The 132,648-nt window shown below is 42.7% G+C and overlaps 1 long non-coding RNA gene across 4 annotated transcripts; it reads right to left on the bottom strand.

Moving 5' to 3' along the window:
• Window positions 1-27,392: 27,392 nt before the first annotated feature.
• On the bottom strand, window positions 27,393-122,357 carry LOC134342611 (uncharacterized). Of its 4 annotated transcripts, none has more exons than XR_010017053.1 (4): window positions 122,185-122,336; window positions 42,359-42,468; window positions 40,121-40,344; window positions 27,393-28,342 (listed from the first exon to the last, which is right to left on the bottom strand). It is a non-coding gene; the product is annotated as an uncharacterized LOC134342611 (long non-coding RNA). The 4 variants fall into 4 exon arrangements; XR_010017054.1 differs by having other exon boundaries at window positions 122,275-122,321; XR_010017056.1 differs by lacking the exon at window positions 122,185-122,336 and adding an exon at window positions 46,714-46,742.
• Window positions 122,358-132,648: the final 10,291 nt, after the last annotated feature.

Raw genomic sequence — 132,648 nt, 5'->3', positions numbered from 1 at the left:
TTATGGGGAAATTTTGGGAGAATGGTGTTGAAAAAAACCAGCTTTGATTAAATGTCAGAGCAGACTCGAAGGAGCTAATAGCCTAATTCTGCCACTATATCTTATGGTATAAGAAAAAGATAAGGGAATTGATGGCTATGAAGAAACATGGACAGAGGAGAAAGTGGGGCTTAGAGCAGAATAGCCGTGTCCATATTGAATGGCAGGGCAGGTGATAGGGGTTGAATATCCTAGTCCTGCCTCTGTTTTCTTAAATCTCTTCTCAGAAGCAGAAGATGGAGAAGGTCAAAGAAGAGTGTGGAAAGAGTTGTTCAAAGACCAACACATGGAAAATCAAAGCAGATGTCAACCTGAATCTTATGATGCTTCTTGACCTGCTCATCAAATTGGTTTGGATGAATAACCATTTCTATTCCCATTGTCCATAGTTTATGTGATTACAAGGTTACTGGTTACTGGATGTAAACCTTCATCCTCCCTTCTAATTGGAGATCCATACCTTTCACCCTCTCAAATCTCTCCAAATGAGGGTACAACCTTATGGAAGGACTTACGATTGTGAGAAGTATCAATGAGATGGATGCTAACAAACTTTTCCCCAGGGTAGGGGAGACAAAACCTAGGGGGCAGAGGCTTAGAGTGAGAGGGGCAAGATTCTGGGAAAAAGGACCCAAGGAGCAAGTGTTCCACACAGACAATGTTGACTTGTGGAACAAGCTGCCACAGGAAGTCATTGAGGCAGGTACAGTGGTATCGTTTAAAAAGCACTTGCAGAGGCACAAGGAGGGATGGGGCTCAGAGGAACATGGGCTGAATGCAGTAAGCTGCGACTAGCTGGATGGCCAGCATGGACTGGTTGGACCTATATACTTACTTGCTGTATTGGTTTATCATTCTTTGACTCATTGTTTGGAGCATTTTCCATGAACATTTTAGTGCTAAACAGGTTTACTGATTACATTTGTTTTCAGATCTTACAAAAAATGAAATCTTGATAATATACTGCATTTTCTCATATGACATTGATTCTAAAATGGTTCTCATAGATTAGAAGTTGGCAATTGTTACCCTACTATTAAGACAAGAGGGAGAGAGAATCCCAAGTATAGACCAATTAGCTAGTTAGGGAAAATACTGGAATCTATTATTCAGGAAATGGTAACAGGATTCTTGGGGAAAAAATTAGTGTTGGTCAGAGTCAGCATAGATTTATGAGAGACAGGTCACATTTGACAAATCTGAAGTTTTTGAATTTTAACTGGCAGTGCAGATAAGAAAAAAACAGTCACAAGGTGTATTCAGACTTTCAGAAGGCCTTTGATAATTTACAACTCAAAATATTATTAAATGAATTCAGAGATTTGGGGAAATAAACTGGCATGGACTAAATGAGGGGGTAATTGGAACAAAACAGGGAGATCAAATTAATTAGCCATTTTTGGATTTGAAGGCCATGACTAATGGTTGTCTAGCAGATCATTGCTGGAACCCCAGCTGTTTATATCTATAGCAATGAATTAGATGAGTGGATTGTGTAATATGGTTATGGAGCTCTAGAGATATATGGCAGGGAAAACTGGCCCTTTGACCCAACTCATCCAGGCCAATCAAGACGCCTACCTGAGCTAGTCACATTTTCTTGCATTTGGTCTATATCGCTCAAACATTAACTATCCATGTTCCTGTTCAAACAACTCTTAAATGTCATAATTGGATCTGCCTCTACCATTTCCTCTGCTATCTTATTCCATTTATCCACCAGCCTCTGTGTGAATAAGTCCCTGTTAAATCCTTCCCCTTTGAATTTAAACTTATCCCCACTGACTTTATACTCCCTTCCCCTGGGAAAAAAAAGACTGTGATGATTCACCTTATGACTGCCCCTCATGATTTTATAACCTTCAAGTAGGTTGCCCTTCAGATTCCTAAGTTCCAGGAAAAAAATAAATCTATCCCTGTAAGTCGATCCATCCAGTGCCGGTTAATCCTTTTGCACTCTTTCCAGTTTGATGACATCCTTCCTAAAGCAGGACAACCAGAACTGCATGCAGTGCTCCTAATGTGGCCTTACCAATGTCTTGTACATTTGCCTTCCTATCTCCTGTACTCAGTTTCCTGACTGATAAAGGTAAGTGTGTCAAATGCTTTTTCACCCTCCTAACTGTGTCGCGACCAACTATGTTCCTGCACTTCTGAGTCTTTCTGTCCTAATTAGATAGTGATACAAGACTATTGTGGTAGTGTGAGGGAGATGCAGAATGGATCTGGGGAACATGGATAGGATAACTGAAGGGGAAGGACATGACAGATGGAATATAATGTAGAAAAAGGAGAATATCAATCCGGGTTGGATAAACAGAAAGTGGAGTATTGATTAAATGGTCAGAGATCGAAGAGTGTTGGCATTCAGAGGGAACCTGGGTCTCTTTGTACATGAATCACTGAAAGTTAATACATATGCTCTGCAAGCAATTAGAATGCAAACAGCATATTGGCTTTTGTTGCAAGAGGATTTGAGACATCTTGCTCCAATTATATAAAGTCCTGGTGAGACCACACCTGGAATATTGTGTGCAGGTCTGATCTCCCTACCTTAAAAAAAGGATGTGCATGTGAAAGAGTGCAGAACAGATATCAAATTGATTCCTGGGATGCAGGGAAGGGGCTTTTGTACAAAGAGAGATTAAGCAGGTCAGCACTGCACTGCCAGATCTGATGCTATGTTTTGACTAGAAACTTTGACAATTGCTTCCCCCCTCCCACAACAGATGCTGCCAGACTTATTGAGTTTCTCCGGCTGGCTACTTGTTCATTTTGAATTGATATTGTTTTGTTGAAGCACAATAAATGATCTCTGATCAGTTGAGGAGTCAAGAACTAGAGGGATAGGTTTAAGGTGAGAGGGGAGAAACTTAACAGGAAACTGAGGGGCAACTTTTTCACTCAGAGTGAAATGTATTGTGATATGCAAAAGTCTTTGGCACATACATATATGTAGCTAGGGTGCCTAAGACTTTTGCACAATACTGTAGTAATTTTAGGTATTGCACTTACTGTTGCTGCAAAAAGAAACATTTAATGACATATGTGAGTGATGATAGACCTGATTCTGATTTGGGTGTCCATTGTGGACTGAGAATGGGAAGGGGGCAGGGAGAGGGGAATCATAGCGGGGGGAAAGGGGAAGGGAGAGGGGAGGGAGTGAGATGCAATAAAGAGACATTCTGTAATGATTAATAAACCAATTGTTTGGAATAAAATGATCTTACCTGCTGTCCCAGGGCTGGGTATGTCTGCACCAGTGGTATCCTTGGCCCTGGCACTCAGTCTCTGCCATCTGTTCAACACCTCTCCTGCAGCGCCTCATCTTCACCACTCCCAATGTTCTTTGCTCCTGTCAGATTTACAAACTCGCTCTCCACTCTTTTAAAACTACCTATACATATGTGGCTTAGACTTTTGCACAGTACTGTATATGGAATGAGCTGCTAGAATAAGTGCTTGAGCAAGTACATTAACAACATTTGAAACTTCTAGTTTAAGTTCGAGTTTAACTGTCATTCAACCATACATGAATATAGCTAAACAAAAGTTTTCCTCCGGAGCCAAGGTGCAAAATGCATTACCAACAGCACACAGCACACTGCACATAGCACAAATAGCACATATCGTTATAATTTCAGGAAAGCATACAATCACAACAAAAAAAAATATTTATATAGCCAAAGTCCCTGTAGATTGATAGTAGGTTGTCCTGTCCAACCTGTTCTTCTACCAAGTGAACACTGGAGGGCAGCACGGAGCAAACACTGGAGAGCAGCACCGACGGAAGAGGCTATCCTATCAGTATGGATTCCAGTGCACCCCACAAAGGCCTCTGCTTTCTCCTGTATCAACTCCAGCATTTCCACCCCCTGGACAACTGCAACAGGTGACCCTGCAGCAAGGGTCCAGGGTACTTACTTTGGCAGGAAACACAGTTAGATCCATCTCGTTCAATCCCACCCTGAAGTCCTTCCTTCTCCAATGGGAGAGAAAACAAGAGAGAATGATGGGTGAAATAACCTTGATAAATTGATCATTTGACTGCTTTGCCAACACTGTGGGAAAAGTAGACAGAGTCAATGAAGGATGGACTAGTTTTTGTGATGGATTGGGCTGTGCTCGCAGCTCTGCTGTTTCTTGTGATCTTGAGCAGAGCAATTGCCGTAACCAGCTATGATGCAGCTTGCTGAGGTTGTGTCAGTCAATGCTCAGTTGCCGCTATATTAGTTTATTTATTGTGGAATCTTTGAGGATTATTATCCTCTCAAGGGGGTCTAATGAAGAATCCACCATGATTTTTTGGGATGGTTACTGAATAAGGCTGTGAGACTGCTCCTTGGCTCCTTTCTGCCTGCAAACTTTTGCGGAGATTTGCCCGGCTAATACGATGAACTGATCCTGTGATCTCTATCTCAGAGGCCGATGTTAGGCTGTCTTTAAAGAGAGTGAACCCTCGCATGGCAGAAGGTCCCGATAGAGTACCTGGTAAAACCTGTGCTAACCAACTGGTGGGAGTATTCAAGGACATTTTCAACCTCTCACTGTTATGGGCAGAAGTTCCCACTTGCTTCAAAAAGGCAACAATTATTACCAGTGTCTAAGAAGAATAATGTGAGCTGCCTTAATATCTATTGCCTGGGAGCACTCACACCTACAGTGGGATGTAGATGCAAGTGCTTTGAGAGATTGGTCATGACCAGACTGAACTCCTGCCTTAGCAAGGACCTGGACCCTCTGCAATTTGCCTATCACCACAATAGGTCAACAGCAGATGCAACCTCAATGGCTCTCCACACGGCTTTACACCACCTGGACAACACAAACACCTAAGCTCATCAACTATAGCACAGCATTTAGTACCATCATTCCGACAACCTTGATTGAGAAACTGCAGAACCTGGACCGCTGTACCTCCCTCTGCAATTGGATCCTCGACTTCCTAACTGGAAGACCACAATCTGTGCAGATTGGTGATAACATATCCTCCTCGCTGTTGATCAACACTGGCGCACTTCAGGGGTGTGTGTTTACCCCACTGCTCTTCTCTCTATATACACATGACTGTGTGGCTAGGCATAGCTCAAATACCATCTACAAATTTGCTGATGATACAGCCATTGTTGGTAGAATCACAGATGGTGACGGGAGGGTGTCCAGGAGTGAAATATGCCAACTAGTGGAGTGGTGTCGCAGCAGCAACCTGGCCCTGAACATCAGTAAGTAGAAAGAGCTGATTGTGTAGTTCCAGAAGGGTAAGATGAAGGAACACATACCAATCCTCGTAGAGGGATCAGAAGTGGAGAGAGTGAGCAGTTTCAAGTTCCTGAGTGTCAAGGTCTCTGAGGATCTAACCTGGTCCCAACATATCGAAGTAGTTATAAAGAAGGCAAGACAGCAGCTGTACTTCATTAGGAGTCTGAAGAGATTTGGTATGTCAACCGCACAGGACCGAAAGAAGCTGCAGAGGGTTGTAAATTTAGTCGGCTCCATCTTGGGTACTAGCCTACAAAGTACCAAACACATCTTCAAGTAGCAGTGTCTCAGAAAGGCAGCGTCCATTATTAAGGACCTCCAGCACCCAGGGCGTGCCCTTTTCTCACTGTTACCATCAGATAGGAGGTACAGAAGCCTGAAGACACACACACAGCAATTCAGGAACAGCTTCTTCCCCTCTGCCATCCGATTCCTAAATGGTCATTGAACCCTTGGGCACTACCTCACTTTTAATATATTTTAGTATATAGTATTTCTGTTTTTTGCACGATTTTTAATCTAATCAATATACGTATACTGTAAATTATTTATTTATTTATTTATTATTATTTTATTTTGTTTTTTGTCTATATTATGTATTGCATTGAACTGCTGCTAAGTTACCAAATTTCTCATCACATGCCGGTGATAATAAACCTGATGCTGATTTGGATAATCAAATTGTAATTGTTTCAGCCAATCATGTCCCCACAATGCTGTTCATCCTGCTTTTACCACATATATGCTCAACGTGGCTTGTTGGTTGTTGTATTTTACTGTTACGAATGTCAAAACACATTCTGTGGAATGACTGGAACAGCCGAACCAGTGTCCAATTCCATTTTAATTAATTTGCCATTCATTTCTGGTGTAAGCCATATTGCTTCTCTATTGCTAGTTTTCACATTGTAAACCTCAAAGATACACTGTCCCGTGTTACTCTTATCATTATCAGATTTTTCATTAGCAGCATGCAGATTAGTGTTCTTTAGAAGCTGTAACTTGACTTTTTAGCTTTTTTTTCCTTTCCTGTGCAGATCATTTATTTTGTTTGCTCAACACGCTCCTTCCATGTGACCTAATTTGTTGCATTTTCTGCAAGTTTTGCCTTTAAACCTAAATTGGTCTGGTGTATGTGCGCCCCTGCCACAATGGTAACACAATTTATTTGGCCAGGCAGGTTTATGTTTAGATGCTTCCATTCTGTTTACACTCACTTTCATTCCTGACTGCAACGCAATTGCGTCTCTGTTGGTGGGATTGAAATATTAATTTCAACTTTTAAATGTAAGTTGTACTTTCAGTTATGAACTGTATTTGAATGCTTCCCTGTAAGATTCCACAAACTAAATGATTTCTCAGTGCATTATTAAGCCCATTACCAAACTGACAATTCTCAGACAATCTCTTCAGTTCAGCCATGTATGCTGAAGTGGACTCCCCTTCTTTCTGATTCTGCTAAAACTTTCTGAAATCAACAATAGCTTTATGTTATAGATGTATGTTGCTTGCAATAGCTTTAGTTCTAAATGTTCCTGCATCACTTTCGCAATAGCAGCAATGTTGATTTCTGCTGGCTTGGCTGGAGCAGTTAGACTTCGAAGCAAGTTGCAAGCTTTTAAACCCAATGCAAAATTGTACTTGTTTCACATTGGTGATTTCATTTGTTTCAATTTGCTTAGAATACTTGAGCCAGTTACCCATGGGGCAATCAAATGTATCTATCCAATGTTGCCATCCATTTCAGATTTTTTAAGGATTATCACCTGGTGCTTACTGTATATTAGTCTGTGAATTCTTCTGTTTTATGACTTTTCAAAAACTCGATTATGTCTTCCCTTCCAAAGAACCCATGCTGCACTGCCTTTTTTAAAACATGACTGTTTCTGCATGTCCTGTGCTGTGCTGTTTTTTCCCTTGCTGTGTTTCAACAGGTCAGTCGTTGTATTGGGGTTGTTTTAAAAATATCTCTTTGTCACTGCTATGCTTTATAACTTCAAAACAATAGAGTAAATCAAAGAAAGACACGACAGACCGAAATGTGAGTCTAACTCTGTTCTTTACTTTATGTGAGAAGTGCGTACGTATTATATGGTACTGTGATGATGTATGCAATTCACATATTTATACATATAACCCATAATGAATTACTTAAACAAACAAGAATGCTTAATCAAACAATTTAGATACAAGATCACTAAAATAGAAACATAGAAAACCTACAGCACAACACAGGCCCTTCGGCCCGCAAAGCTGTGCTGAACATGTACTTACTTTAGAAATTACCAAGGGTTACCCATAGCCCTCTGTTTTTCTAAGCTATGTGTACCTATCCAGGAGTCTCTTAAAAGACCCTATTGTACCCGCTTCCACCACAGTCGCTGGCAGCCCATTCCACATACTCACCACTCTCTGCAAAAAAAACTTACCCCTGACATTCCCTCTGTACCTACTTCCAAGCACATTAAAACTGTGCCCTCTCGTGATAGCCGTCTCAGCCTGGGGAAAAAGCCTCTGACTATCCACACAATCAATGCCTCTCATTATCTGAAACACTTCTATCAGGTCACTTCTCATCCTCCGTCGCTCCAAGGAGAAAAGGCCAAGTTCACTCAACCTATTCTCATAAGGCATGCTCCCCAATCCAGGCAACATCCTTGTAAATCTCTTCTGCACCCTTTCAATAGTTTCCACATCCTTCCTGCAGTGAGGTGACCAGAACTAAGCACAGTACTCCAAGTGGGGTCTGACCATGGTCCTATATAGCTATAATATTACCGTCTGGCTCTTGAACTCAATCCCACGGTTGATGAAGGCCAATGCACCGTATGTCTACTTATCTACAGAGTCAACCTGTGCAGCAGCTTTGATTGTCCTATAGACTTGGGCCCCAAGATCCCCGATACTCCACACTGCCAAGAGTTTTACCATTAATACTATATTCTGCCATCATATTTGACCTACCAAAACGAACCACCTCGTACTTATCTGGGTTGAACTCCATCTGCCACTTCTCAGCCCAGTTTTGCATCCTATTAATGTCCCGCTGTAACTTCTGACAGCCCTCCACACTATCCACAACACCCCCAAACTTTGTGTCATCAGCAAATTTACTAACCCATTCCTCCACTTCCTCATCCAGGTCATTTATAAAAATCACAAAGAGATGGCATCCTAGAACAGATCCCTGAGGCACACCACTGGTCACCAACCTCCATGCAGAATATGACCCGACTACAACCACTCTTTGCCTTCTGTGGGCAAGCCAATTCTAGATGCACAAAGCAAGGTCCCCTTGGATCCCATGCCTCCTTACTTTCTCAGTAAGCCTGGCATGGAGTACCTTATCAAATGCCTTGCTGAAATCCATATACACGACATCTACTGCTTTTCCTTCATCAAGGGCAGGAAGAGGGATGAGGTCCTGAAGTGTGAGTTTCGAGAAGTAGGCAGAAGGCTGAAGAACAGGACCTCAAAGGTGGCCTTCTCAGGATTGCTGCCAGTGCTACGTGACAGTGATGGTAAGAATTGGAGGAGATGGCAGTTGAATGCGTGGCTGAGGGGTTGGTGCAGGGGAAGGGTTTTAGATTTTTGGATCATTGAGATCTCTTCTGGGGAAGGTGGGACCTGTATAGATTGGATGGGTTGCACCTGAACTCGAGGGGGAGCAATATCCTTGCAGGTAGGTTTGCTCGCATGGTTCGGGAGGGTTTAAACTAATTTGCAAGGGGGATGGGACCCAGAGCGATAGAGCAGTGAAAGAAGTGCATGGAGTAAAGCCAGATCTAACGTATAGAGAGGCTTTGAGGAAAGAGAAGCAGAATAAACGGTGTAAAGACAGTAAGGTAGAAGGGCTGAAGTGTGTGTACCTCAATGCAAGAAGCATCAGGAACAAAGGTGATGAACTGAGAGCTTGGATACATACATGGAATTATGATGTAGTGGCCATTACAGAGACTTGGCTGGCACCAGGGCAGGAATGGATTCTCAATATTCCTGGATTTCAGTGCTTTAAAAGGGATAGGGAGGGTGGAAAAAGGGGAGGAGGGGTGGCATTACTGGTCAGGGATACTATTACAGCTACAGAAAGGGTGGGTAATGTGGCAGGATCCTCTTTTGAGTCAATATGGGTGGAAGTCAGGAACAGGAAGGGAGCAGTTACTCTACTGGGGGTATTCTATAGGCCCCCTGGTAGCAGCAGAGATACAGAGGAGCAGATTGGGAGGCAGATTTTGGAAAGGTGCAAAAATAACAGGGTTGTTATCATGGGTGACTTTAACTTCCCTAATATTGATTGGCACCTGATTAGTTCCAAGGGTTTAGATGGGGCAGAATTTGTTAAGTGTGTCCAGGATGGATTCCTGTCACAGTATGTGGACAGGCCAACCAAGGGGAATGCCATACTAGATCTAGTACTAGGTAATGAACCGGGTCAGGTCACAGATCTCTCAGTGGGTGAGCATCTGGGGGACAGTGACCACCGCTCCCTGGCCTTTAGCATTATCATGGAAAAGGATAGAATCAGGGAGGACAGGAAAATTTTTAATTGAGGAAGGGCAAATTATGAGGCTATAAGGCTAGAACTTGCGGGTATGAATTGGGATGATGTTTTTGCAGGGAAATGTACTATGGACATGTGGTCGATGTTTACAGATCTCTTGCAGGATGTTAGGGATAAATATGTCCCGGTGAGGAAGATAAAGAATGGTAGGGTGATGGAACCATGGGTGACAAGTGAGGTGGAAAATCTAGTCAGGTGGAAGAAGGCAGCATACATGAGGTTTAGGAAGCAAGGATCAGATGGGTCTATTGAGGAATATAGGGAAGCAAGAAAGGAACTTAAGAGGGGGCTGAAAAGAGCAAGAAGGGGGCATGAGAAGGTCTTGGCGAGTAGGGTAAAGGAAAACCCCAAGGCATTCTTCAAATATGTGAAGAAAAAAAGGATGACAGGAGTGAAGGGAGGACCGATTAGAGATAAAGGTGAGAAGATGTGCCTGGAGGCTGTGGAAGAGAGCGAGGTCCTCAATGAATACTTCTCTTCGGTATTCACCAATGAGAGGGAACTTGATGACGATGAGGACAATATGAGTGAGGTTGATGTTCTGGAGCACATTGATATTAAGGAAGAGGAGGTGTTGGAGTTGTTAAAATACATTAAGATGGATAAGTCCCTGGGGCCTGACGGAATATTCCCCAGGCTGCTCCATGAGGTGAGGGAAGAGAATGCTGAGCCTCTGGCTAGGATCTTTATGTCCTCGTTGTCCACGGGAATGGTACCGGAGGATTGGAGGGAGGCTAATGTTGTCCACTTGTTCAAAAAAGGTAATAGGGATAGTCCAGGTAATTATAGACCAGTGAGCCTTACGTCTGTGGTGGGAAAGCTGTTGGAAAAGATTCCTAGAGATAGGATCTCTGGGCATTTAGAGAATCATGGTCTGATCAGGGACAGGAAGCATGGCTTTGTGAAGGGCAGATTGTGTCTAACAAGCCTGATAGAGTGCTTTGAGGAGGTGACCAGGCATATAAATGAGGGTAGTGCAGTAGATGTGATCTATGTGGATTTTAGTAAGGCATTTGACAAGGTTCCACATGGTAGGCTTATTCAGAAAGTCAGAAGGCATGGGATCCAGCGAAGTTTGGCCAGGTGGATTCAGAATTGGCTTGCCTGCAGAAGGCAGAGGGTCATGGTGGAGGGAGTACGTTCGGATTGGAGGGTTGTGACTCGTGGTGTCCCACAAGGATCTGGTCTGGGACCTCTACTTTTCGTGATTTTTATTAACGATCTGGATGTGGGGGTAGAAGGGCGGGTTGGCAAGTTTGCAGATGGCACAAAGGTTGGTGGTGTTGTAGATAGTGTAGAGGATTGTCAAAGATTGCAGAGAGACATTGATAGGATGCAGAAGTGGGCTGAGAAATGGCAGATGGAGTTCAACCCGGAGAAGTGTGAGGTGGTACACTTTGGAAGGACAAACTTCAAGGCAGAGTACAAAGTAAATGGCAGGATACTTGGTAGTGTGGAGGGGATCTGGGGGTACATGTCCACAGATCCCTGAAAGTTGCCTCACAGGTGGATAGGGTAGGTAAGAAAGCTTATGGGGTGTTAGCTTTCATAAGTCGAGGGATAGAGTTTAAGAGTCGCGATGTAGTGATGCAGCTCTATAAAACTCTGGTTAGGCCACACTTGGAGTACTGTGTCCAGTTCTGGTCACCTCACTATAGGAAGGATGTGGAAGCATTGGAAAGTGTACAGAGGAGATTTACCAGAATGCTGCCTGGTTTAGAGAGTATGCATTATGATGAGAGATTAAGAGAGCTAGGGCTTTACTCTTTGGAGAGAAGGAGGATGAGAGGAGACATGATAGAGGTGTACAAGATAATAAGAGGAATAGATAGAGTGGATAGCCAGCACCTCTTCCCCAGGGCACCACTGTTCAATACAAGAGGACATGGCTTTAACGTAAAGGGTGGGAAGTTCAAGGGGGATATTAGAGGAAGGTTTTTTACTCAGAGAGTGGTTGGTGCGTGGAATGCACTGCCTGAGTCAGTGGTGGAGGCAGATACACTAGTGAAGTTTAAGAGACTACTAGACAGGTACATGGAGGCATCTAAGGTGGGGGCTTATATGGGAGGCAGGGTTTGAGGGTCGGCACAACATAGTGGGCCAAAGGGCCTGTACTGTGCTGTACTATACAATGTTCTATGTTAATGTGTTGAGTCACATCCTCAAAAAATTTCAACAGGCTCGTAAGGCATAACCTACCTTTGAGAAAGCCATGCTGACTATTCCTAATCATATCATGCCTCTCCAAATGTTCATAAATCCTGCATCTCAGGATCTTCTCTATCAACCTACCAACCACTGATGTAAGACTCACTGGTCTATAATTTTCTAGTCTATCTCCACTCCCTTCCTTGAAGAAGGGCACAACATCCGCAACCCTCTAATCCTCCAGAACCTCTTCCGTCCCCATTGATGATGCAAATATCATCGCAAGAGGCTCAGCAATCTCCTCCCTCGCTTCCCACGGTAGCCTAGGTTATATCTCGTCCGGTCCCGGTGACTTATCCAACTTGGTGTTTTCCAAAAGCTCCAGCACATCCTCCTTCTTAGTGTCTATATGCTCAAGCTTTTCAGTCTGCTGTAAGTCATCCTACAATCGCCAAGGTCCTTTTCCGTAGTGAATACTGAAGCAAAGTATCATTAAGTAACCTCCACTATCTCCTCCAGCTCCATACACACTCTTCCACTGAAACACTTGATTGATTTTATTCTCTCACGTCTTATCCTCTTGCTCTTCATATTCTTGTTGAATGCCTTGTGGTATTCCTTAATGCTGCTTGCCACGGCCTTCTCATGGCCCCTTCTGGTTCTCCTAATTTCATTCTTAAACTCCTTCCTGCTAGTCTTATAATTTTCTAGATCTCTATCATTACTTAGTTTTTTGAACCTTTTGTAAGCTTTTCTTTTCTTCTTGACTAGATTTTCAACAGCCTTTGTACACCATGGTTCCTGTACCCTACCATCCTTTCCCTGTCTCATTGTAACATATCTATGCAGAACACCACACAAATATCCTCTGAACATTTGCCACATTTCTGCTGTACATTTCTCTGAGAACATCTGTTCCTAATTTATGCTTCCAAGTTCCTGCCTGATAGCCTTATACTTCCCCTTACTCCAATTAAACTCTTTCCTCATGTGTCTGTTTCTATCCCTCTCCAATGCTATGGTAAAGGAGGTAGAATTGTGATCACTATCTCCAGAATGCTCTCCTACTGAGAGAGCTGACACCTGATGAGGTTCATTTCCCAATATCAGATCAAATACAGCCTCTCCTCTCGTAGGGTTATCTACATATTGCGTCAAGAATCCTTACTGAACACACCTAACAAACTCCACCCCATCTAAACCCCTTGCTCCGGGGAGATGCCAATCAATTTTGGGAAATTAAAATCTCCCACAACAACCCTAATATTATTGCATCTTTCCAGAATCTGTCTCCCTATCTGCTCCTCGATGTCCCTGTTACTATTGGGTGGTCTATAGCAAACACCCAGTAGAGTTTTTGACCCCTTCCTGTTCCTAACTTCCACCCACAGAGACTCAGCAATCTCTTCATGACTTGCTCATTTTCTGCAGCCGTGACATTATCTCTGATCAGCAGTGCCACGCCCCCACCTCTTTTGTCTCCCTCTCTGTCCTTTCGGAAAAGTCTGGCACTCGAAGTAGCCATTCCTGCCCTGACCCATCCAAGTCTCTGTAATGGCCACAACATCATAGCTCCAAGTACTGATCTGCACTCTAAGGTCATCCGCTTTGTTCATGATTCTTCACATTAAAATAGACACATCTCAAACCATCAGCCTGAGCGGATCCCTTCTCTATCAGCTGCCTATCCTCCCACTCTCACTGTCTACAAGCTTTCTCAATTTGTGAGCCAACCACTCCTTTCTCCGTCTCTTCAGTTTGGTTCCCACCCCCCAGCAATTTTAGTATAAACTCTCCTCAACAGCCTTAGCAAACCTCCCCGCCAGGATATTGGTCCCCCTTGGATTCAAGTACAACCCATCTTTTTTGTACAGGTCACGCCTGCCCCAAAAGAGGTCCCAATGATCCAGAAATCTGAATCCCTGCCCCCTGCTCCAATCCCTCAGCCACACATTTATCCTCTACATCACTCTATTCCCATACTCACTGTCACGTGGCACAGGCAGTAATCCCAAGATTACTTTGAGGTCCTGCTTCTCAACTTCCTTCCTAACTCCCTGTTGTCTGTTTCCAGGACCTACCCTCTTTTCCTACCTATGTCATTTGTACCAAAATATACCACGACCTCTAGCTGTTCACCTTCCCATTTCAGGATATCTTCACAAGACAAAGGAGCAGAAGTAGGCCATTTGCCCCATCGAGTCTGCTCCACCACTCCACCATGAGCTAAACTATTCTCCCATCTACTTCCAATTTCCAGCTTTTTCCCCACATCCCCTGATACCCTGACTAATTAGATACCTATCAATCTCCTCCTTAAACACCCTTAATGATCGGGCCTCCACAGCTGTATGTGGCAACGAATTCCATAAATCCACGACCCTCTGGCTAAAAAAATTTCTCCTCACCTCTGTTTTAAATGGGTACCCTCTAATTCTTAGACTTTGGCCTCTTGTCCTGGACTCACCCACCAAGGGAAACAGCCTTTCCACATCTACTCTGTCCAACCCTTTCAATATTCGAAATGTTTCCATGAGATCCCCTCTCATTCTTCTATACTCTAATGAATACAGTCCAAGAGCTGACAAATGCTCCTCATATGTTAGGCCCTGCATTCCAGGAATCATCCTTGTAAATCTTCTCTGAACTCTCTCCGACATCAATACATCCCTTCTAAGATAGGGGGCCCAAAACTGCACACAGTATTCCAAATGAGGTCTCACTAATGCCCCATAGAGCCTCATCAACACCTCCTTACTCATACACTATTCCTCTTGAAATGAATGCCAACATAGCATTCGCTTTCCCTACTGCTGATCCAACTTGGATGGTTCATCTTTAGGGTATCCTGCACGAGGAACCCCAAGTCCCTTTGCACTTCCGATTTTTGAATTTTCTCCCCATCCAAATAATAATCTGCCCAATTATTTCTTCTTCCAAAATGTACAACAGTACATTTCTCAACATTGCATTTCATCTGCCATTTCTTTGCCCACTCTCCTAAACTGACCAAGTCTCCCTGCAACCTTTCTGTTTCTTCAACACACTCTGCTCCTCCACCTATCTGGGTGTCATCCGCAAACTTAGCCACAAAACCATTTAATCGATAATCTAAATCATCAATATATATTGGAAAAAGAAGTGGCCCCAACACCGACCCCTGCGGAACACCACTAGTAACCGGCAACCAATCAGAATAGGATCCCTTTATTCCAACCCTTTGCTTTCTGCCTATCAGCCAATGCTCCACCCATTTCAATATCTTTCCTGTAATTCCATGGGCTCTCATCTTATTAAGCAGCCTCTTATGCAGCACCTTATCAAAGGGCCTTTTGAAAATCCAAATATACAACATCCACAGCCTCTCCCTTGTCAATCTTATTTGAGATTACCTCAAAAAATTCCAATAGGTTGGCGAAGCAGGATCTTCTCATCATGAAACCATACTGGCTTGGGTCTATCTTGTCATGCACCTCGAGGTATTTCATAACCTCGTCCCTGAGGATTGATTCCAATAACTTTCCAACTATTGATGTCAGACTAATAGGTCTGTAATTTTCTTTTTGCTGCCTCCCTCCTTTCTTAAACAGCGGAACTACACTTGCCACCTTCCAGTCCTCCGGAACCATGCCAGAGTCTATTGATTCCTGGAACATCATTTCCAATGCTTACACAATCTCCAAAGCCACCTCCTTCAGAACCCGTGGGTGCACCTCATCTGGTCCAGGAGACTTATCTATTCCTAGTCCATTTAGTTTCCCAAGCACTTTCTCTCTAGTAATCTTGATTGTACCTAATTCTATTCCCTGAGACCTCTGGCTATCAGGTATGTTGCTAATGTCTTCCACTGTGAAGACTGATGCAAAATACTCATTTAGTTCCTCTGCTATCTCTTTGTTACCCATTATAATTTCTCCAGCACCATTTTCAATTGGTCCTATATCTACCCATGTCACTCTTTTACTCTTCATATATTTAAAAAAAAACTCTTAGTATCCTTTTTTACATTAATTGCCAATTTCCTTTCATAACTCATCTTTTCTTTCCTAATGACTTTCTTAGTTTCCTTCTGTAAGTTTTTAAAAGTCGTCCAGTCCTCAGTTTTCCCACTAATTTTTGCTTCCTTGTACGCCGCCTCTTTTGCTTTTATTTTAGCCTTAACCTCTCTCGTTAGCCACATTTGTGCCATTTTTCCACTCATGATTTTCTTCTTTCTTGGAATATATTTTTCCTGCACTTTCCTTATTTCTTGTAGGAATTTCATCCAATTCTGCTCTACTGTCCCTCCATCTAGCTTACTTTTCCAATCGACTTGGGCCAGTTCCTCTCTCATACCACAGTAATTTCCTTTGTGTCCACTGAAATATCGATACACCTGATACCAGCTTCTCCTTTTCAAATTTGAAACTGAACTCAGTCATATTATGATCACTACTTCCAAGGGCTTCCATTACCTCCAACTCCCTAATCGCCTCAGGTTCATTACACAGCACCCAATCCAAAACAGCCGATCCCCTGGTGGGATTATGGACAAGCTGCTCCAAAAAGCCATCCTGTAGGTATTCTACAAACTCCCCCTCCTGAGATCCAGTATCTTCCTGACTTTCTCAATCCACTTTCATATTAAAATCCCCCATAATTATCTTGACATTCTCCTTTTGATACGTTTTTTCTAATTCCAGCTGTAACTTGTAGTCCACATCCCACTGCTGTTTGGAGGCCTGTATATAACTGCTGTTAGTGTCTTTTTACCCTTGCCATTTCTTAACTCGACCTATAAGGATTCTATCTCTTCTGATCCTATGTCCCTTCTTTCTAGTGATTTGAAATTGTTGCTTACCATCAGGGCCACGCCACCCACTTTACTTACCTTCCTATCTTTCCTATACACTGTGTATCCTTGGACATTCAGCTCCCAATCACATCCATCATTTTGCCATGACTCGGTGATGGCCACAATGTCATATCTTTCAAACTATAGCTGTACAAGAAGGTCATCCACGTTATTTCCAATGCTGCGTGCATTTAAGTACAGTACATTTAGATCAGTATCTGTTACCGATTTTGCTTTATTTCTGTCACACAGCAAATTATCCTGTCTATTCACCTGCCTGTCCTTCTTACCATCTTTACTGCACAGTATCTTTGACTTATTTCTATTTTCCTCTTCCTCGACCCTAATACCCTGGTTTCCTTCCCCCTGCCAACTTAGTTTAAACCCTCCCTAACAGCTATATTAAACAATCCCACCAGGATATTAATACCCTTTCAGTTCAGGTGTAACCCATCATTTTTGTATAAGTCATACCTCCCCAAAATAGATCCCAATGATCCAAGAATTTGAAGCCCTGCCCCCTGCACCAGTTACTTAGCCACATATTCATCTGCTTAATTCTGCTATTCTTACCTTCATTAGCATGTGGCTCAGGCAGTAATCCTGAGATTATTACTCTGGAGGTCCGGCTTTTCAATTTTCTTCCTAGCTCCTAGTAATCTTCCTTCAGGACCTCTCTTTTTCTAACTATGCCATTGGTACCAACATGTACCAAGACTTCTGGCTGCTCATCCTCTCTCCTCAGAATACTCTGGACCTGATCTGAGACATCCCGTACTGTGGCACCAGGGAGGCAACACACCATCCAGGTATCCTTATCGTGGATGTGATCAGAAACATCCCGGACCCTGGTACCTGGTAAGCAAACTACCATCTGTGTTTCTTTCCTGCATCCACAGAATCGCCTGTATGCCCTCCTAACTATAGAGTCCCCTATCACTGCTGCCATCCTCTTCCTCTCCCTACCCTTCTGAGCCATAGGGCCAGACTGTGCCAGAGGTGTGGCCACTGTTGCTTACCCCAGATAGGTCCCCCTCCCCAACAGTACTCAAACAGGAGTACTTATTTTTAAGAGGGACAGCAACAGGGGTACTCTCTAGTTTCTGACTCTTGCCCTTCCCTCTCCTGTTACTCACTTATCTGTCTCCTGATGCCCCGGTGTGACTACTTGCCTGTAGCTCCTCTCTATCAGCTCCTTACTTTCCCTGACCAGACAAAGGTTATCAAGCCGCATCTCCAGTTCCCTAACCCAGTCCCTAAGGAGCTGCAGCTCAATGCACATGGCACAGATGTGGCCGTCCAGGAGGATGGCCGTCTCCCAGACATCCCACATCTGACACCCAGTGCAGAACACCGGCTACACAGACACACTTCCCATTCCTATTCTTCACAAGTAACTGACCTCGCCTCGACCTGTTATCGCCGAAGCCCTGTTGAGCCAAAGGCCTCCTACTCTGACTCCCTCTACTCTGTTGCCCGCTCTATAAAGCTGTCTTCTTTTCAAATTCTTCTCGCCCGTTTAACTCGCTGACGTCCACTCACCTCGTGCCTCGATCAAACTGCTGAACAAAAAAATGATCTTTTACACTTTTCCCGCTGGTCTAACTCACTGACGTCCACAAACCCGCACATTCATGCATCGATCAAACCGCTGAAGAAAAAATTATCTCCTTTTAAACTCTTCCTGCCAGTCTAACTTGCTGACGTCCACGCGCCTGCCCAGTCATGCCTCAATCCTTGTAAAATGTTACTGAAATATTAAATACACAACTCTCACCAGTTTTTACAGGTGCCCCATAGAAAGCATCCTAACCTAATGTATCACAGATTGCAACTGCTCTGCCCAGCATCACAAGAAACTTTAGGAGTTGTGAACACAGCCCAGTCAATCACAAAAATTAGCCTCCCCTCCATTGACTCTGCCTTCACTTCCCAATATTCAAAGGTTCAAATTTTCATTTATTATCAACGTATGTAGCCGTATACAACTCTGTTACATGTCTTCTCCAGATAGCCACAAAACAAAGACAGACATGAAAGTCATTCAGAGAGAAACATCAAACCCCTCACATAAAAGAATGGTATCCTGATCATCAACCGCCAAACCCCACTCCTCGTGCTCAAAACAAGAACATCAACTCCCAAAACCACTCCTCTCGCACAAAAAGCTAACCAAGCTCAACAAGAACATCAACTCCAAACCCCCTCCCCCGTACACAATGGAACAAGAACATCGATTCCTGAACCCCCTCCCCTTGCACAACAAAATGGAAAGAAATCGGTAAAAATACCACAGAAAATATAAACCGTCTGAGAAAGTCCACAGTCCATAAACAAAATAGTCCAATACATAATGCAGAACCACAGTAACATCCTCTTTCAACACTGGAAGAGGGGGAAACCACTTGAGACATCTATCCACCTGTCACAGCGAGTCACACAGCAATAGGCCCCTCACAGACTCCTCCTCGGCAGTGATCAAAAGAAAGGTAGTTGGCACTGAACTCTCGCTCGCCTTCTGCACTCACCTTGATGTCTCAGTTTTCCTTGATGCATTAATCAGCAATTAATGAATGCTTTAATTAGCAAAACGTCTTCGGAAAGCAGCCAACATTATCAATGCCTTTCCACTCTCGTTAATCTCTCTTCTTCAATCTTCCATCAGGCAGAATATATAAACGCTTGAGAACAGGTAACACAAGTTTCAAGGACAGCTACTAGCCCAATGATAAAAGAGTTAGGAACAGTGAAAAAGATGAAGTCTTGATCTCCCAATCTATCTCATCATGGCCCTTGCATTTTTTTCTGCCTACACTGCACTTTCTCTGTAACTGTAACACTATTTTCTGTATTCTGTTTTTGTTTTCCACTTCCTTCTGTACTACCTTAATGGACTTATATTTGGAATGAACTGTCTGGATGCATATATACAAAATCTTTTCATTGTATCATGTGACAATAATAAACCAACTACCAAATGCAAGTTTCTGGAGTAGGAGTTCTTTATAGTGATTTGATGGATACCCAAAGCTACATATTAATGTGGAAACACTAGTTCAAATCCCACCCTAACAGCCAGACAATACATAATTCAAATAATTAGATCTGGAATTAAAATAATGACTGGTATCAATATGGAGACAATGAAAATATTGGAAATAATAATCCACTAGATTCACTGATCTCCTCCAGAGAAGGAAATCCACTGTATGCACACAAATACGGGACTGTTACCCCCAACTCATTCATGCCAAGAACCCTGTTTAAACTAGTCCCATTTGTCTGCAATAGGTCCACACCCCTTTAAACCAGTCAAAGTGTCTTTTAAATTTTATTTATGTCCCTGACTCTACCACTCCTCTGCCAGCTCATTTCATATGCTGACTTCCCTCTGGATTAAAGTTATCCCTAAGGTTCCTATTATCTCTCCCCTCTCACGCTAAACCAATGTCCTCTATTCCTTGCTTCTCCAGCCCTGGGAAGAATACTGAATGTTCACCCTATCTATACCCCTCATGATTTTATACATCACGAACAAGAGAGTCCTGCCAGTCCTGCCAAAGGGTTTCGGGCTGGTATGTTGACTGTACCTTTTTTCCATAGGTGCTGCCTGGCCTGCTGAGTTCTTTCGGTATTTTGTGTGTGTTGCACGTTTTTATACATCTCTATTAGATCACCTTTCAGTCTCCTATGCTTCAAGGAAAAACTTCCTAGCCTGTCCAACTTCTGTCTGTAGCTCAGTCCCTCGAGACCTGGCAACAACCTTGTAAGTCTTTTCTGCACTCTTTCCAGTTTAACACCATCTTTCTTCTAGCATGGCAACAAAAACTGAACACAATACTCCAAATGCAGCCTCACCAGCATACACCTCTGTAAGGTCACCTCTCAGTCTCCTACGCTCCAAGAAATAAAGTCTTAATCTCCCCAACCTCTCCCTATAACTCAAGGCCTCACGTACCAGCAACAACTCATAAATCCTCTCTGCATTCTTTTGAGTATGTGACTCCAGGCTTTTAACTGGCCTCTAAAATGGCCAAACAAATTACTCAGTACAGGGCATTTCAGAATAGGCAATAACTGCTGGCCTTGCTGATAGTGTGCATGTCCTGTGAATGAATAAGTAAAACTTACATCACTGTTTGTGTGAAGTGCTTCCGGGCATCACTGCTGGATGGGTCTGGATCTAATTTTAATGTTCCGGTCTCCAGTCACCAGAGGAAATAGTTTCTGTCTTTCCACCCTAACAGTAACTTTCATCATCTTAGATCCCTGCTTAATATTATATATTTTGAGGACGATAAACCTGTCTGCAAAATCTGTTCTCAAAACTTAACCCTTCTATTTCAGGTATTACCCTGTAATGGCAGCAACATGGAACCACATATTTAATTGGTAAATTGGTAGAAGTTGGTTTGTTATTGTCACAAGTACTGAGGTACCGTGAAAAACTAGGATTTTCATGCCATCCATACAGATCATTTTGACGAATTAGTACATCAATGTAGTACAAAAGGAAAAGAAATACAGAATGCAACATAGTATGGCCCTGTGGCTCAGAAGGGTAGGGAAAGAAAAAAAGAGGGAAGCAGTGATAGGGGACTCTATAGTTAGGGGGTCAGACAGGCCATTCTGCAGATGCAGGAAAGAAACATGGATGGTAGTTTGCCTCCCAGGTGCCAGGGTCCGGAATGTTCCTGATTGCGTCCATGAATCTTGAAGTGGGTACATATTGGTACCAACGACATAGGTAGGAAAAGGGAGGAGGTCCTGAAAACAGACTATAGGGAGTTAGGAAGGAAGTTGAGAAGCAGGACCTCAAAGGAATAATCTCACACCACAGTGAGTATAGAAATAGAATGAGGTGGAGGATAAATGCGCGGCTGAGGGTTTGGAGCAGGGGGTAGGGATTCAGATTTCTGGATCATTGGGATCTCTTTTGGGGCAGGTGTGACCTGTACAAAAAGGATGGGCTGCACATGAATCCCAGGGGGACCAATATCCTGGCGGGGAGGTTTGCTAAGGCTACTGGGGAGAGTTTAAACTCGAACTGCTGGGGGGTGGGAACCAAACTGATGTAACAGACGAAGGGGAGGTTGTCTCACAAATAGAGAAAGCTTGGAGACAGTGCGAAAGGGAGGACAGGCAGGTGACAGAGAAGGTACGTGCTCAAACAGATGGTTCGAGATGTGTCCATTTTAAAGCAAGGAGTATTATGAACAAAGCGGATGAGCTAATAGTGTGGATCAGCACTTGGAGCTATGAAGTTGTGGCCATTACAGAGACTTGGATGATGCAGGGGCAGGAATGGCTACTTCAAGTGCCAGACTTTAGATGTTTCAGAAAGGAGAGGGAGGGAGGCAAAAGAAGTAGGGGTATAGCACTGCTGATCAGAGATAGTGTCATGGCTGCAGAAAAGGAGGAAGTCATGGAGGGGTTGTCCAAGGAGTCTCTGTGGGTGGAAGTTAGGAGAGAAAGGGGTCAATAACTCTACTGGGTGTTTTTTATAGACTACACAATAGTAGTAACAGGGACACCGAGGAGCAGATAGGGAGACAGATTCTGCAAAGGTGTAACAATAACAGGGTTGTTGTGGTGGAAGATTTTAATTTCCCAAATATTAATTGGCATCTCCTTGGAGCGAGGGGTTTAGATGGAGTGGAGTTTGTTAGGGGTGTTCAGGAAGGTTTCTTGACACAATATGTAGATAAGCCTACAAGAGGAGAGAGGCTATACTTGATCTGGTTATGGAAAATGAACCTGGTTAGGAGTCAGGTTTCAGTGGGAGAGCATTTTGGAGCTAGTGATCAAAATTCTATCTCCTTTACCATAGCATTGGAGAGGGATAGGAACAGAAACGTTAGGGAAATGTTTGATTGGAGTAAGGGAAAATATGAAGCTATCAGGCAGGAATTTGGAAGCATAAATTGGAAACAGATGTTCTCAGGGAAATGTACAGAAGAAATGTGGCAAATATTCAGGGGATACTTGCGTGGGGTTCTGCATAGGTATGTTCCAATGAGACAGGGAAAGGATGGTAGGGTACAGGAACCGTGGTGTACAAAGGCTGTTGTAAATCTAGTCAAGAGGAAAGGAAGAGCTTATGAAAGGTTCAAAAAACTAGTAATGATAGAGATCTTGAAGATTATAGGGTTAGCAGGTAGGAGCTTAAGAATGAAATTTGGAGAGCCAGAAGGGGCCATGAGAAGGCCTTGGCGGACAGGATTAAGGAAAACCCCAAGGTGTTCTACAAGTATATGAAGAGCAAGAGGATAAGACGCAAGAGAATAGGACCAATCAAGTGTGACAGTGGAAAAGTGTGTATGGAACCGGAGAAGATAGCAGACATACTTACTGAATACTTTGCTTCAGTATTCACTACGGAAAAGGATCTTGGTGATTGTTGGGGTGACTTACAGCGGACTGAAAAGTTTGAGCATGTAGATATTAAGGAAGAGGATGTGCTGGAGCTTTTGGAAAGCATCAAGTTGGATAAGTCACCAGGACCCTGTTCAGACCCCACTTGGAGTACTGTGCTCAATTCTGGTCACCTCACTACAGGAAGGACGTGGAAACCATAGAAAGGGTGCAGAGGAGAATTACAAGGATGTTGCCTTGATTGGGGAGCATGCCTTATGAGAATAGGTTGAATGAACTCGGCCTTTTCTCCTTGGAGTGACGGAGGATAAGAGGTGACCTGTGTCATGTGACCGGCAACAATGAATATATCAATTGAGTCAGGTTTTATAAAAACAAACAAACATTTATTAAACTCTGATCAACCATAGCGAAAAATATTCAAATGACTAATTTAACCGGAAGTTAACTGCTATACGGCAGCTCTGGATCAGTTCTTCAAAAGGGTAAATGCGAAAACAGTTCTTAGAATGGTAAATTCGAAAGTCCAAGAGATTTATAAAGTCAATTAGGAGAGTCTTTCCTGAAGTAAAGAATTCCTCCCAAGACGTGACGTTACAGCTGATCCCATCCGGAACCTGCCTTGTCCGCAGGATTCACAACAACGGAAATAAAACGGTTTAAAGGAACTGACCTTTTCCTCTGGAGAATAGACACTGCACTATCCTTCCTACTTTAGCAGGGGATATCTCAGTTGCAGGTCACTCTTTCTTGAACAAAGATTCAATAAAGGTCAATCCTCTCCGAAACCGCCAAACGATATCAGCTTTACTTGACTCGGCGAGTTCCTGTACTTTGCTAAGGTCTTCACTCTCCAATACTACTTACAACAGAAAGTAGAACTCCATTTTAAAACAAAACTGCGTCATAAGCTGAACACGCAGCAAATCGGAGTATCTAACAACAAAACTAAACTGAAAACTAACTGCATCACCAGGGGTCTCCTTTTTATATACCTGTTGAGAACAGATCATCATGTGACCACACTGGCGGGAAAATTACATCATGTGACCTCCGCAAGACCATTACATCATGCTCATAAGACACTCAATTACATCATGGTCATAAGACAGTCACAAGGCATCCATGAGGTATGTCACACCTGATAGAGGTGTACAAGATAATGAGAGGCATTGATCGTGTGGATAGTCAAAGGCTTTTTCCCAGGGCTGAAATGGCTAGCACAAGAGGGCATAATTTTAAGGTGCTTGGAAATAGGTACAGAGGAGATGTTGGGGTAAGTTTTTTACGCAGAGAGTGGTGAGTGCTTGGAATAGGCTGCCGGCGGTGGTGGTGGAGGCGGAAATGAGAGGAAGACAGGAGGTAAGAGTTACCTGAAATTGGAAATGTCAATGATCAAACCATGATCAGTCTGTGCTCTGGTAGACTGGAACATAGGACGTAGAACACTCCTACACAGGTGGAATATGATGTATTGTTCCTCCAATTTATATTTGACCTCATCCTGCAGTGGAGAAGGTCAGGGATTGCCAGGTCACTGTGGAAATGGAAAGGGGACTAGAATATAAAAGCAAGGATGTAATGTTAGGTTTTATAAGGCATTGGTCACACCATACTTAAAGAGTATTTTGAGCAGTTTTGGGTCCCATATCTAAGAAATAATGTGCTGACATTGGAGAGGATCCAGAGAATGTTAACAAAATGATTCCGTGGATGAAAGGATCAATGTATGAGGAGCATTTGATGGTTCTGGGTCTGCCTCACTGAAGTTTAGAAGAATACAGGAAGAACTCATTGAAAAGTACAGAAATATTGAAAGGTCTAGATAGAGTGGCCGTGGAGAGCATGTTTTAAATAGTAGTAGGATCAAAGACCCCAGCCTCAGAATACAAGGATATCCCTTCAGAACCAAGATGAGGAGGAATTTATGAAGGCAAAGTTATTGGGACTACTGTGTTTAAAGAGGAGGTTGATAGACTCCTGTTTATAAAGTGTATCAAAAGTTACATGGAGAAGACAGGGGAACAGGGTTGAGGGAGAAAATAAATCAGCCATAATTAAATGACGGACGGACTCATGGAACTGAGTGGCCTAATTCTGCTCTGATGTTTTATTGTCTCTGGTCTTATTGGAGTAGAAATGGCCTTCAACTGGGAGCTCGGGGTGGCCATTGTGGATTGAGCATAAGGGCTCTGCGAAATGGTCACCTAGTCTGCACTGATATCACTGATGCAGAGGAGACTGCATTAACAGCACCAAATGCAGTTAATCAGTTGCTATAAATTCTGACTGACTGCATTACAGCCTGGTTTGGAAGCTCCAATGCACAGGATTACAAGAAGTTGCAAAGAATTATAGAGTAAGCCAGTTCCATCACGGTTACAACCGTCTCTACCATCAAGGCTATCTTAAGACAGTGGCATCCATCAGCAAGAACCCTCACCATCCAGGGCATGCCCTCTTCTCATTACCAACATACAAAAATACTGGAGGAACTGAGTAGGTCAGGCAGCATCCATGGAAATGAACAAACAGTTAACGTTTCAGTCCAACACCCCTCTTTACTATCATGAGGGAGGAGATACAAGAGCCTGAAGACTCACACTCAATATTTCAGCAACAGCTTCTTTCCATCCAGCAGATTTCAAAACGATCCATAAACCCATAAATCTATAAGCTGATGAACACAATCCTATTATTCTATTTTTTGCACTATTTATTTTAGTAACTTTATGCCTTTGCTCTGTATTACTGCCACAAAACAACACATTTCATTCCATATAATGTAAATCAATGATAATAAATCTGATTCTGTTTCTAAATCTCCCCGAGGGTTTGGGTGAGGGAAGGAACCTGGTGGAGCTAATAAGAATGTGGGGAGAACTGTAAAACTAAGTGTTTGAAGGGATTAAATGGTCCACAAGGAACTGATAGAATCCATGTTGTGGAAAGGATGTTCAAAACTGAGTGCAAGATAATGGAAAAAATAGATATGAAATATGAAATATTGGTCAAATGCACAGGGTGGATGTGGGGATTTTGTTAAATACAGGCACATTAAAATTTGAAATTATCTGTCTGTGAGGTAGTCATAGAGTCACAGTGTTATACAGCACTACAGCACAGAAAAAGGCCCTTTGGCCCATCTAGACTGCACTGGCTTGGTTTTCAGCTTTGTCCCATCTACCTGCAACAAGACTACATCCTTCCATATCTTTTTCATCCACATACCTATCCAAACTTCTAAATATTACAATTGAACCCGCATCTACCACTTCCGCTGGCAGCTGTTCAACACCTGCCCCACCCTCTGTGAGAAGAATCCTCTCAAATGCTGGGGCAGCAGGCTGAGGGTAGCAGACACCAACAGAATCAACAAACTCATTCGTAAGGCCAGTGATATTGTGGAGATGGAACTGGATTCTCTTACGGTGGTGTCTGAAAAGAGGATGCTGTCCAAGTTGCATGCCACCTTGGACAATATCTCCCATCCACTACATAATGGACTGCTTGGGCACAGGAATATATTCAGCCAGAGACTCATTCCACCGAGATGCAACACAGAGCGTCATAGGAAGTCATTCCTGCCTGAGTCCAGCAAACTTTACAACTCCTCCCTTGGAGGGTCAGACACCCAGAGCCAATAGGCTGGTCCTGGACTTATTTCCTGGCATAATTTACATATTACTATTTAACTATTTATGGTTTTATTACTATTTAATTATTTATGCTGCAACTGTAATGAAAACCAATTTCCCCCGGGATCAATAAAGTATGACTATGACTATTTCACCCTAAACCGATGACATCTAATTTTATTCTCACTCAAACTCAGCAGGAAAAGCCTGCATGCATTTACCCTATCAATACCCCTCATAAATCTGTGTACCTCTATAAGGTCTCCCCTCATTGCACTCCACTCACGGAAATAAAGTACTGACCTATTCAGCCTTTTCCTGTAACTTAGGTCCTCAAGTCCCAACTACATCCTTGTAAATTTTCTCTGCACTCTCTTAAATTTATTGATATCTATCCTGTGCACAATACTCTAAATTTGGTAGTGGATGAAGAATCAATTGATGCCTTCGTAAAGGAATTGTATATTCATTTGAGAGAAAGATGATGTTGCAGGATTGTTGAAGGTGTGGAAGGAACAATACTGGTCATTTTGATGGGGTGAAAACAAAGTTAAAATCAAGTTTATTGTCATGTATACATCTTAATTCAGCAGTCTCACAGGCACATGGTATTACACAAGCAAGATTCACAAGAAAAACATTAATTAAAACATAAATTATACACAATTTTTATAAGAAAGAATGCAACTAGAACAAAAAAGTCAATTTTTTGCAAAGTGATAACAGGAGTACTAAGATAGTGATTGCTGTTGTGCCAATTGTTCAAGAACCAAATGATTGAAGGAAAGTAACTGTTCTTGAACCTGGTGGAATGTGACTTCAGGCTGTTGCACCTCTTTGTCTGATGGTAACTGTGAGAAGAAGTCATGGCTAAAATGGTGGGGATCTTTGGTGACAGATCCTTCTTGAGGTAATGTCTCATGTAGATACTACCGATGATGGCAAGAGATGTGATATGTCGGGCTGAGTCCACTACTCTCTGCAGCTTCATACTTTCCTATGCATTCAAATTGCTAGAATCAAACCATGATGCAAACAGTCGGGATATTTCTACAGTACATCTGTAAGAGTTTGTCAGAGTGCTTGATGACATTTTGAATCCCCTCAACCTTCCCCATTGCTATAATCATTCAAAACTTCTCTGAATGATTATACAAGTCAATTCAACTCTGTCTAATTGAGGTACGGCAAAATATGTTAGATTAATGGACTAGTGTCATCAATGTACAAGCCAAAGATCCAGGTAATTGATCTGAGGACTTGAATTTGAATTCTACCACAGGATTTACAGAAGTTAAATCAAGAATAATTCTTATTATGGAACTATGAGATTGCAATATGAACCCATCAGAAAAATAAATTTTTTGCTTTACTCTAAGTGGTCTGCATGTGACTCTACACCCAACAACGTGGTTGATTCATAGCTGCTTCCACGGTTTGGTGCCTGTCTGGGGTAAATGCCAGTAGTGTCGGAGATATCCACATCCTCTGAAAAATAAATTAAAGCAAAGCTTTTCAGATTGTTGGCAATAATACATAACAATATATATAGTTCCTGAAAATAACCTTGAAGTTTGTATGAGCAAAATGAAATTTAATGCTGAGAATCTTACAACACCATAAATTACTGGTGATCCCCTCAGAGTTATGTATCAGTGTTTGACATTTGGCACATGTAACAAGCTGAACACCCATGTAAAAACAAAAGCTATTCCTATGGTATTTATGTTAAATAATCTGCAAACTATGGAGATTTTGACTGTAGGCTAATGCAGCTCAGCTCAGCTTCACATATATCTGGCCAACTTCTTTGTTTTGTCTGATAAGATTGTATCTCAGAGATACAGCCACAGTTTTACTCAGGCAGATGACAATGGCTTTATCATAGTAATTGTTTCACAGCTAATTGGTTCGGTTCCAGTAACACTGTCAATCCACATTCAGCTGTATTTACAGTAATTGAAACTGTTGGTGGGTTGCTCAGCTCTGTGTCAGAAGATGTTGAGTCCAAATCTCACTGAGAGACGGAGGGTGTGTAGCACTAATGGTGGCGCTTCATTTCATATGAGACATTATTTTCAGTAACACACAAAATGCTGGGGGATCTCACCAGGTCAGGCAGCATCCATGGAGAGAAACAATCGATATTTCATGCCAAGACCCTTTAGCAGGACTGAAAAGGGGGCAGAAACCAGAATAAGATGGTGGGGTGAGGAAATGGAAGAGTACAAGTTGGCAGGTGATAGGTGAAACTAGATGAGGAGGAACGTTGGTGGGTGGGGAAGGAGGGATGATGTAATAAAACTGGGAGGTAATTGTGGAAGAAGTAAATGGCTGTAGAAGAAGGATTCTGATTAGCGAAGATAGTAGATCAGAATCCTAAAGGGAATAAAGGGCAGGAAGTGGGGAACCAGAGGGGACTGTTGGGCAGGTCATGAGGCCAGCGAGAGGAAGAGAAGGGGTGAGAAGGCCACCAGAATGGGGAAAAAATAAAAATTGGGGGGGGGGGGAAGAGGAGAGAAAAAGGGGGGAGTACAGAAGTAGGCCACGCACACCTCGCAAGCCTGCCCTGCCACTCAATAAGATCATGACTGACATGCTGTCATTAGCTCTCCTTCAGAACCACTTCCCCCATAACCCTTAATTCCTCGATCTTTCAGGCATTTTTCTAACTCTACCTCAAATATATCAAATGATCTCTTTGGAGTGAATGAGGATGACAGGTGACTTGATAGAGATGTATAAGATGATGAACAGCATAGATTGAGTGGACCCTCCACCACTCTTGGGGGCAGATAATGCCAGAGATTCACCACCCTTTAGAGAAGGAATTTCCAAGTATTTCAGTTTTAAATGACTGGCCCCCTATTTTGAAGCTGGGTTTCCTTGCTCATAACCCTCCTGCTAGTGGAAGCATATTATTATCTACCCTGTTGTCACCTTATCTATTTGAATCCGGTCACTCCCACATCATTTTAAACTCAAAGGAGTAGACCCAAATTCTTTAGCCCCTATTAATAGGTCAACCCTCCCATCCAGGTGCTACCATGGTGAATTTCCTGTGGCCTTCCTCCAATGCTACTACATCCTTTTACAGTTAAGGGGACCTAATCTATGCATAGTATTCCAGATATGGGCTTCCCAAAACCTTGCACAATGTAACAAACCAATCCTTTTGTAGTAAATACCAAATGCCTTTTGCCTTCTGAATTTCTTGTTGGACCTACCCAGGGGCGTATCTACAGAAAATAGCACCTACACAAGTACTGAAACTGCGTTCCTGTCCAAACATCTGACACCCATCTTTTAGATAACTTTACCATAATATCAGCTCAAAAATACAATTTAAGCTCGTTAATCTTTTAATTAACAAATTATGGAACTACATTAAAATTATAACTGCACCTTCTTTGCCTTCACTGATGCAAATTGGTCTATGATGTGATCGAAGTCAGTTTTTTCAGTTTCTTCTCTTTCTACGCTCAGCAGAGCAAGATCACAGAGTCTGCCTTGACCCATGGAGGCTCTCAAATACGAAAGTATTAGTTTTAACTTGCTGAATGATCTCTCACAGCTGGAGATGGAAACTGCGATGCTTAGCATTATCTGAATAGCAATGCGAAGATTGGGGAAGACGCTCTCATCTCCATACTGAATAATAAATTCAAGAAGCTCTTCAAGTCTTGATATTTTCATGTTGACCCACCTGGATAGCAACATTCTGCAATCCAAAATCTCCTCAAATAGCTGCTGTCCATCGACATCAGAGCCGTACAATTCGCCCAGATTTTTGCACTTCTTCTTTAGGTCGCTACTGTCGGTGCCGTAACACAGTCCTTTGACATAGAGAAGGAACCCAAACTTGGCGTCAGTGTCGTGCAAACGAGCGAACCTTTTGTCCATTTCCCTGTGAAGACGGTCGAGTGTTCCCTTCATGACTCTTTTCATTTCCTCCTTCGCTGTTAACCCAGCATCTCTCGAGTTCTTATTAGCCATTTGTTTCTTTCGTTTCTGACGTCTTTCAACTTCAATATTCCATTCTTGACAGAGACCGACTCCTTCCTCCAGTGACTCACTGACTAACACTTCTCTTTCATCATAAAAATGATCTTGGAGGGCTTTCAAATCCAGGGCAGCATCGTGGAAGTTCATGCTAGGATCCTGCAGCCTCTTTTGAATATGGTGAATGCGAATGAGTATTTTGTTCCAAAGTCCTAGCAAAATCAGAAAATTGTAACTCAACATGCGGTTGTATAGCTGCCTTGCGTCACTTCTTGTTTCACTGGTCTCGTTTTCATTGCCTATCATGGCCTGCAGAACTTGAAGTATCTCCCTAGCTACTTGTTGACAGGCTTCACTGCTTCTGTCCTTGCACTCCACCTGGTTTCGGACTCCGACTTAACAACCACAGGCTCGGCATTTTTGAGTTTTTTCCAGTGCTGTGTTGAATGAGAGAAAAACACATAGAGAGCTTCGGTGGTTCCAAAAAACGTGACCATCATTGTATCCTGCTTGGCTGTATGTACACCCACTAAGTTGAGTGAGTGATTGTTGCAATTCACAAACACTGCCAGGTTGTTTTTCTCACTTATTCTTTGGTAAACACCACTCCTGTGTCCAGTCATCACAGCAGCGTTGTCATAGCACTGTGACCGACAATCTTACAGCTCCATTTCGTCCTTCTCTAGCTGTTTCAAGATGTCTTCAACCAAGCTCTCAGAATCCTTCTGGCTTACCTGGATAAAACCAAGGAAGGACTCTCTAACACGGACTGTTTTCCTCTCAGAATCAACTTCCATGTACTTCATTACTTCTGATATCTGCTCATAGTGTGCCTGATCAGGAGTCGAGTTGAACATGAGACCATAGTACTTGGCTTTACGAATGCTTCTCAGTAAACTCTGGCAAACAGTGGATGCCATCACGTGGATGAATTCGTTTCGGACACCCGGTGAAAGATAGACGTGGATCCAGGATGACTTTCCAAATGAGTGAGGTGTTCTTTTATGGCAGGGACAAAAATGGCCAGTAGTTTCAGTAAGCCAAGGAAATTTCCCACATTGGAGTCAGCGTCTAGCTGAAGTGACTCCCTGTGCCCTTGCAAAGCCAGGTTCTGACTCACAAGGAATTTTATGCAGTGAAGGATTCTCGTCAAGATATCACACCACTTCTGCTTTTCCTTCTCAATCTGTGACTGAAATACCGCGTCAATAACTCCTCTGTTTCCAGCTAAATTTCTTTCCACTGTGTGAAGCATTCCCAATGATTCTTGGCATTTTCATGAACACTAAACCTTTCAGGTGCTTTCCACTAGTTCTTTCCACTAGTTGAATCCACTTTCCTGCTCCAATGAGGATTGATGGTCTGACCGGGAATAGAGAAGACAACAGATACAAAATGCTGACTTTTTAGAAGGGGAATGGACCAGCCATGAGCGAGTCACTTCCTCGCCACGACCATTTCCCAATTTCCTCTTGAACCAAGTTTTGTTCATTGAGCAGTTATTTATTGGTAGGAAAGGCCCCTCACTGTTCTGGAAATACTTCGAACCCAGCTTTATTATTTCTGTTCTCAAAGTGTCAGGCAGAATTGCTTTTCCAGTGTTCATGTCGAACTTCAGAACATAGAACATAGAATAGTATAGCACAGTACAGGCCCTTTGGCCCACAATGTTGTGCCGACCCTTAAACCCTGCCTCCCATATAACCCCCCACCTTAAATTCCTCCCTATACCCCTCTAGTAGTCTCTTAAATTTCATTAGTGTATCTGCCTCCACCACTGACTCAGGCAGTGCATTCCATGCACCAACCACTCTGAGTAAAAAACCTTCCTCTAATATCCCCCTTGAACTTCCCACCCCTTACCTTAAAGCCATGTGCTCTTGTATTGAGCAGTGGTGCCCTGGGGAAGAGGTGCTGGCTGTCCACTCTATCTATTCCTCTTAATATCTTGTATACCTCTATCATGTCTCCTCTCATCCTCCTTCTCTCCAAAGAGTAAAGCCCTAGCTCCCTTAATCTCTGATCATAATGCATACTCTCTAAACCAGGCAGCATCCTGGTAAATCTCCTCTGTACCCTTTCCAATGCTTCCACATCCTTCCTATAGTGAGGCGACCAGAACTGGACACAGTACTCCAAGTGTGGCCTAACCAGAGTTTTATAGAGCTGCATCATTACCTCACAACTCTTAAACTCTATCCCTCGACTTATGAAAGGTAACACCCCATAAGCTTTCTTAACTACCCTAACTACCTGTAAGGCAACTTTCAGGGATCTGTGGACATGTACCCCCAGATCCCTCTGCTCCTCCACACTACCAAGTATCCTGCCATTTACTTTGTACTCTGCCTTGAAGTTTGTCCTTCCAAAGTGTACCACCTCAGACTTCTCCAGGTTGAACTCCATCTGCCACTTCTCAGCCCACTTCTGCATCCTATCAATGTCTCTCTGCAATCTTCAACAATCCTCTACACTATTCACACCACCACCAACCTTTGAGTCGTCTGCAAACTTGCCAACCCACCCTTCCACCCCCACATCCAGGTCGTTAATAGAAATCACGAAAAGCAGAGGTCTCAGAACCGATCCTTGTGGGACACCACTAATCATAACCCTCCAATCTGAATGTACTCCCTCCACACGACCCTCTGCTTTCTGCAGGTGAGCCAATTCTGAATCCACCTGGCCAAACTTCCCTGGATCCCATGCCTTCTGACTTTCTGAATAAGCCTACCGTTTGGAACCTTGTCAAATGCCTTACTAAAATCCATATAGATCACATCCACTGCACTACCCTCATCTATATGCCTGGTCACCTCCTCAAAGAACTCTATCAGGCTTGTTAGACACAATCTACCCTTCGCAAAGACATGCTAACTGTCCCTGATCAGACCATGATTCTCTAAATACCCTGAGATCCTATCTCTAAGAATATTTTCCAACAGCTATCCCACCACAGATGTAAGGCTCACTGGTCTATAATTACCCAGACCATCCCTACTACCTTTTTTGAACAAGGGACAACATTCGCCTCCCTCCAATCCTCCGGTACCATTCCCATGGACAACGAGGACATGAAGATCCTAGCCAGAGGCTCAGCAATCTCTTCCCTCGCCTCGTGCAGCAGCCTGGGGAATATTCCATCAGGCCCCGGGGACTTACCCGTCCTAATGTATTTTAACAACTCCAACACCTGCTCTCCCTTAATATCAACATGCTCCAGAACATCAACCTCACTCATATTGTCCTCATCGTCATCAAGTTCCCTCTCATTGGTGAATACCGAAGAGAAGTATTCATTGAGGACCTTGCTAACTTCCACAGCCTCCAGGCTCATCTTCCCACCTTTATCTCTATTCGGTCCTACCTTCACTCCTGTCATCCTTTTGTTCTTCACATAATTGAAGAATGCCTTGGGGTTTTCCTTTACCCTATTCGCCAAGGTCTTCTCATGCCCCCTTCTTGCTCTCCTCAGCCCATTCTTAAGCTCCTTTCTTGCTACCCTATATTCCTCAATAGACCCATCTGATCCTTGCTTCCTAAACCTCATGTACGCTGCCTTCTTCCACCTGACTAGATTTTCCACCTCACTTGTCACCCATGGTTCCATCACCCTACCATTCTTTATCTTCCTCACGGAGACAAATTAATCCCTAACACCCTGCAAGAGATCCGTAAACATCAACCACATGTCCATAGTACATTTCCCTGCAAAAACATCATCCCAATTCACACCCACAAGTTCTAGCCTTATAGCCTCATAATTTGCCCTTCCCCAATTAAAAATTTTCCTGTCCTCTCTGATTCTATCCTTTCCCATGATAATATTAAAGGCCAGGGAGCAGTGGTCACTGTCCCCCAGATGCTCACCCACTGAGAGATCTGTGACCTGAAGTCCAATGTCATGGTATGACAGTTCGAGGCTCTTTGACATCATCCAGTTCACTAGGTTCAGTGTCGTAAGGTTCAACCTCGTCAGGCAAAATCTCGTCAATAAACTCAACATCACCACCACCACCACCATCTTCCCCTCCAGTCACGTCCACGCTCTCTGTGGCAGCCTCACTCTTAATCTCATCATACTCGTATTTATCTGACTTGACTTCCTCCACGGCTTGTGACGCATTTGTACTTGCTCCACCTTCATATTCTAGCAAACTTGTAGCAAGTGCAGGCTATGAAACGTTCATGGAACGTGTCAAACTACTTGTTCCGGGCTTTTCAAAGTAGGGCATGAAGAACTTGCTCAACTTTTTGGCTTCCTCTGCCTCCAACTTTCATCTCTTCTGCCCTTCAGCTCCACTTTCCTTCTTCTTCATGAAGAAATGTTTCATGGTCTTCTTACACAATGGTCTGAAATAAGGCCATCCTAGTGCTTCTTACCCATGATAATCAAAGACAGATCATAGATCTGAAGAAAATTCTTTTTTCACTATCTGAGGCTAGCTTGTCTGATTTTAATAGAAACTGCTCAGTGGCGCCCCCTTCAAGTGGCGCCCAGGGCACATGCCATACCTGCCATACCTTAGATACGCCACTGGACCTACCTGCTAACTTTTGTGATTCATGCACTAACACACCTAATCCCTCTGAACTTTGCAGTCTTTCTCCATTTAGGTAATAATTCACCTCAAGCTTCTATCCCATAGTTATCAGACTATTGATTGGATCTCTTGTACAACAAGATGGACTTTCACCCTCACAATCTACCTCGTTATGATCTTGCACATTAATACCTGCACTGGATTTCCTCTGTAGCTTTTACATTTTATTCTCCATTGTTCTTGTTTCACCTTGTTTTTATTCTCATAACCTTGAACATGTAAGCACTTGTTATTTTAATTGGTAAATTGGTTTATTATTTTCACACGTACTAATGTACATGAAAAACTTTGTTTTACATGGCCCCCATACAGGTCATTTCCTCTCATCAGTGCATTGAGGTAGTACAAGGGAAAATACAATGACAGAATGCAGATTAAAGTGTTATAATTACAGATAAAGTGCAGTGCAGGCAAATGGTAAGGTGCAAGATAATGACAGGGTAGATCGTGAGATAAAGACTCCATCTTATCATACAAGAGGTCTATTAAATAGTCTTATTACAGCATAATAAAAACTGTCCTTGAGCCTGATGGTACATTCTTTCAGATTGTTATGTCATCAACCGGATGGGAGAGGGGAAAAGAGAGAATTGCAAGCTGGGTGGGGTCTTTGCTAATGTTATAAAGTCAGCAAAAGTGTAGATAGAATATATGGAGGGGAGGTTCTTGAATAGATTGAAAGATGATGCAGAGAGGTGGGAACGTGATGAGTTTGCAGTCTGATCAGCCAAGATCTTTATTGAATAGCAGGATAGGCTTGAAGTGCTCCTAATATGTATGGCTAGATAGACTCCCTGAATTGTGATATGATACTCCTGCTACTGTTTTTTACTGGACTGTTAATAACCCACTTCATGTTTAACAGCCTTAGGCTTCAGATTCCCCCATCAGTGTAAGCATCCTCTTGATCTGAGGGTGTGCTATAAATCTAGCTTTGCCAGTAACATCCTTACACCAAGAGCAAATTCAAGATAATCATCTCTGGGAAGTCAAGTCATCTGAACAGCAATTTCTGTAGCCTAGTAAGCTTCCAAAAATTACATCAACTTCTCTTCAATGGCATATTGAGTTTATCAGTTTTGCAGTCTTAGGGTTGTAATATTAAAATATTGCAGGGACTAGGTGTTGATATGGACGGAAGAGGATTAGAACTTCACACACAAAAAGCAGGAGGAACTCACCAAGTCAAGCAGCAGCTATGGAGGCGAATAAACAGTCAACATTTCTGGCCAAGACCCTTTATCAGGACTGATGAAAGGTCTCGGCCTGAAACACTGACTGTTTATTTCCCTCCATAGATGCTGCCTGACTTAATGAGTTCCTCCAGCTCTTTTTTTTGTGTGTGTTGCTCAACAATTCCAGCATCTGCAACATTTCTTGTGTTTGGGATTAGAGCCTGATGCTCTGTAACTGGTGAAGATTAGAGAGGTGTAATTCACCCACTGTGAATGCAAGTCGACTCTGAGGCAGGGGCATGGGGCAGATATCATTGAAAATGTAGGCAGTACCCCAGGGTTGTGGAAATTGGGATTAGAATGGGAGGCAATGAAGGAAGTATCTACAATGAAAGATTAGGTGAGTATACAACAGGGGTTGCAATTGAGGGTTAAGTGAGGAGGAGAGTCACAAGCAGATGGATGTGTGCGGATCAGTAGAGATGCATACCCTCGGTCCTCAGGGATTTTGACCCAAAATGTCAATAATTCCTCCCACCCCCACTGACGCTGCTTGAGCTACTGCATTCCTCCAGCAGATTACTCGTCGTGTGAATCAATAACTGGAAATCAGTGGTTGTGCTACAGATTCAGATCAGGTTTGTCCATTTGTTGCAGTGAATCTGGGTTCTCACTTCTCCAACTGTATGGTGTAGGAGGGACAAGTTCAGGTGGCTGCCTGAGGGGCAAGCTAGTCCTGGAGAGAAGGCCTCAAGCATGCCTTAAGCTCATAACTGCATTTAACAAAGACATAAATGTGGGCAAAGTAAGTTCTTTGTTTGCTTCCTGCCTCAACTTATAGGTGAGAGGAACCTGTTGCTAATTCTGGGTTAAAATTTGTGAAGGAAGGGAAATAGTTAGCCCAAAAAAATTAATCCATACTCGCATACAAAGTTGATGTAACTGTGAACTTTGAAAAAGTTTAATATTAACATATAGTGCAAGTTGCCCTATCCCTGCCACATAAGAAGAGAGAATCACTTCACATAATGACTTAACTGTGGTGCCCTTTGTAATGCCGCATAGGTTGGTAAATACAGTTCAGCTTTCTCTACTGAAGCAAAAAACCAACTGCTGAAGGGACTTATCAGGTCAGGTCGCATCTGGGGAAGTGGAGAGACTGATGATGTTTCCGATCGAGACCCTGAATTAGGACTTCCTATTGATAAGTGGCAAGTTTCCATTGGCGAGGATCAGGAGTCCTGGTGAAGGGTCTCCGCCTGAAGCGTTGACTGTTTATTCCCCTCCATTGATGCTGCCTGACTCGCTGAGTTCCTCCAGCATTTTGTGTGCATTGCTTCCCCATTCATGTAACCTTCATTACAAGGGTTAGTTATTTTATTGTTTGTTTATTTTTCTTTATTTATGGAAGATAGAACAATGAACATTGAACAGCACAGTACAGGAACAGGCCCTTTGACCCAAGCTGTTGCACTGAACTAATTAAGCAAACATTTAAATACTTACCTAAACTAGTCCCTTCTGCCCACATGGTACCCATATCCCTCAATTCTCTGCACATGTGTCTATCGAACAGCCTCTTAAATGCCTCTATTGTATTTGCCTCTACCATCACTCTTGGCAGTGCTTTGCAGGAGTCTGCCATGCGTAAAAGTGTGCAAACCTCATCTGAACTTTCAGCCTCTTGCCTTAAGTACATTCCCTTTAGTTTAGGTATTTCAACTCTGCGGGAAAAAGTGACTTCTACTTTATCTATGCCTCTCATAATCTTATAAACTCCTTCAGGTCTTCCCTTTTATGTTACCAATTTACAGTCATTTTAAGTGTTTTAAGTGATTATTTAAACATAATTAGATTTTTTTTTAAATTGTCTTTGAAAATATCCTTTAAAACTCTCAATCAGAGGAGCCCTAGTGGATGGAGCCTCAGGTACTTAAGGCCCTACCTTTAGAAGGGTCATATATTGGAGCCCTCTGATAGAATAGATCCCACCGTAAGAAGTCAATGTGATAATGGGCATCATACGAAGGGTGCAGTGAGTGGGAAAGATGGTCTGGATCGAGCACAAGTTGATCAATTGGTTTCCACTGGATTTTGATTTCTTCTACTTCCTTTCCTCTCCCTGCAGAAGACAAGCATACCTGGATCTTCTGAAATAAATGTGAATGACCCAAATTCCTCCTGTCTTCTCTATGTTCAGTCCTGATGTAGGGTTTGGGGCGTGCACTGCACAACCTACTCTAGAGGGAGAGAGTTAGTACACCTGTCACCATCTGTAAGTGCAACGTGTGCAAGCAGTTCAGATTTTATTACTCCCTGCTGATACTTCATTTATCCTATATCACTTATCCTATATTACTTACCACCTATATGTATGTTTTTATACAAAGAACAATCATAAGTTCACCATCCAGAGTGCATCCCTTTAAGTTTATCTTTTGTTTGTCATTTGGAACCTTACATTCCTCATGTTGCAACTACTGGACCCACAAATAAATATGAAGAGCAAGTTCACATTGAAACCTGATTTATTATTGAGCCTTTGCAATTTAGTTCTTGTAACTTCTGAAAGAGATTAACTATAGACATTTTAACAGAATGATCTCCATCCAATGAATTTGGCTGGAGTTTTTTTATTACCAAGCTTTTGTATGTTGTGAGGAAATTCTTGAAGAATTCTAGTGACCACTTGAATTAAGTTTTAATATTTGAATACTTATCACTACTCCAGTCACGTAGCCTTGTTCCTTTGCACACTGGGAGATTCTGATGCACAGTGCATTGCACTTTATTCTGCACTCTTCCTTATCATTGACCCAGAATTTGCTGCTAATGCTTTGATGTAGTGACCCTGAAACCTAATAGTGATGGGAGAGCCTTTGTATTGTAAATGCTCAGTGATGAAATCTGCATACCGATTTATGGCCCTAAAAATAAGTTGCTGGATAACTCATATCAGTGCTGCACAAGAAAACAGCAACTTGCACTCAGCCTTCTCGTGTGCTTCAAGAAATTCCTGGCTGTTCACATTAGTTACCGATTAATTCCTCCAAATGAAGTTCAGATTGGTATTCAACTGGACCAGCACCCTTTCAACGCAGACACAAGAGAGTTCAGATGCTGGCATTTGGAACAGCAACTAACCTGCCGGAGGAACTCAGCGGGTTGAACAGCATTTGTGGGAAGAAAGGAACCGTTGATGTTAACACTATACATCGGGACCCTGCATAGATCCTAAAGCAGGGTTTTGAACCAAAACATCAGCAATTCATTTACTTTCACTGATGCTGCTCAATACATTGAGTTCCTCAAGCAGATTGTTTGTAGCAACTTTACAACAAATAGATTCATATTTCTGTTGTTACATTCAACCAGGGGACCAGACAATTATGTGCAACTGTAGAACCTCATTCCTACTGTTAGTAAGTAGCTCTTTGAGACTTTAAAAAACATTAAAATGTTTTGCCATAGTTTTTATACACTACCTTGCAATGATATAGTGGCACATTTAGCAGTTCCATCACTTCTCAGCTCCAGTGACTCTTGTCCAGTGCTAACCTCAGGTATGTCTGTGTGGAATTTGCACGTTCTCCCTGTCACTCTGTGATTTTGCCCTGGGTCCTCCTGTTTTCTGTTACATCCCAAAGGGTGTTGGTAGGTTAAATTGTCCACTGTAACTTGTCCCATCTATGTAGGCAAGTAGTAGAATCTGGGTGGAGAGAAAAATGATGTTAGTATTGAGATAATTGTAAATGGGTACATCACGTTGGACTCAGATTAGATTAGATTTATTTATTAATCACATGTACATCAAAACACAGTGAAATGCATCATTTGCATTAACCAATATAATCTGAGGGTGTGTTGGGGACAGCCTACATGTGTTGCCCCATATTCTGCTGCCAGTATAGCATGCCCACAATGTTCAACAACTCACATCAGCAAAACAAACCCCTTCCCTTCTGCCATCCTCCCACCCACACACAGACAGGGGGTGCCTCAGCTCTATCTCTTGCTGACTCTCTCACACTACTGCTCTTCTTCAGAGAAGTGGCAGACCTTTTACATAAAAATATAATTGCCGGTCCGAATAAAGGCACCTTCAGTAACATAGAATCCAGTACCACAGCTGGATTTGTGGTCAGCTCTTCCAAACAGATCCTGAACCACAACCACAACCTTTTAGCCAGTAAATATGGTTGAGGCAGGCTGTTGGTGAAGGGGGATGAGATGTACAATGAAATGCTGAGTACTCCGGGAGTCTGACTTGGAAACCTGCATTTACTGTTACCATACAAGCGCATGGCTTTTTAACAGAGCTTGAAGTACATCTTTTCAGTCTGGAGATGGTGGACATTAGCACACTGTGTTCCCCACCATCAATATTATGGGAGTCACTATCACCCAGAAGTTTAAGTGAATCAGCCTCATAAAGTTAAAGAAAGTCGAGTTTATTGTCAAATGCACGAGTGTAGTTTTGCACTGGTGCAACATAAAACTTACTTCAGCAACACAGGCACGTCGCATCAGATAAGCAGCATTTACAAAAAAAAACAATGTAAACCGAACATAAATTGTATGTAACTTCTACAAGAAGGAATGCAATTCGAATGAAAATAGTCAACTTTAGTGCTAAGAGATCAAAGTGTTAAAGGATCTAGTGCTTTCCCAGCGTTTATGACAAATAAAACGTCTCGGGCTTCCAGTTGGATACAGCTATCGATCAAGACCAACGTTTCAATGACAGACTCCCCCATCTTCATCAGAGCTGATGAGTCATCAAGAAGATGGCACGGCCTGGATTCTTGACTCTTGAAGCAATCTACATTACCATGGCTCTTGCACTTGATTATCTACCTGCACTATACTTTCTCTGTAAATCTAACCTTCGCAGTGCACATTGCATTCTACTATTAGTTTTCACTTGTACTATCTCAGAGAACTTATGTTCTGAAATTATTTATATGGATGGTATTCAACTAATGTTTTTAGTTGTTCCATGGTACACATAGTCATAGTCATACTTTATTAATCCCGGGGGAAATTGGTTTTCGTTACAGTTGCTCCATAAATAATAAATAGTAATAGAACCATAAATAGTTAAATAGTAATATGTAAATTATGCCAGTAAATTATGAAATAAGTCCAGGACCAGCCTATTGGCTCAGGGTGTCTGACCCTCCAAGGGAGGAGTTGTGAAGTTTGATGGCCACAGGCAGGAATGACTTCCTATGACGCTCTGTGTTGCATCTCGGAGGAATGAGTCTCTGGCTGAATGTACTCCTGTGCCCACCCTGTACATTACGTAGTGGATGGGAGACATTGACCAAGATGGCATGCAGCTTAGACAGCATCCTCTTTTCAGACACGACCGTCAGAGAGTCCAGTTCCATCCCCACAACATCACTGGCCTTACGAATGAGTTTGTTGATTCTGTTGGGGTCTGCCACCCTCAGCCTGCTGCCCCAGCACACAACAGTAAACATGATAGCACTGGCCACCACAGACTCGTAGAACATCCTCAGCATCATCCGGCAGATGTTAAAAGACCTCAGTCTCCTCAGGAAATAGAGACGGCTCTGACCCTTCTTGTAGACAGCCTCAGTGTTCTTTGACCAGTCCAGTTTATTGTCAATTCGTATCCCCAGGTACACTTTTTCAGTGTAGTGATGTGATGAAATAATCTATATGAATGGCATTCAAAACAAAGGTTTTCATTTTACCTCAGTATATGTGACAACGTTCGAGGTCGGCCAAGGTGCGACAATTGAAGGAGTGAGTGAGGGCATTGGCTGAGAAGGAGCGGTTGATTTAAAACCCGGTCGAGACCAGCCTGCAAGACAAACGTTCGAGGTCAGCCGAGGTGCGACACTTGGAACGAATTAGTCAAATATCAGCCAATATAATCAAGGTTTGCTCTAGGGGAGCGACCTTGTCAAGGGAAGTGCCTTGTGAGAAAAGTGCGAGTCTTTGGCTCGAGAGTCTTCAGAGAGGAGGCTGAGGGAGGAGACTATGCCACAGTTGGAGAGGGTGAGAAGTGGTGAAGAGATGACAGGTCAACTGATTCAGTGTGCTGCTTGCATGATGTGGGAGGTCAGGGACATTGATGGCGCCTCTGGCTGCTACAAATGTGGAAAGTGTGTCCGGGTTCAGCTCCTGAAGGACCGTGTTGAGGCACTGGAGAGGCAACTGGATGACCTCAGGTTCATCCGGGAAAACAAGATTTTTGTGGACAGGGCCTGCAGCGAGATCGTTACACCGAAGATACCAGAAGAGAGAAGGGGGGTGACGATGAGGAAGGGATGGATGCTTGGTGTACAGGAGACCACGGGGGATGTGACTCTTGAAAACAAGTTCACCCTCTTGGAAGCTGTCAGGACAGAAGACAGTGCCAGTCTGAGAGGCGGACGGGTCTGTGAGTCAAAAATTGGCGCTGAAATAAAGCCGAGGATACAGACGTAAGGCAGAGGCGTGGTAGTAGGGGATTCCACAGTGAGAGGTACAGATAGGGGTTTCTGCGGCAACAGGCGAGATTTAAGGATGGTGTGTTGCCTCCCTGGTGCCAGGATCCAGGACATCACGGACCGGTTGCAGGGCATCCTCAAGGGAGAAGGTGATCAGCCGGAGGTGGTGGTGCATGTCGGCACAAATGATGTCGGGAAGAAGATGACAGACATTTTGCAGCAAGACTTCAGAGAACTCAGAAGAAGACTGAAAAGCATGACCTCCAGGGTGGTTATCTTGGGTTTGCTTCCAGTACCTTGTGCTGGAGAGGACATGAACAGGGAGATAGGGGATCTGAATGTGTGGCTGAGGAGCTGGTGCGTGAGGCAGGGATTTAGATTCTTGGACCACTGGGATCTGTTTTGGGGTAAGGATGAATTGTACAGAAGGGACGGGTTGCACCTTAACAGACGGGGGACCAGCGCTCTGGCAGGCAGGTTTGCCACTGCTACACGGGTGTGTTTAAACTAAGTAGTTGGGGGGGGAGGGGATGAACAGGAAATATAAGAATGGAGTTAAAGGGAATGAGAGAATAAGAAAAGTTAAGAAAGACAACAGAATTAAAGGGGCAGAAAGATCAGGAAGGGATCGGAGAGTATGGACAAATGCAATAGGAATCGATGTGAAAGGTGAGGGGAGTAAAAGTATTACTTTAAAAGGATTAAAAGTATTGTATACGAATGCACGGAGTATAACAAATAAAATGGATGAGCTTGAGGCTCAGTTGGAAATTGGCAAGTATGATGTTGTGGGAATAACAGAGAGATGGCTGCAAGAGGACCAGGGCTGGGAAATGAATATTCAGGGTATACATCCTATCGAAAGGACAGACAGGTTGACAGAGGGGGTGGGGTGGCTCTGTTGGTGAGGAATGAAATTCAGTCACTTACGAGGAGGGACATAGAATCAGGAGATGTAGAGTCAGTATGGATAGAACTGAGAAACTATAAGGGCAAAAAGACCCTGATGGGAGTTATACAGGCCCCCAAACAGTAGCCTGGATATAGGGTGCAAGTTAAATCAAGAGTTAAAATTGGCATGTCGCAAAGGTAAGTCTACGGTTGTTATGGGGGATTTTAACATGCAGGTAGACTGGGAAAATCAGGTTGTCACTGGATCCCAAGAAAGGGAGTTTGTGGAATGCCTCAGAGATGGATTCTTAGAGCAGCTTGTATTAGAGCCTACCAGGGAGAAGGCAATTCTGGATTTAGTGTTGTGTAATGAGCCAGATTTGATAAGGGAACTCGAGGTAAAGGAGCCATTAGGAGGTAGTGACCATAATATGATAAGTTTTAATCTACAATTTGAGAGGGGGAAGGGAAGATCAGAAGTGTCAGTATTACAGTTGAACAAAGGGGACTATGGACACACGAGGGAGGAGCTGGCAAAAGTTGACTGGAAAGATACCCTAGCAGGGATGACAGTGGAACAACAATGGCAGGTATTTCTGGGAATAATACAGAAGTTGCAGGATCAGTTCATTCCAAAGAGGAAGAAAGGTTCTAAGGGGAGTAAGGGGCGACCGTAGATGACAGGGGAAGTCAAGGACAGTATAAAAATAAAAGAGAGGAAGTAGAACATAGCAAGGATGAGTGGGAAGCCAGAGGATTGGGAGACTTTTAAGGAGCAGCAGAAGATAACTAAAAAGGCTATATGGGGGGGCGGGGGGGGAGAGATGAGGTACGAAGGTAAGCCAGCCAAAAATATAAAGGAGGATAGTAAGAGCTTCTTTAGGTATGTGAAGAGGAAAAAATTAGTTAAGACCAAAGTTGGGCCCTTGAAGACAGAAACGGCTGAAATTATTATGGGGAACAAGGAAATGGCAGACGAGCTGAACAGGTACTTTGGATCTGTCTTCACTAGGGAAGACACAAACAATCTCCCAGATGTAATAGTGGCCAGAGGACCTAGGGTAACAGAAGGAAATTTGCATCAGGCACAAAATGGTGTTGGGTAAGCTGATGGGACTGAAGGTTGATAAATCCCCAGGGCCTGATGGTCTACATCCCAGGGTACTTAAGAAGGTGGCTCTAGAAATAGTGGACGCATTGGTAATCATTTTCCAATGTTCTATAGATTCAGGATCAGTTCCTGCGGATTGGAGGGTAGCTAATATTATCCCACTTTTTAAGAAAGGAGGGAGAGAGAAAACAGGCAATTATAGACCAGTTAGTCTGACATCAGTGGTGGGGAAGATGCTGGAATCAACTATAAAAGATGTAATAGCGGCATATTTGGATAGCAGTGGCAGGATAGGTCCGAGTCAACATGGATTTACGAAGGGGAAATCATGCTTGACTAACCTTCTGGAATTTTTTGAGAATGTATCTATGAAAATGGACATGGGAAAGCCAGAGAATGTAGTGTATCTGGACTTTCAGAAAACCTTTGATAAGATCCCACATAGGAGGTTAGTGTGCAAAATTAGAGCAAATGGTATTGGGGATAGGGTACTGACATGGATAGAAAGTTCGTTGGCAGACAGCAAACAAAGAGTAGGGATTAATGGGTCCTTTTCAGAATGGCAGGCAGTGACTAGTGGGGTACCGCAAGGCTCAGTGCTGGGACCGCAGCTATTTACAATATACATTAATGATTTAGATGAAGGGATTAAAAGTAATATTAGCAAATTTGCAGATGACACAAAGCTGGGTGGCAGTGTGAAATGTGAGGAGGATGTTATGAGAATGCAGGGTGACTTGGACAGGTTGGGTGAGTGGGCAGATGCATGGCAGATACAGTTTAATGTGGATAAATGTGAGGTTATCCACTTTGGTGGCAAGAACAGGAAGGCAGATTACTACCTGAATGGTGTCAAGTTCGAAAAGGGGAAGTACAACGAGATCTAGGTGTCCTTGTTCATCAGTCACTGACAGTAAGCATGCAGGTACAGCAGGCAGTGAAGAAAGCTAATGGCATGCTGGCCTTCATAACAAGGGGAATTGAGTATAGGAGCAAAGAGGTCCTTCTGCAGTTGTACAGGGCCCTGGTGAGACGACACCTGGAATATTGTGTACAGTTTTGATCTCCAAATTTGAGGAAGGACATTCTAGCTATTGAGGGAGTGCAGCATAGGTTCACGAGGTTAATTCCTGGGATGGCGGGACTGTCATATGTTGAAAGATTGGAGCGACTGGGGTTGTATACACTGGAAATTAGAAGGATGAGAGGGGATCTGATTGAAACATATAAGATTATTAAGGGATTGGACACGCTAGAGGCAGGAAACATGTTTGCGATGTTGGGGGAGTCCAGAACCAGAGGCCATAGTTTAAAAATAAGGGGTAGACAATTTAGAAAGGAGTTGAGGAAAAACTTCTTCACACAGAGGGTTGTGGTTCTATGGAATGCTCTGCCTCAGAAGGGAGTGGAGGCCAATTCTCTGGATTCTTTCAAAAAAGAGTTAGATAGAGCTCTTAAAGATAGCGGAGTGAAGGGATATGGGGAGAAGGCAGGAAAAGGGTACTGATTGTGGATGATCAGCCATGATCACAGTGAATGGTGGTGCTGGCTTGAAGGGCTGAATGGCCTATTCCTGCACCTATTGTCTATTGACAATAATAAACCAATTTACCAATTTATCATCATCATATTGAATGCTGGGACAGGCTTCAAGGGTCAAGTGCCCTAGTCCAGCTCCTATTTTCTTGGGTTCCTGTGTCCTAACTTTAACAGTTGAAGAGGACCCACCACTTCAGGCTCACTAGCTGTTAAGGCTGACATTGATATTGAATGTTTGCCAGTATCTTTCTAAATAAAACACAAATAGTGTTAAATCAATTAAAATGATGATTAAAAACTTAGAAATTCCAATACCAAAACAAAGAGCCTCTTTAAATTTGATTGAACTTGGGTAAAAAAAGATCGACTTTGTAATGTTTCTGAGTGGGACTACTCTATGATTTTTAAAATTTATTTAGACATACAGCACAGAACAGACCACTTTGAGCCACACCACTCAGCAACCCACCTATTTAAATATAGCCTTATCACGGGACAATTTACAATGACCAATTAACCTACTAATTGATATGTCTTTCGACTTTGGGGGGAAACTGGAGAACCTGAAGAAAACCCACATTCACATGGGAAGAGTGTACAAACTTTCTTACAGAGGATGCCGGAATTGAACTCTGTACCCCAATGCCCCAAACAATAATAGCGTTGCCACTGTGGCACCCAATATCTTAACTTCAAGTTAATGTTTGTCCACGGGTCGCAAGACAAAGGTTGCACATAGTGCATTTGGTGTGATCACAGCAGACAGGAATATTTTACTTTCTTTTACAAAATTTGGGCCACAGATCTGTCCCTTTATGGTTAGTGAGTAACTGACTAGGAACACTCTCAGCTAACAGTAGTGTGGGAGCACATTCACCAGATGGGCAGCAGGAAGCTCACCACCAAGCAAAATCAAGAGCAGGCAATAAATAAATCCTTGTTCATGACGTTCTTTCCCCCACAAAGAAATTCCCTTAAAGTGTGGAAGTCCTTTGACGAGATCTCCCGCACCTGCTGTTTGAACTGGAGCCCCTAGCAATGGCAAGTGTACAAAGTTCCCTTTGGATCATATTCAATGCTTTCATTTCAACAGAGTCAATGTTTCCGGATCTATGGATGGTGATTAAACTACCAGATGGTGACTGGTGGGCAAACTGCAAACATTTGAGATTATGAACCTGTTAATGAACTGTGTTCACATCTGTTGTCCAAGGTGCAATTGTGCCTTTCCCTCCATGCAAACTCTTAAAAAAGGAATTGATTTTGGATGATTTTGCAATGATTTAAGCCACAGCTATCACTGCAGCACCGAATGGCTGGGGGTATGATCTACAGATTCAATCTCCTGTAAAGTCTGTTTTTGAAAATGAACCTGCCTTTTGACAAATTACCACAGATCACATTAGGATTCAATCTCCAGTTGATAATTACTGGTGAGAAAATAATTATATTGGCAGCACTTCACTGCAACCCCCTCTTATAACAAGTCACAGGGTAACAGAGTTATACAGCACGGAAACCAGCCCTTTGGCCCAAATCATCCATGCTGAACAAGCTGCCTTCCTCAGCTAGAACAATTTACTTGCTTTTGGCCCATATCCCTCTAAACATTTCATACCTATTTACCTTTCTAAATGCTTTTTAAAAACATTGTAATCGTACCCACCTCTACCACATCCTCTGGTACTTCATTCCACATATCCGTCCCCCTCAGTGTGAGAGACTTACTCCTCCTGTCCCCTTATCAATTTCCCCCTCTCACCTTAAATTCATGCTCTCTCATTCTAGACCCTCCCCTGTCCTGGGCAAAAAAGACAGTGACCATTCACCCTTGCTATGCTTCCCCATGACATTATAAACCCTTATAAGTTCACCACTCAGCTTTCTATGCTCCTGCGGGGAAAAAACAGGCTCCTTCTGACTGAAGCTCTCCAGTCCCAGTCTCATCTTTGATTCTGGTATGGTTTGAAAGTATTACCCTAAGGGCTGAAACACTCTGGCCCAATATTTCCAAAATGTTGTTCTCCTTTCAGATATTACCTAACTACTCTCCTGGAATTCTTCCACTGGGAGGTGAAGGCGGCAGATCCTATTGTCACACTGAAGCTGAAGCCTACAGTTGCTGGATTATGCCAACACTCCAACTAAAGTGGGAGCAAAACATGAAGATACTACAAATGGTGAAGAGGGAAGCCATTCAGCCCATTACACCCATGCCAGACAAAATCAGCCATTAGCAATTTCTCACTGCTGCTCTCAATGTGTGGTCATCATAGGTCAGTAATGATAATCAGCTTTCTCATTACTGACCTATGTTCTGAAATTTACTATTTAGTGGCAGTAGTACAGTGGAAGACAAAAAATTACTACAAGTTACAAATAAATATGTAAATCGTGCAAAAGAGGAATAACCTTCATGGGTTCACGGACCATTCAGAAATCTGATGGCAGAGTGGAAGAAGCTGTTCCTAAAAGGTTGAGATTTAGTGTGAGTCTTTAGGCTCCTGTACCTCCATTCCACCCTGTCGGTGGTAATGAAAAGAGGGCATGCCCTGGGTGGTGCAGGCTCTTAGTAATTGATACCGCCTTCTTGAGGTGTCACCTTTTGAAGATCTCCTCGATGGTGGGGAGGGTTGTGCTTATGATGACACTGGCCGAGTCTACAATCCGCTTTTGATCCTGTGCATTGACGCCTCTATAACCAGGTGGTGATGCAATCAGTTAGCATTCTTTCCTCCACACAACTGGTGCAATGGGCCATATGCGTATTCGTGTGCTGTTTAAGTGCAGTGGGTGTTTTTTTGCCTCTGTCACCTGTGAGCTCCAGATCTCCATCATTCATTGGTTGGAATTGTTTTCCTCAACTCCCCTCTCATCTTTACACCAATTAATATGAACCCATCTCCATCTACTTAATTTTCTCTCTGCCAATAGAGACATAATCTTCCTGTAATTTGTCTCTCAGCCTCTCATCATTTTATCCACCTCTCCTTGGTCCCCTGCGTTCCTGACACAACAACTCCAACCACGAGAGAGTAAAATATTGCAAATGCTGAAAACTCTGAATAAAGAAGTCTAAAATGCTGGAACCCTTGGCGGGTCATAGAACATCAGTGGAAAGAGAAACAGCTTAGTCATCTTATTTTATCCTTCCGGTGAAATTCCTTCTATCCCACCCATCGCTCTGCCCCAACTTGTCTGTTACCCTGACTAATTTATATGCTGAGATTTATGTAGCCTGGTCTAACTCATCCATACCGACCTGAGTTAGTCTTACTTACCTGGGTTTGGTCCATATCCCTCTAAACCTTACTGCTCAATCTCTAATTGCCTTTTACGTGTTGTAACCGTACCCATCTCTACCACTTCCACTGGCAACTTGTTCCTTAGATCCACCACCTTCTGTGTGAAAATGTGCCTCTCAGATCCCCTGAATCTTTTCCTTTTCACCTATGCCCAACCTTGGAAAAACACCGTGACTATCCACCATAACTCTGCCCCTCATGATTTTATAAACCTCTGAAAGGTTATTGTTAGCCTCCAGAGAAAACAGCACCAGCCTGTCCAGCCTCCCTTTATTTGAAGTGTAATTGTAATTAGTTTATCATTGTTACATACACAGAGATGCAGTGAAAAGTGTTTGGTTTGTGTGCAATCCAGACAGATCATTCCATGAACACAAGAAAATCTGCAGATGCTGGAAATCCAAGCAACATACGCAAAATGCCGGAAGAATTCAGCAGGCCAGGCAGCATCCATGGAAAAGAGTAAATAGTCGATGTTTCAGGCTGAGATCCTTCATCATTCCAGAGAACAGCTACACTGAGGTAGTAAAAATGAAAAACAGAATGTGGAATATAGTGTTACCATAATAGAGAAAGCTCAATGCAGGCAGATTGGGAGAACACCTTTAACTGACAGCAGCAGGGTAGAAGCAGGCCTTGAGCCTGGTGGTGCATGTTCTGAAGCTTTGTGTCATTTGCCTGATTGGGGGGGGGGAGGAATGGAGTGTGGGGGGAGGAATGGAGTGTGGGAGGGGTCCATAATTATGATGGCTGGTTTCCTGAGGCAGAGGGAAGTTTAGACAGAATTACTGGAGGGGCAGCTCACCAATGCCGAGATACATCCTGGGACGTGCTGGGACACATCACCAGTGATGTAACCTGGGGTCATTGGGTGTTTCGGGTCTTTCAACATCATACACTCTTGTCCAGACAACCCAGCCGGAGTTGATCAGGCCCTGGCTTGTCCCAGCAGCATTGGTCCATGGGTCACACCTCTTGATCCATAGCCATTTGGAGGCTCACTCAGCAGCCTCTGGGATGGTCCTGATGGCTCTACCAGCTCCTGGTATTTGACTTTCTTATGTTCAAACACCTCCTCAATCCCATCTTCGCCAGGAACTGTCATTTCTACCGTGACCACCTGCTCTTTGATTCTTTTGCCACTCACCTACATTAGGGGTAATTTACAGCATGCCAATTAAAGTGCCAGGTCATCTTTGGGATGTGGGAACAAACGGTAGCACCCAGTGCTAACATGCATGGTCACAGGGAGAACTCCTTCACATAGACAGCGCGAGAAGTCAGCATCAAACCCAAGTCTCGGCAGCCGTGAAGCAGAGCCACCAATTTATATTACTTACAAAGTTCTGCTTCAGTTTCCTCCAGGCTGATAATATTTCCCATTTATGAAGATGGAAATATTGTGCTTATACCCGGTTTAAATGAGAAACTGGGGCTTCCGCCAAGGTCTCCAGCTGAGTCCTGGCACCGTGGCAGAAGATCTGACTCACTGAGATTCCCGCAACCCAGCAGGCAGTCTCTCAGATGTTACAACTTTATCATTTTTGGATTGTTATCCAGAAACTGGCTGGTGTTAGAAGACAAACTTACAGCATGTCCTTGGACAGGGATGTAGGCTGGAGTAGAGGCCCCCATTGTGCTTTAACAGAATATGGGCAGGAATATTTCATGGGTCCGATAATAGGCAAACATCAGCATCAGCACGAATTTGATATGCATCTCCCGGGTATACCAAATGCTGAATGGACTTGTAATCTCATGATTTCTATATATTACGATGGGGGAACAAAGACAAGTAGGAAATCTGAATGTCAGATGCTGCTTCTCTTTATTCGTTCACTGAATGTCAGTGCATTTTGCAAATATAAAATCTGCAGATGTTGGAAACATGAAACCAAAACAGAAAGTGCTGGAAACAATCAGCTGTCAGGCAGCATCTGTGAGAAAAGAAACAAGGCTAGTGTTTCAGCTCAAGACCTCTCATCATAACTTTGTTGTCAGTCTTTGATCAGAAATCCTACCCTTGTTTCTCTCACAAGAGTCGTCTTACCCACTGAGTGCTTTATGGTTCTCTGTCAGCATTTACTGCCCCTTCCAAATGCCCCTAACAAGGTAGTTAAGGTTAATAATTGTAAGAGGGGCATCTAGGGAAATGATATAATTAAGTAGTCTCTGGACAATAAGATGGTCAATTAATATAATTAGGCAGGTTTAGTGATGTTGGGGTTACACAAGTGAAGAGAATGTGATTTTGTTTTACAATAAAATGTATTGTTGTGGTCTAGTGGATCACAACAGTGCATCTGCAGAGCAAAAAGGAAGCAACAGCTCGACAAGCTCCTGATGGTAGGCTCTGCCCATTTTCCATCAGACAAAATATACAAAAGCTTAAAAGCATATACCACCAGGCTCAAGAACAGTTTCTATTCCACTGTTACAAGTCTACTGAATGATCCCCTAGTACAATAAAGTGGATCCCTGACCTCATTATGGCCTTGCTCATTGACTACCTGCACTTTCTCCGTAACTGTAGCACTTTATTCTACATTCTGATATTTTTTTTTCCTTGTAGTACCTCAACTCAACTTGTAGTAAAATGATATGGATGGATAGCATGCAAAACAAAGTTTGTCATCGTACTTTGGCATATAAGACAGTAATAAACCAGTTTAGCAAATTTAACAGTATTTTGTTTGAGGAGCATCAACCAATTGAATGTGAAGCTCTGTTATGATCACGGATATATTGCCTTGACTCTGGAAATCAGATAGAACGGGCTAGGAAATTCTTCTGCTCCAACAACAACTATGATGGATATATAGTCACGTGTGAGTAACACTAGAACTGGATGACTTTAGGAAGGGGAAGTCAGGAGAATGGCTGTGAGTCCTTATTGAAGGGCCTCTGGTGGAAATGGTGAGCAGTTTTAAGTTTCTGAGTGTCATCATCTTGGAGGACCAATCCTGGCAAGACGCAGAGATGCAACTGTGAAGAAGGTACTCCAACTTCCTAAAACATTTAAGGAGATGCAGTATGTCTTCAAATACTCTGACAAACATCTACAGATATGCAGTGGAAAGCATTCTGACTGGCTGTATGACAGCCTGGTATAGGAACTCCAACACAGAGGAACGCAAGTGGCTGCAGAAAGGAGTGGGCTCGGCCAGTTCCATCACAGGTACAGATCTCCATACCACTGAGTAAATCCACAGCAGGCACTGTCTCAGAAAAGGCAACATCCTTCATGAAGGACCCCACCATCTAGGCAATGCCCTCTTCATATTGCTACCAGCAGCTAGGAGGTGGTACAGGACCCTGAAGACCCATATCTCAAGGTACAAAAACAGCTTCCTTCCCACTGCCATCTGGTTCTTGAATCGACCTGAAAAAACCCTAATTCTGAGATGGACTATATTTCTCAGCTTACACTGATGTTGTTGTGCTTAATTTTGTTTATTCTGTTGTGTAAGTCATTTTTAGTTTATGTTAATTTATTTATATATAATATGTTGTCATGTTTGTAACAGTTTTGTGCTGCTGCAAAAAGCTAATTCACATGGCATTTATATTTTGGATATATATGCCCATGACAATAAACTTGAAACTGTTTCAGGTTGTGTTCTGGTTACAATTCCTGATGCTAGTTTCTAAATTCCCAATTTATTTGCATTTTATTGGTGGTTCACAGCCAATGGAGCATTTCTGAAGTGTGATCATTGTTGTAATGTGGAAATTTATACTAATTTTATGTTTGAGCTGCAGTTTCAGCATTGGAATTTGTCAGGTCAACACATGGTCCAGCAACCTGACCACAATGTGGAAATCTCCTGCAAAGACTTGGCAAAGGTAGGCAGGTGCTTATTAACCATACGCCAAATAATTAAAGTGCACAGAACACTCTCCAAACCTGTTGTTAGCTTTATCCCACCTCTTTTTAATAAATTATACAAAAATGCACCAACAGCAGTAGCTGTGACCATGACAAAGCCTGGAAGAGTGTTGTCATAATTCCCTCCAGGCTTGACAAGATCAGCCTTCACCTTGCCTTGTGCAGCTGGATCCTGGACTTTCTGTCAGATTGCCAGCAGGTGGCAAGAGTAGGCTCCCTCACCTATGCCCCTTTGACCCTCAACACAGGTGTCCCTCAGGGCTATGTCCTAAGCTCCCTCTTTTACTCTCTGTATACCCACGACTCTGTTGCCACCTACAGTCCCAATCTGCTAATTCAGGGGTCCCCAACCTTTTTTGCACCGCGGACCGGTTTAATATTGACAATATTCTTGCGGACTGGCCAACCGGGGGTGGGTGTTCAAGTAGGGTTAAACTCACCTCAACATGTCTTTTACAGTTAGCTTTGCCAACTTTCTCACTCCCAAATAAGGGACAAAAGTAGCAGTCAAACCCCGGGACACTTTACCCCAGGAAAGACTACCATGACCATGAAGCCTTGCGTGGGCACCTGTGTGCGCATGCATGACGTGTGCATGTGATGTGCGCATGCGCGTACGTGCCGATTTTTTTCCCCACAAATCGGTTTTGCCTTCATCTTCCCGACTATACTGTACTATACTGTATTTCTACTTTATATAGGCTGTGTATTTATCATATCATTCCTGCTTTTACTATATGTTAGTGTTATTTATTTTTGGTTTTATGTGTTATTTGGTATCATTTGGTAGGTTATTTTTTGGGACTGGGAACGCTCAAAAATTTTTCCTATATAAATTAATGATAACTGCTTCTTCGCTTCACGCTATTTCGGCATGAAACGTTTCATAGGAACGCTCTACCTTAGCGGGGGAAATACAGGACAAGGGTGGTCCTGTATGGGACAAACCAACTTAGCCCAATATACGGGACGTCCCGGCAAATTCAGGACAGTTGGTAACCCTATGTTCAAGTGATACAGTGCGTGACAGGGATTGAGGAAAGGTCCAGCTGACTCATATTGTTTCCTCGCGGTCCGGTAGCACATGCTTTGCGGCCTGGTGGCTGGGGACCACTGTGCTAATTAAAATTTGCTGACGATACTACATTGATTGGCCTTATCTTAAATAATAACGAGACAGCCTACAGAGAAGAAGTCATCACCCTGACACATCGGTGTCCAGAAACAACCTCTCCCTCAATGTCGCAAAAACAAAGGAGCTGTTTGTGGACTATAGGAGGAATGGAAACGGGCTATTGATCCCTATTGACATCAATGAATCTGGAGCTGAGAGACTGAACAGCTTTAAATTCCTCAGCATACACATCGCCGAAGATCTCACATGGTCTGTACATACCAGCTGTATGGTGAAAAAAGCACAACAGCGCCTCTTTCACCTCAGATGCTTGAAGAAGTTGGTATGAGTCCCCAAATCCTAAGGACTCTCTACAGGGGCACAACTGAGAGCATCCTGACTGGCAGTATCACTGCCTGGTATGGAAACTGTACTTTCCTCAATCGTAGGACTCTGCAGAGAGTGGTGTGGACAGCCCAGCACATCTGTAGATGTGAACTTCCCACTATTCAGGACATTTGCAGATACACATGTGTAAAAAGGGCCCAAAGGATTATTGGGGACCTGAGTTACCCCAACTACAAACTGTTCCAGCTGCTACCATCCGGGAAACGGTACCACAGCATAAAAGCCAGGACCAACAGGCTCTGGGACAGCTTCTTTCACCAGGCCGTCAGACTGATTAATTCACACTGATACGACTGTATTTCTATGCTATATTGACTGTCCTGTTGTACATGCTCTTTATTATAAATTACTATAAACTGCACATTGCACATTTAGACAGATGTAATGTAAAGATTTTTAATCCTCATGTATGTGAAGGATGTAAGAAATAAAGTCAATTCAACTCACTTCAATCATCCTTACCTAGTTTGGCTCCTGTGTGATTACAGACCCGTCAATGGCCTTAACTGCCTCTTTAGGGGCATTTGAGAGAGACAATAACTGGACACTGAAAATGCTCAGTGAAAATGCACTAACCTTGGAATTGAGATCAGTAAGCAACTCAGTACCTCGAGCCTGCCCTGACATTCAGTAAGGTCATACATTTTCTGTCACCTTTTATTGCCCATCTCAAAACAGATACCATGGAGACAATCAGGTCGTGGTAGATGTGTCTGTGGAAGCCTGTGCTGTCTCGATCAGTTGAGACAGCCAATTGTGTTTTAAAAGAAGAAATACTACAAAATGATGTGGAGTTGAATATCTATTTGAAGATCGAATGAGGAACACAAACATGAGAAAATAAACTGTGCTATCTTTCTTCAAAATAATGTTTTGGAATTTTTACTATAAGTGCAGGTGTGGCCTCATTTCAAAAGCTGACCCGAAACAAACAGCTCTGACCTTGCAGCTCTCCCCTGAACCGCACAGGGTATGTCAGCCTAAGGTCATGCTGTAGGGGCTGAGGTGAGAACTGAATCTAAATTCACTGATACAGAGGAAATTTACTACATCATAGAATGGAATCACAGAAACGTTACAGCACAGAGAAGGTCATCTGGCCCATGAGGCTTATTGTGGAGCTACTGAGCGATAACTGACATTCAAGACCAAGATTCCGATACAAACGTTTTATGAACAAGAGCCATGGGAAAAGAAAACTTATCCTCACAAGTTTCAGGGAGTGGAATCTAATGTACTGTAAATCTCCTGTTAATTTAACTCTTAAAATCTGGCTGTATAAGGCACAGAACTGCTCATAGTCCTGCATCGACCCAACTATGAGAGGTGCTGCCTTACATCTCTATTGCCATGACCTCTGTAGGTGCTGTCCATGTGGAGTCTGCATGTTTTCCCTGTAATCATGTGGATTTCTTCTGGTTGCTCTGGCTTCCATCAACATCCGTCTACCAGAGGAAACAATTTATCTGTATCTGACTCAAGGTCGGGTTCTATTCTGTTGAAACACCCAAAATACCGGAGGAACTCAGAAGTTAGGTAGCATATATGGAAGGAAGTAAACAGTCAACATTTTGGGCTGAGACTCTTCATCAGGACTAGAAGCCAGAATAAGAGGTGGGGGCAGGGGAAGGATTACAGGCTGCAAGATGATAGGTGAAACCAGCTGGAAAACCTCATCCTGAGAACAGATGCAGTGGAGGAAGAGGAACTGAGAGAAGGCAACATCATTTTTACAGGTAACAGGGTGGGAAGAGGTATAGCTACACTAACTGTGAAGGTCAGTGGGCTTGTAAAAGATGTCAATAGATCAAGAAAGGGGAAAGAGCTGTTAGAGCATCTCTTGAGCAGGTCAATAGCTGATGCCATTTCATTGGCTCTTCACTCAACCCTGGAAGATTTGGACAGTGAAGGTGCATACATCAGGATGCTCTTTGTTGACTGGAGCTCTGCATTCAATGCTATCGTCCCCTCAAAACTAATCAATAAGCTCCAAAACCTAGGTTCAATACGTCCTTGTGCAACTGCATCCTCAATTTGTAGACTCCAGTTATTTTGGATTGACAACATTTCCTCCACAGTCAGCAGCACCACAAGGCTGTGTGCTTAGCCCCCTGCTGTACAGTTAATGAATGTGAGGCTTAGTATAGCTTCAATGCCATATTTAAATTTGCTGACAACACCACGGTTCGGGGACAAATTGAAGGTGGTGGTGGTGAATCAGCTAATAGAAGAGAGATTAAAAATCTAGCTGAGTGGTGCCACACCAACAACCTCTTACTCAATTTCAACAAAACCAAAAAGCTGATAATTGACTATCCGAGGAGGAAACCAGAGGTCCTTGAGCCAGTCCTCATCAAGTGATCAGAGGTGGAGAGGGTCAGCAACTTTAAGTTCCTTGGTGTAATCTTTTCAGAGGATCTAGTCCTAAGTCCAGCATGTAAATACCATTTACCTGGTCCCAACACATTGATGTAGTCATAAAGAAGGCAAGATGGCGGCTATACTTTATTAGGAGTTTGAAACCATCTGGTATGTCAACAAATACACTCAAAAACTTCTATAGTTGTACCGTGGAGAGCATTCTGACAGGCTGCATCACTGTCTGGTAATGGGGGGACTTCTGCACAGGACCAAAAGAAGCTGCAGAAGATTGTAAATCTAGTCAGCTCCATCCTGGGCACTAACCTACAAAGTACCCAGGACATCTTTAGGGAGCACTGTCTCAGAAAGGCAGCATCCATTATTAAAGACTTCCAGCACCCAGGGCATGCCCTTTTCTCACTGTTACCATCAGGTAGGAGGTACAGAAGCCTGAAGGCACACACTCAGTGATTCAGGAACAGCTTCTTCCCTTCTGCCATCCGATTCCTGAATGGACTTTGAAGCCTTGGCCACCGCCTCACTTCTTTTAATATACAGTATTTCTGTTTTTGCACATTTTTAAATAATCTATTCAATATACATAATTGATTTACTTGTTTATTTATTATGTTTTATTTTATTTATTATATTTTTCTCTCTCTGCTAGATTATGTATTGCAGCGGTCCCCAACCACCGGGCTGTGGACCGGTACCAGGCCGCAAAGCATGTGCTACCAGGCCGCGAGGAAACGATACGAGTCAGCTGCACCTTTCCTCATTCCCTGTCGCGCACTGTTGAACTTGAACATAGGATTGCCAACTGTCCCGTATTTGCCGGGACATCCCATATATTGGGCTAAATTGGTTTGTCCTGTATTTCCCCCACTAAGGTACAGCGTTCCTATGAAACATTTCGTGCCGAAATAGCATGAAGCAGGGAAGCAATTACCACTAATTTATATGGGAAAAATTTTTGAGCGTTCCCAGACACAAAAAAAACCTAACAAATCATACCAAATAACACACAAAACCAAAAATAAGTAACACTAACATATAGTAAAAGCAGGAATGATATGATAAATACACAGCCTATATAAAGTAGAAATAATATATGTACAGTATAGTTGGGAAGATGAAGGCAAAACCAATTTGTGAGGAAAAAAATCAGCACGTACGCACATGCGCGCACAGGTGCCCGCACAAAGCTTCATGGTCATGGTAGTCTTTCCTGGGGTAAAGTGTCCTGGGATTTGAATGCTACTTTTGTCCCTTATTTGAAAGTGAGAAAGTTGGCAACCCTAACTGTAAAAGACATGTTGAGGTGAGTTTAACCCTACTTGAACACTGCCACAACCCCGCCCCCCCCCCCCCCACAACTCCCGGTCGGCCGGTCCAGAAGAATATCGTCAATATTAAACCGGTCTGCAGTGCAGAAAAGGTTGGGGGCCCCTGATGTATGGCATTGAACTACTGCTGCTAAGTTAACAAGTTTCACGTCACATGCCGGTGATAATAAACCTGATTCTGATTCTGACAAAGAAGGCATGGCAGTGCCTCTACTTTCTTAGAGATTTGCATAGATTTTGCATGTCAGCTAAAACTTTGACAAGCTTCTATAGATACATGACTGGTTGTGTCAAAGCCTGGTATGAGAACACCTATGTCCTTAAATGGAAAAACCTTCCAAAAGTAGTGGATATGGCCCAGTCTATTTCAGGTAAAGCCCTCCTCACCACTGAGCACATCTACATGGAGTGCTGTTGTATGGAAGCAGCATCCATCATCAAGGACCCCCACCATACTCATCCAAGTCATACTCTCTTCTCACTGCGGCCATCACGAAGGAGATACAGGAGCTTCAGGACCCACACCGCCAGGTTCAGGAACAATTATTACCTCTCAACTATAAGGCTCTTGAATCAGAGAGATAACTTCACTCACCCCATCTCTAAACTGATTCCACATTTTATGGACTCATTCTCAAGGATTCTACAACTCGTGTTCTCAATATTTATTATTTGATTATTTATTTCTTCTTCTTTTGACTTTGCATAGTTTGTTGCCTTCTGTACATTGGTTGTTTGTCCATCTTTGTTGTATGTTTCTTTGTATCTACTGTGAATGGCCACAAGAAAATGAATCTGAGGATCGTATATCGTGACACATATGTACTTTGCTTATAAACTTACTTTGTACTTTGAACTTTCATTTGAGATGGACAAAGTAATCTTGAGGGTAAGGTGGAACGTGGAAGCAGTTATGAAATTGATGAGCTCAGCATGGGTGTAGGAACTTCTGCTCTTTCTATCCTGCTGTTATCAAACTCTTGAATGGAGCTCTCTTACACTGAAGGATGAGCTCTCGATCTCTTAGCTCAATCTCTCAATTGACCTTATTGTGGCCCTTACACTCTATTTGTACTTTCTCTGTAACTACAACACTATATTTTACATTCAATTTTATTTTTACTATCTCTTTATATTCATGTATAGCCTGTTCTGCCTGGATGACATAAAAAGCAAAGTTTGACACTGTATCTTGCTACACATAATAATAAACCAATAACAAAGCCAGGATCCCGGAATTATTAAGCTCATCAAGGAGGCTGAAGTTGCTACCCCATGGATCCAAATCTGACCCTGACAACTGGTGCTGTGTGTGTTCAGATTGCACCTTCTCTCCATGATCACGTGGGCTTTTCCTGCATACTTCAATTTCCTCAAGTATCCTTCATGCTGGCTACTGTAAAATGCCCTTTAGTGTGGATGACTGACAAAGGAATCAAAGGAATATTGACGAGCATATGCAAGAGTAGAATTTGTAGGGATTGATGGAAGTATGGAGAGGGGAATAAGATGAATGAGATTGCTTTGCTGGGCATTGGTATGATCTCTATGGGCCAGACGACCTCTTTCCACATCTCAGTAAGAAAGATCAGCTGGCAAAATTCATGGGAATTCAAGCTAAACGCTTGTAACCTGATCTTTATAATTTATCCCATGAGTAACCCTGAATGACAGGTTTTGGAGGATATAGTCCAAACATAGGCAAATGGGACTAGCATGGACAAGTTGGGCTGAAGGGCCTGTTTCCCTGCTGTATGACCGTGACAAAGGCAACAAGTAGTACAGAAGGTATACAACTTGTTGGCCTTTATTACAAAGGGGTTGGAGTTTATGAATGGGAAGGTTTTGTTACAGTTGTAAGGGTGTTGGTGAGGCCACAGATGGAATACTGTGCACAACTTTGATCCCCTTACATAAAGGAATGTAGCAACATTGGAGACGTCAGGGCCTGATGAAAACCCAAAACATTGACTCTTTATTTCTCTCCATAGATGTTACATGATCTGTTGAGTTCCTCCAGTGTTTTGTGTAATGTTCATAGATTTGCCACAATTATATTAAATGACAGGGCAGGCTTGAGAGACCAAGTGGCCTCCTCCTGCTCCTATTTTCTAGTGTTAAGTAAGTAACAAAATTACTGAATCTGCTGCCTAGAACTGTTTGCTCACGTCCAGGTATCATCAGACAGAGGACATAAGAGGTTGTACTCACTGTCATCGGGAGGACAAGAGGTCTCTCGTTGAGCGCTGATGCTGGGTTCCAACCAGAAACATCAAACAATTCTTTCCTCCCACCAGGGCTGCACGATCCATTGAGCTCCTCCAGTGGGGTCAGACAAAGACGCTGCACAACCAAAGAGTAACTCAACAACAACCCTTGCTAAATGCTACAGAATCAGGATCAGAGTCTGATTTATTATCACTACACCATTTATCGTGAAATTTGTTGTTGAGTGATGCAGTACAACGCAAGACATAAGAAGTTACTATGTTACAATAAACAAGCAAATAAATAATGCAAAAGAGGAATTGTGAGGTGGTGTTCATGGAGCGATCAGAAACCAGATGGCCGAGAGTAGGAAGTTGTTCCCGAAACACTGAGTATGGGGCTTCAGAAGAGGAGGAATCTAATAGAAGGATAGACTAATATTCCTGTTTCCATTGTTCCAAACCTGATGAGCTCCACAGCCCATTAAAGTATTTTAGAGGCCTGCTGACTATGATTATGGAGGAAATGCAAGGTTGTAAATCTAGTCAGCTCCATCTTGGACACGAGCCTACAAAGTACCCAAGACATCTTCAGGGAGTGGTGTCTCAGAAAGGCAGCATCTATTATTAAGGACATCCAGCACCCAGGGCATGCCCTTTTCTCACTGTTACCATTAGGTAGGAGGTACTGAAGCCTGAAGGCACACACTCAGCGATTCAGGAACAGCTTCTTCCCCTCCACCACCCGATTCCTAAATGGACATTGAATCTTTGGACACTACCTCAATATTTTTTAATATGCAGTATTTCTGTATAGCACATTAAAAAAAATCTATTCAATATACATAATTGATTTATTTATTATTATAATTTTTTTTCTCTACTAGATTATGTATTGCATTGAACTGCTGCTGTGAAGTTAACAGATTCCATGTCACATGCTGGTGATAATAAACTGGATTCTGATTCTGCCTACTTGCAAAGCCTGAGGAAAGGTTGAGTGAGCTTGGGCTTTTCTCTTTGGAGCAAACTATGATGAGAGGTGACTTGATGGAGGTGTATGAGATGATAAGAGGCATAGATAGAGTGGAGAGCCAGCGTCTTTTTCCCAGGGTGGCAATCGCTATTACGAAAGGACCTACATTTAACGTGACTGGGGAAGGATTAGAGGAGATGTCAGAAATAGGTTTTTTACATAGAGAGTAGTAAGAGCATGTCCTGTACTCACTGCACTTTAGAAAAATGAGGGGGTGGATCTAATTGAAACCTACCAAATATTGAAAGGCCTAGATAAAGCAGATATGCAGAGGATGATTCCAATAATAGGAGAATCTACAACTGGAAGGCATGGCCTCAGAATAGAAGAACAGAGATGAGGAGGAATTTCTTGGAAAGAGCATGGCGAAAATGTGGAATTTGTTGGCATAGAGGGCTGAGGAGGTCAAGTCATTGAGTGTTTTTAAAGCGAAGGTTGATAGAAACTTGCTTTGTGAGAGTGTCAAATGTTATGGGGAGAATGCAGAAGAATAGGGTTGAGAAGGAAAATAAGTTAGCCATGATTGAATGGTGCAGCAGTATCGATGGGCTGAATGGCATAAAACTGATCCTCTGACTTCTGGTCTTATGGGAGGTCAGGATTGAACCTGAGTCACTGGAGCTGTGAGACTGCACTCGTATCAGCTGCACCACTGTGACACCCAGTTTTGACTGAGGGATAAGTGTTAGCCAGGACATCCAAGATACTTGGTATTGGTTTGAATTGTACGAAGCTTAGGTTTCACCTGCTACCCAGAAAGATCATGCTAGGCATTATTATACTGAAGCAGTAAAACGCATAAGAAGGAGCTGCAATTACAGAGAAAATGTACTGCAGGTAAACACATTGTGTAAGAACCATGACAAGGTAGATCAGAGTTCCACTCTCAGCCTATGAGAAGTCTATTCAAGAATATTATAACAGCAGGAAAGAAACTGCCCTGGAGCTTGGTGGTACGCATTCTCAAGCTTTTGTATCGTCTGGCAGATGGGAGGGGGAGAAGCGAGAATGACCAGAGTGGATGGAGTCTTTGATTATACTGCTTTCCCAAGGTAGCGGGAAGTGTGGACAGAGTCGAAGGAGGGGAGGCTGGTTTGTGTGATGGACTGGGTTATATTCACAACTCCCTGCAAATTGTTGCGGTTTTGAGCGGAGCAGCTGTCGTAGCAACATGTGAGGCATCCAGATAGGATGCAATTGTAAAAATCATCCCACTCTTCCACAAAGCAATGCCAGAGAGAACATTGAAAAGTGCAGCTCAGAAACAGGTCCTTCGACCCATGATATTATGCCTTCCTAATTAAACTAGTAATTAAAAACTTAACTAAGTGAGTCCTTTCTGCCTATACATGTCCATATCCCTCCATCCTCCGCACATTCATGTGCTCATCCAAAAGCCGCTTAAACACCTTCATCATATTTGCACCCCCCACTCCAGGTAGTGCGTTCCAGGCAACCTCCACACTCCATATGGAGAAAAACATGACCCGCCCATCCCATTTGAACTTAACCCTTGTCATCTTAAATGCTTGCCTTCTGGAATCAGACATTTTGACCCTGGGAAAACCTTATAAGCTTCTTTCAGATTTCCCTTGGCCTCCACTGCTCCAGAGAAAGCAACGCTAGTTTGGCCGAGGTTTATTCATGTTTAACAATTCATTCAGTGCTGTCAGAACCAGCAGCGGATTACTCTCTCAGCACTGTACCAAAGTGTCAGCCGAGATTTTGTTACCTAAGTTTTTAGAGTGGGAGTGGAACGTCCAACAGCCCAGCCCAAATCTTGAATTGAAAAGCGGCCTTTCAGCTGTGAAAATCAAAAACTGCAGAAGGCTGCTGTTAATAAACAACTGGGAAAGCTGAGAGCTTGAGAGATTGTGGCAGAAAGAGCTTGTAAATATCTTGGAAAAGCATGAGTTTATACTGCAGAGCTGAGAGTGGATTTTAATGCAGTCTGTGGTTGAAAATGGCCAAGCACACTTGGGCTCTAATCATAAAAGCCCTATCATATGACATCTCATGTCATGGGGCACCATTGTAATGAAAAGACCTTCACCATTAAACAAACTTACTGCCCTCAGCATTTCTAATGAAAATATTTTAAAAATCACTCTCCTTTAACTAGTATAAATAAAAGAGACTGACTGTGAAGGATTTAAGCAGTAATGCAATCCCAGGCATAAAACGATCAGGATTCGCTGTCATGTCTTGTCACATCATCTTGACCTTTGGATTAATTTATAGTGTTGCATTTACTGCTTGGTCAATAGTGCTCCTAGTGCTCACAACCGGCTCTGAATCCACAAGAAAATAATTTTCCTATGAAGGAGGCATGCCAGTGGCTCTACTTCATTAGCAGTTTGAGAAGATTTGGTATGTCAACAAAGGCTCTAGCAAATTTCTACAAATGTATGGTGGAGAGCATTCTGACGTTGCATCACAGCCTGGTAGGGAGCTTCCAAGGCACAGGAATCACAAGAGGCTGGCTGGAGACTCAACCAGCTTCATCACGGGCACAAACCTCCCCGCCTTCGAGGGCATCTGCAAGATGCAGTGCCTCAGGAAGATGGCATCCATCGCTAAGGACTCTCACTATCCAGGACATGCTCTCTTCTTATTACTACCATTAGGGAAAAGGTACAGGTGAAGACCCACACTGCCATTAGATTTCTGAATGGTCCATGAACAACACCTCACCATTCCACTTTTACACTATTTATTTATTTTTGTAACACACAGTGATTTTTATGTCTCACACTGTACCACTATATTTTGATTCTGATAGCAATAACCAGAATGCAGACAGAGTCCATTGAACTGATCCAGTGACAGTTCAGGATCGGTGAGTTAGGTTTGGGATTCCATTGATGGGGGCCAGGTGAGGATTTCTTTCAGTTAACAGGATAGAAACCAAGCCATTGAGCCCAAAATATTCTTGGTTGACAGAAACTACTTCAGCCCATCTCAGGAAATGCTGGAAATACCCAGCAGATCGAACCACATCGGTGGGCAGAGGAATAGAGTTGTTGATGCAGTTGGAAGATACTTTCTAATGAAGAATCTTTTACCCCAAATTTCATGTTACTGTTTTGCCATCTGAGGAAGCTTATTTAATATTTTCTCATGCCACTGAAGGAGGCCATTTGGCCCACTGAGTCATTCTGATGAAATGTCTTTAATATTGTTTCTCTTCCCACATTTGCTGCCTGACTGGCTGAGCATTTCCAAAACCTTCTGTTTTTAATTTTCACCTTAATTTCAATTCCTGCGGCTGTCTGTTATGAGATTGTATGCTATCTCCGTAACCATGTGGATTTCTTTTGGGTGCTCTGGTTTCCTCCCACATTTTAAAGACAGAAGGTTAATAGGTCACATGGGTGTAATTGGGCAGCGCGGGGTCCTTAGTCTGGAAGAGTCTGTTACCTTGTTATATCTCTAAATAAATAAAATTTATATTTCTGGTATCTGCAGTTTTGTTTTACCCTCATTCAACACCACATCCTTTTGAACCCTGGCTGATGAAGTTCCCCGGTAGTGCTGTCATGCTGCTGGAGTTTCTGTCTCTCCAATGAGGTGTTAACCAAGCACTCGGCCTTATCCAGGACTCCTGATCAGTATTTGTCCTTCAATCAACATACCAAGGTTCATGTTATCTGTCCGCTATTGTTTTGAACAGAGAGCTCAGAGCATTGGACTCTACAGCACAGGAAAAGGTCCTTTGGCCCTCTGTGTCTGTGCTGACCAAGTTGCCAATTTGAACTAATCCCATCTCTTTGCACATACAGAAGTCTACATCTCCCCGTTCCTTGCATGTTCGTGTATCTGTCTAAATACCTTTTGTATCTGCTTCCACCAGTACAGGTACCTGTGGCAGCACATTCCAGGCACCTACCACTCTCTGTGTATAGAAACTGCTTTATAAATCCCCTTTAAACTTTTCACTTCTTATCTTCAAACTATCCCCCTTAGTTTTTGATATTTCCCCCCAGAGGAAAGCAATCCATCTACTCTATCTATACCTCTCATAATTTTATCCACCTCTACTAGTTCTCCCCTCAGCCTCTGCTCTGGAGGAAAGAACTTTGCTGTCTGTGGACTCTTATTTTATATTTTCTCTTGTCACTGAAGGAGGTCAATTGGAGCATCAAGTCTTACAGCATCCCCATCAGTCTCATTGCACATTGATTCTACTGCAAATTCACATGACCATTGATTCCCTCTGATTCTCCTACCACCCTCTGCCTTCCTACACAAGGAACAGTTTACAGTGGCGAACTGGAGCAACAATGTGTTAAGGGGAACTCAGTGAGTCATTCCAACAGATTGTTTGTTGCTCCACATCCCAGCATCTGCAGTCTCCTGTGTCCCCAAGCTGTAGGAGGAAACTGGAGCACTCTGTTAGAATGTGCAAACTCCACACACACAGTACTGGATGTCGGGTTGGAGCTCTGGATGTTGGGTAAGGCAGTATATGCTGCATCCTGTTTTAACCAGTGCCTCAACTTCCTCAGGAGGTTAAGGACATTTAATGTGTCCCTTTTGACTGATTTTTACAGGTGCATTACAGAAAGCATCTTATCCAGATGCATCATGCCTTGGTATGGTAACTGCCTGGCCTGTGACTGCAAGAAACTGCAGAGAATTGTGGACACAGCTCAGTGACAGAAAAAACAAATCAGCTCTCCCTCCATAGACTCTGTCTACACTTCCCACTGCCTCGGTAAAGCACTCAACAAAATCCAACACCCACCCACCCTGGACATTCCCTTTTCTTCCCCAACCCCCCTCCCCCCATCGGGCAGAGGATACAAAAGCCAGGCACAAGGACAGCTTCTATCCTAATGTTACAAAACTACAGAATGGACCTCATGTACAATAAGATGGACTCTTGACCTCACAACGACCTCATCATGGCCATGCACCTTGTTGTCTACCTGCACACTGCACTTTCTCTGTAGCTATAACACTATATTCTGCATTCTGTTATTGGCTTTCCAATGTACTGTCTTGATGTACCAATGTGATGAAATTATCTGAATGGATGTTTTTTCACTGTACAAATGTAGATGGCACAAAATAAAACAATTTGCCAGTTCATTGCTGAAATCCCAAACAAGACAACACCCCAGAGCCTCAAATCGAATCCAGAGCTGTACAGCACGTCATAGAGTCTGCAACTGTGAAAGATACTACAGAAATGAAAGTATAACCATATTCCCTTATGCCCTTATAAACTGTACGTGTTGGCACTTTTGCTCCTCATTCCAGCCACTAAGCATGGCAGTGAGTTCCACCCTCAAAATAAGTTAAGAGGTTCCCTTGAACCCTGTCAGGATCTCTAGGTTTTCAATTTATACTAACAGAGTTAGTTTTTGAATTTCAACGTAACAGCCGAGACCAAGTTCCCTGTTCATTAATAGACTGTTAGCACCCTCTACTGGCCTAAACATCACAATGCACGAAGTCAGAGTCATGCACACAGAAACTGGCCCTTCAGCCCACCACAAACTTACCTATCTACACAACTCCTAATTGCCCACATTATCCTCCCATGCCTTTCTACTTAAGTGCCTGTCTAAATGTCTTGTAAGCACACTCTGGCTGTTGCAAAAGGCAGGGTATCTTGTGGTAACCCATTTCAATTTGACTTCCATCAATCCCATTTTCCCATCTTTACCAATGTAACAGATATTCTTGATCATGCCTTTCAGAATTAGGTTTACTATCAATGACATATGGCATGAAGTCTTGTTTTGCGGCAGTAGTACAGTGCAAGGAATAAAAGTTACCATAAGTTACAAAAATAAATAATTTGTGCATAAGAGGAATAATGAGGTGTGTTCATGGGTCCATTCAGAAATCTCATGGCAGAGGGGAAAAGGCTGTTCCTAAAACACTGAGTATGAGTTTCAGGTTCATAATCACATTTCCTTTTCTGGTTTCTGATGTGGACGGCATTAAGACCATAAGACCATTCAGCCTATCGAGTCTGTTCCACCATTCCACCATGCCTGATCCCGGCATGCCTTCTCACCATATCCTTTGATGCCCCGACTGATCAGGAAACGATTAACTTCTGCCCTAAATACACCCACGGACTTGGCCTCCACCACAGTCTGTGGACTGTGGTGGAGTATTCCACAGATTCAGTACTCTCTGGCTAAAAAAATTCCTTCCTACCTCTGTTCTAAAAGGTCACCCCTCAATTTTGAGGCTCCGCCGTCTAGTTCTGGATACGGCCACCACAGGAAACATCCTCTCCACATCCACCCTATCTAGTCCTTTCAACATTCTGTAGGTTTCAATGTTGACAACTTGGAGCTTGTAATGATTTGTCTGCAGATTTTAGAACTGGCTTATTTATCCTGTTTTTATTGAGTAAATTATTGATTCACTATGTCAAATCTGAAGTAGTAAAGGGTGTAAAGTGCAAAAGAACTGCTTATTTATAGCACTTATAGCAGAATGGCTTAATGAAACAGTAGAAGCTGCTACACCGAAAGCTCATGAGGTCAGGAATGTGCAGCTACAGTATTTATTTATGTACAATAACTGGTGTTTCCTGTGTGTATTGTCACGGTGCAAAAGTTGCTGAAGAATTTGCAACTGGGAAGAAGTAGAGTGATATTTGGAAACTGGACTTTTTAAAGTGTCATTTAGCAAGCAAATCACATGTGGATGGTGTTCCATAGCTCTGGTGAGAAAATCCTTCATAACCTACTACAGACCTGCTACGTATGTTTTGTAAGAATGCAAATGAATGCGAGCCAAAACGATCAAATCCAGAGGAGATCAAAATTCTTATTGACAGTGTTTTGCTGGCATGTATTCATTTTGTTAAAAATGAATACACCTATATATAAAATATAGTGCACACATGGTGTTGTCACTGGGCAAAAAAATGCACAGCACAAGATTTTTGTGCAAACAGGTGATTACAAATTAGAGGGAACATTGCTTCTAAGAAAGAGATTTTTTTCCCTTTGTCCTGCTTGGAATTTCTTTCCTCAGAAAATATCATAAAAGGGCTGGATTGTGCTGGATGTGCCTGTGATTCTGAAAGGATTATTTGGCATTGAGTTGAAGATGAAGATAACCAGAACTTAATGCTGTAAGGCTGGGCTGAGCTGAGTGACAAATGCCAGTCCATCTGTCACCCGATTTTACACTTTATATTAGTTTCCATATGGAGTCTGGCAGTGATGTCTAATCATGTAGGATACCCTAATGTTACGCTGGGCAATTTACCACCGCACCCACCCCTCCCGCCCCCGATACCTTCCTAGCCAGACAAGACATGAGATATGACATTGAAACTGCCAACAACTTGAATGGAAGTGTGTGGTCGTGCGTTTTGGTAGAACGGATAAAAGCATAGACTATTTTCTAAGCAGGAAGCATATTCACAAATCAGAGGTGTATAGGGAGTCCTAGTGCAGATTCCCGAGAGATTAACTTGCAGGTTGAGTCAGTGGTAGAGAAGGCAAATGCAATGTTATCATTCATTTTGTTAAGAAGACTAGAATATGAAAACGGGAATATAATGCTGACTTTTTCTAAGACATTGGTCAACTTGCATTGCAGCACTGTGAGCAGTTTTGGAGCCCATATCCAAGGACAGATTGGAGAGTGTTCAGAGGAGGTTTACAAGAATGATCCCAGAATGAAAGGGTTTACACATGAGGAGCATTTGATGGATTTGAGTTTGTACTACTGGAGTTTAGAAGAATGAGGGGGGATATCACTGAAATCTACCAAATATTGGAAGACCTGGATAGATTGCAAGCGAAGAGGATGTTTCCTATAGTGGGACAGTCCAGGAACAGAGGACACATCATTTTCGAACAGAGATGAGGAGGAAGAGGGAAGAGGGTGGTGACTCTGTAGAGCCCAAGACATTGGATATATTTAAAGAAAAAGTTGAAATGTTCTTGATTAGTATTAGGCATTAAAGGTTATGCAAGGAATGAAGGAGAATGAGGTCAAGATAGAAAATAAATCTGTTATGATGGGCCAAATAGTCTAATTCTGCTCCAATGTCGGCAGGAGGAGAGAGAAGCCGCATGCCACGTGTGCGCAGCCCTCTGGTGAAAAATGATATCGTATCCATTAAATAGGGGCCATAGACAATTCTGATTTGATGGAGATGGACGTGAAAGCACAGAGGAACATCTGGAAAAATTTCTGAAACGCTTGTTTGCTGCTGTCGTTATTGCGCGGTTGAGAATCTTTCGGAGAGAAGGCCTCAAAATCCCCGGCTTTGCCTGCTGTTGGCGACCGAGATGGAGATCGAATCGTTCGAATAGAGATGGCGCTCAGTACTCGGTGTCAGAGAGCTGATCAGAGCTCGAAGTTTTCGGATGATTCAGAGTTGGACCGTGGTCGGGCATGGCAGGGAGAGTTCTTCTTCCTTCTCCCATCTGCGTGAGATGTGGGACATTTGAGAGACTTTGAACTTTTACTATGCTCATGGACTTCTTCATCAAGTTATGGTATTGTTGCACTGTTGTAACTATATGTTATAATTATGTGGATTTGTTAGTTTTTTTTCCAGCCTTGGTCTGTCCTATGTTTTGTGATATCACACCGGAGGAAATATTGTATCATTTCTTAATGCATGCATTACTAAATGACAATAAAAGAGGACTGTGGGTCTTCATAATCTACTGTCTTATGGTCTTACTAAATGAGTCCTTTGTGACCACCTCGTCCATGCCAACCATGATAACTACCAATGCTAATATCATTTGCCTGTATTATGCCCATATCTCTCTATTCCTTTCCTCTCCCTCTTCAAATGCCTTTTAAACATTATAAGTGTATTCACTTCTACTAATTCCTCTTTCTGTATACCAATCTCTATGTGGACAAACTTACCCTTCAGAGCCCTTCTGAATTTTTCTCACCTAAAACCCGTGCCTTATAATTCTGGACACAGAAGAATGCAGATGCTCGAAAACAGTAATAACAGACACAAAATGCTGGAGGACCTCAACAGGTCATGCAGCGTCTATGGAGGGAAATGGACACAATGACTTTTCATCAGTCCTGAAAAATCTGTTCATTTTATTTCTCTCCACAGATGCTGCCTGACCTACAGAGTTCCTCCAGTATTTTGTGTGTTGCACCTTATACTTCAAGACTTTCTTTCCCTGAGGAAAAGATTCTGACTATTGTTCCCATCTATGTTCCGCATTATTTTGTAAACCTCTATAAGCCCCTTCCCTCAGCCATCTACATTCCAGTGAGGGCAAATCCAAACTATCCACTGTCTCTTTATAACTATATCCATCTATTCCCGGAAATATCCTGGTGGATCTCTTCTACAAGGATGCCACTGAATCGAGGCACATGTGACAGTAATAAACCAATTTCAACTCCAGTTCCAATTCCATTGCATTGGTCCAGGACTCAGAAGTGAGCCAATATCGCAGGCCCAGTCAAGCTCAATTCAGCCCCTCTTCCGATTACTGTTTGTGGGATCTTTCTGTGCACAAGTTGGCAGCCTGGTTTCTTGCATTATGCAGCAAGATTATTTCATGGATGTGCTATGTGACATCTTGAAGAGAACGTGAGATATGTGGTACAGGAACACTTTCTGATCTTCATTGCTTTTTTGCAAGAGGTATGTTGTTATATCATTCAGGAAATTAAAACCTGTAAACCCCAGAGCATCTCTAGCTCTAACAATCCATAATAAAAGCAACAGTATGTTTTAAGTGAGGATGATTTGAAAGAAGGATCAGAGCAGTATCCTCAGAGATGGAATTGCAGGGAAAATGAGCAATTTACTCCAACGGTGGGCATTAGTAATGAAAATAGGTTTTCTGCACAGAGTACAAACTCCCCAAACATTTGCAGTGAAGAAAATGGAATTTATTTTGTCTTTCTCACCAGTGGTGTGTTTAATCAAATGACAGAACAGGTACCAGGAGTAAATAAGAACAAAAGAAATGGGAGCAAGATTAATGGCCATCTGGGGCATTAAGCCTAATAAGATCATGGCTGATCAGGCCGTGGACTCAGCTCCACTGATCTGCCTTTTCCCCTCCACCCTTAATTCCTGTGCTTTGTAAAAATCTAACTGTGTCTTGAATGTGTTTAATGAGGTAGTCTCTACTACTTCACTGGATAGAGAATTCCACAGCTTCACTACTCTTTGGGAAAAGCCGTTTCTCCTCATCTCTGTCCCGAGTCTATTCCCCTGAATCAATGCCCCCTAGTTTTGGTCTCAGCTTTCAGTGTAAACAATTTTTCTACCTTTATCTTATCTCACCCTGTCATAATTTTATGTTTCTATAAGATCGCCTCATGTTCTTCTGAATTCCAGCAAGTATATTCCCAGACGACTCAAGGTCTCCTCATTGGCTAACCCTTTCATCTCCAGAATCAACTGGTGAACCTTCTCTGCACTGCCTCCAAATCCAGTATATATCTCCTCAAGGAAGAACAGAACAGAACTGCATGCAGACTCCAGGTTCAGCCTCACTAGTATCCTGTAGAGATGAAGCATAACCTCCCTGCTGTTAAATAAAATCCCTCTGGCAATGAAGGCCAACATTCCATTTGCCTTCTTGATAACTTGTTGCACCTGCAAATCAACCTTTCTGTGATTCATGTACAAGTTCCAAGTCCCTCTGCACAACAGCATGCTGTATTCTTCCACCATCGATTGTGCAAACTCTGGGGAAAGGTGGATTATGCACTTCTAACTCCCTCTCTCTTTTAGGTCTACTGTTCACCTTGTGCCCAAGTAAATCAAAAACATTGATGACATTGCCAGCTTCAATATCAGCACATGTGATTTTTCTAATTAAATATTTGTAAGCTGTTAAATTGGTTTATTGTTGTCGCATGTACCGTGAAAAACTTTATTTTGGCATGCTGTTCAAACAGATTGTTTCATTACAACAGCGCATTGAGGTAGAGCAAGGGTAAACATAATGCAGAATAAGATGTTATAGTTAGACCATAAGACCACACGACTGAGGCAATGAATTAGGCCAATCGGCCCATCCAGTCTGCTCCACCATTCCCTTATGTCCAATTTGTTTCCCCTCTCAATCTGCCTTACTATTCCAGGATCTATCAACCTCTGCTTTAAATATACCCAATGACTTGGCCTCCACAGCCATCTACGGCAATGAATTCCACAGATCGTGGCTAAGGAAATTTCTTCTCGTCTCTGTTCTAAAGCAATGTCCTCCTGTAGGGAAAAAGTACAGTGCAGAAAATAAGCTGCAAGGCCACAACAAGGTAGATTATAAGGTTAAGAGCCAATCTTATTGGAATAGAGGACTGTTTAACAGTCTGATAACAATGGGATAGAATTTATTTTTGAGCCTAATGTATATACATTGAGACTTCTGTACCTTCTGCCTGATAAGAGGGGTATGAACAGAATACTTCCCAGGTGTTTGGGTTCTTTGAATATGCAGACTACTTCAAAAAGGCAATGAGAAGTGTAGACAGAGTCCATAGAAGAAAGGCTGGTTTCCATGATGTGTGGAGCTGCGTCCATAATATTCTGCAGTTCCTGTGATAATCTTGTTTGCAGGATTAAGTTCAGAATGTTGTAGGAAGTGATACTTTTCATGTATAGTAAAACTCCAACAGACTGCTATCTGATTATCTGGAGATTCTGATTGTTTGTCACATGTTTTACTGGGTGCTAATTTTCATGCTCCCTCCAACATAATGGCACCCCTACTCCACTCACCCTCTTACACACCGGGAACCCAGTTCCCATTCCTCTCCCTCTGGCAGACCGGGAACCCAGTTCCCATTCCTCTCCCTCTGGCAGACCGGGAACCCAGTTCCCATTCCTCTCCCTCTGGCAGACCGGGAACCCAGTTCCCACTCTCCCTCTAACACAACAGGACCCAATTCCCACAATCACTCAAACACACTGGGACCCCAGTTCCCACACTCCAACTAACACACTGAACCCATTTCCCTCTCAGCCCCAATCTCCTTCCTTCTACCTGTATCCCTTTCTGCCCCAACTGATGAAGAATCTATCAGGCTCTGACTTATATACAGATATACCCAATGAACAGGCTTCCACAGCTGCCTGTACAACAAATTCCACAGATTCACTCCTCTCTGGTTAAAGAAGTTCCTGCTCATCTCCATTCTAAATAGACATCCCTCTATTCTGAGCCTGTGTCTTCTGGTCTTAGATTCTCCCACCAAAGGAAATATCCTCTCCACATCCACTCTATCAAGGCCTTTGAGTATTTGATAGGTTTCAATGAGATCCCTCCTCATTCTTCTGAATTCCAGTGAATACAGGCCCAAAGCCATCAAACACTCCCTTTGTTCCCACTCTCTGCCTCAGTTCAATCAGCCAATGCTCTGTCCATGAAAATATCTTTCATCTAGTACCATAGCCTCATGTGTTGCACCTTGTCAAGGGCCTTCTGAAAATCCAAGTACACAACCTCCACCAGTTCTCCTTTGTCTATCCTGCATTTTATTTATTCAAAGAATTCCAACAAATTTGTCCGCAAGATTTTGTCTTAAGGAAACCATGCTGACTACGGCCTACTTTATCATGTGCCTCCAAGTACCCTGAAACCACATCCTTAAAAATGGACTCCAATTTCTTCTAAACTACTGAGGCTATACTAACTGGCCTATAATTCCCTTTCTTCTGCCTCTCTCCCTTCTTGAAGACCAGAGTGTCATGTGCAATCTTCCAGTCCTCTGGAACCATGTCAGAATCTACTGATTCTTGGAAGACCATTACAAGGGAGAAGGTAGAACAGTCACCTGGACCAGATGGCCTACACCCTACAGCTCTGAAAGAGGTAGCTAAAGAGATTGTGGAGGCATTAGTAATGGTCTTTCAAGAATCGACAGATCCAACCATTGCTGCTCGGCCGTCACTCCTCCTAGTATCCCCTTCCAATCAATTTTAGCCAGCTTCTCTCTCATACCTCTGTAATTCCCTTTACTCCACCATAGAAACATAGAACCTACAGCACAATACAGGCCCTGCAGCCCACAAAGCTGTGCCGAACATGTCCTTTCCTGAGAAATAACCTAGGGTTACCCATAGCCCTCTATTTTTCTGAGCTCCATATACCTATCCAGGAGTCTCTTAAAAGACCCCATCGTATCCACCTCCACCACCGTCGCCAGCAGCCCATTCCATGCATTCACCACACTCTGTGTAAAAAACTTACCCCTGGATATCTCCTTTCTTTCTTTTTCAATCTTTTTATTGTTTCAAAATTAATAAACATAATAGTAATGATCTTCTGGCTATTAATGTAACAAATGCAATTAGACGACACGCTGACAAGGATAAACGACTGGAGTCTATCACTGGTAGTCCCAAAATTGCAGTAATATGATGAGGTTGTAAATCAATACGCAGAACTACTGAAATAATATCAAAAATATCTTTCCAATATTTTTCTAGAAGACGACAAGACCAGAACATACGTGTCAAGGAAGCTACCTTAGAATTGCATCTATCACAAAGCAGTGAAAACGAGCTAACTTATCCTCGGACATATGAGCCCTATGAGAACCACTTTAAATTGTATCAAAGCGTGTCTGGCGCACATTGAGGAAGTATTAACTAATTGAAGAATTTTCTCCCATTTCTCTGTAGATAAAGATATTTGAAGTTCTCTTTCCCACTCATTCTTAATTTTATCAGATGTACCTAGACATATTTTTGTAATCAGATCATAAATAATTGCTATTAAACTCTTCTGATAGGGATTTAAACCTAAAATTTTTTCCGTAACTTCAATTTGATGCGATATCAGAAAGGTAGATAAAGTAGCATTCAGAATCTGTAAGTATCTGAAAAAGTGTGATCTTGGCAAATTATATTTATTAGACAACTGTTCAAAAGACATAAAACAATCATCCATGAATAAATCATGAAAACATGTTATTCCCTTTGTTTTCCATAGAAGAAAAGCTTGATCAATTCTAGATGGTTGAAAGAAAAAATTAGATATAATAGAACTTGATGGGATAAATTTGTTCAATCTAAAAAATTTACAAAATTGAAACCATATTCGTATTGCATATTTAATTATTGGATTTATCATTTGTTTATTCAATTTAGTAAGACCTCCATATACCTGTCCCGGAGTTTCTTAAAAGACCCTATCGTATCCGCCTCCACCACCGTCGCCAGCAGCCCATTCCACGCATTCACCACTCTCTGCATAAAAAACTTACCCCTGACATCTCCTCTATACCTACTTCCAAGCATCTTAAAACTGTGCCCTCTCGTGCTAGTCATTTCAGCCCTGGGAAAAAGCCTCTGACTATCCACATGATCAATGCCTCTCATCATCTTATACACCTCTATCAGATCACCTTTCATCTTCCGTCGCTCCAAGGAAAAAAGGCTGAGTTTACTCAACCTATTCTCATAAGGCATGCTCCCCTATCCAGAAAACATCCTTGTAAATCTCCTCTGCACCCTTTCTATGGTTTCCACATCCTTCCTATTGTGAGACGACCACAGTACAAAGCACAGTACTCCAAGTGGAGTCTGACCAGGGTCCTATATAGCTGCAACATTACCTTTTGGCTCCTAAACTTAATCCCATGATTAATGAAGGCCAATGCACCATATGTCTTCTTAACCACAGAGTCAACCTGCAAGCAGCTTTGAGTGTCCTATGTCCCTCTATCCTCCACACTGCCAAGAGTCTTACCATTAATACTATATTCTGTCATCATATTTGACCTACCAAAATGAACCACCTTGCACTTATCTGGGTTGAACTCCATCTGCCACTTCTCAGCCCAGTTTTGCACGTAATCAAAAGCTCTTGCACATTCTCTTTCTTAATATCTATATGCTCAAGCTTTTCAGTCTGCTGTAAGTCATCCCCACAATGGCCAAGATCATTTTACGTAGTGAATACTGAAGCAAATCACTCATTAAGTACCTCTGCTATCTCCTCCGGTTCCATACACACTTTTCCACTGTCACACTTGATTGATCCTATTCTCTCACGTCTTATCCTCTTGCCCTTAACATCCTTGTAGAATGCCTTGGGGTTTTACTTAATCCTGTCTGCCAAGGCCTTCTCATGGCCCCTTCTGGCTCTCCTAATTTCTTTCTTATGCTCCTTCCTGCTAGCCTTATAATCTTCCAAGATCTCTATCATTAACTAGCTTTTTGAACCTTTCGTAAGCTCTTTTTTTTTGACTTGATTTACAATAGCCTTTGTACACCACGGTTCCTGTACCCTACCATCCTTTCCCTGTGTCATTGCAACGTACCTATGCAGAACTCCATGCAAATATCCCCTGAACATTTGCCACATTTCTTCCGTACATTTCCCTGAGAACATCTGTTCCCAATTTATGCTCCTGCCTGATAGCCTTATATTTCCCCTTACTCCAATTAAACGCTTTCCTAACTTGTCTGTTCCTATCCCTCTCCAATGCTATGGTAAAGCAGATAGAATTGTGATCACTATCTCCACAATGCTCTCCCACTGAGAGAGCTGACACCTGACCAGGTTCGTTTCCCAATACCAGATCAAGTACAGCCTCTCTTCTTGTAGGCTTATCTACTTATTGTGTCACGAATCCTTCCTGAACACACCTAACAAACTCCACCCCATCTAAACCCCTCACTCTAGGGACATGCCAATCGATATTTGGGAAATTAAAATCTCTCACCACGACAACCCTGCTATTATTACACCTTTCCAGAATCTGCTCCTCGATGTCCCTTACTATTGGGTGGTCTATAAAAAACACCCAGTAAATTTACTGCCCCCTTCCTGTTCCTAACTTCAACCCACAATCACTCCGTAGACAATCCCTCCATGTTGTCCACCTTTTCTGCTGCCATGACACTATCTCTGATCAACAGTCTCCACCGATTTTGCCTCCCTCCCTGTCCTTCCTGAAAATTTAAAGCCTGGAACTCGAAGTAACCATTTCTGCCCCGAGCCATCCAAGTCTCTGTAATGGCCACAACATTATAGCTCCAAGTACTGATCCACGCTCTAAGCTCATCCACTTTGTCTATAATACTCCCTGCATTAAAATAGACATATCTCAATCCATTGGGCTGAGTGCGATAATACTGATACATCTGACTTTAGATTCTCCTTCTCAAATTGCAAGGTGAAATCTATCAAATTATGATCATTGTCCTCTAAGGGTTTCTATACCTTAAGCTCTCATCAACTCCAGTTCATTGCACAACACCCAATCCAGAATAGTGGGCTCAAACACAAGCTGCTATAAAAAGCCATCTCATAGGTAGGTATTCTACAAATTCTCCCTCTTGGGATCCAGCACCAAGCAGATTTTCCCAATCTACCTGCATATTGAAGTCCCCCTTGAATATCGTAACATTGCCCCTTTGACATGCATTTTCTATCTCCTAACGTAATTTGCAGACCACACCTTTGCTACTGTTCAGAGGTCTGTATGAAACTTCCATCAGGGTCATTTTACCCTTGCAGTTTCTTAGCTCTATACATAATGATTCAATACCTTCCAAGCCTTTGTCACCTCTTCCTAATGTTTTGATTTTGTTTTACCAACAGAGCCACGCCACCACCCACCCCCCTGTCCTTTTGATAGAATATGTATCCTTAGACATTAAGCTCCCAGCTATAATCTTCCTTCAGCATGATTCAGTGATGCCTAAAACATCATACATGCCTATCATTTTGGATCTCCCCCTCCCCCTCCCACTTTCAAATCTCTTACTAACTCTTCCTTCAGTTAGTCCTGAAGAAGGGGCTCGGCCTGAAACGTCGATTGTACCTCTTCCTAGAGATGCTGCCTGGCCTGCTGTGTTCACCAGCAACTTTGATGTGTGTTACATGCCCCAATCTGTGACTGTGCTACAAGTTCATCTACCTTGTTCCATATACTACGTACATTCAAGTGTAACACCTTCAGTCCTGTATTGATCACAGTGACTCCTGTTCCCTCCCTCTAACTCCCCAGGACCCCAATTCCCACAAACCCTTTAAACCACTGGGACCCCGGTTCCCTCACTCCCTCTAAAACACTAGGACCCCAGTTCCCAAACTCCCTTTAACACACTGGGATCTCAGTTCCTACTCTCCCATGAACACACCAGGATCTCAGTTCCTACACTCCCTCTAAAACACTGGGATACCAGTTCCCACATTCCCTCTAACATACTAGGACCCCAGTTCCTACTCTCCCTCTAATACACTGGGACCCCAGTTCCCAAACTCCCTTTAATACAATGGGATCTCAGTTCCTACACTCGCACGAACACACCAGGATCCCAGTTCCTACTCTCCCTCTAACACAATGGGACCCCAGTTCCCACTCTCCCTCTAACACACCGGGATACCAGTTCCCACGCTCCCTCTAACACACTGGGATCCCAGTTCCACATTCCCTGCAATACACCAGGACCCCAGTTCTCACAATCCCTCTAACACACCAGGACCCCAGTTCCCACAATCCCTCTAACACACTGGGACCCCAGTTCCCACTCTCCCTCTAACACACCAAGACTCCAGTTCCACACTCCGTCTAATATACAGAGACCGCAGTTCCCACACTCCCTCTAACACACTATGATCGCAGTTCTCAAGCTCCATTGAACCGCATTGCCATGATTCTTGCTTTCCTTCAATGCCTGCTGAGTTTGCCATCATATTTGTTATATTGTTTTCTTGCTGATGAAATTAGAGTTACATAGTAAAACAGACCCTTTGGCTCAACTCATGCATGCTGACGATATCTTCTTTGTATTCTTCCTGGTTAATAACTTCCTTCCTACAACAGGGTTACAAAAACTGAACATTTGGAAAATTGAGACAATCTTAGTTTCTATACCTAAGGAAGATTGTCTTGTCCCTTGAGAGTGTCCAGAGGAGGTTAATTAAAATGATCCCAGCAATGAAAGGCTTAATGCACAGTATGAGGAGAATTTGATGCTCTGGGTTTATATTTGATGGAGTTTAGAAGGATGAAGAGAAACCTCATTGAAACTTACCAGATACTGAAAGGCCTCTATGGAATGGATGTGCAGAGGATTTTTCCATTAGTAGGAGGGTCTGAGATCCAAGGGAACAGCCTCAGAATAAAAGGGCATTCCTATAAAGCTGATATGAGGATGAATTTCTTCAGCCAGAAGTTGGTAGATCTGTAAAGTTTGTTGATGGCCAGTGAAGGCCAAATATTTTGGTGGTATATTGGGCAGAGATTGATCCTTTCTTGATTGATAAGGGGGGGTGGGGGTTAAGGGTTATGGGCAGCTGTAAGAATGGGGTTGAAACAAACAATCAGCCATGCTTGAACGGTGGAGCGGACTTGATGGGCTGATGGCCTAATTCTGCCCCTATTTCTCACAATTTTATGTAGACAATATTCCAGGTGAGGCTTCACCAATATATCCTAACTGGAACTCAACCAGCAGATCATGGCCTACTGGTAGAGAATGAAGAACTGAGTCAGTATTATAATGGATGTTCTACAGCAGAACTGAAAAGTTCTGACAGAAAAAGAGGAAGCTGGTTACCCAAAATTGTTGAATCCGGCAGGAAGATGAGATGCTGTTCCTCAGGCTTACTTTGTGCCTTGTTATAACAGTGTAGCAGGTCACAGTTAGTGAGGTCAGAAAGGAGTTTGACTAATTAAAATGACAGACAACTGATTGATAGCAGCATCGATCAAGTGACTTAAACTGAAAGTAATGAAGTAACAAGGTTTAATGGCAGTTTACTTCTGCTGCTGCAAGCCAACAAATTTCACGTCATCTAAGTCACTAATAATAATTCCGATTCTGATCCACACTGATTCTGAGACGTGAGACATTAGGTGTTTCTGATTCCACAGATGCTGCTTAAACCACTGAATTATTCCGGCCTGTGCCGGACTCTGCTCTCAGGAAATAAGAGATTCTAGAGATGCAGGAAATATTGAACAACACACAAATTTCTGGAGGAACTCAGAAAGTCAGGCAGTATCTATGGAGAATAAATGTCAACTGTCTATTTCCCGCCATAGATGCTGACTGATTTGCTGAGTTCCTCTCGCAGTTTTTGTGTGTTCCTCAGGAAATAATGCCTCCTTCTATTGACTCTATTCCCATGACTAAACTATCCCTAATTATAACTACATTTTTCTTCTTTCCTGCATCTTGAATTGCTCCCTGAGCCGCAGTGCCAAGGTTTGGTTGATATCCTTCCTGCAGCTCCACTCTTATCTGTACAGGGAGCATGAATCTCAGACCTGCTGTACAAGCTCAAGGGCTTAGGCTCCTTTAGCACTACCTCTTGGATCCCACCACCTGCCTCATTTACAATCATACCCTCTTGTCCCTGACCACAGACCAAATTTGAAGTGGTTAATTTAATGGGTGCAACTGCCTTCTGAAACAGGAGAAAATCTGATGATGATGAAAATACAAGCAACACACACAAATTGCTGGAGGAGTTCATCATCTATGGAAAAGAGTTAATAGTTGACGTTTTGGCCACAGATGAGAAGTCTCAGCCCAAAAAGTCAACTGTTATATTCCTTTCCCTAGATGCTGCCTGGCCTGCTGAGTTCCTCCAGCATTTTGAGTGTGTTGCCTTCTGAAACAAAGTGCCCTGGTAACTTCCCCCTCCCTGTTGCATCGCAGTGTTTGAAGTTCTGATTCTAAGTCATCAACACTGAACCTGAGTTCCTCAAGCAACCAGCACTTACCACAGATGTAATCACCAGGAAGCACAGTGGGGTCCACCTGCTGATCCTGTACACCTGTTTGATTTAATTTCTAATTCCTACTTCTACCCTGGCCCACTTCACAATGGCCACTCCAAAATTAACTGTAACATTTTATTCCGCATCCTGTTATTGTTTCACCTCAATACATTGATGTCATATATTACAGAGAAGGCAGGTGTATGGAGTTGAGTGGGATCCCGGATCAGCCCTAATTCTGCTCCTATATCTTATGGTAATGAATTGATCAGTATGAACAATCTAGAAAACAATATTTTCTCTGTATATTGGTACACATGACAATATTAAACCAATTTAGCAAAATTTCTCCTATTGTGCAGTGTTCAGCAAGAAAATTGCCAATGTTTCATGCAGTTTAACTACCCTGAAACATTATTGGTATTGGTTTATTATTGTCACATGTACCCAGATACAGTGACAAGCTTGTCCTGCATACTGTTCATACAAATCAGATCATTACACAGTGCACTGAGGTAGAACAAGGTAAGGCAGTAACAATACAGAATAAAGTGTACAAGCTATACAGAGAGTGTAGTGAAGGTAAAGAATAAGGTGAAAGGTCATAATGAGATAGAACGTGAGGCCAAGCGTTCATCCTATTGTACCAGAGGTGTCTTCAAGAGTCTGATAATAGTGGGGTAGAAGCTGTCTTGAGCCTGGTGGTCTGTACTTTCAGGGTTTTGTACCTTCTGCTTGATGGCAGAGGGAAGAAGAGCTGATGTCCAGGGTGGGTGGGATCTTTGATTATGCTGGCTGTTTTACTGAGGCAGCTGGAGGGGAAGTGGAGCACAGAACCTCACGTGGGAGTTGGAGAGAACAGGTTGGGGGGGGGACCCAGTGGGGGGAGTGTATGGGTGATCAGCAGATGAAGTGGGTGAAGGACAGGTACAAAAACAGTAGTTGTAAGGAAAGGTGTGAGAGGAGCTGAGCTCATCAGAAGAAGAGTAAAAATGGTCAGCAAGAGAGAAGGTTACCTGAAATTGGAGAATTCATTCTTCACGCTGCCAGGTTGTAGACTATTGAGATGGAATATGAGGTGCTATTCCTTTCAGAGTAAGGTTTTGGTTGTGGAGCAGGATTAGTAGTTATCCACCAGATGGGGCTAGAGGCACCAGGAGAGCCAAATGAAGCAAATTGGACCGAACCAATGGCATTTTAACATAAACATTCAACTTCTTGACCGACTCCGTGAATGGAACAGGAATAAAAACAGACAGACTGTAGCCCATAAGGCACACAACATAGAAGAAGAATTAGCCCTTCAGCCCATCAACTCCTGTATACAATTCTACCTTGGCTGATTTATTTTTTTAGTTTATTTGGAGATACAATGTGGAATAGGCCCTTCCGCCTAATGAGCTGTGCTGCCCAGCAATCCACCTATTTAACCCCAGCCTAATCACAGGACAATTTACAATGACCAATTAACCTACTAACTGGTACATCCTTGTACTGTGGGAGGAAACCAAAGCATCCAGAGGAAACCCTGTGATGAGAATGAACAAACTTTTTACAGGCGTTGTAGGAATTGAACTCTGAACTCCAACACCTTGAGCTGTAATAGCATCCCACCAATCACTATGCTACTGTGATGTCCCACTGACTTCCCCTATCAACCCCATTCTCCTGCCTTCTCCCTGAAACCTTTCAGACTCTCGCTAATGAAGCACCTATCAACCCCCACTTTAAATATACCCAAGGACTTACTCTCCACATCTGTCTGTAGCAATGACTTCTACAGATTCAGCACACACTAGTTAAAGAAATGCCTCCTCAACTCTGTTCTGAGGGACATCCTTCGTTAAGGACTCTCACCATCCAGGACGTGGCCTCTATCCAGGGAGGAGGTATTACAAGAGCTTGAAACCACACACTCAGTGTTTTAGGAACAGCTTCCTCCCTCTGCCATCAGCTTTCTGAGCAGTCCATGAACACTATCTCACTATTTTGTAACACACACAAAATGCTGAAGGAAGCCAGCAGGTCAGGCAGCATCCACAGAAATGAATAGGCAACACTTTGAGCCGAGACCCTTCTTCAGGACTGAGAAGGAAGGGGAGAAGGTACCAGAATGAAAAGGTGGGGGGAGAGAAAGGAGGTTAGCTGGAAGGTGGTGGGCAAAGCCAGGTGGGAGGGAAAGGTCAAGTGTTGGAGAGTGGACTGTAAGAGAAAGAGGAGGAGGAGGGAACCCAGGGGAAAGCAGTAGGCAGGTGAGAAGAGGTAAAAGGTCAGAGTGGAGAATAGAGGAAAGGGGTCGAAATTTTGTTTACTGGAAGGAGAAATTGATATTCATTCCATCAGGTTGGAGGCTCCCTAGACGGAATATAAAGTGTTGCTCTTTAATCCAGAGGGTGGCCTCATCTTGGCACAAGAGGCGGCCATGGACCAACATGCTGGAATCTGTTTAATTGGGATGGCCAATTATTTGGGACAACTCTTAAAGAACAAAAACTAAACAAGAAAATAACCAGGATTCCCTTTGCTTAATTGGGACACTATGCCATTAATTAGGACAGGAGACTGTTGCTGAACAGTTTCTAACTAGTGCCAGTCGCATGCACTTGTGTGATCATTAGACACTACACTGCGCTTAAAGCAAACAATTTTTAAAATAGCATCAGGTGCGTATTTTTGTGTTCAAAAAGTGTATTTTTGTTTCATGGAAGTTTGTTAAATTTTAGACGTCATGCTGAATCTTCATGAACTTTTAAGGACAGGGTCTCTCTAATGATAACACCGAGGAATTTAAAGTTGCTGACCCTCTCCTTCTCTGATCCTCTGATAAGGACTGGCTAAGGGATCTCTGGTTTTATCCTCCACCTGAAGTCAATAATCAGCTCCTTGGTCTTACTGACATTGAGTAAAAGATTGTTGTGGCACCATGCAGCCAGTAATTTGTTTATTTGTTTTCTTATTTTGGGCAACTGCTTAATTGGGCCAAAATGGTCTGGTCCCGATGTATCCCAGTTAACCAGGATCCACTGCATTTCTTATTACACATAGCTTATTGTAATTTTTTAAATTTATTGCACAACTGTATAAAACTTATTGCACTGCAAATTTCATGTCATATTCCAGCTGGGGATAGTAATGTTGACAAGCTTCCACTACCTATTAAATCTCCCCAATGGTGTGCACCTCAGATAGCCTCAAGGAAAACAGGAAGTGTATCCATATAGGTTACCTGGAGAAATTGGCGGGAGCAGATCATTGCATTCACCAAAGCCATAGGATTGACTTCAATGGCACAAAACGACTGTGCCACGCCAATGGCTTTTGGGACTACCTAGTGAAGGAAGCCATTGAAGTAAGATTAGAGGAAAAGAATTTTGACAAAGATGAAGGTCTTCTTCAACGAACTGAAATTCAATTGTAAACAAGGTGGGACAACGGAAACCTGATTGGATGAGGACTAACCAATCAGGAGGGACAGACGATAGGGTATAAATACCACCAGACTAGACATGCCCAGGCATCATCCCTGATGAAGATGGAAGAGTTTGTCATTGAAACATTGGTTAAAATCGATACCTGTACCTGATTAGAAGCCCAAGAAGAGTTTATTCATCATATATGCCAGGAAAGCACTAGATCGTTTTTCATCTGCTCTGTCTACTTCGTCTAGGCCTTTCAATATTCAGTAGGTTTCAAAAGATTCTAAAGTGAACAAGTTCTCCCACTCCTCCTCATTTTCTCTTCTTCCCTTTATTCACCTCTGCTCCTGCAATGGAAGCTGTTATGCGCCTCTCTTTTAGACTTCCACAAAGTGTTGAAAAAACTTAGCAAGTCAGGCTACATCGATAGAGAGGAACAAACAATCGATGTTTTGGGACGAGACACTTTTTCTGGGCTGGAAGGCAAGTGGGCAGAAGCCAGAATAACAAGGTTGGAGGAGGGTGAGAGAGTATGTGGGTGGGTTGGGTGGGGAGGGGGGGATAAAATAAGAGGCCAGGAGGTGATAGGTGAAGTAGGTAAAGGGCTGAAGCAGGAATCTGATATGAGAGGACAGTGGACCATGGGAGAAAGGGAAAGAGAAGGGAAATCAGAGGCGGGTGATGGGCAGGTAAGGAGAAGGAAAAGATGTAGGAGGGAAGCTAGAATGGGGAACGTAAAATGGGGGGGGGGGGGTGAAGAAACAATCAGAAGTTTGTGCCATTAGGTTGGAGGCTACCCAGATAGAATATCAGTGTGGTCTCATTATAGCAGTAGAGGAGTCCATGGGCCAACATGCTGAACTGGGAATAGGAGAAGATGCGGGTGCCATTTTCCACACATCTGGCCTCACTCCATCCTCCCGCTGCCATGACAGGGTTAGGGTTCCCGTTATCCTTACCTAATGCTCCATGAATCTCTGAATCCAGCAGATCATTTCCTTTAACTTCCATCATCTATAATGGTATCCTATCACACATCTTTCCTTTTCCTCTCATTCTCTGCTTTCTGTAGGGATCAGATTCTACGTGATTCCCTCAACCTTCCCCACTGATCTTCCCTCTGGCATTTAACCCTGCAAGCGGGACGAGTGCTATACCTGCTCCTACACCTCCTCCCTCACCACCATTCAGGGTCCAAAACAGTCTTTCCAAGTGAGGCAACACTTTGCCAGTGAGTGTGTTGGGGTTATTTATTGCATCCAGTGCTCCTGATGTGGCCTGTTCTACATTGGTGAGATCTCACGTAAATTGGGGGGCCACTTTGTTGAGCATCTTCACTCTGTCCACCACAAAATACAAGGTTTCCCAATGGCCACCTATTTTAATTCAGCTTCACATTCTCATTCCAACATGTTGATCCATGACCTCCTCTATTGCCAAAATGAGTCCACACTCAGGCTGGAGGAGCAACACATCATATTCCGTCTCAGTAGCCTCCAACCTGATGGCATAAACATCAATTTCAGCATAACCTGAGTGAAAATTTCTCCTAATCTTGGTTGTAAATCACCTGCCCCTTGTTCTGAATCTATGCCCCCAGTGTCAGACTCCTCAAAAGGGCAAACATCCTTCCTGAATTCGACCTGTCAAGCGAAATAAGAATTTTGAACTCTCCATAAAATTTCCAATTATTCTTCTAAATTCTAAAGCTCACAGTCCCAGTGTTCTCAAACCCTTCTCTGGTGGGATACCAGGTGTGAGGACCTATTGTGTTCTTCTGTGGGCAGAGTTAGACCAGTTGCAGTTGCCACAAACACTATATCACTTCCTATCATATGTGCAGACACTCATCTACCTAGCATCACCTTATATACATATAATCAATTTCTCTTTCTCAAAAAAAAGGTATCTTATGTATTACATTTATTATGTTTTCTCATTATTGCATTCCTTATCTTATTTTGTTTTATTTGTACTGCATTGGATCTGGAGTAACAATTATTTCGTTCTCCTTTACACTTGTGTAATTCTGGTAAGATGGCAGTGCACTTGGATGCAGCAGCTCTTACAGGGCCAACCAAAGGTGTTATTGTCTTTTTAAATTGCACTTTTTATGATCGGAAGACCCTGATGGACATTAAGAGCTTAAAGCACTGTAGGTCTATCCCATCAATGAGTTGCTTGTTAGCGGAGAAACTGAAGGAGCTAGACCTGTGTTTGAGAGGTGGCGGAGGAGTTGCTGCGCGAAGGCATTGTGCAGTCTAACAGCGAATGATCATCTTAGTCACTTTTCTTGTGATCATAAGACGCTGTTGGACATTATTTATGTGGTGTACTCTAAGTCTGAATCACTAGCTTATTGGCAGATGGCAGGAGACATGCGTGGCCTAGATTGTACCAAGGACTAGGCCTCAAGCCACGGTGTTGCCTGTTTACAGCTACCCAGGAGAGAAGCATCGGAGCCCACGCGATCCACTCTAGGTGGTATGGCATGGCATCCAAGCTGGAGTCAGTGCTGTCCCCCAGTGTTCACTACACAGAAGACAAGCTGTACATTTATGGACTCAGGACTTAGCCAATATATTTTTTGTGTAACTATTTTACTGCTATACGTGCCTTGTGCTGTGTTTGACTGTTGGTCATGTGCTTTGCTTCTTGGGCCCGAGGTAACACTGTTTCCTTTAGCTGTATTCATGGCAATTCATGTATGGTTATATGATAATTAAGCCTGAACCTGCAATGATATTAAACCACCTTGAAACCCTGTTAAAGCCAGGGTTTGTACTTTGCCTAGCAGCAACCCTACCCTGAATATCCTGCTAGGTGGCTTCCTGTGGAGTTTGTTTGACTGTATTCTTGCAGTCAGTGGGGAGCTGGCTGTCCTTAACAAGCTCATCCCAATTTCCTGCATTTGGCCTTTCAACCTCTAAGTTCTGCCCCTCTGTGTATCTATCTGGATGCTTCTTAAATGATACTATTATATCTGCCTCGACCACTTCCTCTGGCAGCTTGTTCCATATACTTGTCACTCTCTGAATGAAAATATTGCCCCTCAGATCCTTTTTAAATCTTTCTCCTCTCACCCTCAATCTATACCCACTAATTTTGAACTCCTCTACCCTGGGGAAAAGACTTACTGTCCACCCTACCCGTGCTCCTCATAATTTTAAATATTTCTATAAGATTGCCCTTCATTTTCCTACATTCCAGGGAATAACGGCCTAGCCTGGCCAACCTCTCTCTTTAACTCAGGTCCTCTGGTCCTGGCAGCATCATTGTAAATCTTCTTTGCACTCTTTCTAGTTTAGCCATGCCTTTCCTATAACAGGGTGGCCAAAACCAAATACTGAATACTCCTAAGTGTGGCTTCACCAATCATTTGTATAACTGCAACATGACATTCAACTCCTCCATTCAGTGGCCACTTTATTTGGTACACCTGCTCATTATTATCTAAACAGCCAATCACGTGGCAGCAAATCAATGCATAATAGCATGGAGACATGGTCAAGAGGTTCAGTTGTTGTTCAGACCAAACATCAGAATAGGGAAGAAATGTGATCTAACTGACTTTGATCGTGGAATGATTGTTAGTACCAGCGGAGTAACTTCAGTGTCTCAGAAACTGCTGACCTCCTGGAATTCTTAAGCACGTCTAGAGCTCACAGAGCATGGTGCAAGAAACAACAACAAAAAACCCAGTGAGAAGCAATTCTGAGAGAAGTTTTTTTGGTGAGAGAGGTCAGAGGAGAATTGCCAGAATGTTTCAAGCTGAGAGAAATGCAACAATAACTCAAATAACCACACATTACAACAGTAATGTGCAGAAGAGCATCTCTGAATGGGCAACACCCCAAACCTTAAAAACCTTAAAGCAGCAGCAGACCACAAACATACACTCAATGGGCAATTTATTAGGTACAGGATGCTCCTAATAAAGTGGCCACTGAGTGTATATTGAAGGCCAGCGTACCAAATGTCCTTTTTTTACCATCCCAACTATGGTGCTGTTTTGAATGAAGGCATTATTTTGTCTTCTTTCATTATCTTATTAGAGTGTCTTATTTCTGTCTATGTTCTCTGGAAACTCCACTGTGATCTTCTTCACTATTTAGCATATTTCAGAGTCTTGTCTTATCTGCACATATTAAAATTATATCCACAACACTTCTTCTTATATCAGAAAGATCTGTCATCCCAGCACTTTCCTCTTGGTGGCACCATTGCTCCCTACCCACCAATCTGAGAAATAATCCCTTTAGTACCTCAGTTAACCATCCATGCCCTGGCTTCAATCGGGATGTTCAGTTTGTATCTACTATAGCTCTTTATGACATACACAGTTCTGGTGGGAAAATGTTTTGAGACAATAATCTGAAATCAAATTAATCAGCACTTAAGTGTGCATATGAAATTCAGCACATTTATTAAAGGTAATCCATGTTTGAATTAATTTACTAGAAGAGAGATCAAGTCAACCAGCAGGGCTGTAGCTGAGGCAGCAGAGAAAGGATCAGCATGGGTGTGGACCAAGTATGTCCAGAGGGGCAGATAGTCAGACAGTGTATACATATCTTGCAAACCCTTCAGTAGTTGCATAGACACCTGAAGAGTAGACTATCTGTTGGATGGAAGTAACTGATAGAGGCAGATGCCAAGTTTTTAAGCTCACCAGTAGGAGGTGCTGCTTTAGCACTGCTGGCCCACCACCTCGAGGGAGTCTTGATCATAAGTGGGCCGAAACTCCTGAAGACAGGTGGCAGATCAACTGATGATCCCACTGGTGATAGCACAGGACAGTTAACATCTTAGTCCAAGTGTATTTTTAACTCTTAACTGTGTAACACTGGGTCACAAAGCATAGGCATGGAAACAAGCCCTTTGGCCCAGTGAGTCAGTGCTTTAAGTCGGGGTCCCCAACCTTTTTCGCACTGCGGACCGGTTTCATATTGATAATATTCTTGCGGACCGGCCGACCTGGGGGGGGGGGGTGTTGCCAACTGACAAGAGTAGCAGTCAGATACACTGGGTTTACCCCGAGAAAGACCACAATGACCATGAAGCCTTGTGCGGGCACCAGTGTGCATGCGTAACTTGCGCAAGCGTGTACGATTTTTTTTTCCACAAATCGTTTTTGGCAATTCTTTTCCGGGGGGGTGGGGGGTGTTAATCACGACCGGAATACAGGTGATAATTAGCTAATACACTCAATTTCGTTTCTAAAAGGGTTTATCTAACGAATTTAATATTAAACACACAGCGCATATTTTCCTCGCATGAATATAGTGATAAGTCAGTTATCAGGGGAGGACAGGGGAGCTTGAAGTAAGTGTTGAACGAACTTCCAGTAGAAGTGGTAGAGGCAGGTTCGATATTATCATTTAAAGAAAAATTGGATAGGTGTATGGACAGGAAAGGAATGGAGGGTTATGTGTTGAGTGCAGGTCAGCGGGACTAGGTGAGAGTAGTGTTCAGCACGGACTAGAAGGGCAGAGATGGCCTGTTTCCGTGCTGTAATTGTTATATAGTTATATAAGTCAATAGCATCATAACATTTTAAGTATCGTTTGGATATTAAACATGCAGCACATATTTTCCCCGTATGAACATATAAAATCATTGCAACACACCAATATCGCTGAATCAGTGGGAGCCCTGGGATTGTTTTCCTGCAACAAGACGGTGCTATCGAAGGGCGACGAGAGACAGCGATACTCGAAGGGGGTTCCTTATGTCCAATCTATTCCGCAATTCAGTTCTCATTGCATTCATTGCAGAGATACGTTGGAAATGGAAGCAACGTTTTCACTGCTTCCGTGGCTATCTCAGGATATTCAGCCTTGACTTTGACCCGGAATGCCGGCAGAGACGTTGTGTCAGACGTTGTGTGCTTCAGCCCGCCGTCATTTGCAAGCTCGAGGAGTTGATCTTCTTCCTGTGCTGAAATGGATAACGCGCAGGTAATGACCTCGCATGCGTAATGGCTCAACAGTGGGCATGACAGGGAATGAGGAAAGGTGCAGCTGACTCCTATCGCCAAATCATATCGTTTCCTCGCGGCCCAGTAGCGCATGCTCTGCGGCCCGGTACTGGTCCGCGGCCCGGTGGTTGGGGATCGCTGCTTTAAGTTAAGCAGGCATTTACACTAATTCTATTTTGTTCTCCCTATATTCCCATCAACAGACCCCAGGTTTTACCACCACCCACATACTGAGTATGCAACAATGGCTAATTAACTCACTTTCTCTACTCATTGGTCTTAGAGATATGGGAGAAATCTTGGGGAAATCCACGTTTTCCAGAATGTGTAAGCTTCATCTGGGAGAATACTCGATGCCTGTGTTACTGGAGAGGTGAGGCAGTGGTTGTGCTAGCAATACCACTGTACTGCTCACTGCTCAGGACATTGACAAGGAGAGTCCAAACCAGGACCACGTTTATTATTCCTGACATACACTGTGAAATTTATTGCTTTGCAATGCAGTGCAAAGTCACAGAAATTACTATAAATTACAAAAATTAATAGACAAGGGCAAAAAAACAAATAAGATATTGTTCATGGACTGTTCAGGAATACGATGGCAGAGGGGAAGAGAGCTGTGTCCTTTTAAGTTATCACCTGTGTCATTTAATTACTCTTGCTTTGCTTTTCATTCAAATCTTTCCCTCTCTTCTTTCTACTCATCAATTTTCCTGTCCTTAATAAATTATTTGTATACCCAAATAGCAAGTATCATATTAAGCAAGCGTCAATCTAGATGGTTAGGATGAGTCAACAGAATGGAGAATAGCTGAACCCCCCGCCTCCAGAAACTAGCCAGAGAATCATCAGAGATACAGCATAGAAACCGGCCTTTGGCCCACGGAGTTTGTGCCAATCATTAACCAATGTCCATTAAAATTGTCTGTTTTAATGTGCAGACATCGAGTCTGTGCCAACCATTAACCACCAATTTACATTAATCCAACACAGACCCATTTTGTCAATTTTCCCCACACCCACCTCACATATCACAGCTTTTTAACATACTGGAGGTAATTCACAGCAGCCAATTAACCCACCAAACCACTAGTCTTTGAAGGTGGAAACCAGAGCCCCTGATGGGAACTCGGGTGTCACAGGGAGAACATACAGACTCCACACAGACAGTACTGGAGGTCAGGATCAAACCGGGTCTCTGGCACTGTAAGGCAGCGGCTCTACCAGCTGCACCACTGGGGCACCCATAGGGAGAGCTCTCTTCTGACATGGGATCAACCAACACAATGAGGATGTGATTCAAATATAAAATGAACACATAAGCATAGAGCTGACCAGAGTATAGTTGAGAAGTGATATAGACCAGCAAAAGCAAACAAGCAGAGATCATTTCCATGATGATTCAACAACAAGAAAACGCACAAAAGACATTGTTTCCTAAAAGTTTCATGATCAGCTTACTCTACATTGAACTTGCACTGAAAGACTAACAATGGATCAAAACGTCAATGATCTGTTCTTTTGTTTGGCTGCTTGAAACAACAGCTGCAAATCCAGCTTAAATTTAGACAATGAGCTCATTGCTCTTGAAGAGGGAGCTGGTCTGTCTGTAAGGTCACTGTTAAGTTTTAAGGAGGGCACAAGAATGTAACATTGTCCATTCCTTGGTTAAGAATGCTGGGGAATCATGTATCTGTGGAGGCTTTGCCTCTGTTAGATCTAACAGAGAGAGACAGAGAGTGACTGAGTGAGTGTATGCGCGCACATATCTTTTCCTGACTGTGTGTATTTGTGTTTGTGCTTGTGTATGTATCCTTCTAAATTTCTTTCTGTCAAACAGCTTCCAGCTCTGATGAAACAAACTTTCTCCCTCATTACCACATTTCCTGATCTGCTGAGTTTTTAATACTGACTTCCAACATCAGAAGACTGCTGATTCTGTTTTAATTATTTCTGCAAAAGATTCTGCTTCTGATCAGAAATGTGTGGAGTCCTGTGCTCTGTGCAGTCGAAGAAGAGAGTCAGGGAGTTAGTTAGGTAGCATGGAACCAGGCCCCTAGGCCCAGCTCGCGTATGCTGATCATGGTGCCTAACCGAGAATCCCATTTTTCTGTGTGGTAAACATTTGCAATCTACATATCCGCCTAAATGTTTTTCAAGAGTTGTATTTGGCATCTAGTAGCTTGTTCCATATATCAACCCCACCATATACACACCATTCATCACCAGCTAATTTACGGGATGGAAAGGTTGTCCTATCAAGAGAGGCTCAAACATTGGGCTCTATATTCCATGGAGTTTAGAGGAATGAAGGGGAAACTTAGTCATATACATAGGATCTCAAGGGAGCTTGACAAGGGAGATGTTGAGATATTTCCAACAGTGGGAGAGCCATGAACAATAGGGCAATGCTTAAGAAATAAAGGAGCAGTCATCTAAAACTGAGGTACTGAATCTCTGCATGGAGGGAAGGCAGGTTTATGTGATGTGCTGAGCTGCTTCCACAACTATACAGATTCTTGCAGTCACGTGCAGAGCAGTTGCCATATCAATCCATGATGCATACAGATAGGATGCTTTTTCTGATATATTGATAAAATCGGCAAGGGTCAAAGGGGACATGCTAAGTTTTCTGTAGCCTCCTAAGGAAGTAGAGGCTGATGAGCTTTCCTGGCCTGGAACCCTTTGCACACAATAAAGGTGGAGGCCAGATCATTGGATATATTCAACATGAGGATAGGTAAACATCACAAAAATCCAGGATTGAGGGGGATGTGGAACTGGCAGGAAGGGGAACTGAGACCGGCCTAGATGAGTCATGATCATATTGCCAGGGCAGGCCCGAGGGTCCTGGTGGCCCACTCCTGCTCCTATTGTCTTGTGTTCTTCTGTAGAAATATGCAGGAACAAAGGTCAAAGATATTACAAGGTAAAATAAACTTGTTTCCAAAATTATTTTGAAAAGGAGAAGAAACAGCTCAGGGTTTTTCAAATGCACAGCTGCTGTTATATTGAAACATTTTTCTTTGAAGAAAATAAATAATACATGAGAAATTAAACACAGCAAGCCTGTCTGTCTGGCCTGGTTTGCTGCCAACTACAGCACTGAACAGTTAGGCTGTTCTCCCTGAAGTTGGCTGTTGGTGTTGTTGAGATTGTATTGCACTTCCTCTGTTTGCTAGTGAGCCCGTTTTAGGGCAATAACCAGGCTTTCCCTAAATTTCAATGTTATAGGTATTCAAGATTCCCTAAAGTTAGCCCTTGTGCCAACTTCACCCTGTATTTTTACATTCTGCCCCCGAGTTATAGATTGCTCAATAATTGGGAATAGATCTTTATGAGCTTTTAATATTAAATCAATATAATTTCTTCTCCAAAACAAAGAGGCATACATGAGAGAGATAGATTGGCTGACTGGTAGAGTGGTGTCACAACAACCTCACACTTGATTGTGAACTTCAGTAAGTTGGAAGAACATACACCAATCCTCATTGAGACGCCAGAATGGAAAGCATGAGCAACTTCAAGTTCCTAGGTATCAACAACATAAAGCATCTATCTTGGGCTCACCATATTGACGCAACCACAAAGAAGGCATGCCAGCAGCTATCTCACGACATATGTTAGTGATAATAAACCAGATTCTGCTTCATTAGTATCTACGCAACAAACAATCTACTGGAAGAACTGAGCATGTTGAACAGCACCTGTGGGGGAGAAAGGAACTGTTGTTGTTTCAGATTGAAACTGTTGGATTCTGATGTTTATAATCCAAAGAAAGAGGCATAACATTTGGTGGTTCATGATTGTTTTATTAGAACATAGGAATTGGTAACAGAGAGTTGGCCAAGGTCTAGCAGCTAAGAACAATGAACAGAAAGGACTAAAAAAGATGGCAGGGCATTTTTTTTTTAGCTCTTTTTAGACCATACCACAGAGAAGAAGCAATCCAATCAGACAGCCCCTATTCAAATAATGCAATACCAGAGAAGTTTCCTGAACTTTCTGGAATGATACAAAGAACTGCAACCACTGGAGGACACATGGAGCAACAGCATATATATACTGTGACCACTAGTTTCATGTACACAGGTAGTTATATAAAATGCAAACAGGTAATTAATTTTAAGCTGCACAGAAAATAATAATTTTGCAGCCTAATCCCACAATCCACCCCTTTGATCCTAAATCATATATTTAGAATCATTACATCTGAAAATTCAGAGGCAGAAATATGCGGGGTGATTAATAAGTTTGTGGCCTAAGGTAGAAGGAGTCAATTTTAGAAAACCTAGCACATTTAATTTTCAACATAGTCCCCTCCTACATTTACACACTTAGTCCAGCGGTCGTGGAGCATACGGATCCCTTCTTTGTAGAAGTCGGCGTCTTGGACCTCCAGTAAGTGGTCCACAGCAGGGGTGGTTGATAAGTTCGTGGCCTAAGGTAGAAGGAGATGAGTTATTAACTTCAAATTTTCTGCATAATCACTCAAAGAGTTGAACTGCACGTGCATGTAACGAGAGCTGTATAACTCATCTCCTTCTACCTTAGGTCAAAAACCTATCAATCACTCCTGCTGTGGCTCACTTTCCGGAGGTCCAAGACGCCAACTTCTACATTCTAATACAGCAACTTCTGACAGCAGTTGTATGTCATTTTTGAGTTCTTGTAGCAGTTGGTCATTCTTGATTCTCAAATGGCAGGGGTAGGCAACCGCAGCTGACAAAGGAAGTTGAGGACTGCATAAAAGCCAAGGAAAGGGCATATAGGTAGCAAAAGTAAGTGGGAGGTTGGATGATCAGAACATCCAACAAAAGGCATCTAAAAAAACTATAAGGGAAAAGATGAAATATGAGGGCAAACTAACCGATATTATAAACGGGATACTAAAGGTTTTTTTGCTTATATAAAGAATAAAAGGGAGGTGAGAGTTGATATTGGACCACCGGAAAAAGATGCTGTTGAGGTAGTAATGGGGGACAAAGAAATGACAGATGAACTTAATAAGTACTTTGCTTTAGTCTTTACTGGGGAAGACACTGGCTGCATGCCAGAGGTCCGTGAGTGTCAGGGAGCAGGAGTTAGTTCCTTTGCTATTACAAAGGAAAAAGTGCTAGGCAAATTGAAAGGTCTTAAGGTGGATAAGTCACCTGGACCAGATGGGGTACATCCCAGAGACCTGAAAGAGGTTGCTGAAGAGTTAAATGATACGATCTTTCAATCATCGCTTGATTCTGGCATAGTCCCAGAGGACTGAAAATTGCAAATGTCACTCCACTCTTTAAGAAAGGAAGAAGAAATTATAGGCCAGTTAGCCGAACGTCAGTGGTGGGGAAAGTATTGGAGTTCAATTTTAAGGACGAGGTTTCGGGGTACTTGGAGACTAAGGATAAAATAAGTCAAAGTCAGCATGATTTCTGTAAAGGGGAATCTTGCCTGTCAAATGTGTTAGAATTCTTTGAGGAAGTAACAAGCAAGGTGGACAAAAGTGAGGCAGTGGATGTCATTTTCTTAGATTTTTAGAATGCATTTGATGAGGTGCCTCACATGAGGCTACTTGACAAAATAAAATTCCATGGTGTTACAGGAAATATACTAGCATGGATACAGGAATGGCTGACAGGCAGGACTCCCGGAAGGTTAATTCACAGGTTGAGTCTGTGGTAATGAAGGCAAATGCAGTGTTGGCATTTATTTCAAGTGGAATAGAATATATAAACAAGGAGATAATGCTAAAGTGTCATAAAACACTAACCAGGCCATACTTGGGAGTATCGTCAACAGTTTTTGGCCCCTTATCTCAGAAAGGGTGTATTGACATTGGAGGGTCCAGAAAAGGTTCATGAGGATTATTCCACGAATGAAGGGGTCAACATATGAGGGGCATTAGGCAGTTTTGGGCCTGTACATGCTGGAATTTAGAAGAATGCATGGGGATCTCATTGAAACCTACTGAATATTGAAAGGACTATATAGGGTGGATGTGGAGAGGATGTTTCCTCTGGTGGGGGTATCCAGAACTAATCAGAATCAGATTTATTATCACCGGCATGTGTCGTGAAATTTGTTAATTTAGCAGCAGCAGTTCAATGCAATACACGATATAAAAAAAATAAGTAAATCAATTTATAGTATAATATACTGAATAGATTAAAATTGTGCAAAAAAACAGAAATAATTGTATATTAAAAAGTGAGGTAGTATTCATGGGTTCAGTGTCCACTTAGGAATCGGATGGCAGAGGGGAAGAAGCTGTTCCTGAATCATTAAGTGTGTGCCTTCAGGCTTCTGTACCTCCTACCTGATGGTAACAGTGAGAAAAGGGCATGCCCTGGGTACTGGAGGTCCTTAATAATGGACGCTGTCTTTCTGAGACACCGCTCCTTGAAGATGTCCTGGGTACTTTGTAGGCTAGTACCTAAGATGGAGCCGACTAAATTTACAACCCTCTGCAGCTTCTTTCGGTCCTGTGCAGTAGCCACCCCATACCAGACAGTGATGTAGCCTGTCAGAATGCTCTCCATGGTACAGCTATAGAAGTTTTTTTGAGTATATTTGTTGACATACAAAATCTCTTCAAACTCCTAATGAAGTATAGTCGCTGTCTTGCCTTCTTTATAACTGCATCGATATTTTAGGACCAGGTTAGGTCCTCAGAGATCTTGACATCCAGGAACTTGAAACTGCGCACACTCTCCACATCTGATCCCTCTATGAGGATTGGTATGTGTTCCTTCATTCCACCCTTCCTGAAGTCCACAATTAGCTCTTTCATCTTACTGATGTTGAATGCAAGGTTGTTGCTGCAACACCACTCCACTAGTTGGCATATCTCGCTTTTGTACGCCCTCTCGTCTTCGTCTGAGATTCTACCAAAAATTTTCATCAGCAAATTTATAGATGGTATTTGAGCTATGCCTAGCCACAAGTCATGGATATAGAGAGAGTAGAGCAGTGGGCTAAGCACACACCCTCGAGGTGCACCAATGTTGATTGTCAGAGGAGATATTATCACCAATCCACACAGATTGTAGTCTTCTGGTTAGGATGTCAAGGATCCAATTGCAGAGGGAGGTACAGAGGCCCAGGTTCTGTAACTTCTCAATCAGGATTGTGGGAACGATGGTGTTAAATGCTGAGCTATAGTCGATGAACAGCATCCTGACATAGGTATTTGTATTGTCCAGGTGAAGAGCCATTGAGATTGCATCTGCCATTGACCTACTGTGGCGATAGGCAAATTGCAATAGGTCCAGGTCCTTGCTGAGGTAGGAGTTCAGTCTAGTCATGACCAACCTCTCAAAGCATTTCATCACTGTAGATGTGAGTGCTACCGGGCGATAGTCATTAAGGCAGCTCACATTATTCTTCTCACATAAGGCAGCTCACATAATTGTTGCCTTTTTGAAGCAAGTGGGAACTTCTGTCCGTAGCAGTGAAAGGTTGAAAATGTCCTTGGATACTCCCGGCAGTTGGTTGGCACAAGTTTACAGAGCCTTACCAGGTACTCCATTGGGACCTTCCGTCTTGCGAGGGTTTGTTGTCTTTAAAGACAGTCTAACATTTGGCCTCTGACGGAGATCACAGGGTCACTGAGCGCAGCAGGGATCTTCACAGCTGTAGTTGTATTCTCCCTTTCAAAGCGGGCATAGAAGGCATTGATTTCATCTGGTAGTGAAGCATCGCTGCCATTCATGCTATTGGGTTTCGCTTTGTAGAAAGTAATGTCTTGCAAACCTTGCCAGAGTGGGCGTACATCTGCTATCGCCTCCAATTGTTGCTTCACCTTTGAAATAGCCTTTTGTATATCATACCTGGTTTTCTGGTGCAGACCTGGGTCACCAGACTTAAATGCCTTCAGCAGATGATGTACCTCCTGGTTCATCTATGAGGGCACACCCTCAAAAAACATTAGTAAGGAGGAATTTTTTTTTTAAGCAAAGAGTGCTGATTCTGTGGAATGCTCTGCCACAGACTGCAGTGGAGGCCAAATCCGTGGGTGTATTCAAAGCAGAAGTTGGTCAGGGCATCAAGGGATATGGTGAGACAACAGGAGTACGAGGTTGAATGGGATCCGGAATCAGCCATGATGTAATGGCAGAATAGATTCCATGGGCTGAAAGGCCTAATTATGCTCCTATATCTTATGGTCTTAGTTTTGTCTGTTGCGCAGAAGTGCCAGGAGCCAGTCTTCTTGAAGCCAGCACTTCAGTTTCAGAAACAATGGCCCATCAAGCCATTCAAGTTTCCCTAAATCTTTGAGAATCCTTCAGATCTTTGGCAGAGTGATAACCAACAGGACACAGTCAGTCACCATGTTCATCATGTGTTTCTCATTGACATACAGGGTAAATGGTTAACCTGTATCGGAGATTCTTAAAGCAGATGCAATAAACACTGTCATCTTTAAAGTCTGAAACACTTCCAGCTGTTCTTCATTAAGAGTCACAGGGTTGTCTCAGCACTACCTTTCAGCAGATTGTTGTGTGGTTGGCCAATAGTTGATTGATGTACCATTAGAGGGGTTAGCTTGTTAATACATTGATTTGCAATGGTTCATCTTCAGGGCTGCTTCTTTTCACTCCCTTGGTCTTTATTGGAGCATGCTGTGACATAGCTGCCAATATTAACCTCTGGATAATTTTGGAGGGGCCACTGTAGAAGCCGTGTCATGTCCAGGCTGTAATTCCTTGGAGTTTAGATGGTGGCGCTGTTTAGGTAGACTGTCCGATGTAGGCTGTAATTCCACAGAATTTGGATAGTGGCGCTGTCTCGGGGAATGTTCAACAGAGGGAGTGTTTCCCAAGGAGGCGTTTCACTGGAAGTGTCACGAGCATCATCACTGGAAATGTCACTGGCAGGACCACCCCCGTGAAATCCCTGCTTTGCTTTTTGATAATGTTTCAGATAGCTTTGAAGCTCCAAATAATGCACTTCAAGTTTATCATGTTTCACGTTTCTTTCCCAATCGATTAGTAAATGCCTTTACTTGCTCTGTTAACTTTTCATTTGCTCAGTTAACTCACAAGTTCCATTAAACCAACTGTGTGTCTTAGCATCAACTCATACTTTCCAGAATTTTCCTTTCCCTCAGGCATTGTCTGGATCTTGTCACATGCTTCCTTAATAAACTTAACATTATTAGTACTTTTCAGCTGGATTTTTTCATTAATCTCATTAAACTTAGATGTTATATTCAGGTAAGAGCTCAGTTTCATGACTTTGACCATTGTTTTAATTCAATCTTGTGTATCATTTAATTTGTGCATATTGTTTATTACTTTGACCGCAACCTCGAAATATTATTAGATCACAACTGAAGCATTGAAGGATAGTGTCTAAATTACTTCAGGACTGCAGCAGAAATCTTACTTTTTTTCTTTCTGCTTGGAAACTTCTCTCACTTCACTCAATCACAATCTAGATGTTTTTTAAGCACTAAATTACAAATGGAAATTTTTCTTCTCACTCCACCAGCTTATACATATTGTACCCCACCGTATTTAATTATTTTCTTACTCCATCAGCTTGAACGTATTTAATTTTTACAGATGCATTTTTCAAAATAGTAACATAGCAGTTTTGATTCCTACTTCCATCCAAAGATGTATTAAAGCCAGAACTAGTTGATTCTCAGACAACTTGGAATAGAAGCTCGTGCCACTTTTGTTTGTATGCTAAAAATTTTCACTTCATCTGTGATTATTCCAAGTTCTTAAATCTTCACAGCTATCCTCGCTGTCTATGCTGAGTTGCTGGATTTTGATATTTTTAATCCAAGATTCTTTTGGAAATCAAAAAGAGGCATAAAACTTACTGCTTCACGATTGTTTTATTAAGTGCTAATAGAACAAAGGAATTGGAAACCAATCAGATGGTCCCCAATGAATTAATGGAACACCAGAGAAGCTTCCAGAACTTTCCAGAATAACACAAAGAACTACAACCACTGAATAATTGCATATATACGCTATGACCACTCGGAAAACACGTACATAGCTAATTTTATAAAATATAAGCAGGCAGTTGAATGTTAAACTGCACAGAAAAAAAAATTATATAATCTAATTCAACAAGACCCTGCATCCACCCAAAACTTCGATGCTTTCAGCACTACATCAAGTAAACCCATTTCCAAAGTTCTAGATCTAGAACTCAACATCTGCTTTGCATCTGGATCCTCGACTGCCTGACCAAAAGACTATAATCAGTAAGGACAAACACCAGCACTCCACAAAGATTACTGTCAACAAAGGCTGCATTGACAATCCCCTACACAACTCCTTGAACACTCACAACTGATTCTGCTCTATCTCCATCTACAAGTTTCCAGATGATACTAATGCAGTAGGACACATATTAAATAATGATGAGTCAGAACACGGGAAGGAGATAGAGAACCAAATGACATGGTGTCATTGAAACACCCTTTCCTTCAAGTCAGCAAAAAAGAGCTGGTCATTGACTTCAGGAAGGGTGTGGTGCACCTGAATCATCAACTGTGCTGAGGTCAAGAGGGTTGTGAGCTTCAAGTTCCTGGACATGAACATCACCAATAGCCTGTCTGGTCCAACCACATCCAAGAATACTCACCAGTCTCTGCTCCCTCAGGAAGCTAAAGAAATTTTGCACGTTTATCAATGCACATTCTATCTGGATGCATCGTGATTTAATATGGCAACTGCTCTGTCCGTGACTGCAAGAAACTGCACAGAGTTGTGAACATAGCTCAGCACGTCATGGAAACCAGCTTCCCCTCCATAGACTCTGTCTATAATTCTGACTATGTACAGTAATTAGCATAATCAAAGTCTAGACATCCTAAACCTTCTTTCTTCTCTCATCAGGCAGAAGATACAAAAACCTATCACCAGGCTCAAGAACATCTTCTAACCCACTGTTACAACACTACTGGATGATCACCACGGATGATAAGATGGACTCCTGACTTCACAATCTACCTCATAATGACCTTATACTTATTGTCTGCACTTTCTCTATAATTATAATCTGATACAAGACTAACCCAATGCACTGTTGTAATTAATCTATATGGATGATATATGATAATCTGTATTAATCTACAGGACATATTTTATTGCTGTACCTTGGTGGTGGTTGGCATCCGTCTGTCTCAAAGGGCAATGAGTGATGATGGTCATCACAAATCTGGGCCTGGGTGGAAGGTATGGAGATCCTGAGATGCCCAGACATCAAGATCCCCCTCTTGGCCTCACCAGTGTGGTCTAAAGGAAACTTCATGAAGCAATACGTTTGGCTCTAGCTTGGCTGCAGGAGCTGGGTCTCCACTCTGGGTTTGCTGCCTGGGTTTACTCCCATATCCTTTGTCTTCTCCTGATGCTATCCACAAGGCAGTGGACTTGGTACATGAATGAATGGTAAAGCAACTTACCAATCTACCATCTTCCAATTCCTTCCCCAACAGATGCTGTTCAACTTGCTGCGTTCCTTCAGCAGATTAATTACTGCTCCAGTTCTGCATCTCCAGTCTGTTGTCTTCTTCAAGACACAAGGTACCCTTCAAAATGGTGCTGCTAAGTGGTGACTCTGCATTCAACTCTGATGGGAATCATCAAATATTCTCACTTTGGACAACTACAGCTGAAATTCACGGTCACAGCCATCAGTACTTCAGTAAGCAACATTATTTTACGACGTTAAAAAACTGTTGCTCCTCACAATTGGCAGATTCCGGTCACGAGTGCAGTTTCCATTTAAGAAAAAGGCAGTAAAGAAAATTTGCTGGTCTACAGGTACAATTGAAATGCAGATTTCTTAGACCCCCCCCCCGCCACTCCCTTATATCCAGCTAGGGAATGTACAGCCTCTGGAAAATAAATTGAAGACTTCAGAGCAAGTTTGCAGTACCAGAGGGACTTTGCTTCATGGAAAAGTGGCTCTCCCTCCCACCATTAAGGATGTAGCGATGCAGCCAGAGGGCTTCACCATCTATCACAGGGCAGGACAGCTGGGACTTTAAAAAGTAGAGAAGGTGGAGTATGCTTCATGATTAATTCATTGTGGTGTACAGATGTGGCCGTTCTATCTCAATCTTGCTCACCCAACCTGGAATACCCAGTGGTCAAATGTCAACCATTTTATCTCCTGAGATGTACATTCCACCTCTGGTCAACATCAGTCAGGTACTGGAGGAGCTGGGCACCATGACTAACAGTCAGAAAACAGTGCACCCTGACACATTCAATGCCATTGTGGAGGATTTCAATCAGGCCAGCTTGAAGAAGTTTTCGAACAACTACCACCAACATGTGATCTGTGGAACTAGAGGAGCTAACACACTTGACCATTGCTATACTGCCATCAAGAACACTTACCGTGCCAACCCACGCCTGCACTATGAAAGTCTGATCACCTGTCTGTACTTTCATTCCCAGAGTACAGGCAGAGACTAAAGAGTACAGCACCAGTGGTGAGGACCACGAAAATACGGTCAAGGGAGGTGGACGAACCCTTGCAGATCTCCTTTGAGTTGGTGGCCTGGACAATATTCAGGGATTCATTTGAAAATCTTGCTGAGTATACCAGAGTTATCACAAATTTCATCAAGACCTGTGTGGATAAGTGTCTGCTTTCAAGAACAAGCGGGACATACCTAAACCAAAAGCAATGGATGGACAAGGAGATTCGTAGTCTTTTGAAGGCTAGATCTATGACATTCAAGAATGGTGGTCCAGAGCGATATCAAAAGTCCAGGTATGAACTATGGAAAGCTACTTCAAGAGTGAAAAAATAATTCTGATTGAAGTTAGAGACAAAATCGGATGTATGTCAGTTCTGGCAGGGTTTGCGAGCCATTACATCCTAAAAGGTAAAGTCTAACATCAAGAATGGCAGTGACGCTTCTCTCTCAGATATGCTCAACACCTTTTACGGATGCTTTGAAAGGGAGAATAAAACTACATCTGTGCAAATCCCTGCAACATCTGGTGAACCAATGGTCTTGGGCTCAGAGGTCAATGTCAGAACATCTTTCAAGAGGGTAAACCCTTGTAAAGCATCAGAACACTGATGGACCTCATCTTCAATCTCTCACTGCTGCAACTGTAGTTTCCCATCTGCTTCAAAACAGCAATAATCATACCAGTGCCCAAGAAGAGCAGGGTGAGCTGCCTCAATGACTGTTGTCCAGTTGCACTCATTTCTTTTACGATGAAGCACTTTGAGAGATTGGTCATGGTCAGAATCAACTCCTGCCTATGCAAGGACCAGGACCTGGTTGCAATTTAAGTCTACAGTGGATGCAATTTCAGTGGCTCTCCATTCAAGTTCAGATCACTTGGACAAAAGGAATACCTATGTCAGGCTGCTGTTTATTGATTACAGCTCAGTGTTCAATACATTCATACTCTCAGTACTACTCAACAAGTTCCAAGACCTGGGTATCTTTACCTTCCTCTGCAACTGGATCCTTGACATCCTTACCAGAAGGCCACAGTCAGTGTCGATTGCAAATAACACCTCCTCCTAGCTAACAATCAACACTGGCTCACTTCAGCGATGCATGCTTAGCCCACTGCTCTACTCTCTCTGCACCCATGACTGGGTGGCTAGGCACAGTTCAAATGCCATTCATAAATTTGCTGATAACACAACCAAAACTGGCATAATTTCAGATGGTGATGTAGAGGAGTACAGGAATGAGACAGATCTGCTGGTTGAGTGGCGTCACAGCAACAACAACTTTGCACTCAACATTGGTAAGACCAAGGAATTGATTGTGGACTTCAGGAAGGACATTATGAGGGAACACACACCAGTCCTCATCAAGGGATCAAAAGTGGAAAGGGTGAGCAGTTTCAAGTTCCTGACTGTCAGCACCTCTGAAGATTTAACCAGGGCTCAACATAGTGAGGCATTTACAAAGAAGGCACGGCAGCAACTATATTTCATTTGGAGTTTGCGGAGACTTTGTATGTCACCAAGGACTCTCACAAATTTCTATAGATGTACTGTGGAGAGCATTCTGACTGGTTCCATCACTATCTGGTAGGAGGAGCCACAGTACAGGATTGGAAAAGTGCTGCAGAAAGTTGCAAACTCAACCAACTTCAAAAAGCAATGCTTCAAAAAAAGGCAGCATCCATCATTAAGGACCTTCATCACCCAGGACATGCCCTCTTCTCATTGCTACCATCAAGGAGGAGGCACAGAAGCCTAAAGATACACACTCAACGTTTCAAGTTCAGATTCTTTCCTTCCACCATCAGATTCTCAATGGATAATGAACCCATGACACTACCTCACTACTTTTTCCTCTCTTTTTGCACTGCTTTATTTTATATACTTATTGTAATTTATAGTTTTTAAATTATGTATTGCAACATACTGCTGTAAAACAGCAACTTCATGACGTATGACAGTGATATTAAACTTGCTTCTGATTCTGCTTCTCATTGATATCTATACATGATTCTGATAAATCCACATGAACTCCTTCTGAGGACAGTGCATCTCTCTGAGGAGTTATGATACATCAGGTATGGTCTAAGCAGAGTTCTGTTATCACTGAGGACTAACCTTTTGTATTCTGATCTGCTATATACAATAACTTAGAGGACCAGTTGAGTAGACCATAAGACAAAGGAGCAGAAGTAGGCCATTCGGTCCATCAAGCCTGTTCCGCCATTTTATCATGAGCTGATCCATTCTCCCATTTAGTCCCACAACCCACCTTCTCACCATAACCTTTGATGCCCTGGCTACTCAGATACCCATCAATCTCTGCCTGAAATACACCCAATGACTTGGCCTCCACTGCCGCCCACGGCAACAAATTCCATAGATTCACAACCCTCTGGCTAAAAAAGTTTCTTCGCATCTCTGTTCTGAATGGGCGCCCTTCAATCCTTAAGTCATGCCCTCTCGTACTAGACTCCCCCATCATGGGAAACAATTTTGCCACATCCACTCTGTCCATGCCTTTCAACATTCGAAATGTTTCTATGAGGTCCCCCTTCATTCTACTAAACTCCAAGGAGTACAGTCCAGGAGCGGCCAAACGTTCCTCATATGTTAACCCTCTCATTCCCGGAATCATTCTAGTGAATCCTCTCTGAACCCTCTCCAATGTCAGCACATCCTTTCTTAAATAAGGAGCCCAAAACTACCTATAGTACTCAAGTGAGGTCTTATCAGTGCCTTATAGAGCCTCAACATCACATCCCTGCTCCTGCACCCTATTCCTCTAGAAATGAATGCCAACATTGCATTCGCCTTCTTCACCACTGACTCAATCTGGAGGTTAACCTTAAGGGTATCCTGACTTTTTAGTTATTTTCTATAGCCACTCATGGCTTCATAATAATTCATAAATAACGACAGCCCACACACCTCTCCTCATATACGATGATTCTAGATTTGCATCATTTGTAATATTCTTGAATAAATGCATCTGAGAAAGTCTGGTTAGCAAAACATTGACATACGGAGTTTAAGGATCACAAAACAATGGAGAAGAAATTAGCCTAACATCAGAAAGCAGAGGGAAGTGGTAAATGGTTGCTTTATTCAGAAAAAAGTGGATGGTACACAGAAGATTTCAACCGGGAATTTTATAGGCCCATGTAGGAGAATCATCTGTGGGATGTGGTGAGCACCATGAGCTTGATGGGCTGAATGGTCTCTATTGAGGCAAAACCATAATCTGACATTTTGAACATTAACAATTCAATAACGAATGATTGTAGCATATTAAAACAAATAAACATTAAAAACAAAATAGATAAAAATTAACAAATGATGCTATTTAATAATTAAGATAACTTCTAATAATTTTTAAGTATTTCCTCTCAAAGGCCATTCTGGAGGCAAAGCTTTAACGGAATGCCACCTGAGCCCATCACTACTGAGACCTCTCAGAAAATTTTGGATTTGATCATTACGGAGGGAACATCTTCAACCTGATTTTGTTTCTGTCTCCACAGATGCTGCTTGACCTACTATGCATTTCCAGCATTTCTTGTTATTTATTTTTGGGAATTGATGTAGTCAAATATTGGAGATTTTGCTTAAGTCAGGGAGCTAGTGTATTGGTACACTGGACCTCTTGGTTTCAGGGCTATGGTAAAATGGTGAGTTTGTTGCTGCTCATGCTCTGCAGGGACCTGGACTCTTGTACGTGAGTTGAATCCCACCACTGCAGTTGGAACACAAGTATGAGCAGTGAAAGGCCATTTGGCTTCTTGACTTTCTCTACCTTTCTTCAAGAACATCACTGAGCTTCTAGCTCAGTTCCATTCTCCTGTCCTACATAGATGGTCTGGGACCATTTTCCGAGCAGCAAAGCAGGCTGAACTTTTAAGGGTTTATAAATTTGTGGATCTCTACTTTGAAGGCAGCCATTGATAGATAATCAATTGCCCACTGGGTGGACATTTTCAAAAGTACACCACCTTTTAAGTGAATAAAAATTCTCCCCATTTCAGTCTAATTTAAATACAGTCAATGAGTTAAATTTTCACATGAAAACATACTAGTTTGAGCAAAAAAAATCAAAACAACCTACAAAATTATTTTAAAATTCCTTTAGAAAATCTGTCTTCTGTCAAAACAGAGGCAATCTGGCCTCTGTCTTCCTGCAGCATCACACAATAATGAGGTAGAGTACAGGATAGAGAGCTTAGTGGTGTAAAGACAACAGCCGTTCACTGAAAGCAAAATGAAGGAGCTGATCACTGACATCAGGAAGTAGAGAGGAGTACAAGTTCTTGTCTGTATCAATGGTTCAAAGGTGGAGATAGTTGAGAACTTCAAGTCCCTAGGGGTAATTATCACCAACAATTTGTCCTGGACCAGCAAAGGAAGCACATCAAAGCCACTACGTCCTCAGAGAATTAAGGAAATTTGGCATGTCCCCAATGACTCATACCAATTTTTAAAGATGCATCATAGAAACCATCCTACTCAGATGCATCACTGCTTGGTATGGGAACAACTATGCCCAACACAACAAGACATTATGGAGAGTTGTGAACACAGCCCAGTCCATCAATCAAAGCAGCCTCCCCTCCACTTACTCTGTCTACACATTCTACTGCCTCAGAAAAGCAGCCAAGTATAATTAAGAGCCCCCCCCCCCCACCACCACAGTCATTCTCTTTGCTACCATCTGCCTCCCATCCCTTCATGGAGCAGAAGATGTACAATCTTGAAAATACATACCACCAGACTCGAGGACAGTTATAAGACTCTTTACCGGATCTCCCATATAGCATTAATTAATTTGAATTTGGGTTTGCGGGTGCAAACCTTGGCTGCATGTGTACAGAGGTCTTTATTTTAATGAGGTAATTATTGGTCAATTTCATCTGACTGCAGTATTAAGGTCACTAATTGGCTATTTGGACAGTACTGTCTGAGCTGCGTCGTGTGAAGAAAGCAGATAATTTATCTGAGCACCTGAGACTCCTCATTGCCACCCCTCTGCCCTGTGTGCTGGGCAGGATTATATGTTTAAAAAATTGTCAACATTACTTTCCCCACATTTGTTGAGGGTGTATTTATCTACTTGGTCATCTGCAAGGATCTCTTCAATGTAGTATCTACTGCCATTTATCAATCTGGTGGAACTTACTGCTTGCTAACCAGTGGCAACAACCTTAGACATTCTCTCTTCTCCCTCCTCCCAGTGGGCTGAAGAAAAAAAAAGCCTGAAAACATCTAACACCAGGCTCAAGGACAGCTTTTACCCCACTGTAATAAAACTACTGAATGGTTCCCTTGTGCGATAAGATGGACTTTTGAATTCACAACCTACCTGGTAGTGCAGTGCAGGCAGAAAATAAGGTGTAAAGCCATGGCAAGGCAGATTCACTCTTCATCCCTCTCCTGGACTCTCAAACAGATTCTCTGCACAATAAAATGGAAGCTTGGTCTCACAATCTACCTCATTATGATCTTACACCTTATTGTTTGCCCACGCTGCACTTTCTCTGTAGCTATTACACTTTATTCTGCATTGTGTTATGTTTTGTCACTTCAAAAATAATTGAATGTAAAACACTGTAGAGTCGGGGATATCATGTATGCTTCAGTGTTACTTTAGTGAGACACGCACATATGATGTGGTGATGCAGTGACATATGCCATTCATGGACTTTTACATATAACCCATAATGAATTACGTAAACAACAAAGAATGCTTAAATAAATGTATATATCTCAGGATCTGAGGATCTGGGGCCTCCTCCATGGTGGTTGTAGGAGTTGACTCTGGGACTGCAGGAAGTGGTTCTGACAGCTCTGGACATCTTTCTTCTCGATGTGTTGGCATCTTGAACAGTTCATGCGAGCTGCTTGACCTAATAATCTACAGCAGGCCACCAGCTTCAAGGCAACGTTTTCATTTTGACCATGTCTAGATGACCAGCATGTAGCTCCTCCAACACTTTAGTTCTCAGCTGGGATGGTACAACAACTCCCAACCACCCCATAAGGCAACCCCGTCATGGGCAAATTAATCCCGGTGCTGGTAAAAATGGGGAAAATGGCGATTCTGCTGCACATTCCAGGCATTTTGGGTGGCCATGTAGACCTGAGACAGTTTGGGGGTCTTTTCTGGTTTCCCTTTTGATTATCTCTACCGTAACAAGGAAACTTTTGATTTGTGTTAGGGAGAATACATCAAGAGAAGAGTCCACTTTTGTAAATTTTTCAAGTATTTCCTTTTCCAAAGGAAAACGGGATAATCTATCAACATTTCTATGTGACATGCTGGATGTCCATGGTGAACTCTGAAATAAAACAAAGATGTCGCTGCTGTCGAGCAGACCAAGGTTCAGAGACCTTAGCCGTGGTGAACTTTAGGGGCTCATGATCCACAAAAGTCGACTGCTCCCTAGGAGAAAATGAAAATGTTGCAAAGGTGAAGCTGATGGCTAAAAAAGGCAAGACGCAGCCAAATGCCATCGGCCAACTGCTCATGCACAACTAACCGCGCAATCCGATGCATCCATGGTGAGTGATCGGAACATCTGGGAGGGAGTGCGCCAGTGTCGTTGCACTAGACAATGCCTGCATAGTGTCCGCGAACGCCTTGGACCTTTCCTCTGTCCAGTCCACAACGTGCTTGGCTGCTTTACCCTTAAGGGCCTCGTAGAGGGGGCGCATAAGCTGAGCCGCTTTGGGACAAAACGGTGATAAAAGTTCATCATGCCCATAAACTCCTGCAGGGCCTTAACGGTGACTGGCCAAGGGAAGTGCTTAACAGCTTCAACCTTAGCCGGCAGGGGAACTGCCATTGCTGGATTGACACGGTGTCTGAGGAAATCAACCATCGGCAGTCCAGACTGTCATTTTGCTGGGTTGATGATAAGACCGTGCTGCCTAAGGCATTTGAAAAGAGTTTTCAAGTGTAAGAGATGTTCACCTCTAGAAGAGCTGGCTACCAAAATGTCATCTAGGCAAATAAACAGGAATGGAAAATCCCTGAGAACACTGTCCATGAGGCGCTGAAAGGTCTGGGCTGCTTTTTCAGCCCAAATGGCATTCAGAGGAACTCAAACAAACCAAACGGTGTAATACAGCAGTTTTAGGAATGTCACTCGGGTGGACAGGGACCTGGTGATAACCACAAATGAGGTCCAACTTCGAGAAATTAATTTTCCCTGCCAGGTGGGCAGAGAAATCCTGGATGCCCGGGATCAGGTATTGGTCAGGGGTCGTGCCATCTGAGGCAGTGGTAATTGCCACATGGATACCACCCGCCTCCCGGTTTTCGCATGATGTGGAGAGGGGAAGCTCATGGACTGCTGGTCCGCCTGACGATACCCAGGTGCTCCATGGCATCAAACTCAGCCTTAGCAACAGCTAGCTTCTCCAGGTCGAGGCACCTGGTGTAAATGGGTGGGGTGGTAGTGAGGATATGGTGCTCCACCCCGTGTTTAGCAGTGGAGGAGGAGAAGGTGAGTTCGGTCAGGTCTGGGAACTCAGCGAGGAGGCAGAGGATGTTGTCTGAGGTGGAAAGGACGCTGGACAACTTTGAAGTGCTGGTGGTGCTGAGTGTGCCAGAGAGGGAGTAGAAAGTCTCTGCGTTGATGAGGCACTGGTTCTGGACATCAAAGAGAAGACTGCTGGTGCAGAGGAAGTCGGCCCCCAGCAGGGTCATAGACATGGCCACCAACACAAAATTCCAGTGGAACTTCTGCCCGCCAAAGCACAATGCCATCTTACACTTAGCAAAAGTCTGGATGGCTCTGCCATTCACAGCCTCAGGAGATGGTCCATATTCCCCAGTTTGTATGTACAATTTAGACGCGGGCAGGACGCTCACCTGAGTGCCCATGTCACAGAGGAAAGGGCACCTGGAAACAGAGTCTGCAGCATCGGCAGCCTGACCTGCCGACGCCCATGGCAGCTAATAGGCACCAGCTGTTGCCTTTTTCCAACTGCTCAAATCTGCAGGGTGGCTGCCACTTTTTAGCTCTCGGCCCCAACCTCATGTGGCAGAAACACAGGGTAGGAAACTGTCATTGAGCCACAGCAATTGTCTTAAGTTCAGTCATCCAGCCATGTGGTCACACAGGCCCTCTTGGTGATGGAAAGCACCTTGTCAACCTCTGACTAGAGCCTGGAGGTCTTTGGGGGGAGAGCCAGCCAGAGCCGACCGCATCTCACCTGGTACTTGTTGCAGGAAAAGCTTTCTGAAGGTGAAACACGGCTGATGTCCGCCAAAGAGGAAAATCGTGTGGTCCATCAACTCTGACGGCTTGGAGTCGCCTAAGCCAGGCACTCAGACTCGCAAAGTTCTGAAGTCTCTAGAAGGAGTTACTTAAGAGTCTCGTAACTGCCGACTTTCAGGGGGTGCTGTAGGATGCTCATCACCGTGGTTGCCGTAGAGCTGTCCAATGCTGCCACAACGTAGTAATATTTCGTGCCATCTTGCGAGATTCCTCACACTGCGAACTGGACCTCTGCCTGAGCGAAGTAAATGGCGGCATGTTCCGGCCAGAATTCAGGGAGCTTGAGAGCAATGGCGGTTGTAGTCATGATTGTAAACAAGCAAAATCACTCCAGAATCATCTGGAGGAGCATCAGGGTCACCAATGTAGGAGTATCGACAAAAATCGACACCAGTGTAATTACTTCTAACGTACACTTTATTACAAGCAAACAAATGGTGGCGTCAGAAAAACCTTCAGTACTGTGGTGATGGTGATTTTAAAATCACCACAGATGCTGACAGACCCATTCTCCTTAGCTACCAGGACCACTGGCATTGGCCATTGGCTTCACTGTACCTTGGAACAAGTCCTTCAAACTCCATGCGATCTAGCTCACTGCCTACTTTATACAGATGGCATAAGGATGGGCTTTGTACAACTTGGCTGAGGTATTTTCATTTAACACTATTTTACCCTTGATATGTTTACATTTTCCAATGTCATCCTAGAACACTGCTCTGGCATCATCCAGTACCTTATTTAATTCACTTCCAGTTAACTCTCTTGCAGGAGATGGTGGATGGATCTCTGTTTTATCACATACAAACCCGAAGTGTTTCATTTCACTGTTACAAAAGTCATTCCCACAGGAGTTACAGGTGTCCCCCGCTTTTCGAATGTTTGCTTTACGAAACCTCACTGTTATGAAAGACCTACATTAGTACCCTGTTTTCGCTTTCAGAAGGTGTTTTCACTGTTACGAAAAAAAGCAGCGCGTGAAAAAATCAGCACACGATAAAAGGCAGCGCGCCGCATGTCCCGAGCAGCCACTCTCCCCGGATTTGGAACTGCATTCTCGCCAGCATTGCTTAAACACGTGCCTGTGAGCAGCCATTTGCAAGATGAGTTCTAAGGTATCGGAAAAGCCTAAAAGAGCTCATAAGGGTGTTACACTTAGCGTAAAACTAGACATAATTAAGCGTTTTGATCGTGGTGAACAAAGTAAGGACTAAGTGAGTTTGGCTTGTGGAAGCTGACGAACATGATGTTGAAGAGGTTTTGGCATCCCATGACCAAGAACTGATAGATGAAGAGCTGATGCAATTGGAAGAGGAAAGGATAACAATCGAAACCAAATGCCATAGCGAACGGACAGAAAGTGACTGCGTGAGATTTTCGCTGCAATGATTGACAATAAACTGGACTGGTCAAAGAACACCGAGGCTGTCTACAAGAGCCATCTCTATTTCCTGAGGAGACTGAGGTCCTTTAACATCTGCCGGACGATGCGGAGGATGTTCTACGAGTTTGTGGTGGCCAGTGCTATCATATTTGCTGTTGTGTGCTGGGGCAGCAGGCTGAGGGTAGCAGACACCAACAGAATCAACAAACTCATTCGTAAGGCCAGTGATGTTGTGGGGATGGAACTGGACTCTCTCACAGTGGTGTCTGAAAAGAGGATGCTGTCTAAGTTGCATGCCATCTTGGTCAATGTTTCCCATCCACTACATAATGTACTGGGTGGGCACAGGAGCACATTCAGCCAGACACTCATTCCACCAAGATGCAACACAGAGCGTCATAGGAAGTCATTCCTGCCTGTGGCCATCAAACTTTACAACTCCTCCCTTGGAGGGTCAGACACCCTGTGCCGATAGGCTGGTCCTGGACTTATTTCATAATTTACTGGCATAATTTACATATTACTATTTAACTATTTTCGTTCTATTACTATTTATTAATTATGGTGCAACTGTAACAAAAACCAATTTCCCCCTGGGATCAATAAAGTATGACTATGACTAAAGTACGACTTTAATTTTGAAATGGTACGTAGGTTTATGGGATATTTGCAGGATGGTTTGAGTCCTTATAAAGAACTGTATGATAGAAAAATGCGCGAGGCTTAGCAGTCAAGCAAGCCTTCCGCATCAGCCACAGCAGACGACGAACCTCGACCTTCGACATCGAGGTGGGCAGTCATAGGAGAAGATGAGCTGCCTGCTCTAATGGAAATAGATGACGAGATGACACCCCAGTGTCCCACCACCCCAACCCCCGGGCCACGGACAGATACCGATTCGCAGAGAATGCAAAGGTAGCCGGGAGGCACACAGCATATCTTTAAGAAAAAAGCCGAAATAAACATGCTAATTAATTAGGTGCCGCCCGACACATAATTAATTAGCTTGTTTATTTCGGCTTTTTTCTTAAAGATGTACTGTGTGCCTCCCGGCTACCGCTGGACCCCTGCGTGTTTTGCGGTTCGGTATCTGTCGGCGGCCTGGAGGGTGCGGGCCACTGCACCACCCAACCTGCGACGACTCAGTCTAACACACCATCATCAGTGTGCTCGGCGCTGAACCAATTCCGGTGAGTGATACTACACTGTATATACATTATTTCTACTTTATATAGGCTGTGTATTTTTACGTGTTATTTGGTATGATTTAGCAGCTTCATAGCTTAAAGGTTACTGGAGAACGCTTGCGCCGTGTTTTTGCCAACAGCGCTTGCGCGAAATTTTCGCTACGGAGAACAGTTCAGTAATGATTGTGGAAGTACTTCTACTTTATATAGGCTGCGTATTTATCATATCCTTCCTGCTTTTACTATATGTTACTGTTATTTTAGGTTTTATGTGTCATTTGGCATGATTTGGTAGGTTATTTTTGTGTCTGCGAACGCTCACAAATTTTTCCCATATAAATAAATAGTAATTGCTTCTTCGCTTTACGACATTTCGGCTTACGAACCGTTTCATAGGAACGCTCTACCTTCGGATGGCGGGGGAAACCTGTACCTTTTCTCAAGTACGAGTTCTTAGTTGGATATATGCAAGTTTCAGTTGAGTATCCGTGCAATGCCATTCAAACTTATTTTGTGGAATGACTGAAACAGTTGAGCCAGTGTCCAATTTCATTTTAATTAATTTTCCATTCACTTCTGATGCAAGTCCCATTGCTTGACTATTGTTAGATTACACATTGTGAATCTCAAGGCTATCCAGTCTTATATCACTTTCATTATATCAAATTATTTATCGACAGCGTGCTTAGACCTTGAAAAGATTCATTATTCACTTCTTAATTCGGACATAAAGTTTCATAGGGTGTGGGGACTTTTTCTTGAATACTTTCGTAACTCCGCTTTAGATTAAGTTTATCCTTTTTTTGTACTATAATCCCTTACTTTCAGCTTTTTTCCTGTAAGTTTTACAGTTTTTTGTTGTGAATTACATTGTAGTTTTGGTAGTCGGCATTATATTTTCTTTTTATATATATATTTACAGCTCTGTGGGGTTGAATGCTCCAATTAATTTTTCTTTTATACATAGAAATGGTTGGCCTGGGGTTTTATAGTGGGAGGGTGGGGAGGATACTAATTTTATATGGTTTTATTTTGGGTGCTTTTTCCTTATTGTGAATTATATATTGGACACGTTTGTTTTCTACTGTATAAATCTCCATTTTGGTGATGTTTTTTTTTTCTGTCGCTGTATTGTAGAAATGCATAAAAAAAATTTTAAAAACAGCATGCAGATTAGTGCTCTTTTTGAAACTGCAACTTGCCTTTTTATCTTCCCTGTGTAGTCCATTTATTTTCTGTCCGACCAACATGTTCTTTGTACAGTATGTGTCCTACTTTGTTTCATTTTCTACAAGTTTCACCTTTAAACCTGCATTGGTCTGGCATACGTGAGCCCCTGCCACAACGGTAACACAATTTGTTTGGCAAGACCAGTTTCTGTTTAAATATTGCAATTTTGTTCACATTCACTTTCATTCCTGACTGAAATTGCATTGCACCTCTGGCTGCGATTTCCATTGATGCAGTGAAATGTAGTAAATACTACTGAAATATTAAATACACAACTCCTTGTTAGTTTTACCTTGTTCTACCTCAATGCACTGCATAATGAAGTGATCTGCATGTATAGTGTGCCAGACAAGTTTTTTCGCTGGATCTTGGTACAAGCTATAACAATACAGTTGTCCCCCGCTTTACGGAAGTTCACTTTACGCCACTTCACTTTTATGAAAGACCTACATTAGTACCTGTTTTTGATAACCGAAAGAAATCGGAAGAGGAGTTTTGCTTTTATGAAAAAAAAAGCGAAAAGCAAAAATAGCTTTCAGCGTTTGTTTTGCAGCGAACCGTTATAGAGGCAGCGCACACCCCGAGCAGCGAGAGTGGCGCCACCAAGCTCCTTCCCTGGGAAGTACACTCGGCATCTCAGCATCAAGCCACCTTAGCCTTGAACTGCGTGAGATTTTCGCTACGATTGACTGCTGCAATGACTGCAGAAAAGTATGACTTTAATTCTGAAAGGGCACGTAGGTTTAAGGCAGGTTTGCAGGATGTTTTGAGTGCCTTACAAAGAACTGTATAATAGAAAAATGCGTGAACCTTCCAGTGTCTCACTGTCTTCCTGGTAAGCGAAATTACACTGTACATACGTTATTTCTACTTTATATAGGCTGTGTATTTATCATAGCATTCCTGCTTTTACTGTTAGTGTTATTTTAGGTTTTATGTGTTATTTGGTATGATTTGGTAGGTTATTTTTTGGGTCTGGGAACGCTCAAAAATGTTTCCCATATAAATTAACGGTAATTGCTTCTTCGCTTTACGCCATTTCGGCTTACGAACGGTTTCATAGGAACGCTCTACTTTTGGATAGCGGGGAAAACTGTAAACTAATAATCAGAATCAGGTTTAATATAACAGTGGCAACAGTATAATGCAATACATGAGTAATACCGGAAAAAAAAATGAATTACTGGAAGTATATATGTATAATAAATAGTTAAATTGAAAATAACAGTGCAAAAACAGAAATTTAAAGAAGTGAGGTAGTGTCCAAGGGTACAATGTTCATTTAGGAATCGGATGGTAGAGGGGAAGAAGCTGTTCCTAAATCACTGAGTGTGCCTTCAGGCTTCTGTACCTCCTTCCTGACAGTAATAATGAGAAGAGGGCATGTTCTGGGTGATGGGGGTCCTTAATAGTTTATTGGCACCTTTCTGAGGCACGGCTCCTTTAAGATGTCTTAGATGCTACAGCAGCTAGTACCCATGATGGAGTTGACTAGTTTTACAACTCTCTGTAGCTTCTTTCAATCCTGTGAGGTTGCCCACCCCTCAATACCAGGTGATGCAACCAGCCAGAATGCTCTCCATGGTATATTTGTAGAGGTTTTTGAATGTTTTAGGTGAAAAACCAAACCTTCTGACAGTTCTAATGAAATACAGCCTCTGTCTTTATGCTGTAGCTGCATATATATGTTGGGGCCAGGTTAGACCCTCAGAGATATTGACACCCAGGAATTTGAAATTATTCACTCTCTCCACTTCAGATCCCTCTATGGGGATTGGTCCTTGTTCCCTCATCTTACCCTTTCAGCTCTTTGGTCTTACTGACGTTGACCGCAACACCACTCAACTAGCTGGTATATCTCACTCCTGTACGCCCTCTCATCTCCATCTGAGATTCTGCCAACAATGGTAGCATCATCAGCAAATTTATAGATGGCATTTACCAACACCAGTACCCCCAGATTCTTTCCCTGAGGTGAGCTGGTGAGCACAGAGGAGGCAGATGCTTTTCATTAAATCAAAAATACTAATGAAGGAAGCAGCAGAAACGCAGAAGCAGTTGCAAGGTAGGCTGTAATGGGGAGTGAGAGGTCAGAAAGGTACTGTCAACATTTTGACCTCGAGCACATTGATTTGTTACTTCACTCTCAGTGTCCGTGTCCCCTGACACAGATGTATTAAGCCCTACAGTTCCCTCCCTGCCTTCCATCTGCTTCCTGGCCGGCTGGTGGCGCAATGGCATCAGCGCCGGACTCCAGAGCGAAGGCTCCTGAGTTTGAATCCAAATCAGGCCACTCCCCAAGCACGCTTTCCATCCATGCCGGGTTGAGCGTCGAGCTAGCCACTCGGCCTCATATTAAAAAAAAAGGGTCGAGACAGGAACATTCATATGGTGACCCGGTTAATCCGAAAGGAGACCAATCCTGACACCACGCACCAGACAAGAATGGCTGACTGTCTGGAGCGACATGCAAAAAAAAAAATCTGCTTCCTATTTGATCAGAGTTTTGCTCATTTTCTGCATCATTCATAGACTGACAGCAATATTGGCAAAGTTGCTTCCACTGCTGTCTGTATTTGCCTTTGGGCTGAATAGATTGTTGACAGGTAAAATGGAGAGAAACTCTCTTCCATTATGTGTGGACTCTGGGACTTGGTGTCCCAGAACAAAGCCAGAAGTTTCAGGAACTGTTACATACAGAGAATGACAGAAGCATGGAATACTTTTTTTTGTACTTTACCAACAGACAAAAATATAGACTAATTGTGTCATGGGGTCACACAGTACCAAATAGGACTTTCAGCCCATGCCAAAAAAACCCAACTCCTTCCTCTAGATCTGTTTTGAAAATCCTAAGCCCTCCGCTCTTACTGCCTCCCCAAGATGCTCTGGCCTGTTATATTATACCAAAAGGTTCTTGGTTCTGGATCAAATAGGCAGAAGTGCAGTTGCTATTACTAAGGAGAAGGTGCTTGGGAAGCTGGAAGGTCTGACGGTAGGTAAGTCACCTGGACCAAATAGACTACATCCCGGAGTTCTGAAAGAGGTAGCTGAAGATATTGTGGAGGCATTATTAGTGACCTTTCAAGAATCATTAGATTCCAGAATGCTCCTGGAGGATTGGAAAATTGAAAATGTCACTCCAATCTTTAAGAAGAGAGGGAGGAAAAAGAACAAAAATTATAGGCCAGTCAGCCTGACTTCAGTGGTTGGGAAGGCTTTATTAAGAATGACATTTTGGTATACACTACGTGGAGGCACATGATAAAATAGGCCAAAGTCAGCATGGTTTTCTTAAGGGGAAATCTTGTCTGACAAATCTATTAAAATTTACTGACAAATTAACAGGCAGGAAAGACAAAAAAGTAGTCAGTGGATGTTGCTTAATTGGATTTCAGCAGGCCTTTGACAAGATACTGCACATTAAGATGTTAAACAAGATAAGAGCCCATGGCATTGCAGAAAAGATACTAGCACTGAAAGAAGATTGGCTGACTGGCAGGAGGCAAAGAGAGGGAATAAAAAGGGCTCTCTTCCAGCTGGCTGCCAGTGATTCATAGTGTTTCAGAGAGGTCAGTGTTGGGACTGCTTCTTTTCACATATATGTCAATGATTTGGATGACGGAATGGATGATTTTGTAGCCAAGTTTGCAGATAATACGAAGATAGATGGAGGGGAAGGTAGCGTTGAGGAAGCAGGGAGTCTGCAGAATGACTTGGATAGATCAGAATGGGCAAAAGAGTGGCAGATTTTTGCAGATGGAATGTAGTGTTGAGAAGTGTATGGTCATGCAACTTGGTAGAAGGAATAAAGACAAAGACTACTTTCTAAATAGGGAGAAAATTCAGAAACCAGAGGTGCAAAGGACTTCGGAGCCCTCATGCAGGAATCCCTAAAGGTTAACTTGCTGCTTGAGTCAGTGGGAAGGAAGGCAAATTAAACTTTTGCTTATGTTTTGAGAGTTCTAGAAAAGCAAAGATGTAATGCTGAGGCTTTATAAGGCTCTGGTGAGATCATACTTGGGAATACTGTGAGCTGTTTGAGCCCCTTATCTAAGAAAAGATGTGCTGGCATTGGAGAGGGTCCACAGGAGGTTCATGGCAATAATTCCAGAATGAAAGGGTTACCATATGAGAAGCATTTGATGGCTCTGGACCTGAACTTGTTGGAGTTTAAAAGAATGGGGGTTGGGGGGGGAATCTTACTGAAACTTATCAAATATTGAAAGGTCTAGATAGAGTGGATATGGAGGGGATGTTTCCTATATTGGGGGAATACAGGACCAGAGGGCACAGCCTCAGAATAGAGGGATGTCCCTTTAGAACAAACAGGAAGAGGAATTTCATAGCCAGAGGTAAATCTATAAAATTCATTCCCACAGATAGCCGTCATTGGATATTATTTAAAGCGGAAGCTGACTGGTCCTTGATTAGACAGTATGTCAAAGGTTATGGGGAAAAGACAGGAGAATAGTATTGAGAGGGATAATAAATCAGCCATGATGGAATGCAGAGCAGACTTGAGGGACCGAATGGCCTAATTCTGCTTCTGTCTCATGGTCTTATAGTCTAAGATGCTGTTCTTTCAGTTTACTTTGGGCCTCACACTTGGGACGGCATGATAGCATAACAGTTAGTGTAATGTTATTACAGGAGTAAGTGATTGCGATTCAATTGCACTACAGTCTGTACGGAATTTGTACGTTTGCCCCATGCCTGCGTGCGTTTCCTCTGGGTATTCCAATTTCCTCCAAAGTTGCAAAGGTGTACGACTTAGTAGGTTAATTGGTTATATGGGTGTTATTGGGCAGTGGAGACTCATTGGGCAGAAGGGCCTGTTACTGTGCTGTATTTCTAAATAAAAATAAAAATAAAATAATAACTGTTAGGAAGGCATTTCATAGAAACAAGGTGAGAAAAGTACATTATGATGAGAGCACAGCTAACTTACAGGTAGAATATTCAGTGCTTGCTGTAGAAGATCGCAAATACCCAGATGATAGATAACATGCTGTTCTTCTAGTGTATATTGACCCTCATTAAGACAGTGGGCAAAGTTATGAATTGGAGAAAAAGTCACTGAGATGTACCGCAAAATATTGTTCAGAATATGATAATGAATTTATTCCAGAAGTAGAAGTAGAACCAGCTCTTGAGGAGGAACCTCAGTGTAAAGATACGTGACAATTAACATACAGGAAAACAATGCAGGGAAAATCAGCGGAACATCAAAGGGAGACATATTCCCCTCAATAATATTTCAAGAATAGAAACCTTGGAGTCATAAAACACAGAAACAGGTCAATTAGCCCATCTGGTCTATGCTGACCAACATACCATATCTTTGCTAGCCCTGTTTGCCAGAATTTGGCTCCTAACCTTCTAACATAAGGGTTCCCTACCTTTTTATGCATGGACCAATACAATTAGCAAAGGGGTCTGTGTACTTCAGGTTGGGAATCTGTTTTGAAATCTTCCAATCCATGTACCTGTCCAACTGCCTTTTAACAGTTATTATTTTACCTGTCTCATCAATTTCTTCTGGTAGCTTATTCCACATAGATTCCACACTACATGTAAAAATGTTTCCCTTCAAGGTCCTCTTAGATTTTTCCCTACTCACCTTAAACCTATGGCCTCTAGTTCTTCATTTCCCCAACCCTGAGGAAAATGACTGCGTACATTCACCCTCTGCATTTCCTTCATGATTATCTCTCGGTCTCGTGTTTTAGGAATAAAGTCCTCGCCTTTCCACCCTTTCCCTATGACTCAGTCCCTCAAATCCGGGCAGCACCCTCGTAAATCTTTTCTGCATGTGCAGCGCCCGTGAGAAAGGCGGATGATGAACGTAACATACACACTGCACTATTTACTCCTCAGTAACTTAATAGTGAATCAAAATAAATAACAGTACATCCAGTTAACTGTATAACAATAGGTAATGAGATGTGCATTTTCAACCAAGTTCAACCCTTCCCGTTTATGCTTTTATTCATTTAACATTGGGGTCTTTTATGTTTTAACTATAATTTCTGTTATTGCATGGGAACACATCACTTTAATTCTAGATGAACAAAAATATAACACAAAATATAAAAATACTCCAATAAACTATCTTCTTTTATCAGCAATTACATGCATCCAAACGGTTACACCGTGTGCTTATGGCACTGTCTCCATGCAGCTTTAATGCTTCAATTATACAAGCCACATGGGTGAAAACAGCCTTTTTTCCCCGTTTCAAACAAATATATAACTCAAAGAATTATACAAACCTTCAGAAAAAAATACTTAATGTTTTTCTGAGAAACTGAATGTGCCAATTCGCTTAAAATTCCAATTATTTTCTGTATTTCTTTTCCTACCTGGAAAAGGGAGATGACGAATGAGACAAGTTAGCTATACTGTTTACTCCTCAGAAACTTTATGGTTAATGAGGAATGCAGTGTGCACCTCCATCCCCCACCCCAGCCCAGCCCAGCCATTCTAGCAGGCATGAGCAATCAATCGCGTGCTGAAGATGGAATGCAAGACTTAACATATCAATGGGAGATTCAGCGCTCAAACCCATAAAAGAATACCTTGTGCATAGATTCTCAGAATTTTCATATTTGCAGGTATTAAAAGTAATGTCCCTTTTTTCATCAACATGAAATGATATTCACATTAAATAAATTATTTAAACTCTTTACAAAATTATTTGAACAATCGTTTATAACTAAATTGAACAGATTTTAACCTTGTCACACATTCATTCCAGTTTAATGGCATTTTTCCAATAGCAGGATGATCAGAACTGAGCACAGTACTTCGTGTGGCCTCAACTGTGAACTGTACAATGACCGCCCAACTTTTATATTCAGTGCCTTGACTGATGAAGACCAGACTGCTTCACAGTTCTATCTACCTGTGCTCCAGTGAACCATGTGCTTGAACTCCCAAGCCCCTCTGTTTTAAAACAATCTCCAGAGTCCTGCCATTTGTAGAGTTCCTGCCAGGGTCTGACTTTCCAACATCCCACCATCACCATCTCCTTTCTGCTATCTAGCTAGTTGGGTATCCACAAAATTCTAATTCTTGCGGTATGGTAGCCTAGCTGTTAGCGTACCACTTCACAGTGCCAGCAATCAACTTGGGAATTTCAGTTTCCCCCGCTGTCTGTTAAGGAGTTTATATGTTCTCCCCATGACTATGTGGGTTTCCTTGTGGGTGCTTCAGTTTCCCCACATATTCCAAAGAAGTACAGGTTCCAGATATCAACCACTTTCACACAGAAAGTAGTTTATATCTGGAACATGCTGCCAAAGTGGCCAGCAGAAACGCAGAAAATGTGATTGATGGAGATGAACAATGAAGCAGGTGAAAGAGCCTTTTTCTGTGCGGTAGAACCCCACAACTATAAGGCTTTATGATAAACTGAGGGATTTCAGCAGGCAAACAATCCTGATCCACTTAGAAGTCCTATTTGTTTTTAAGTTAGCTCTGTGCGAGATCTTCCTAAAGCCATATGCCTTTCATTGTACTGTGAGCTGTGCTCTGGATCTTACTTGTAGAAATCCTTTGCATTATAAGCCTGGGCTTCTGGATAACAGTTTAAATACTTAATGCTGCTTGAGAGGGACGCACAGACATTTTCAAATGTTTCATTTATACTCTACAACATTAATTCTGAATGATTGATAAGAAATGAATGTCTTCAAGACTAGAGCGTGGATCAAGATCTGTCTGCAAACTGGGAAGTAATTTGCTGTTGCAATGCAATGAATTTTGCTGAAACATAAGTCATGCATGAATCAGCTACATCACGTTCTGACAGTTCCAGTGAAGCGGGTTTGATCCTGATCTCTGGTTCTGCCTGTGTCGAGTTTGTATGTTCTCCCTACAACTACTTGGGATATTCCCTGGTGTTCCAGTTTCCTGCCACATCCCAAAGATGCACTGGTTGATCAGATAATTGGCCACTATCCTCCATGGACTCTGTCTACACTTCTCATTGCTTTAGTAAAGAAGCCAGCATAATCAAGGGCCCCACCCACAATGAACATTCTCATTTCTCCCCTCCCCCAACTCCAATCGGGCAGAAGATACAAAAGTCTGAAAGAGCATACACCAAACTCTATGACAGTTTCTATTCCACTATTATAATACTAGTGTATCGTTCTCTAGTACAATAAGATGGACTCTTGATCTCACACTCTACCTTGTTATGACCTTGCATCATATTGGCTACCTGCACCTCATCTTCTCTGTAATTGTACTCTGTTACTGTTTTATCTTGTATGACCAGCAAGTTGGAATTCGGTGTTTTATATAAAAAAAACAACTCCGGATCCTGACGAAGGGTCTCAGCCCAAAATATTGACTGTGTATTCCCATCCATAGAAGCTGCCTGACCTGCTGAGTTTCTCCAGCACATTGAGGGTATTGCTCTAGATTTCCATCATCTGCAGTGCCTTTTGTGTCTAAAAAGAACTCCTACCTATTCTTACCTGCTGCTCACTTGTGCTTCCTTGTTGAAGCCTCTCAAACTAAAACATCAAAATCCTATTCCTTCATTAGCCCACTCTCACAATGTCTGCTCCAAACTTTACTCCAAAATTAACCTTAATATCTTCTCATTAACCATAACATTTTATTCTGCATTCTGTTTTTGTTTTATCTTGTATAGCCTCAGTAGGAATCCATGGTAGTGTAGTGGTTATCGCATGGGATTTGCTGTCTGTAAGGAGATGAGGACTAGAATATAAAGACAAGGGTGTAATGTTGAGGCTTTAAAAGCCATTGGTTAGACCATATATGGAGTATTGTGAGCAGTCTTGGGACCCTTATCTAAGGAAGGATGTGCTGCTGTTGACGAGGGTCTAGACAAGGTTAACAAGAATGATTCTGGGAATGAAAGGAGTTGAAGCATGAGGAGCATTTGATGGTTCTGGGCTGTACTGATTGGGGTTTAGAAGAGTGAAGAGGGATATCATTGAAAACTATCTAATAATAATCTTTTCCATAGATGCTACCTGGCCTGCTGAGTTCCTCCAGCATTTTGTGTGCTTTGTTAATAATGAAAGGTAGTGGGCGTTGAGAAGATGTTTCCAATAGTGAAGCAGCCAGATGGCACAGTCTCAGAATAGAAGGACATCCTTTAGAACAGAGATGAAGAGGAATTTTACTAGCCAGAGCGTGGCGAATCTATTGAATTCATTGACACAGATAGCTGAGGAGGTATATTTAAAGTGAAGGTTGATAGGGTGGTTCTTGATTAGTAAGGACGTCAAAGGTGACAGGGAGAAGCAGGTGAATGGGGTTGAGAGGGATAATAAATCAGCCATGGTTGAATGGCAGAGCAGGAGCAATGGTCTGAATGGCTTATATCTATTTCTGTTTCTTAAGTGTTATGGTCTCATACTGCTGTAACGAAATGATCTCCATGAAAGATTTGGAAGACGAGTTTTCATTTGTACCTCAGTACATATGGTAATATCAAACCAATTTACCAAAATTTCTTCAGATGCATGGTGTCCAGCAAGAAATTGGTCAAACCATGTTTCATTCTGGGTTTGACTACCCTGCACATTATTGCTATTGGTAATGGTAATGATTTATAATTGTCATATCTATCAGTCCATTATAGGCACAGCCCACTCTGCAATCAATAGCATCTACAAGAGGCAACAATGCAGCACCTATCGTCAAGGATACTCACCAACTGGGTTATGACCTCTTCATACTGCTATCAGGCAAGAGATACAGAAGCCTGAAGACCCACACAGCTATTTTCCTACAGCCATCAGGTTCTTGAACTGAGCTGCATCAACCTAACCCTACCTCAGCAATGGAATACTATGGACTTGACTCACAATGAGGGTTGTTTTGCACTAATGTCTTGCTTGGCAGAGTCAGTTTTGTCTTCACCAACTTGTATAATTTAGGTTTTGCGTGTGAAACCTATGTACCTGTGATTTTGCTGTAAGCATATTTTTCATCGTAGCTGGACCTCACTATACTTGTGCACGTGGTAATAAATGGCTCAAATTCATTTTGTATGATCCAAACTGCAGGGGTGGGTGGGAGAGTGGGTGTGTGTGTGCGCCAATATACTGTACGTTCTATTCACAAATTTGGCTTAGGAGGCTATTTGTCACCTCCATTCAAAGTGATGAATGGCAACACACTCAAAATAATGGAGGAACTCAGCGGTTCAGGCAATATCTATGGAAATGAATAAACAGTTGACATTTCATGCTGAGACTCTGGAAAGGAAGGGAGAAGGTGCCAGAATAAAAAGGCGGGAGGATGGAAAGGAGGACTAGCTAGAAGGTGATAGGTGGAGCCAGGATGAGGTGGGGGGAAGGTAAAGGGCTGGAGAAGAAGGAATCTGATAGGAATGTAGAGTGGACTATGGGAGAAAGGATTGAAGGAGGGGAACCAGGGGGAGGTGTTAGGCCTGTGAGGAGAAGAGGTAAAAGGCCATAATGGGGAACAGAAGAAAAGGGAAAGTGGAGAGAATATTTTTTACTGGAAGGAAAAATTGATATTTATGCCATCAAGTTGGAGGCTACCTAGACAGAATATAAGGTATTGCTCCTCCAACCTGAGAGAGAATAAGGAAGCTGTGGACTGACTTGTTGGAGTGGGAATAGGGGTAAGAATTAAAACAGCATTCCACCGGGAAATTCTACTTTTGGTGAATGGAGCAGGGGTGCTCGACAAAGTGGTCCCTCTATTCATGTCGGTTCTCACCAATATAGAAAAGGCCGCAATGAGAGTACCAGATACAACAGATTCACAGGTGAAGTGGATGGACTGTTTGGGGCCTGAATGATGGTAAGGGAGGAGGTAACTGGGCAAGTGGGAGGACGGAGATTAGTGGGGAGGAACGATTATACAAGGGAATCATGGAGAGAGTGAGCCCTGTGTAAGGCAGAGAATGGGGGGAGGTGGTAAAGATGTGTATGGTGTTAGGATCCTATTGAAGGTGGTGTAAGCTATGGAGAATTATGTTGGATGTGGAGGCTCATGGGGTGGTAGGTGCGGACAGGGGGAACAGTCCTTCCAGGCAAGGCGAAAGATCACCTGTTACCTAGGTTACACACGGCATTTCCCAACATTATTTTCAACTCATCAAATTCTAATTTTTCTCACCTAGTTAGGCTTGCTTTAGGTTTCACTGCAAGCTTTGCTAAGTGGCTTGTGATCTTCCACAGGGGGTTTTGTGTCATCTTCAATTGAAGAGCCAGCTGTGTGATTGAATGCAGGCTCCAACTTTCTCTGCTGCAGAAAATACAATTACAAAAACAATGAGCAAAAAGTTACACGCTGCTTTATATCAACCAGCATCTTCTGGGACATGCTGGGTTTTGTGCTTCATCTGCCTGCCCTCGTGCGTACCTGAGAGTGCTGATAATTCACATCCTAAATAAAACAGAGAAACAATGTGCTACTTAAATTGCTTTTTTTTAATTAACCCCTTTAGACTTCTTAAAATCTTTATGAAGACAAATATCCAATCAGCCTAATTAAGATGAAACCTGGCGTATAAAATCTGTATGCAAAGAAGCTGGATTTAACATTCATTGCCTGGTCGACTGACCATTTACTGTATAATTTAATCTCCTTGAATTATGGAGGGTATTGGAAGAGTTTAACAAAAATGAGTGCTGACGGGTTGCTGGCTGGAAAATTGAGGACATGAGATTATTTGTTTTGTTATTATTCTGATTATTACTTTTTTGTATTTTGTTCTGGTCACTACACTTCAGGAAGTTATATGAAGGTCCTAGAAAGGATGCAGAAGAGATTTGCAAAATGATTCCAGGGATGAGGAGTCATTGATTCATGGAGTTATACAGCATGGAAACAGGACATTCCACACAATTTGTCCATGCTGACCAAGTTGTATACCTGAGCTTTGGCCTTGCCAAAATCCACATAGGAGAACCCACTGCCCTGCCTTCGTCAGTCCTCTTCATATCCTCCTCAAACAACCAGGTCAAAGCTGGTTTCCCATGCACAAAACTTTGCTGACTAATCCCAATTTATCCTTGACTTTACAAATGCTGGTTGATCCTGTCTCTCAATATCCCCTCCAGCAACTTTACGCTACTGATTTTAAGCTGTCCAGTGTATACTTCCATCTTGTCATTGAAGACCTTTTTCAATAAAGGCACAACATTTAACACCCTGCAGTTTATGGTACATCACTCATGGTTAAAAAGATGCAAATACATCTGCCAGGGCCCCTGCAATTTCTTCCATATAGTTCCACAACATGCTAAGCCACTTATCCACTTTAATGTGCTTTAATACCACCAATACTTCCTTTTCTGTAATGTAGACATCCCCATTCATTTTCTTCAAATCCTTGCCAGAGGAAGTGGTTGAGGCAGATATAATAGCTAATTTTAAAGGACAGTTGGACAGATACAAAGACTGGAATGGTTGAGAAGGTTATGGACCAAATGCTGGCAAATGAGTCCAGCTTCTCTTTCTCTGACTTGTCTGTTGGCTCCTTCGACGCCCCGGCCGGCTGCTCCAAATAACGCGCAGCTCGCTGATGGGGTAGACCCGCTGTATGCGTTGTTCTTGGAGTCCAGTACAGTCTCACAGCCATAAAAAACACATTTTAAAAAGAAAAGAGGTAATCTTGGTCAGCATGGACATGCTGGGCCATGGGCATGTTTCCATGTTGTGTGGCTCTATGAGTCAATGATTTATAGTAGCTACATTTGGGAAGAGGTATCATACAAACCAGCCTCACCTCTAATAATTCTTTTATAACTATTTAACCATTTAACAATTACAGCACCATCTCAGCCCTTGTAGTCCGTACCGAACTCTTACTCTCACCTAGTCCCACCGACCTGCACTCAGCCCATAACCCTCCATTCCTTTCCTGTCCATATAGCTGTCCAATTTAACTTTAAATGACAACATTGAACCTGCCTCAACCACTTCTGCTGGAAGCTCGTTCCACACAGCTACCGCTCTCTGTGTAAAGAAGTTCCCCCTCATGTTACCCTTAAACTTTTGCCCTTTAACTCTCAACTCATGTCCTTTTGTTTGAATCTCCCCCACTCTCAATGGAAAAAGCCTATCCACGTCAACTCTGTCTATCCCCCTCATAATTTTAAATACCTCTATCAAGCCCCCCCTCAACCTTCTATGTTCCAAAGAACAAAGACCCAAATCTTGAACAAAGAACAAAGACCCAAATTTTGAACAAAGAACAAAGACACACATTTTAATTCCACATCCCATTCCCATTCTGATATGTCTATCCACAGCCTCCTCTACTGTAAAGATGAAGCCACACTCAGGTTGGAGAAACAACACTTTATATTCCGTCTGGGTAGCCTCCAACCTGATGGCATGAACATTGACTGCTCTAACTTCCGCTAATGCCCCACCTCCCCCTCATATCCCATCCGTTATTTATTTATATACATACATTCTTTTTCTCTCTCTCCTTTTTCTCCCTAAGTCCCTCTCGCTATACCCCTTGCCCATCCTCTGGGCTTTCCCCTCTCCTCCTTTTCTTTCTCCCTAGGCCTCCTGTCCCATGATCCTCTCATATCCTTTTTGCCAATCACCTGTCCAGCTCTTGGCTCCATCCCTCCCCCTCCTGTCTTCTCCTATCATTTTGGATCTCCCCCTCCCCCTCTCACTTTCAAATCTCTTACTAGCTCTTCCTTCAGTTAGTCCTGACGAAGGGTCTCGGCCCGAAACGTCAACTGTACCTCTTCCTAGAGATGCTGCCTGGCCTGCTGTGTTCAGCAGCAACTTTGATGTATGTTGCTTGAATTTCCAGCATTTGCAGAATTCCTCGTGTTTACCTAAATTGTTCAACCTTTCCCTGTAACTTAGGTGGGGAAACCCAGGTAACATTCTAGTAAATCTTCTCTGTACTCTCTCTATTTTGTTGACAGCTTTCCTGTAATTCGGTGACCAAAACTGCATACAATACTCCAAATTTGGCCTCTCCAATGCCTTGTACAATTTCAACATTACATCCCAACTCCTATACTCAATGCTCTGATTTATAAAGACCAGCATACCAAAAGCTTTCTTCACCACCCTATCCACATGAGATTCCACCTTCAGGGAACTATGCATCATTATTCCTAGATCCCTCTGTTCTACTGCATTCGTCAATGCCCTACCATTTACCATGTCTGTCTTTTACATCTATTACTGTCATGGGAAAGCTATCAACATAATTAAAGACTCCTGCAACCCTAAACATACTCTCTTCTCCCCCCTCCCATTGGGCAGATGATATAAAGGCCTTAGCACATCCACCATCAGACTCAAGGGCAGCTTCTATCTCGTTGTTCTAGGATACTTGAATGGACTTCTTCTGTGGTTAGATCTCTCAGTCCATCTCATTGTGGCCCTTTCACCTTATTTTCACTTTCTCTGTAACGGCAACTGCAGCTCTATGTTCCATATTCAGTTATCGCTTTTGTGCTACCTCAATATAATTATGGTTGGAATGGTCTATCTGGATGGCATGCGAGATGAAGGTTTTCACTGTTTCTTTGTACGCGTGACAATAATAAACCAATTTCCAATTGCTAATTTCTTTCCGGTCAAGATGGCATCAGCGTACAATGCTTCCTTGGTCGATATCTTTCAGATAGCTCACAAAAATATCCTTTTTTTTCTTTTATGTTTTTCAGCTTAAACATATTTCTGTAATTTACAGTTTGGAAATCATTTGAGTGATCCAGCACTTTACTGGTTTCAAGAAGATTCCGTGAAGCGAGCACATACTTGGATGGCCGCAATGCGAAGAAACTTCGAGATGGGACACACACCCCAATGAGCGACTCCATTTTGCCAATTAAAGCATCAAGGAAGACTGAGACATTGAGGCGAATGCAGAAGGTGAGTGAGAGTATCAGCGCCGGCTGCCTGTCTTTTGACTGCCGCAGGAGAAGGAGTCTGTGAGTGGCCTTTCACTGTGTGGTTTGCTGTGGCAGACAGGTAGGCCTCTGGCTCACGTGGCATCCCTCTCTTTCGATGAATATCGGTGATATTGAGGATGGTATCATGGTTCTGTGTTGATAGATTGGACTATTGTGTTTGTGGACCGTAAACCTTTTCAGTCTTATGGCTTTTATATTGGGTGTTTTTCCATCGCCTGTTCCTTTACCACTTTGTTCTGTAAAGGGAGTGGGCGGTTAGGAGATTGATGATTGGGATGCTGTCCTTTATTGTAAGGGGGGAGAGTGGGTTTGATGTTTCTCATTGAATGACTTTCATGGTCCTCCTTTGTTTCGTGGCTACGTAGAGAATACAAATTTCGGCTTTGATAATAAATAAATCTTTGAACGTTTACCTAAGAAGGCTACAGATGCTTGATGTTAAGCTTGGGTCTTTGGAATCTGATGAAACTAAACAATAAAAGGGAAAATGTAGTTTAGGGAAAGGATCAGCCATAGGGCCATGGAGTCATCGAACACTACAGCGCAGAAACAGGCCCATTGGCCCATATAGTCCGTTTCGAATTATTATTCTGCCTAGTCCCATCAACCTGCACCTGGATCATAGCTCTCCATAACCCTCCAATCCACGTACTTTATCAAACCTCACTTAAATGCTGAAACCAAACCTATATCCACCACTTGTGCTTGTAGCTCATTCCACATTCTCACAACCTTCTGAGTGAAGAAGTTCCCCCTCATGTTCCCCTTAAATATTTACCTTTCACCCTTAAACTACGACCTTGAGTTCTAGTCTCCACCCATTTGTAGTGAAAAATGCCTGCCTGCATTTACTCTATTTTTATCACTCATAATTTTGTAGTTCCCTGTCAAATCTTCTCTCATTCTCCTACGCTCCAGCATGTTATATGATAAAGCAGGCTCTAGAGACCAAACGGCCTGCTCTGCTCCCATTTCACATATTCTTGTCAAACTGTAGTTTGCATTCAGTCCATGTTTCCAAATGTCAATGATGTTTGAACATCAGTATTTTTCTAAATAACGTTTTGTCAGTTGTAGAGAAAGGATAAATTTAAGCATTTGATAGTGCAAACAAAGGCATGTAGAGTGCAAACATTGCATTGTCCATTTATGATATTGCAAACAATGAGGAGGAGAGCAACAGATTTAGGGACATGAACAGACTGATGAAAAGGAAAAACTTTGCGGAAGTATCTAGTTTTGGAAGAACAGTGCATAGAACAATGAATAAAATATTGAGGTGCTGCATGAAGGAGGAACCTCAGGGGCACATGGTTGAGTAAAATTTGCTCTGCTAAAGTCAAGCCAATTAGGAATTTGGTTTTATTATCTGAAGTCATGGAAAACCAAAGCTATGCAGCTGGGTAACCTTAATAAAACCAAAACCAAAACACTGCTGATGTTGGAGATCTGAGTATGCTGTACAGGTCAGATAGCATCTCTGGAGAGAGAAACAGTTAGAATTTTAGGTTCATGACCTTTCATCAGAAATGAAAAAAATTAGAAGTTAAGCAACACACATCAAAGTGCTGGTGAACGCAGCAGGCCAGGCAGCATCCCGAGGAAGAGGTACAGTCGACGTTTTGGGCCGAGACCCTTCATCAGGACTAACTGAAAGAAGAGCTAGTAAGAGATATGAAAGTGGGAGGGGGAGGGGGAGATCCAAAATGATAGGAGAAGACAGGAGGGGGAGGGATGGAGCCAAGAGCTGGACAGGTGATAGGCAAAAGGGGATACGAGAGGATCATGGGACAGGAGGCCCAGGGAGAAAGAAAA

This window comes from Mobula hypostoma, chromosome 1, assembly GCF_963921235.1.
Source record: "Mobula hypostoma chromosome 1, sMobHyp1.1, whole genome shotgun sequence".
Taxonomy (NCBI): domain Eukaryota; kingdom Metazoa; phylum Chordata; class Chondrichthyes; order Myliobatiformes; family Myliobatidae; genus Mobula; species Mobula hypostoma.
Note: the sequence above shows the minus strand (reverse complement) of the source record. Positions and strands in the feature narration are given on the sequence as shown.